General features: G+C 42.8%; 3 protein-coding genes across 3 annotated transcripts in view; all 3 read left to right on the top strand.

Annotated features, from left to right (window-relative positions):
- The window catches only part of syngap1b (synaptic Ras GTPase activating protein 1b), a gene marked incomplete at both ends in the record, with an annotated part of 516,339 nt that extends 513,962 nt beyond the window's left edge, over positions 1 to 2,377 (top strand). Inside the window, one exon of the mRNA XM_084336516.1 lies at positions 2,021 to 2,377. Coding sequence (XP_084192642.1) covers positions 2,021 to 2,377 — 357 coding nt within the window. The remainder of the gene's footprint in view (positions 1 to 2,020) is intronic.
- Positions 2,378 to 28,039: 25,662 nt separating this feature from the next.
- On the top strand, positions 28,040 to 122,725 carry smg5 (SMG5 nonsense mediated mRNA decay factor). The gene is made up of 22 exons (XM_084336248.1): positions 28,040 to 28,464; positions 28,871 to 28,969; positions 42,403 to 42,526; positions 75,657 to 75,813; positions 76,327 to 76,416; positions 77,595 to 77,684; positions 78,327 to 78,405; positions 78,497 to 78,622; positions 83,222 to 83,290; positions 87,666 to 87,895; positions 89,940 to 90,146; positions 94,017 to 94,955; positions 96,361 to 96,530; positions 96,645 to 96,720; positions 100,581 to 100,756; positions 114,386 to 114,544; positions 115,023 to 115,082; positions 116,212 to 116,371; positions 118,145 to 118,235; positions 118,467 to 118,541; positions 121,615 to 121,753; positions 122,320 to 122,725. The coding sequence occupies exons 1-22, from the start codon at positions 28,400 to 28,402 to the stop codon at positions 122,401 to 122,403; spliced, it is 3,465 nt and encodes a 1,154-aa protein (XP_084192374.1). The 5' UTR covers positions 28,040 to 28,399; the 3' UTR covers positions 122,404 to 122,725.
- Positions 122,726 to 125,442: 2,717 nt separating this feature from the next.
- Positions 125,443 to 144,179, top strand: part of paqr6 (progestin and adipoQ receptor family member VI) — an 86,829-nt gene continuing 68,092 nt past the window's right edge. The window contains exon 1 of the mRNA XM_084337009.1: positions 125,443 to 125,533. Within this exon, the coding sequence (XP_084193135.1) occupies positions 125,518 to 125,533 (16 nt within the window). The 5' untranslated portion in view covers positions 125,443 to 125,517. The remainder of the gene's footprint in view (positions 125,534 to 144,179) is intronic.

The following is a 144,179-nucleotide window of genomic DNA, read 5'->3' as shown; positions in this document are numbered from 1 at the left end:
TGTCTAATAGTTTGTTTATTTGTGGACTTTTAGGAATACACACGAAGCAATTACCAGACTTGTCTTTTCATGTTTAACAAATGATTTGTTAAGACATTCATAAAACATCTATAAATCATTTGCAGATGCTATTGTGTGCCTATTGATCATTCATCATTAACAAATGTCTAATACAGTTAATTATTTGTTTACTTTTTCATCACCTGTTACAAATGTTGTAGACAGCTTTCGGATACACCCTTCTTTGTGACATCAAACAGTGACACAATTAGGACTATAGATAAATGCAATTTTATTAACATATAAAATACATGTGCATAACATATATTCGTGATGCCCCGATATGTGATGATGACACAAGGGTAATAATTATTTGTATTTTCAGGCTGTATCGGCGCCTATACAGCCTGAAAATACAAATAATTATTACCCTTGTGTCATCATCACATACCGCAATATACTGAGCACACATTAGGAACAAACACATAATTCAAATGTAAGCGCCCACCACATCAAGTACGTCTACACAACATAAGAGTTGTAGTTCGGAAATGATGGAATAGATTTACCAACAAAAAAGGTGTTTAGCTCATACCTTAAAAGCGTGGGGCAGCACGAATAACTTGGCTCTGCTAATGTATCGTGCTACCATTCAACAGACGGCAACACACATGAAGTCAAGTCTCACTCGCGTGATACTTCCTCTACATGCTCTTTCAATACCTGGCCAGGGTACTCCTGGGTCCTAGTGCCCCCGAGGTTACACTATATGTTATGCACATGTATTTTATGTTAATAAAATTGCATTTATCTATAGTCCTAATTCTGTCACTGTTTGATGTCACAAAGAAGGGTGTATCCGAAAGCTGTCTACAACATTTGTAACGGTGATGAAAAAGTAAACAAATAATTAACTGTATTAGACATTTGTTAATGATGAATAGGCTTCACTTCAGATTAGGGCACACAATAGCATCTGCAAATGATTTATAGATGTTTTATGAATGTCTTAACAAATAATTTGTTGAACATGAACAAATAAATGGAGGTACAGTATAATCGTTTTTTCATATCCATTTTTCAAAGCATCTACAAATGTGTTACTACACATTAAACAACATTATTTAATGATGAACAAATCAAGTACAAACAATGTTGATAATGAGTTATAAATAATGTAGAACTAATTTGTAAATGTTATACAAATATAGTTATAAATGATTTAATAATAATTACGAATGTATATAAATGATTTGTTTCATGATTAGTTCATTATCTACAAATACCTTATAAAGGTCTAAAAACTGAGTGTTATTATAAAGTGTTACCCTCATTGGCGAAGAATGACAGAAATTTTGACTTTAACACATGTTTTTCCACACCCGTCACCGACAAACACTTCCTTTGCCACTCACCACAAGAAGATCAGGACCCTATGACCTTATGACCTCAAGAGTTTTAATTCCTTCCATCCCTTCTTTCTCTGTGCCCCCTTTCCTGTGCTGCCATTTCTATTGGTGTACGTCATACATCTACCCTGTGACTCATTTTCTTCTCTCTCTCTCTTTTTCTCCGTCTGTCTGTCTCTCTTTCTCTGTTATTCACTCTATCCCTTGTCACTTTATGTTGTTAATTTTATCTTCCCGCCTTACTCTGACACACTGCCATGGGGTTCACATGCACTCATGTACCTAAATACCATATCTATCTACTTCATGTGATGATGTCATAAACCCCGCCCATGTAATATTCCCTTATCTCCTGGTGCCTTCTCTTCATTTGGCATCTCTTTGCTTTGCCCGGTTTGTCCTCTTCTTGTCTTTATTTCCCCTCGTAAATATCCTCCACCACACTTTCTTTACTATCACTCTGCTCCCATGTCACATGTTCCTTTTCACCCTGTTGATTGGTCATCTCCCGGTATGTCCCTTGTCATCCCTCACCTCCACCTCCGACTGCCATCTCTCCCTCCTCCCACTCCTCCTCTTCCTTCCCCCTCCTTCTCTCTCTATCTCGCTAGGAGGTGCAGCTTTCCTCCCTGGATTCTGCAGACCCCGGTGTGAACACTGAAGGTGGAGGGGGAGGTGGAGGTGGAGGAGGAGTAACCAACGCCCCAGGCCCCAGAATCTCTTCCTCCGGTGTCTCCTCTGACAGCTCACCCCGCAATGGAGCCCTCCCCCAAACCGTAGACCACCTCTCTCTGTCCACTCTACATCATCCTCAACAACAACAACAACTACCACCACCTAGTCAGAATGGAGAGCTCCGTGGCAACCAAACATCCTCCCCCATGACAACCTCACAGGCTGCTGGGACCACGGCAACAGCGCTAACAGTCATAGCAGAAGAAGGGGGAGTAGGTCAAACACAACACTGAGCCAAATCAGAGAGAGAGATGACTCAATTAAAAGGAGAAATCTAAAAAAATTTAACGAAAACAAAAAAGAAACGCTAGCCCCACCCTCCTCGATTTGTGGAGAACAAACGAATATTTTGCCAAATCTTCCCAGTTGATAAACCGAGCAAGAGAGAGAAGAAACATGCGTGGGAGAGGAATAGTTATTGTACAGCTCCTTGTGCATTATGCATTAACACAACGACAAAGGGCTTTTCAACTGACACTCGTTTTCTTGAGCTGCTCAGACTGAGATTTAGTGAGTATCACTCTTGCAGGACAAGATAATGATACCCCTCACATACTATACTGTACAACGTTTGAGTCAATCAAACTAAAAGCATTTGACATACTGTACAGGTATATAATCGCTACACCAAGCCAACATCTGAACATTTGCTTTGTGTGCTCATCGCCTGTCTGTGGTTTCATGAAAACAAAACAAAAAGACAATAAAAAGGAACAAGCATTATAGAATGTCTCACACCCCAAAGACTTCTCAGTAGCCATTAGCATAGAGCTGCTTTAAGCCCGTTTGAATCCCATGGTTTGAATCCCATGGATACAGGTATGCTCCTTATTCCTGTCCTGAATACGCTATCTTGCAATTTCCGTAGGTAGAGGTGTGACGATGTAGTCTGGCTTCCTTAGTGCCTTTGAATGTCTTGCAACAGGGTTTTCAAGTAACCGACAGAGGTGACGGAGGTAGATCCAAATTAGCTTTGCTTGAATAAGGAAACGGACTGATGGTGGTGAAAAAGGAGAGCTTCAAAGTCCAGAGATCAAACAAGATAGGAGTTTTGAGAGACAAAAATCTATGGAAGTTGCGCATAGACTTTTTTCTTTTTAAATCTAAGGGACTTCTTGTTGTTTGGACTGAGCTCGTGCAATTTTTCTCTTCTCAATCTCAGAACTGATGTGTGAAAAACTGGTGCTAAACAGAAACAAATGGTGCCATTTCCAAGTCAAATGTCTGTGTCTGCCATAGCACTGCCTCTCCTCTCATCTCTCCACTCACTGTCTCTCTCTCTCTCTCTCTCTCTCTCTCTCTCTCTCCAGCTGTTTTTGCAGAGGCATTCTTTTCTTTCAATATGGTTGTATGTGTCTATGTGTCTGTTCTGTGTGTCCCTCTGTGTTCTTATGTCTAACGGGTAACGGGGTCTCCATGTCAAGGTTCAGTCAAAACGCCTCCTCCAATCTCTTAACTTCATATGATTTTAAGCAGACAGTGTGGTCTCAAAGGGGATAGATCATTCCAAGAATAACCGTCACAGAGTTATTTCAAATTTGGGGGTAACTGCTCCCCCGAAATGCTGTTTTTGTCAGTGTCATCACTCAAGTGTCGGTTTCTCTTGTTATGACACGCCCCTCGGTTTACAAACGTGTCACTCACGATTCACTGAAGCTGCTTTGAAAAAAACTTTGGTGTCCGTTGTGTTTAGGGTACAGAACGCTCACATGATTAGCCTCTTTTTTAATTCTATTTAAGCAGTTCAGCAGCTAGTTCACTACCTAGTTTATTTTATTTTTTTATTGAATTGACTTTGTTATAAAATGCATGTTTAATTCTAGGGTAAATTAAAATGCGGCTGAGTTACACAATCATTTAAAAAAAAATATATATATATATATATGTGTTATGTGACACCTTTTTCCCATCCATTCCAGAGCAGTTAACTACATTTTGAAGAAAGACCACTTTTTGTTGCAGGGAATGTTGTCCATACATACAACATGTTCACTTGAAACGTTCACTCTGAAATTTGTCACGCCATCTTTTCGGGAGAGTAGCTACCATTCCAACCATTAACCTTGCTGTAGCCAGTTAATTCTAGCCATCAAGTGCCTGGGATTCAGAGTATCAACATCCTTTGGCCAGTAGACTAGTCAGTCATCAACCAAATCTCAGAGACAAAAAACGAAAGCAGAGAATAATTTAATGTCCCTGTCGAGGAAGAACTCTAAATATCCAATGATGAACACGCTTATTTTTTTGCACTTAACAAAATTACCTGTGTCAACTGCTGAAACATCAGTCTTTGAAAATGTTTGTAATGTGTTTGTCATATCCCTTCATTCTGTGTATGAACTGTCAGTTTCGGATGTGAATCTGTGTTTTTTTGTCTTTTGTAGCCTCACGGCTGGTGGTGCTCGACGACACCTCAACTTGGTAGCTTAGAACCATGAGTGGAACCGAGATACATTGGAAGAGCTTCAGCCTAGCATTGTAGTGTCAGACATTTTAAGTTTGAAGAGAACAAATGACTCGCTCTCGAGGGGAGAAATAGCTAAAGATATAGAGCTTTGGGGGTCAGCTGTATCAGCCATAAAAAACTGAAAAGGTGAGATTCACAAGGAGTGAACCAGAAGAGTGACTAGTTGAATCACCAAATCTTAATAACGCTAGCAATTTTACACAGGGAACGTTTCTCCATCTTCTATTTTGTCAAGACAGCTACTTTTTACTGATGAAAAGAGTTGTATCAGTAATAAACATGGGATTTAAAGCAGCTAAGATTTAACATCAGTGTCTTTGTAGATATGTTAGATGACAGGGTCTGTGATTGAGAAATGAATATTGACATGAATATACCTGTATACCTCAGCGACATAAAATTGAGAGACTCAGGTAAACAAGCAATTGCCTCAGAGGTGAACACAAAAACTGACAAAAAAAAGAGATTAGTCCAGCTTTGGAATGATTGCCACCAGGGTGTAGTTGGTCCACCTAGAATGAAATCTCTTAGCTATGATTCAATAGCACCTGATCACACACCTCCCTCGTTCCTTCTCTCTCTATCTCTCTCTGTCTCCCTTCTCTCCCCCTAGCCACTCACGCAGCTTCGCGGAGGACAATCGGGAAGCTAAAAGGCTGATCCACCGCGGGCGCTCTGCGGGGTGGCACAGCCAAATGTCAAGAGCCCTCTCTCGTGACGCGATTGGCTGACAAAGGGAGAACGTGGGGCATTGGTCCCAGTCTCCTTGCTTAAAGGATGTCCCAGAGCCCCAGAGGACCATGTACGGACCTGCTGGGCTCTTCACCCTGCTTTACTTGGGCCCCTCTCTCTCTCTGACCGGATCACTGGATTTGCACGGGTCTGACGCTGTGCGATTGGATATAGGATTTTCTCTTTCAAGATATAGGCCCAACATGCAGCATAATGGTGTTTGTTGACTTGACAAGCATGTGAAGAACAGCTATGCAGACCGATCAATCAGTTAAAACAAAGGAAGGCAAAGGTAAAAGGAAGGAAGGCACATTGCTAAAAACAAGAGAGAGAGAGAGGGGGAGATGTATTGTACTGTTGGTAAGATGTATTTCCAAGGTGCTTGACTTATTTTTCTTTATTTTTCAATGAACTAACATTTAGCTTAATTTTAAAGCATTTATTTTGTTTCCTCTCCCTACTAGTCGTTTTATTAACATCACTATTTGATATTTCTTTGTTGTATCTGCTCTCTTTCTATAGGATTTCTCAAAGCATTGTTTGCAGCTCACCTCATTCTAGTCCACTTTTAGACCGTGTCTCCTCTACATATTTTTCCTTTGGGTGTGATTTCTCAGTTCATCGTTTTTTAGCTCCTCCGTTTGTGTCTATTTCAGACTTTGATTTTAAAAGTAAATATGCACAGTCTATACAAGTGAAACTGCTTCAGAAATCTTGCTTCAATGAAAACTTTTAAAAACTGGACAGTATGATATTATTTATATTTCTATGATAACTGCTTATTCTTACACATAGTAGGAGAGAAAGAAAAGAAACAAAAACTCATCAGAAATCTTCCAGAGCAGATATTTATTTCTTGATAAAGATAGATGCATCTATCTGATGGAAGTTCATAAATGGTCAATTTTATATATGAACCAAGTTTTCTTATTAAGACAATCTTAACAGAACTCTGAGGAGAATAGTTGCTCTTGGATTGTGATGAAAAAGGACAGACGTGTGTTTTACCTGCTCCCCTTAACAACAATCTGCACGCTGCTGTGACCTGTGTTCCTCGGCTTCCTGCTTATAATCCTTCTAACATTGAGAACAAAGCGGAGGGACGACTATATCGCCACAGAGCTCTCCGTCATGTGGACGATCTTAACGCCTCTCTTTGGACAAGGACATCATTGCCGTCTGTCAATTTTGTGTCTCAGTTCAACCCTCTCTGTCCGGAGCTTAATTGAGCAGAGGTGAATTGACGGATTCTCGGTTTCAGGGTCTGTTTGACAGAATACCAGAGCCGAGTTGCTGTAAAACTCCCCTTTTATTTATTTCAACGGACTCCACTGACTCCATGCCATTTTGCATCCCTAACCACAGACTATTGTCAGAGAGAGATATATTAGAGGTTCTGCTGAAATGAGTGAACGTTTGTGTGTATATAAGTGTGTGTGTGTGTATACTGGATACAATTTTTGTGTATATATTGGATAAATGTGTATATATGGTATGTCTATGTGTATATACAGTTTGTTTATGCAGAGTGTATATTTATTTGATCCTCTAATGTCTCTCTCTACAGACATGTCTTCTCAAGTTAACATGGAAAGGATGCTTACTTTAGTGTATGGAAAGCTATAAGACACACTTTCTGCATATGGCTGAATATCAGCAATATATCAGCTTATCTGTATTCTTGAAGCTCTCATACATACAGTAACTCATAATCTTTGGCTTGCACTCATTTTGCTGACCAACTGAAAGCTTTTTTTTTGTTTCGTTTTTTTTAAGTAGATTTGGGTGACCAAGCAATGTTTGTACATAATATAGAATAAGACAATATTTCCAGAGACCTCCATCTACATTTCTTTGAGTTTTTGCGTATCTGATTTTTACAGTTTAGGTTCCTACAGTATATGTTTGCAATGGTTGTCATTCAGAGTTATATATTTAATCTGACAACCCTTATATATTCCTTAACATTTTGTTCCCCAAATCCTGCCTATCATGGAGCAGTCTAACCTTTTGTCCGCTGGAGATTTGGTTAGGATGGCAGCACTTCCATGAAAGTGACGCCATCGCAATTAACCTATCTCAAACCCTGCCCTCCTTTCTTGATCATCCAATTGCAACTGTCGCTTTGTCCGAAGGGAGACAACAGTTGCAACCGGAAAATAAGGAAAAGAGGGCGGGTTTGAGATAGGTTAATTGCTTGTTTTTGTATAGGTCCTTTACAAAGTCATTGTGCCCCCCCCCCCTATACCCCTCCCCTACCTGAGACCTGTCAGCCCTGCTGGTCGCTCATCTTCATATCCCTTGACAAGCCATAGCTCCTCACCCAAAATTCCTGTATTGTTGTTTTAAAAAAGGACAGACATTTGGGGATTTTGTGTATATTAATGGAAGAGTGGTGTTGAAGAGTGTATTGCAGTTGTATATGGATTTATTATGAATGTGGATATTCTGATCATTGAATTATTATTGGAATAATGATAATGATTATTTCCACTTTGATTTTGTTGATGAATTCCTTTGATGCAAATTCCATAATTTTTTTCTTTTTGAATAAACCGGAATTTATATTTTTCGGGTGGGTGAATCTTGGAGATAGAAATACGTAAATAAATTAATAAATAAACAAATAATTAAATTCTTAACTTGGTGTAGTCTTTGGTTATTTGGTGATTTTTCCAGCATGATATATCTGTAGTCAAGCAAGGTCACCTTCTTTGTCTGAGGACAGAGTTTCCTCGCCTTCCACTTATTACCATTGACTTATGGGAGGTAAGTTCATGCCCCAAGGTTCCTTTTGGGAAGGAAAACCGATCCTCTGAAAAGTCCAAAAATACCACAACATACTTTTAGAACTAAATAAACAAAGACAATTTTGATAACTGGGACACTGCTTGAAGTTAGAGTTATTGTTTTGCTATGTTGGTGCCACTTTGTTTACAGAGAGAGAGTGAGAGCTCTCACTGTGACACAAGCTGTTACCAAACAGTTGTGACTTTATCTCCATGGGTGTGACAAAAGAATCATGACGTTTTTCAAAAACGGATATACAGTATAACACAGGTTTTTATTAGTTTTACATTGAATCTTATTTGACCTTTTTATTCTTCTCCTCCAACCATTGCCATTACTGCTGTTGACAAAAAGGCAACTGCTTGATTAGATTAATTATATTTACATTTTATGCAATGGTGCTGGTAACGAGTGGCCAAACACACATGCACAAGAAGGTACACATGGAGGCATTATATGAGAGGAACAGGAGTATGAGGAGGGTAGGGGGCTTTCTCACTAACCATGGACCGCTGAAATAGGTGGTTCCGGGTGCGCGCCAGTGGGAGCGGGGGGCGTGGTGTACAATAGCCTAGTGACAATGCCCCCAAAATGTTGAGATACCCCTACCGGAGGTAGAACAAAACACAACAATGTTTTTCCTCATCTCTAAGGTCTCCCATATGTGAAATGGATTCTTGTATACAAATATTTTACTGCAAAAATGGTTAAATTGATAGATATTGTTATACACCCCCAAAGGAAAAAACAACCAAAATATAGCCTGGCCGTATGGGAGTTGAGACATATAAACTCATGTAGATTAATAATACAAGCTCCAAGAGCTTTCAAACTTGACATGCTAAGAGTCAGACAGTTGCTTAACCAAATAGAAAAACCTGGATGTGAATATCTGTATGCATGTAGGAAATATATACCTATGTACACATACTTAAAATAAGCGGAAATGTAAAAAATGAATATCTATGCAGAATGTTCTCATTTACTTTGTAGTAGCTCTGCCATGGATTGTCATAGAAACACAGACGAGGGCTTTTTCGGAAAGGTGTGGTTGTGCTGAATCCAGCAATACCACATGTGTAAATATAGCATGCATGGTCCGGGAGTTACATCAGTAAATGTATGAGGTGTCCTAAATGAAAGAAAATGAAACATTGACATAATTAAGTCTTCAGTCCAAAGCCCATTATCAGTGGTGAGAAGCATGTTGACAAATTCAATGTTACTGCAAAGTAAAGTCACTTGAGGTAATGTTCTGGTCTATATTGTTAATATATTTATGATACATTTAATAATTTATATATTTCATATGATACATTTTATGATACTTCATATGGAAACAAAGATCCAATTGAATCAGGTTGAAATTGAAATAGAACACCTTTATTTCAATCTACTGCGTTCTGAGCCCCCTGCTGTATTCACTGTACACACATGATTGTGTGGCCAGGTTCAGCTCCAACTCCATAGTGAAGTTTGCGGACGACACATGGTGGTGGGGCTGATCTCTAACAATGACAAGAAGGCCTATCGGGAGGAGGTTGATGAACTGGCACCGGCTGGTGCCGGGATAACAGCCTACTCCTGAACATTGGTAAAACCAAAGAGCTGATCGTGGATTTTAGGAGTATACAGCAGGTGACACACACGCCACTGCAGATAAATACTGCAGATAAATGGGACAGGGTGAGCAGTTTCAAGTACCTGGGAGTCCACATCACAGAGGACCTGACATGGTCAACACATAGATTCTGTGCTGAAAAAGGCAAAACAGCGCCTCTATCACCTGAGACAGTTAAGGAAGTTCAGAGTATCGGGGAAGATACTCCACTCCTTCTATTCCGGGGCTGTAGAGAGCATTCTGACTGGAAACATCACTGCCTGGTTTGGAAACAGCACGGCACAGGACAGGAAGGCCCTCCAGAGAGTGGTGCGCTCAGCAGAGCGGACTACGGGTATTGCACTACCACCCCTGCAGGACTTATATAACAGGAGGTGCAAATCCAGAGCCTGCAGAATAATGAAAGACCCCCATCACCCCAACAACAGCCTGTTCAAGCTGCTGCGGTCAGGCAAGCGCCTACGTACACTACACACGCTACGAGCACAGAGAGACTCCGGCTCAGCTTCTTCCCCCAGGCCATCAGAACACTGAACTCTCCACTCACAAGTACACATGAGCACACACACACAACACACATGCTGGACGTCCTTGCACCAACCTGGATGAGCTGAGGTACACACTAGCATCTACCACAGATTCATCAGCTGCAAATCTACCCCCAACAGAAGATGCCTTCCAGCAACATGTGTTGAGAGCCTTGTACCAAACAGCAGTGTGGCGTCACAACCATCTGGCCAAGCCTCTTCTCTGGAACCCAGTTGGTAGAGGGTGGAGGCTCAGAGAAGATGGATCCATTGAACCTGTTATGTTCCAGAAAGCACTGGCACCTATACAAGCTTGTACCAAAACACGGAAGAGGCTTCTGTATCAACTTGCTGACACACACAACGTCGTTACTGTAATGCTTTCATGCTTGCTTGAATTTTGGGCAGATAAAAACATACAGCAACAACTGGACAATACCCACAAAACGATATGTATGGGCAATTTGGCGAGTTCAGACATCAACCAAACAAGCATGTTGAGCATCACGGCTCAGTGGATGAAAACATGAAGCCACGTTACAAGCACAAGACTTCCCTGGCTCGCATTAGGCCTGGCAATTTTTTTTGCCATTGCCATGTCTATACATTGGTTTCTTGTTCGAATGCATTTATTTTCTATAGACCAGTGGTGCCCAACCAGTCGGCCGTGATCGACCGGTAGATCAATGACATGCAATATAATTGACGCGAGCAATGTTAGCTGCTAACTAGTAATAAATAGGCTAAGCTAACTAGCGTTAGCTAACTAGCGTTAGCCGCTAACCCTGGAAAACGCTCAAAGCGGACTCCACGACACCAGTTCCATTCGTGAGAAAAGGGGGTGGGTTATATTGACAAGGCTTGACAACAGAGGTTCAAATATAACTTCATATTTATTGGTTATTCGTTTCTTTATATCAGCATCCAGTTTCCACCACCGTGTGTTAAACTCTTCCTGTGTTGACGTTCGAGCGTGACATCATCGCCTACGGCAAGCTTACACGCTCAAAACGCAAACCGTAAACAAAACCCGGAGCGCACCAAGATTGCAGTGTACGCAAACTAGAGGGGGGAGAGGGAGGGGGAAGTTCGCACCCAAGGACGGAGCGAGGACGGAGCGGAGCTGATTCGACCCCGAATGGCAGTGAGAAAGACTGTATGGGCTTCGTGTGTACCTTAGCTGTGTGACTTTTGGTGACATGTGACAAGGCCTTCCACTGCTGAGACAAGGATGTCTCGCACAGCCCCTACACCAGGGCCGCCTGGGAGAAATGCGAGGCCCTGTGCGAGATTGAAACGCGAGGCCCCCCCCCCCCCTAAAGGTAAAAAGAAAAAAAAGTATTATTATTATTATAATTTTTTATTTTTTTTCATACAGCCAACATATTCTTAAATAATAGCGCTGCGCTGCAAGAGAGAGAGAGAGCGAGAGAGAGCTCCCGTTCTACAGTCAATATACAGTGTTATCGCTTTGTAACACTACAAATTTCTCCACAACACACATGTACAAGTGGCAGTAATGCAGAAAATCCAGCAAGGGAAGAAGCAGTGTAGAAAACAGGTGGAGTTTTTGCCTAGCAATGGGAATGCTTTCGCTGTACTGTGTAGATAGAAGTACACACTCTAGTGTTGATGTCTTTGTTTACAAGGCTTCAGGTATGGTTGCTCTGCTACAAACACAGTAGAGCAGCTGTGTGCACATCCAACCTGTTTTAGGCCAGGTGCAGGATAAAACTAAATGTGACTGAAGGAAAAATTGCAATGAACTGACCGACACAATTGACAACTATAAGCAATGCAATGCTCAGAGAGAGAGAGAGAGAGAGAGTCTGTGATGATCCAGACAGAGAGAGTCTGTGGTCCAGAGAGAGAGATGAGTCTGTGGTCCAGACAGAGAGAGAGAGAGAGAGAGAGAGAGAGAGATGGGTCTGTGGTCCAGACAGAGAGAGAGAGAGAGAGAGAGAGAGAGAGATGGGTCTGTGGTCCAGACAGAGAGAGAGAGAGAGAGATAAGCAAGACAGCTAAGATGAGCCCCTAAAGGATATTCAACTTTTAATGGAAGAACAAAACAGAAGGAAAAGATAACTTCAAAGGCAACATGAATATACATAGATCCAAAAGGACAAAGATCAACACTTAAATCCAAAGAGAAGAGGATCTATACCAGAGAAAACAAAGTAGCAAGGAGCCAACGGCCGACATCAGCTAAGGAGGCTAACTGCAAATAGAGTAGCCAGGTACTGACACCAGGTACACACCGTTAGCTACGACAGCTAGCCGGCCCGTTTGGCTCAATATAACGTTAGCTACGTTAGCTAGCCGGCCCGCTTTGGCTCAATATAACGTTAGCTACGTTAGCTAGCCGGCCCGCTTTGGCTCAATATAACGTTAGCTACGTTAGCTAGCCGGCCCGCTTTGGCTCAATATAACATTAGCTACGACAGCTAGCCGGCCCGCTTGGCTCAATATAACGTTAGCTACGTTAGCTAGCCGGCCCGCTTGGCTCATTATAACGTTAGCTACGTTAGCTAGCCGGCCCGCTTGGCTCAACATAACGTCTACGACAGCTAGCCGGCCCGCTAGCTCAACATAACATTGGCTACGATAGTTAGCCGGCCCGCTAGCTCAACATAACATTAGCTACGATAGCTAGCCGGCCCGCTAGCTCAACATAAGGTTAGCTACATTAGCTAGCCGGCCCGCTGGTCCAACAGAACGTCAGCTACGATAGCTAGCCGGCCCGCTGGCTCCACATAACGTTAGCCAACATAACGTAGCCACGATAGCTAGCCGGCCCGAGAGAGAGAGAGAGATATCTCCACGGCGGGAATAGAATAGATTCATTAAAAACTCACCAAACGTCCAAGAGGATGGAGACAACCGCGTGGAGTTGACGAAGTTCATCTGCCGAACGACCGTCCTCTTCATCTTGGCATAACAATGCTGCACGCGCTCTCTCTAGGTTAGCTAACGCTAGTTAGCCTTTAGCTAAGCTACTAGCCGACATGGCTATCCCGACTGAACCACACGTTAGCACTCGATATTATAACGTAGCTAAAGCTAACTAGCTGTCCCTGCCTTTAGCTAAGCCGACATGGCTAGCTTGACTGAACTTTCTAACATGCAACAACTTTCATCTTCAGTCCATCTGCCGAACGACCATCCTCTTCGTCTTGGCTGGCATAACCTCCAATGCTGCACGCGCAAAATAGTCAGACGCAGCTGACGCACGCCGGCCGACTGTACACATGTAACCCCTCCCTTCGTTGAAACCAATAGTATGTCTGCTGCAGAGCCCCAGAGCTCCAATAGTGTATCTGCAGTCTGCAGAGCCGCAGAGCCAGGAACAAGTCAGACACATTCTACAAACGTGTCTAATGTGAAATATATAAGCATATAAGCAAAACTAGATTTTAGGTCTGTGATGAAAAAGGGCCTCGCGGGAAGGGGGGCCTCGCAAAAAATAAATTTAAAATTTAAAAAAATAAAAAATATTTATTTTTAATTTTTTTTAATTTTATTTGTGCAAGGCCCCCCTTCCTGCGAGGCCCTGTGCGACTGCACTGCTCGCACACCCCCTGAGGCGGCCCTGCCCTACACCACCAGCGAGGGGAGAGTACATCATCGAGAGGTACGGGGGCGACATAGTGATGTACAACGTGGAATATTAAGCCTAATTAAGTAAAAGTACTTTGTTACTTGCCACCCCTGCCAGGTAGAGTATTGGGTTATTCTTTCAAACCACTGCATATTATCACTACTGTACATGAACACAGTGGGTCATTAACACTACTGTACATGAACACAGTGGGTCATTAACACTACTGTACATGAACACAGTGGGTCATTAACACTACTGTACATGAACACAGTGTGTCATTATCACTATACATGAACACAGTGGGTCATTAACACTACTGTACATGAACACAGTGGGTCATTATCACTACTGTACATGAACACAGTGGGTCATTAACACCCGGTCTGACGCCCATGATGGTCAATCTAGTGGGCCGCGACCAGGACCTGGTGATCCCAGGATTCTCGAGCGGATGCTTCTCTGTCCCGTGCAGGCCCCATCTTTCATATAAAAATGAAAGTACACCCTAAACGAGGAAATGTGGGCATAGGATCTTCTTTATCCGGAGTTCCATGCTCAAAGTCGGCTGCAGCCCGAAATGGGAACTGTGCTGGCCCCGCTGTATGTCTGGATCACCGTTGTAAACTGTGTTTTGACATTCTTTTTCTTTTCCCTCTTAGGGGAGGGACTTGGACAGCGGCCTGTCTGAAGTGTGGCTTGTTATGTCGTTGTGTACAGTTCAGGTGATAGCTGCTTAGCTGGCGTGCTAGTTGTGGCCTACTGTGTTAGCCAGTCAGCTGTTAGCTGCGGCGCTAGCCCGCTGTGTTACCAGGCTAGTAAACATTAGCTTGTTGCTATCAGTCGGATAGCTGCTTAGCTGGCGTGCTAGTTGTGGCCTACTCTGTTAGCCAGTCAGCTGTTAGCTGCGGCGTTAGCTCGCTGTGTTTACCAGGCTAGTAAACGTTAGCTTGTTGCTATCAGTCGGACGGCTGTTAGCTTAATGCTACACTGTTGAACGTTTTCTATGACTATAACATGCCTTAAACACTCTGACTACGACGTCATCTTTGACAGAGGATGTTAGTCGAACCTACACCGGGAGCCCTGCCAGCGAGGACTGCGTCAACATGGAGAAACGTAGCGGCTGGGTGGCGCAGCAACGCTACCCTCGTCGCCGACACAGGGATGCTGTGTTCAACTTCGGTGTCCCGTTAGCCAGATTGCAGTTCTCTTGGCCTGCGCTCAGGGTAGGAAGGTCCCGACTGGACTTTAAACACTTCTTCTTTCCTTCCCTTCTAAATGTTTTGTAATAACGATGTTTTCCAAAACGTGTGTTGCTGCAATACATTGAGGATACGACGCGTGTTGTGTGTGAAGTGTCTTGTCACTGGTATAGCTTCTCTCTCCATGGAAATCGGGTTGTTGTTTACATGTGTAAAAATGATCTGGTTAGTTGTGATGAGAACATGTGTGTTCATGTAACGTGAACTCACAACTAAGGGGGTTAATTAACCTATAAAGCTATGCTTAGTGACATGTGATTGAGGAATGAATTCTTTTCTCAGCCTGTAATGACAATGAACAGTGTGTTCACATATTAACAGGGTTACCTGTTCAACTTGGTCGTATCAAGGGTAAGGAAGGAGGGGTGATCCCCCCGGTTTCCCTGGGGCTTCCCCACCATCCTCTCAGACATGTTGTTTACAATATATTGTGTCACTGTGTTTGTGGGGATACGATGTAACCCTCAGCTTAATTGCTGGGGTTGTGCTTTCCGCTTGAGAAACTATATTTTCCTAAAGAAAAGATAGTTTGGTCACTTATCATGTGTGCTTAGCAAGGCCTGTGGCCAATACATAATCGAGGATTCTGTATTCTCTCGTTATGAAAAACGGCGTTCCTCTGTAGCAAGAGTGTACTTTTGCCATTTTTTGTTGTGATGAAGGGTTGTGTGTGTCTTGTGATCTACAACTGGGTTAGGTTTGGCCACAGAAGCACATGTGTAAGTCTGGTACCGGGGCTCTTCTCTATTCTGTGTTTTTTCCTTAGTAAAAATCAGATAGCAGGTTAGCACATGAGCTGTGTGAAGCTGTTAGATACTTCATGTAGCAGACTATGACTGTGTCATGCTCTATTTGTCATTACATCGTATCATGGGTGTGGGGTCGTAAAGGGATGAACTGGTAATCCTTTCCTCCCCTTTTCTGATTGGTCAGGGGTTAAAACCTCCTGTCTTTCAAGGTTCCTGTCACGTTGCTGTTCGGCACGTTACAGGGTAAGAGGGGGGGGGGGGGAGTTTCCTGGTCCCATGCCCTGGAAGATTGGGCGTGTGCACCGCAGAAATCCCCCCGCCATAGAGTACGTCACTGAGCGCGTCTCTGTTGGTAAGACTTCCGTGAGTTGTTCAGGTCCATGTTATGGTTCTGTTTCAGGGAGTTGTCAGAGCTCCTCCTCACGAAGCTCCTCCTCTGGCCTTCTGTGAGTTCGGACTCTCCTTCCCTGTGAGGGAGCCTCCTCAGAGTTCAGAGCCTCCTCCTCAGATTGTCAAGGTGAGTAGAACTTCAAAAAGGAGTTCTGCTCTATTGTGTGTGTATTTGATTCAAATTCGATTATTGAGTGTGTATTGGTTCAGTGCCTCCTCCTTGGAGAGCCCTAACCCAAGTATTACATAGCTCAATGTTGCAATATATTCTTTTCAATCTATACAGCTCGCGTGGGAAGTCTCTCTGGGGATTTCCGTCTCCTCCCTATGGCGAGGGTGGTGGGATGTAAAAATGTAAACAATTTTTACACTCAGCTGCGTCACGTGCAGGGAGCGAAATTAACTTTTTGACTCACCGGCCAGTGGCGGGTAGATGGGAAGAATCTACCCGCCAAGCATATTTCTTACCTGCCAACCTTTTTTTGATAAACATTTTTTTTAATAAAATATATATATTATATAATCATACTTGTGATTGTGTTATCTGCGAGACATCGCCACCTCGCTGTCTGCAAACAGCTCCACTGTCTGTGTGTATACTCGAGTGGCCTCCAGCTCCAGCAAGGATTCTCCGGGGGTGCAGCTGGACCCTAAACGCTACATTCAGCATGCAAAAGAATTCTCCGGCGCTGCACCTGGACCCTAGTCAGCAGCCCTCACTCATGCGATGTAAACCAGGGACTCGAATACGCATGTTGTTGTTGTAGGACATTGATGCCAGGAGCTATCTGTAGCTACTGCTGGATGGCGTTGGGACAACGCCTCAGTGAACTATTTCGTTTACTGCGACATTTCGTAGTGACTAGTTACCTAGCCAACGGAGGTATTATGCACTGGACTATTGCTGGAGGATTTGTTGATGTCGGGAGCTATCCGTAGCTAGCCGGCTGGATAACGTTACACAATGCCTCATGTATTAAACTAAGTGAATAGTTGACTGAATCATTTTGTAACGGTAGCTAAGATTTAAGATTTGTTTATTAAGGACAATGCAAATTAATGAACATCATTTACATGTGTATGCATAACATCACAGCATGATAAGGACGTAAATATGCCGGGAATAGCACAGGGCTAATTTCCACCCGTAGTCCTAACATAAAACAAACACAAAACGGACCATACAACGGTCATTCATAAAAACTGACATCACTGACATGACCACACTAACATGACATTCAGTCAGTACAACATCACTAACATCCCTAATGAGTGCATATTTGGCTGTCTAACAGCCATTTCCTGAGTTGGCCCTTAAAGGTGGACAGGGTGGGACATTCCCTTAAGGGGACCGGAAGGCTGTTCCATGTTCCACTTCCCTTTATCGATAGACAATTTTTGCTGAAGGCGGTCTTTCTAAAATGGACCTCACAATCCCCTCTGGTGTTTGATCTAGTGGCTAATCCAGTGTTCCTTTTCTCGTGGATAAACTCCTTGAGAGGGGGAGGGGCTAATCTGTGCAGGCATTTATATACAAAGCAGGAACTTTTATAACGTCTGAGGTTTTCAAAATTTAAAATTTGATGCTTATCCAGGATTTTACAGTGGTGGTATGAGTACTGTTTCCTGTCATATACCTTCAATGCTCTGTTGTAGAGTTGTTCTATGGGTTTCATGGCTGTGGCCCCAGTAAATGACCAGTTTAGAAGGCAATATTCAATGTGAGAGAAGACCATACAGTGTAGGTATGTCTTTGCGGCTTCAAGTGTTAGGGAGGGCCGTATTTGTTTGAAGTTGGAAATGTTGAAGTTGATGGTGTTCCTCACTTTCTTTATGTGTTTCTTAAAGGTCAGGTTTGAGTCCAAGATGACCCCAAGGAATTTGAAGTGTACTAGCTAACGTTATCTCACGAAGGTCCCACACTGACTAGACTAACGTCACGGTGAGGCAATAGCCTCTGTTTACATGCAGGCATACAGGGGTAGGAGCAGCAGCAGCAGTGCTAACTAACGTCACGGTGACTCGGAGGCAATAGCCTCTGTTTACATGCAGGCATACAGAAACAGGTGGGGAGGGGGTAGCAGCAGCAGTGCGCGGTGCGCGCTTCATGTCTGTGCTGAGACAGCGAGTGAGAACTGCGCTAAAGAATTGGATCATGATTTTCGGTTTTTACATGACTATTTGATTGCCCGTCACACGGCGCTCAGACGTCTCAGTGGGAGGCGCCAAAAGTAAAAACTGAGCGCAAATGGCGGGTGGCGCTCTCTAGTTTCGGTCCCTGGTCACGTGGGATTCATGTCAGTCTGTGTTTCTTTCTCTTTTTTAAATAAAAAGAGGAAGGAACATGAAGCACGACGGCTCCGTGTCGTTCTCCCAGGCGACTTGGAGGAACAATGTTTGGTGTCTTGCTAGACTATCCATTGATGTGTTTGGGTCTCGACGCATACATAGTGCTGGCTCGGTGTGTTTCTGTTAGGAATCACGCAGGGGCTAAGTGCGCCTTGGTTGCTTGTTATTAAAACAGCGTTTTTATAGGGCAACTGGGATGGAGTTTTGTCTCTTCCGAGCGCCTGTTTACTAGGTTGTCTCGATGAATTCTCATTCATATCTGGGGGATGTTAACGGAATAGATCTGAACATAGGTAGAGGGGTCTCACGCCCTTGGGGTGGGCCACCGAGCACGGTTCACACCGGCCCGTCTGGGTGGCGCCCTCTTTTCATGTTTTAGATCAACACGCATATCTGCCCCTTCTCCTGGAGTAGGCATGTCGGCGTGGTTAGGGCACGGGACTGGTTCTGGTCACGCTGGTCCAGGTCAGTTAACCCGTTTGTCCGCCGGGGATGCAGATCTGCTGTTCTGGTACCCTGAGGGACTTGGGCTTTTTTCAGGGGGAAAAATGCCGGGTCGGCCCGGGTGTCACAAGGTTAGGCGTTGTGGAGACCCTTGTTGGGTAAATGTGGTACTCTGCACTATCATAAGGGGCTGGTTCTCTTTTCTTCGCTCCTCTCTCACGCATGGCGAAGAGGAGGCTGTTGGGGTGGTCTTTTGGACCTCCTCTGGTAACCCTGTGCTTCCCGAGCCGCCGGGTCCGGTCCGAAGTAAAGTTTTGTTGATACCGTAGGCCTGGGATAACCCTTTTTTGAAAACTGAAACACTTGTACTGCGGTATAGCCAGTGTATACCCGCAGGTGTGTTTTGGAGTTTTTCTTGAGGGGTTATAGGAACAACCACCGTCTGTACCAAGAGGGTGGTTGATTCCCTGGTATGTTGGGGCAGTGTCAACTCCCGGGTTGCCCGGTTGAGTGTGCCCCTGCACGTTCATGACGTCTGCCAATCATGTCAGCCTTCTCTGCCTCTACCCCTCTGGGTGGGTTTTTTTTAATGGAGGCTTTGTCATGGTGACCAACAACGCCAGCATGCGCCCCTTCCGCCGGGGGGGGCTGTTTCAGCTGACTCCTTTGGCGCCTGTCTCGTCCGCAGTACTCCAGGCTCAGGTTACAGCCTGCTGCCTGGTTTCCCCGGTGCGCTGCCTGCTTCCGTTGGTTAACCTTTTTGAGTGCTTACGGCCATGCTGACTGCCTGTGTTTCAGAGTCAGTGTGCCAGGCGGTGTGCTATTGGGGGGAAAGGGCCCGCTCTTGGAGGGGCCTTATCCGAATACGCTGGCGATTCTAAGTGACCGCCTGGTGGGGTCTTGATGCCTGGCGTCATTGACCTCTCCGGGCCCCCTTTTTCCAGGGGATCCAGTCCCTTCGGTGGGTCTGGGTCTTCCTTCGCGCTCCGCTGCTACAGCCTTGCCACGGGGTTGGGTTGCTCTTGACCCCGTGATTTTGGGGGCAGTAACAAGGTTTGTTCCTTCCGTTCGTTCCCGGGTGGCATGCGGGTTGTGCGTGTGTGTAGTCGTGGGGTCAAGCCACGGTCTGCTCACCCTGTGCGTTGGGTTGCTTGAGTTCCTCTTCGCACGGTCGGATCCGTCTCCCTCCCGTAAGCTTCCAATAGGGGGGGTATCCTCCATTAGGGAGGGTCGGGGGGCTCGGTCCTCCCCGGTCTGATGGTTGTGGGGGGCCTCAGCGGGGTACATTTGTCGAGCTATGGCTCCCGCTCAGCTCCTGTTATGCAACTGGTGCTGAGCGAAAGCCATAACGAAATAGAACGTAAGGTTATGTATATAACCAAGTTCTATGAGTCCGGCCCTTGATCATTCATTGTGGTGAAATTTGTTGGGAAGGAGATGAGTGTGTGGCCCCACCCCTGCTTATGTAGGCAGCAGATGGGGATGTGGTCAGACGGATGTTGGTATGTAAAGGTACATTTTGAAATGTATTCAGTGCATATCCACTGAAGCGAGATATTATGCAACTGGTGCTGAGCGTCACCATAACTCATAGAACTTTATATACATAACCTTACGTTAACCGTCTAGTGTGGTAGTGAAAGGTTAACCTTCTTTAGTGTGGTAGTGAAGGGTTAAGCCACAAGCGGCAGTGGGACAATCACCAGGCTGCTGCGGAGGCTGGGCGCGTCTATATTAAAGGCAGCCCAAGAGTGCTTCCGCGTTTCTCTGATTGGCCACGACGCCCATGTGACCGTGGCAGAGCGGCAGAGCGGAAATAGGCTGCTGCTCCGGCGAAAGAAAGACAGGCATTCTATTGCCATGCTCTGCGATAAACTCTAACCTTAACCAACTCCGAAAGAATGCCTAAACTTAACCCTAACCTCAACCAACTCCGAAAGAATGCCTAAACTTAACCCTAACCTTAACCAACTCCGAAAGAATGCCTAAACTTAACCGGCTTCTATATACTTCTAACCAGACTTTCTAGATTGGAAAAAAGGTTAAAAAAATTATAGGCTATGTTAACAAGTTGTCAGAGTGTCCCATGTATCATTTTAATTTTTTTTTATTATTATTATTTTTTTATTATCTTTTTCCCCCTTCTTTTTCCATTTTTCTCCCATCCCAATGTTAGTCGTTATGCCAATTCCCAATCCCCTTCCTGGTCGTTGCGCCCTCTACCCCCTACTGTCGGTCTGGGAGGTCGGAGACTATCACATGCTTCCTCCAACACATGTGTAGCCAGCCCACCGCTTCTTTTCACCTGGCAGCGCGGACTCTCACTGCGAAAGTGTAACGTGTGGAAGGTCACACTACCTCTCCTAGATCCTTCCCTTGCTGTGCAGGCGCCCCGACCAAACTGTAGGAGTCGCTGTTTACAACTACCAGGATGCGTGAATACTTTCGACAACAAAAGTTTGTTTTCCGCGTGCGAGTTTTGCGCTCTGATTGGCCACTGACCCCACGTGACCCTACGCTATTACGCCCCCCCCTTATCGCCGCCAGTTATCTGACACTCTACAGCTTCCGTGACTTCCTCGCAGAACAGCTGTTTCCGTATTTATAATATTGGAAACGCCGCGCTGTGAAGCACCTCTGTATTAAATGCCGACTCATCAATCAATCAATAACAACATTAACGAGACTCTCGTTGTGTCTATTCTGCTAACGCTAACGTTACCTCTCATTGTGTCTATTCTACAAGCTTTAACGTTACCTAGGCTCTCGTGTCTATCTGCTAATGTTAACGTTAGCATTAGCATTAGGCTAACGCCAAGCTGTAACGTTACCAGTCTCGCGTCTATCTGCTAACGTTAGCATTAGGTAATAACTAGGGATGTCCCGATCCGATCACGTGATCGGGATCGGCGTCGATCACGTGCTTTTCAGAGGATCGGGGATCGGGAAAAAATTATAATAAAAATCGGCAGTCAAAAAAAAAATTTATTCAACAAACATGACCATGTCCACGTCTTAAACTCATACGGAGGCCTTAGTTTTGGTTTTAAATTACATATAATATATCATCATTAATGTATTTATTGTCACACAGAGCAGAATAATTGTCCACAACAAACACTTTCCCTTTAATTTACACCATTGCAACAAACACATTCCCTTTAATTTAGACCGGTGTTCTGCCACAACGCACGTCGCTCCCGAAACACGGTTAATATCCACTGACTTGAGCAGCTAGACTTAATGTCAGAGGTTTGGAACTAAGCATTTTAAAATAGAAAGTCAAGCCAGTTGCAATGTTTGCAAGGAGGACAGGCTGGAGGCGAAGTTTTCAGACTAACTTTTCACCTGGAGGATAACGTCAATTATTTGCCGTGACTGAGGATTATCGTCGGCGTTTCAGACCAGAATGGACCATTACGTAAGTCGAACACTGAATGTATACTAATGTGCAAACATATATTGAAACTTTTAATATTTCTCATAATGAAGCAGAAGCACATTTCTCAGGCTGAATGTAATAACAAAAGCCTCCGCGCTGGCGCGCTCGCGCCCCGGACTATAGGCAACAGAGGGGCGCGCGCGGAGGCTTTTGTTATTACATTCAGCTTGACAAAAATGCGTCAAAATTGATTACTAATGTGAAAGATCGGATCGGAAACGATCGGATCGATAGATATTTAAAATCACATGATCGGGATCGGATCGGCAGCAAAAAAAGGCGATCGGGACATCCCTAGTAATAACCGGTTTAAAATGGATGGTGATTACCTCACGTTGTGTCTATTCTACTAGCATTAACGTTACTAGTACAAACAATCAAACCAAAACATTGACATCTAACTTATCTTTAGATATTTACTCAACCTTCAATTATATGACGTGTCCCTTTGTTGCCTTCATTTTTTTAAGTAAACACTAGTCACATTATTTACAGTGTACAGTCTATGTGATGTGGGTATGATGGTAATTAAGGAATGGTGAATATTATGTTTAATGTAAATATGTGTATACTGGATATGAACAGCAGTATTATAGGCCTACAGCAGTATTGTACAGCAGTATTGTACAGCAGTATTGCCAGCAATATTATCCATTATTATACATGACTATTCTATGCAAGTAGGCTAAGCTATTTTACAATATTATACATGAACTACGTGCAATTATGCATAAGACTACATAAGACACTATGGGTATGTCAGGTGGTCTTGTGGTCAAAGTTATGTCTGTGGAATCATATATTTATTTTAAAATGTTTGGACTTTATGGTGTTCTTGTTTTGTTCTTGACTTATTTACTTGTCATAATAGAACATTCTAGAACATTTGTGTGATGTCACAGTATGATGTCATAATAGAACATTCTAGAACATTTGTGATGTCACAGTATGATGTCATAATCAAACAGTACTGAACAGATAGACTAAACAACATAGATTGAAGCCTGCATTTCGCAACCAAGGTGCCTTCCCTACCGTTTTGCTGTGGAAAGAGACAATACAATCAGTTTTCAATCAATCAATCAATCAATCAATCAATCAATCAATAGAGAGGGGGGTTACAATTTAGAGGAGAGTCTAACTTCAAGAAACGGGCTGTTCATTCAACAATGTATGTATATTTCAGTTTGTGGAGTGAATATGAGTTGCATAAGATAATAGAGTGTGAAGGGGTAGGAATATATACATTTACACTTCATCCTACTCCTGCTTGTTTGTTTTTTTAATCTGTTTATTACTTGTTTTTTATTATTATTTATTTTCAATTTATGTTCGAAATAAATAAACTCATTCATTCAAGATATTGTGTGAGCAAAAGTATAGTTAATTTACTCATACAGCTCACAGCGCGGCCCGCCCGCACAGTGCAATACTCCAATTCAGCCATTGGGTGGGTGGTGCTGCTGAGCGGTCCTCAGAGCGCCGGTCCGCGTCTATGCTTTAAGCAAGTGGCTTGTCCTTCCGCGTTGCTCTGATTGGCCACTGATCTACGCTAGTTTCGCCCCCACTCTAGTTATGCCCCCACGCCGGTATGAGCGCGATAATAATAATAATGCGAGAGCCCTCGCACACACGCAGGTTTTTCCCCCACGCTGGTAGATAATAATAATAATGCGAGAGCCCTCGCACACACGCACGCCCACACTAGTTCTGTTATGTGGTTAGGGTATGCAGGGGTGTAGCTCCAGATTCTGGGCCCCATGAAAGAATGTATTTGTAGGCCCCCAGTGAATTTTTTTTGGCGCATAATATCAGCAGTTCAGCACCTGCACTGTTGGTGGGTGAGCCTAGTAAAGGATGTCGCATTGCGTTCATCTTCAATGAATGGACCAATGCAATAGTCTACCAAAGCCCCCCCTCTCTATATATATCTCACACACACACACACACACACACACACACACACACACACACACACACACACACACACACACACACACACACACACACACACACACACACACACACACTTCAGAAACAAACATAGTATCAATGAGAGCATCAATAATACACCTGAGTGATGTCTAGTAAATTTTTTTTTTTTTTTTTTTGTGGGCCCCCCCCCCCCCCAGTGCTGGGCCCTTGGAATCATCCTAAGCTACCCCCCCCCAGCTACGCCCCTGAGGGTATGTATGTTTTTTAAATAAATGCCCAGTCTTGTGCTTTGTCACCACCTGTCAATCTGTTCTGTTATTGGTCCATGATGGCAATAAGTTGATATAGACTTTATTCTGTCAACCTTGACAATGTATGGTTAATGCTATTGATGTAGACTCATCAACGTATTTTTAAATGCTTTGTCTAATAAACTAGACTAAATATAGCCTATAGAACAGATTTTTACAGCCTAATCTAAAACAGATTTTTTACACATTGGTTCAAACATGATCACGGAAGGTGACAACCCTAACATGTCATGTTGTGTCACAACAGAATGAGTAGGTGAGTGTTAGGCCTACAGAAAGTGTAATCTATTGATTGACTTGCGCGACCTAGTCAATTCGGTAGAAGAGTCTGGTGGGCGAGATTATGCCAGCCTGATCTAAAAACTCCTGCCTGTGGCTGAATAATGAAGCCCAAAGTCGCGTCACGCGCAAGAGCATATTACCTACTTATGCCGTGCTCAATATTAAAACTCACTGCTCGTCCACCCATAACCCAGAGATAAGCAATAATGTGCAGAGATAAGCAATAATGAAGTCGTGTTTTGAACATTTATGTTGTGTTGATGGAATCATGTTAATATAGAGAGATGAAAACAATACAATACGTTATTTCAATTGATATGAATAGCTAGTTACGTTAATATAGAGAGATGAACATTATTTCGATTGATATGAATAGCTAGTTACGTTAATATAGAGAGATGAACGTTATTTCGATTGATATGAATAGCTAGTTACGTTAATATAGAGAGATGATAAATTAATTAAACGGAAAAAAATTATAAAAAATTTAACTAAGAGTGATTTAAACTTGTGACCATAGGCTCCACAGCCAGCTGACGAACGAGTTGAGCTAAGTGCGTCGATGTTAAAACTGAGTGACTAATGCATAATTTACACTTGTGCCAATTGCGTGCGTTTGTCTAATATGTCATGTTCTACGATACCCATTTCAGCATGCGTGTGTGCAAGGGCTCTCGCATTATTATTATTATCTACGCTGCGTGTGTGCGAGGGCTCTCGCATTATTATTATTATTATCTATGCTGCGTGTGTGCGAGGGCTCGCATTATTATTATTATTATCTCTACGCTCATGCGCTCGCTCATACCGCCGTGGGGGCAAAACTAGCCGGGGGGGGGGGGGGGGGGGGGGGGCGAAACTAGCGTAGATCAGTGGCCAATCAGAGCAACGCGGAAGGACAAGCCACTTGCTTAAAGCATAGACGCCGCCGGTCCTGAGGACCTGAGAGTGCCGCTCTGCAGAGCCGCACAGAGCCGCACAGAGCAATACTCCAATTCAGCCATTGGGTGGGTGGCGCTGCTGAGCGGTCCTCAGAGTGCCGGTCCGCGTCTATTCTTATCCTAACGGATTTATGCTTCTGCGTTCGCATTTTGCGAATCTGATTGGCCACTGCCGTTTCTGGTGCGATCTGATTGGCCACTGATGTTTCTGGTCATGTGACATGTGCGCCCAATCGCGTGACGCGCCCATTGCCGCCTCGAACAGCAGCAAACGACCTAACGCCTAGTTTATCACTGGTTAAGCTTAGGCGACTCTTTCGAAGTTGGTTAAGGTTAGAGTTTGGAATCAGGGCTGGCGTTCTATCGCCCTGCTCTAAGACAAACTCTAACCTTAACCAACTTCGAAAGAGTGCCTAAGCTTAACCGGCGAAAGAACTTGCCGTCACATGATTGGCGCGACCAGAAACGTCAGTGGCCAATCAGAGCGCAAAACGCGAACGCGGAAGCATAAATCCGTTAGGATAAGAAGCGTAATTTGTTTCCGTAGCCGCATTTTGCGGAGACGCTCTCTGATTGGCCACTTCATGTGACATGTGCGCCCAATCGTGTGACGCCTGTTTCTACACCACTAAGCCACTAAGCCCATGTGACCCTACGCTAGCACGCCCCCCTTATCGCCGCCAGTTATCGCTTACGCCTGCGCATGTGCATGAGCCGCGACAAGCGCCTTCAATGACAGCTCTCATTTGCGAATGCATAAACTATATCTTAAATTATGGCTATGTGTCTAATATGGCCATCGCTTATCAATGACTTGTTTTGTTTACATCAGGGTGGACGCTGTTGCATTCGCAAATATGAGAGCTCTGTCAATTGATAAGCGACGGCCATATTAGACACATAGCCATAATTTAAGATATAGTTTATGCATTCGCAAATATGAGAGCTCTGTCATTGAAGTGGGTGGTGGCAGCGTAACAGCGTTCACCCTGATGTAAAGTAGCGATTTTTTATTGGTTTGTCATGACAAACCAATTACATAATCCAACATATGTGTAAAGAAACAACATATTCCAGTTAACGGTATATTTTTTTAATGATTCATTAAGGTATAAATTAGGTTAACTGGAGCTGCGTATTGCTGGCTCTCATATTTGCGAATACAACAGCGTTCACCCTGATGTAAACAAAACAAGTCATTGATAAGCGACGGCCATATTAGACACATAGCCATAATTTAAGATATAGTTTATGCATTCGCAAATGAGAGCTCTGTCATTGAAGGCGCTTGTCGCGGCTCATGCACATGCGCGGGCGTAAGCGATAACTGGCGGCGATAAGGGGGGCGTGCTAGCGTAGGGCCACGTGGGCTTAGTGGCCAATCAGAGGAACCCGTAAACCGAATAGCGTTGTAGAAGGCATAGACGTCGCCGGTTCTGAGGACCTGAGAGCGCCGCTCTGCAGAGCTGCACAGTGCAATACTCCAATTCAGCCATTGGGTGGGTGGCGCTGCTGAGCGGTCCTCAGAGCGCTGGTCCTGAGGACCTGAGAGCGCCGCTCTGCGGCTCTGCAGCTGCATGCTTCTCAGACTGGGGCAGAAACAACAAACCACTAGATGGAGCAACAGCCTATTTATAATATGCAAAAATACCAAATAATTAATATGCACAATAATCTATGTATATCTCTATAGGATAATATGCAGCTATAAAGTACAGTTTCAGTGTAGGCTAGTTATTTTGTGTGGAGGGTCATTATTCTAAAAAGTCGCAGAGATGTATGTGGTTGTGCAGCCCTTCATCTCAAGGCCACTGCCTAAATGCAATTATTAATCCTAGCAGGTTTAATTTTAAATGTCTATACATTGAATGACTAAATGGTAGACCCTACAAATATGATTACCAACCCAGAATACATGATTTCCCCTCTCAATAAAATACAATGTTGGGTTTAGAATAAAGGGGGGGGGGGGAGAGAACATGGCAACCCAGATGTAATCTCGTTTACACTGTAACCTCGCGGTATTCAGACAGTCATTGCCTTAAAGGAATAATGGCCGTCTTCGTAGCGATGGCTGAAACGGGGAACAACACAATAAACATATCAGGGCGTTTTAGCTGACGGGAATAGTGTGGAAATCAGGCACCCCCTCCTACCCGGTTTTCAGAACGCTTGGGTAGAGGGGGTCTTGCCAAAGGTTACAAGAAACGAACGAGACTTGGGTTAGGTGGACAGAGGGGGAAGGCTAACATTAGCTAGATAGCTAGTTAACGCTAGCTGGACTATCAACACGGTGGTCACTACCGGGGAGGCGAAGCCCGAGCAGCCGTGACAACTGGGGGTTCGGGAGGGTCTGAGGGGACGCTGACTACACGCTGGAGCGTGTGGTTAAACTGCTGGCTAGTTGCTAATATGAGTGAAACCGGGCAAGATAGCGAACCAGAGGCGAAAGTCCTTCTCATCAAGCGACTTTACAGGTGAGTTATCCGGGCCGTTTCATAGCTTAACGTGAGCTTTATGTTGGCTAACGATAGCTAGCTGGTCGTTTCTTGCTTTCGATCACCAATCTCTTCTTGCGACCCACCTGTCTAGTTAGCGGATTAGTTAACGACAGTGACCGACGTCTATTAAGTTTAACAACAACACAACAGACTTACCTCCTCACTTAACACACCTAGTGTGTTTTAGCCACTGTTTGAGTGGTGGCTGCCTAACGTTAGGGGGTACATGAGGTAAGATGATGTACTAAAGTATTTTAACTGGTGGAAATTCGACGGGAAGAATCCTAACGCTACTCAAACAACGTTGGCGATGTCTACTAGCTAATGGTGTCAACCTCTCAGTTCCGCCCGTCAATACCTGACTCTCCTTATCATTCATCAGGGCTGTGGTGGAGTCTGTGCACAAGCTGGATGTGATCATCGGGAGTAAAGCATCCTACAGGGAGGTCTTCAAGCCAGAGAACATCAGCCTTCGCAACAAGTAAGCTCAGCTATTTCTGTTTATGGAAAGAGATGTTGCTGACAATATGTGTAGTAAGTAAACAAATAACTAAATTACACAAGAAGTATACTTTTGGTCTGGACACTTGACTACTAAATGAAGAGAAGGTAAATGGTGCATTGTTCCTCACATTCACCCATTCACTCATACACCGATGGTGGAGGCAACCATGCAAGGTTGTCTTTCAATCAACAAGTTCTAGTTGCAAGTTTAAGACCGTGTGTGGGATCGTCTGACAGTGTTCACTTTAGAAATTCACCACAAAAGCTCAAGCTATGTTGTTAGTTAGTTGCATACTACCTTATCAAGACCTGTGAAGGTCTGTATAAAGGCTCCATACAGCTGTTAGTGACTCATCATTCTACTGTCAGGCAAATAACTTGGTACATTTATGTATCACACTGGAGATTTCCCTTAAAAAGCCACTAAATCAGCTACTATATTCAAATAAAATGTGATACAGGAACAGTGTATTGCACTACCAAAGCTAACTAGCATGTCCCATATGCTCTGTAAATAACTATGTACAGATACCGAGATGTCACTCCATGTTACCTGTTACTGCACAATGTTGTTTTTTCATTTTTGATTCTATTATATGTTGTACCACTGTATTGCACATCGTTGCGGGCAAGACCACCCGCATTTCATTGTATACCTGTATGCCGTGACAATTAAAACTCTTGACTTGACTTGATACTGAACTGGCAAAAGCAATTTATTGCCAACTGAAATGTAAGGCGAAAGGGTCTAATGTTTCAACTAGCAACTCTCACACATCTGTTGAACCAACCTACATAACAACCCTCCTCTCTGGTCCAGGCTAAATGGGGAAGCATCAGTAATACAATAGTAGAATCATAATCATGGATTTAAGAAATTACGGCGAACTGTCGGGTTATAAGATAAATGAGACTAAATCAGAAGCCATGATGATAGTGGGAACATGGCCAACACATCTGAATAGTATAGCACCCTTCCACTGGGCTAGAGACGGATTCAGGTATTTAGGAATTATTCTGACCAGCATCAGTTATATCAAGCAAACTACGAAAAGTTGATTGTACAAATCAAATCAGACATGGCCAGATGGGACATTTTACCTCTCTCCCTAGTGGGAAGAATAGAATCAATTCGAATGAATGTGTTACCTAGATTTATTTTCCTCTTCCAATCTCTACCTATACCAATACCTGCCACTACCTTCAAGAGGTTGGATAAACTCCTATCCAAATTTATCTGGCAGAGGAAAATACCTAGAGTAAGGCTCAAAACACTGTTTGCCAAAGAACACGGGTGGTCTTGGTCTGCCAAATCTAAAAAACTACTACTAGGCAGCTCAATTACGCATACTTGTGCATTGGATACAAAAGGACCTAGATTCCGTATGGGTACAGATTGAGCAAAACTCAATTCCAGAGACTCCTCTCAGATCCATAATATTCCTGGGGAAAGCATACTGGAAAAAAATTAAGATTGGTAACAAATGGATTACAAATACATTAAAGGTGTGGGAAAGTGTAAGGAAAAAGGGGGGAGGTCTACGCTCAAGATCTAGGGCCATGCCAATAGCAGACAATACAGAGTTCCGTCCAGCTATGGAGGATGGGGGTTTTAAAAAGTGGGCGGACTTGGGCCTGGTTACTATCAATCAATTAATGGAAGGAGACTGTTTGAAATCGTTTGCACAGCTACAGCAATGTTTTGATCTGCCTTCGAAAGACATGTTTAGATACTTTCAAATAAGACACTGTAATGACTCAGTGAGTGGGAAGCAATTAAGAGACGCCAACAAACGTGGAGCGGTACTTTATTAACACTGTGGGATATTTGTGGATATCCTGAAGAAGAATGTTCTCAGTCAACCGAGGTTTGGATAATAACAAAGGTTTATTAACCAAACCGATAGAAATATACATAGTACATAGAGAGAATGGCTGAGGGGCTCTCCCCAGGTGATCAGCTGAAATGACCCAGGTAAAGCGACCTGGATTGTTCTCGGGAGGAGCCCTATATAGTTAAAAGGGGGGGAGGTGGTCCCATTTGATGGGTCAAATCGGGGGGGACACACACAGGATTGGGGAGAAAGGGGAGGGGAATGTCTTTACATGAGGGCATTATATTATTCCACAACACAATAGAAAAAAACTTGATGGAAAGAAAGCAGATATCCAATATTTATAACATGTTACAACTAGATGATCCAGGAGATACCGCCCATATTAAAGAAAAATGGGAGTTGGAGCTAATGTGATCATAGAAAATGAAGAATGGGAGGACCGCCATTCAAGCAATCATAAAATCACAAATAGCTCTATGTGGAAGGAGTTTGACTGGAAAGTGGAAAGTCAAGGGCCCTCATTTATCAATGGTGCGTACGCACAGATATGTGCGTAACCCGTGCGTACGATCATTTCTAAGCAAAGTGTGTGACTTATCAATTTGAACGTGTGCTTGACTTTGTGCATATATTTACGCACAGCTCAGAGCATGCGTACCTGGCACTCAGCGGTAGAATATGAATATTGCAACGCGGAAATAAGCGTCCGTGCATTAGTTTCAACACTGGCGTGTTCTGTATGACCCGTAATTCATTATAGTTAATTGTAAAATAGCGACAGTAGTGTAATTATAACGGGCTCACGTGTGAACAAGAGGTTGGCCTGCTTGTTTGGCACGGGGGGGGGGGGGGGCAGACGCAGAACACCCACCTCCAAACGCGATTAAATATTGTTTAAAATAAAAAGCGAAATAGTATTATTTTGTGTCATGTTTCCAAATAAGATTGGTCACAACGAAATGCTTTCTACTTCAATTTGTTGGTTAGAATAGATGACCTCCGTTGAAACTTCAGAGACTAACAGTCTATTTGTGAGCTCCCGCACAGACGTGATAATAATAATAATAGCTTCATTTTATATAGCGCCTTTCAAGAGACCCAAGGTCGCTTTACATAGGGGGGGGAAATAACAAAGTAACAAACATAGTGGACAGACACAACATATAAATATGATGATGGAATTTTCAAGTTCGCGTTTTTATTGATCACATAGGCAGGCTATACATGGCATAGGCTACATGGCAGTGAGATTCATTGTTCTTGTACTCTCCAGTATATGCTATTGTCAAGAAGGAAGTACATTCTTTTCAATCGTGCTTTAATTCGTATAGCCGAGAAGCAGTCTCCTATCAGCTTCATTAATCCCGACCCATCTCAGCGACAGCCACAGCATAACTGAGACCGGCTATGGAAACTGTTGACAATAATGAGTGTGCTCTCCCGTCATCCATTCAGAGTGATTGACACCAGCTGAGTGATTGACTCATTACGACCAGCTGAGTGTGTGTATATAAGAGCGACCTTCACAAATAAAAATGTTGCTTCCTTGATACACGAATCCTGTCTCACAGCGTTTTATTCCTTCTCTCTATATACTGTATAGTCCAGGTTATGATGTCTAGCCAATACGCAATATCCGACATTCAACAGGTTATGGGCCCAGAGCGCTAGAATCATGACGACCAGACAATCGGAAGGGAATTCGCGTTGGTCTCGTCTAGCGTTTGACGGAGATGAACAAAAGTATGAACTGTGGGAGACTTAAGTTCATGGGCCATCTCCGGCTACAGAGACTAAAGGACACTCTCGAAACGGATCTCCCTGACGAGGCGCCTGCTGTCGAGTTGAGAGAAGATGGTGAGAAAAACGCATTGATATACGCAGAGCTCATCCAGTTTCTGGACGATAAGAGTTTATCACTGGTAATGCGAAAAGCGTCTGATGATGGACGGAAAGCCATCGGAATATTGCGCAATTATTATTCGGGTTCAGGGAAGCCAAGGATTATCAGTCTCTATATAGAACTGACTACACTGCACAAGTCTAGCAGTGAAACGGTGACTGACTATGTAATTCGGGCAGAAAGGGCAATAACTGCACTGAGAAACGCAAATGAGACTTTGAGTGATAGTCTACTCGTGGCTATGGTATTAAAAGGACTGCCCGAGGCATTTAAACCCTTTGCGATACATGTCACACAGAGTGATGAGACTATAGTGTTTTCTGAGTTTAAAACTAAGCTCAGGAGTTTTGAGGACACTGAGAAAATGCGCGTTACCACATCGGATGACAATGTTATGCGAGCCCAAGCCCTGTCTGACCGGGGTGCACAGAATGCCCAGAGCGCCTGCATTCAGAGCGCACAGCGTACAGACATTATATGGCCAAAGTGGGCATATGAGAAGGACCTGTCGACGCAAGCTGTGGTGTCACCACTGTAAAAGCTCCACACATCAAGGGGCGACCTGCAGACGGAGACCGGAGCAGAACGATGCGCGAGGCGTGTCTGTGCAAGTGAGTTGTCATGACAACAACACATATGCGTTTCTGACGAGGGAAGGCGATCCAGGACGCGGTGTTAAGAAGAAGGGCCTGATGGTGGACACCGGTGCGACTGTGCATATAATCACCGACCTGGCCAAGTTCAAGGTGTTCGATGACGGATTCCAGGCCGAGTCTCACTGCGTGGAGTTGGCTGACGGCACGAGGAGCAACGGGGTCGCAGAGGGGACGCGGAGGTGTGCTTGATTGACAGCAGAGGCAGGCGACTGACTACAACACTGAGAGGGGCGCTGTACATCCCCTCATTCCCGCAGGACATCTTCTCTGTGAGAGCAGCCACCACTGGTACTGGAGCCACTGTGATCTTCAGACAAGGAGAAGACGTCCTACAGCACAGAGACGGTACTGAATTTCACATCCATGAGCATAATAGGCTGTATTATTTGCCCATGGTGGATGACCAATGTGATCAGAGCAAGGGCTGTTTTGATATACAGACATGGCATGAAATTCTAGGACACGCTGATGTTGAGAAACTCCAGCCTATTGTTGATGGTATGACTATTAAAGGGAAAATAGACAAGTCTAAACTGAACTGTGAAGTGTGCACTCAGGGAAAGTTTGTACAAAGCTTCAACAGGAAGCCTGATGTGAGAGCCAAAAAGGTTCTAGAGTTGGTGCACACAGACCTAGCAGGTCCTATTGACCCAGTGTCCATAGATGGGCATAGATTTACACTTTCGTTTACTGACGACTACTCAAGTACTGTGTTTATCTATCATCTGAAGCATAAGAGTGATACTGTGCAAGCAACAGAGCAGTTCATAGCTGACACCGCCTCATATGGGAGGATCAGACGCATCCGGTCTGATAATGGTACAGAATACACTGGTAAAGAGTACCAAGGGCTACTGAGGAAAAATGGTATAAAGCATGAGACGTCATCACCATATTCGCCACATCAGAATGGTACTGCAGAACGCCAGTTTAGGACTCTTTTCGACATGGCTAGATGCATGCTATTAGAGAGCAAGCTCCCAAAAGCATTATGGCCTTATGCAGTACAGACTGCAGCTCAAGTAAGGAATAGATGTTTTAACAATCGCACTAAACAGACACCTCACATGCTGCTGACAGGGAAACGTCCTAATATGTCTAGGATGCAGAAGTTTGGAACTCTGTGTTATGCCTACAGACAGCACAAGAAAAAGTTAGACCCTAGGAGTGAGAAGGGCTTCTTTGTCGGGCATGACAAGAAGAGCCCAGCTTACCTGTTTTTCTACCCCGACAGTGGAAAGGTGAGGAAGCACAGGCTGGTCAAATTTATGCCAAAAACAGTAGGTGAGCAGCAGACACAGACTGAGATATCCATAGATGATGAGGATTTTGGTGGGCCACTTAGGGCTAGCACAAGCAAACAAATGGATGCTAGTCCAGAGACTGCTAAACAGCAGATTCCTGTGACCAGGCCAGAGAACAGCCAGGATCAGGCTAGAGAGGAACAGGAGGTCAAACAGGAGTCTCCACGCTATCCTTCTAGGGACCGGAAGAAGCCAGATTATTTTGGTGATAGTGTATATGAAGTAAGTCAAGCCCAGACACAGGTTAATGTTGATTATTGTTACAAAATGTTGTGTAACATACCTTTAACTTACAGTGATGCAGTGAAGTCACCCGAATCAAAGGAATGGGTCAGTGCCATGGAGGATGAAATGCAATCACTGAGAGAGAACGGTACATTTACTTTGACCAACTTGCCACAGGGCAAAGTTGCAGTGGGGGGGTCGATGGGTGTATGCTATCAAGAAAAATGCAGATGGTACAGATAAATACAAGGCACGATATGTTGCTAAAGGCTACAGTCAGAAAAGGGGTGTTGACTATGGAGAGACTTTTTCTCCCACAGCTGACCTGACAAGTGTCAGAGTATTGATGCAGAAAGCTGCACAAGAAAATTTGATTTTAAATCAGATGGACGTTAAAACTGCCTACCTACATGCACCGATAGATTATGAGATATACATGGAACAGCCAGAGGGTTATGCACAGACATCTGGCACAGAGACATTGGTGTGTAAACTAGAGAAGTCACTGTATGGTCTAAAACAGTCTGGCCGGAATTGGAACAACATGTTACATGACTATCTAATTGTGAATGAATTTGTGCAAAACCCTGCTGATCACTGTGTATATACAAGAGAAACTGAGCATGAGAAGGTAATCATGATTATATGGGTTGATGATTTGGTTCTTGCAGCCAGTAATAAGAATGCAATGAAGGCTGTAAAAGAGATGCTCACAAAGAAATTTCAGATGAAGGATATGGGCAGATTGACACACTTCCTAGGAATCGACTTTGAACAGTGCGATGGATGTGTGACAATGTCACAGAAGCAATGTGTAAAGAACATGCTAGAGAGGTTTGACATGCAGGACTGTAAACCCAGATCAACACCATGTGAGCGGGCACTCGATTACACTGAAGGGGCAGGAATAATGAACAATGTCACCCGGTACAGAGAGGTGGTCGGTAGCCTAATCTATCTTACTATGTGTACTAGGCCAGATCTGTGTTTCATAGTGAGTAAACTGTCTCAGTATTTTAACAAACCAACTGAGGAACATTGGGCTACTGTCAAACATGTATTGAGGTTCTTAAAGGGCACCAGTGATAAAATGTTGTGTTACAAGAAGTGTAATTCTGATTTGAGGTTACAGGCTTACAGTGATGCGGACTGGGCAGCAGATGTCACAGACCGACGCAGCACAACAGGGTACTGTGTTAGTCTACATGAGACTGGTCCATTGGTCTCATGGAAGACCAAAAAGCAACAGACGGTGGCATTGTCCACATGTGAAGCAGAGTACATGGCACTAGCTGCAACCACCCAAGAGTGTTTACACCTGGTACAACTGCTGACACATATGGATGCATGTAAGTATGCACCACCCATTGTCCATGAGGACAATCAGGGAACCATAGCATTAGCTAAGAACCCAGTCCGCAGACAAAGATGCAAACACATAGACATAAAGTACCATTTTATCAGATCTACAGCACTAAATGGACAGATCTGTTTGCGATACTGTCCCACAGATCAAATGGTGGCTGATGTATTTACCAAACCAGCAACTAAGGACAAACTAAATAGGTTCTCAAAGGTTATGTTTGGGAGAGAAACCACATCAGTGTGAGTAGTGACCAAGTGGTCACATTTTTTGTTTTTCTTGTTTATTTCAAAATGTTATAAAAGAGTGCCAGTGAAAAAAACGGACTGTGTAAATAATGAAATCTAATGATTTATGTTCTTGTTTCACTCAGGAGAGGAACCATATCAATGACGGCCTTCGTTTGTTTAATGGAATGTAAAAGTGTTACAATAACTGATTGTTATTAAATTGTTTTTGTTATTATTTTTCCTTCTCCAGTTTAGATAGGTCAGTAGGATAGCAAGTGGGGGTGTTGACAATAATGAGTGTGCTCTCCCGTCATCCATTCAGAGTGATTGACTGATTGACACCAGCTGAGTGATTGACTCATTACGACCAGCTGAGTGTGTGTATATAAGAGCGACCTTCACAAATAAAAATGTTGCTTCCTTGATACACGAATCCTGTCTCACAGCGTTTTATTCCTTCTCTCTATATACTGTATAGTCCAGGTTATGATGTCTAGCCAATACGCAATATCCGACATTCAACAGAAACAAATCATAAATACTGTAAATAAAATAGCCTATAACATTATAAAAGATATAGGCTATACATGGGTCAGTCAGCGGAGATTTAGCCATTTGATAATAGGCTATGGCCAAACGAGGGCCTGTAGCCTATAAATATTATTAAATGTTTTCATAAGCGTAAAGATACAAGGACAACAGTTATATTAGCGATCAAGTTAGTTTATTGTATGCAGGCTTCGCGGGGCTCAGTGTGACATGTCTGTGCCATGCTGCGTTATGCACAAATTACTGTTGCATGCATAATGTAGGCTATGCATATATAATCTATATAGGCTATACCTGATACCGACATCAAAATAGATTGTATGTCTACAAATCATATTAAACCATGCAGGTAGAAAATTGTCGGGAAATACGTAGCGATTTGGAATCAAATTGACGGAGAACTTTAATCCCTGGGTATTAATCGAACTAAACGAAGAAAGGCAGTCATATTCCAGCATGGTTATTAATGACACCAACGCCAAACAGTGGTTAACGGTCTTTATTAGTGTTTGCGCTGCCCAGGCAGCAATGCCAATGGTATTTAGGAAGTTAATAGATATCATATCCGACATCACGTCTGTCAGCCTGTCGCGTATTTCTCCCATAACACGCGTTCGCTCGGCTTAGTCCACTTTTCCACATTTCATGGGGGTGTTTCATTACCGTATATGGTTAATTACGGGCAGTACTATATGCAAATACTTAAAATCGTGCACGAGCGCGGAGCGTAGAACAAATGGCATTTATCAACACGGAGTGTGCGTAGAACCTGTGTATGCACGTTTGATAGATCCCGATTTTTCTGTGCGTAGAGACATTCTAAATTCTGTGCTTAACACTTTCAGTGCCGGCCGTGTTTTCCTTTTTACCCCCTTGAATGCCGCCACCCACTTCAATGTTAGCGTTAAAAACGCATAATCTATGTTTTAAATTATGGCTATGTGTCTAATCTGCCCGTCGCTTATCAATGACTTGTTTGCAGTCAACATTGTCGAAACGGATTGTTTTTTAATCGGTTCATATCCTTTTTATAGCATTTTTCGAAAAGCTATCGTTTTCAAAAAAAAATCCGGAAAATAGAAAGATTCCCTCATAAACGGCATTTATTGGAATATTCTCGAATACACTAGACACGTTGTCATTTGTCGGCCTATTTATGAATCGTTTTCAAATAAACGCTAGATTATCGATAGTATATGTGTACTTATTAGGGATGCACCGAATGGGAAATTCTTGGCCGAAACCGATACCGAAAATAGGAAACAGTTGGCCGAAAACCGAATGCCGAAAGGCCGAAAATGATTAATATAAATATATATATAATGTTTATTTTTTTTTTTTTTTTAGCTACCTGATTATGGCTAAACTTAACTTAAATAATATTAATAATCACTATTATGGGCCCATAAAACATTTATTCAGCACTTTTGAATGCATACATTAATTCCAGACTGTTAAGACTAAAAGACTACAACGATTGATGACGACTTCCTGTCCTCGCATTTCCATTTCCGGTTTAACGATACATTTTCAACAACAGATTGCTGCTAATTAAACACTTCATTTAAACGGAGTAACGTTAACGTTATGTCGAGTTCATACGTGTAGTGTAGTATGAACTCGTCATAACGTTAACATTACTCTGTGTCATGGGCGGCTACGTGGCGTAGTGGGCAAGGCGCTCGCCACGAATGCGGAGACGCTGGGCTCGCCTGTTCGAGCCCAGTGCTCCACATTGCTTTCAGTTTAGCTGGTCGTTCATACTAATACACATTGGCCGTATTAGGGGGTGGGAAACTGATGGGTGGGGATCGGGCGTTGTGGACAGCGACTCCTACAGGTCGGTTTGTGCGCCTGCGCAGTAGAATCAGGAAGTGAGCCTCCCACGCGTTACTCCTCGCCACTGAGAGGTCGAGCTGCGCAGGTGAAAAGATGCGACTGCTGTTACCTCAAGTACCGGAGGGGACTTGTGCTATGTATGACTTAGTCCACATTGCAGCCGGCTTGTGGGAGGCAAGAAACAGCGTTCGTGACAGGGGAGGGTTGAATTGGATGATACGAAATTGGGATGGGAGAAAATATAGAAAAATGGGAGAAAAAGTGGATAAAAAAAAAAAAACATTACTCGGTGTCCACTGTTGCTGCCACCGTTGCGTCGCAGATGGATGGTACACTGTTAGCTCCGTAGCTAATCCGCTCCTAGACTACTGATAGCAGTACCGTTAACGTCGGAGCTGATCAATACTCAGTTTTTTTTAATTTAGTTTAGAACCGGGTTTCGGGGGGCATCCCTACTCCCAAGAGGAGTTGGTTATCACAGGCTGTCGAATGCAGGAAGAGCTGCCAAGCTGCTCACGTTACATGTTGCGCATGCTACCGGTATGTCTGTAGTCGCGTTTTGATGACGTCATCACAACAACACGTTATTTGACTTTCGGTCATATATTTTCGGTGCTAAAACCCTTTCGGCCAAAAGCCGAAAGAGCCTTTTTAACCATTTTCGGCCGATAATTTTCGGTAGCCGAATTTTCTGTGCATCCCTAGTACTTATGCACGCTATAGAAGCGAGCTGAGAAATCGATTACCTCATTTCCTCAACATCACACACACACACACACACACACACACACACACACATACGGGACACGCTGTTATCTCAGTGAATACAGCTCTGATTATCCTAAAACTGGTAACATAGACTCCTTACCTTAGATCAGATGTTCTCCAAAAAGATTATTCCAATTCCTGATCGCCATTCCAAATATCGATCGCGTTTATTGATTGATTATTGGCTGCTTTAAATATATATTCCAGGCTGCTTTCCAACTCGCGATCACTTCCATGTTCATCAGATCCCTCGCCAGCATAATGGAGCCAGTTGGCTCCCCCCACACAGATCCACCAGTATAATCGAATGGCCTGCAGTTACACAGGGATAGACGATAGGGGGCGGTATTTTCCCATCTGAGCTCCTAGAGGGGCTGCTGTACCAACGGGAGACTCGAGTCGGTTGATGAAATATGAATTCAGATCACTAATAAAAAAATCAAACGACAATACGCGTCGTCGGCACTCAACGGGGGGCATGAAAAGATGACATAACACGTCGCTGGCACTCAAAAGTGTTAAGAACGAAAATAGAACACTTTCTAAGCATTGTTGATAAATGAGGGCCAAGGTCAGGTACTTTAGGACTCCTCAAGTTCTCCGGATTTGCTGGTGGGTCCTCACCACTATGTTGGAGAGGATGTGGAATGATCGGAGATCGTACACATATTTTCTGGGATTGTCAAAGTGCAGACATTTTGGGTGAATATAAAAAGTGAGATTAAAACCATTCTAGATCTTGACTTGCCTCTGAATTCATCTTACTATATCTTGGGATGTATACCGAAAGGCACATACTATGGGGATACGTTGTACATCTGAAGAGTGATACTGTTAATAGCAAGGCAAATGATAACTATGGCATGGTTACAAAATCAACCACGACAGTCAAACAATGGACCAAGAGATTGAGACAGATGTATACAATGGAAGAAATGACTGCACAATTGCAACTGAAAAAAGATATATTTATGCAGAGATGGTTGCATGTAACTTTGTACCTGGATACACACTAACATGAGTCTGACCTACCTCCCTCTCTTTTATTTTTTTTTATTTTTTCGTTTCTTTTCCTATGTCCTTAAAAAATGTACGGTAATCATTTTTCCTCCCCTGGGTTGTTTACGAGGCGTACTCGGTTTATACTGCTTATTTTGTTTATGCTGAATACTTTGAAAACAAATTGAATAAGATGGAAGAGCTTGAGTGGCAAAAGTCATTGAATATGTGAATCAAGTATATACTGTATGATCAATGCAATGTGATGTTCACTATGACACAAAATAAAATAAAGTTCAAAAAAACAAAACAATAGTAGAATCACTGAAACAGAGTAATTTCAACAGACTCAGTGTAAAGATGGTTTCCTTCGGTATCATCATTATAATCGTTTTCCAATCCGCACGTGGCTCTTCAGCTGCACATTATCCCAACTTGTTAAACTTTAACATTACAACTGGGCTGTACTATAGGTAACACTAGTTTGAACCAGGGCTTCTGTTATCCGGTAATTACTGTGTTTTTTACCAGGAAAATCTGTTGATGTCCAACATTTTAAAATCTTTCCAGTCATAATGTCCCTGTGAAAAGAGTTCCCAAGTGGGCCAAAGTACTCTGCTTGATCCCCGTCTCCAGTGTGCCGTCTCCTCTGTAGTGTGTTTGTGTGTGTCTGTGTGTGGGCGCTGTCCGTGGTGCTGAACTGGACAGCGGAGCTTGGAGGCTACTTTAATTCTCTCATTTATTTAACCCCACTCCCTGTGCATAACTCGCCCCGAAGTCCGAGTGTCAGACTAGCTCAGCCATAAGGTTGTTGATGGAAGAATCGGACAGCTGTCTGTGTTTTTGTGTCAAGTTAAATAAATGGAGAGACCCTATGAGGCCTGCAAACCATTGCCTGTGTTAATAATTAGTAACGTATGGAGCTGATGTGTTGTGTTGTTTTTACCACTAGGCCATCAGGCTTCTAAACTCATAAACCTTAATATTCCATGTTTCATGCTTACATAACTGTTTACATAAAACACAACTATGACTGCTGCTATTGAGCCATGACTGCTACATACCCAATGTGCAATACTGTTGTATACACTTGAGGGAGCTGTGTGTGAAGCTGATGTGTTGTATTGTGTTCAGGTTGAGGGAGCTGTGTGTGAAGCTGATGTGTTGTATTGTGTTTAGGTTGAGGGAGCTGTGTGTGAAGCTGATGTGTTGTCTTGTGTTCAGGTTGAGGGAGTTGTGTGTGAACTGAAGCTGATGTGTTGTCTTGTGTTCAGGTTGAGGGAGCTGTGTGTGTGAAGCTGATGTGTTGTATTCAGGTTGAGGGAGCTGTGTGTGAACTGAAGCTGATGTGTTCAGGTTGAGGGAGCTGTGTGTGAACTGAAGCTGATGTGTTCAGGTTGAGGGAGCTGTGTGTGAACTGAAGCTGATGTGTTCAGGTTGAGGGAGTTGTGTGTGTGAAGCTGATGTGTTGTATTGTGTTCAGGTTGAGGGAGTTGTGTGTGTGAAGCTGATGTGTTGTATTCAGGTTGAGGGAGCTGTGTGTGTGAAGCTGATGTGTTGTATTCAGGTTGAGGGAGCTGTGTGTGAACTGAAGCTGATGTGTTCAGGTTGAGGGAGTTGTGTGTGTGAAGCTGATGTGTTGTATTCAGGTTGAGGGAGCTGTGTGTGAACTGAAGCTGATGTGTTCAGGTTGAGGGAGTTGTGTGTGTGAAGCTGATGTGTTGTATTGTGTTCAGGTTGAGGGAGCTGTGTGTGAAGCTGATGTTCCTGCACCCGGTGGACTACGGCCGCAAGGCTGAGGAGCTGCTGTGGAGGAAGGTCTACTATGAGGTCATCCAGGTCATCAAGACCAACAAGAAGGTAAGGCCATATTGATATCTCCTCCTCCATTAACCATTCAATTGCACAGGACTAGTATTAGTCTGTGGTCTTAGAATCTGCCATGTCCGTAATTTTTTAAGTAGAAATTCCAGGGCAAATTATCTACCATAATTCGGCAAACACAGAGGTCATCTGATAATATTAGTCCACTCCCATGTGAATCGGCATCTCGGTGATTAGGAGTCGTATTTAATTTGTTTTCGCTGTGCCTCTTTCCCAGTTTAGAATTATGGAGGCCTTGTTAGAAATTATAAATGAAAGGGTTTTACAACATTTTGAGTGCTGTCCCAGCAGCATATCAGGTGCACTAGTATAATCACCCACCCAACTAGCTTCTTTTATTTGTGCCTCACCACTTATTGTTACAACACATCAGCTTCACACACAGCCTGAACACAATACAACACATCAGCTTCACACACAGCCTGAACACAATACAACACATCAGCTTCACACACAGCTCCCTCAACCTGAACACAATACAACACATCAGCTTCACACACAGCTCCCTCAACCTGAACACAATACAACACATCAGCTTCACACACATCTCCCTCAAGTGTATACAACAGTATTGCACATTGGGTATTTATGTAGCAGTCCTGGCTCAATAGCAGCAGTCATAGTTGCATTTTTATGTAAACAGTGCAAGTAAGCATGAAACATAAGGTTTATGAGTTTAGAAGCCTGATGGCCTAGTGGTAAAAACAACACAACGCTGTCAAGTCACTCTAATAACGCTGTCAAGTCACTCTAATAACGCTGTCAGGTCACTCTAATAACGCTGTCAGGTCACTCTAATAACGCTGTCAAGTCACTCTAATAACGCTGTCAAGTCACTCTAATAACGCTGTCAAGTCACTAATAATGATGTCAAGTCTCTAATAACTAGGGATGCCCCGATCGATCGGCCAGCGATCGGTATCGGCCGATATTCAGTATAAATATGAGATCGGTGATCGGTGATAATGCTTTATTTTCGCCGATCGTCAAAACTGATCGAAAAACATGATTCAATTCTTGCGGAGATCTCACTGCTGACTTCTCTCTCAGACACACAGCTGCCTGCAGCGTACGGCCCCTCCTCATCCCCAGCCCCTCCCGCACTCGTGTAAACAAGAGGCTCCTATGCCTCGCAGTCTGCTATAGTCTGGTGCATGCGACGTGAGCTAAAATGGCCAAAAATGCCCTTTCGGCTTTCGGCCGAAAGAGTTTTTTCACCGAAAATATATCACAGAAACAGAAACAACCTGTAACCTAACGCGTGTTGTTGTGATGATGTCATCAAAACGCGGCTTCAGTCATTACATGCTTAACGTGAGCTTTTCAGTCCTGCGTTCTGCAGCCTGTGAAAATTCCTCTTGGGACTCGGGGGAGTCGCGCTGTTTCTATGTAAACTCCGCGCGCAATGCTTTATATCCTTATTTACTATATGCCCGTCGCTGTTAATCACTGAGTGATAGTGATCTAATATGCATATTCTTCAGAGCGAGAGGGGGGGGGGGGGTTGTGTTTCTCACATTGACGCTGTCTGTCGTTGATAATATAATCTGAAGAGCATTATTATTATTACTGTGCCAAAGTCAAGAGAGCACATTCATCTGGGGACTAGAAAGGTGCGCTCAGTAGAGCACAGATGTCCACATGTCTTCTCTCTCTCTATCTATCTATTTCTCTATCTCTCTATCTCTCTCTCTCTGATTGATTGATTGAAAACTTTATTAACAGATTGCAGAATGGGTCCAATACAGTACAGCTCAATACACACAATTGTTAAGGGGATGCAGACCAGAGAAATACTTTTGTCTTGTTTACATCAGGGTCCCCCATTTTCAATTCATCAGGACATATATGACATACATGACATACAGATAGACAGTACTGCTACATCTATACATTTATGACATACCAGATTTGCAAATACAGTACTGTTTGTGATACAAAAAGACTCATAATAGTGATTATTTATTATTTAAGTTAAGTTTTGCCATAATCATATATTTTTCCATAATCAGGTAGCTGAACAACATTGGTAAAAAAAAATTCTATTCTATGAATAATTTTCGGCCTTTCGGCATTTGGTTTTCGGCCAACTGTTTTCTATTTTCGGTATCGGTTTCGGCCAAGAATTTCCCATTCAGTGCATCCCTACTAATAACGCTGTCAAGTCACTCTAATAACGCTGTCAAGTCACTAATAATGATGTCAAGTCACTAATAACGCTGTCAAGTCACTCTAATAACGCTGTCAAGTCACTAATAATGATGTCAAGTCACTAATAACGCTGTCAAGTCACTAATGATGTCAACTCACTCTAATAACGCTGTCAAGTCACTAATGATGTCAACTCACTCTAATAACGCTGTCAAGTCACTAATAATGATGTCAAGTCACTAATAACGCTGTCAAGTCACTAATGATGTCAACTCACTCTAATAACGCTGTCAAGTCACTAATAATGATGTCAAGTCACTAATAACGCTGTGTCACTAATACGTCTTCTGTCTTTGACAAATTGGAGCGTGGAACAAAATGCACAAATTCCATCCCGTGCACATCCAAGTCCTCTCCACCCTCAGGTGTTTGGTAGGTGTGGACGGTATGGTCTAAAATTTATATCACGGTATAATTTGAAGCATAGACGGTAACGGTATATATCACGGTATCAGTGTTTCCGTTAGAATACTTTTTTTTGCCTGATAGGCAGGCTATATAAATAATGACATCCTCAAGGCATGTAGTTATAATATTTTAACTTAAAACTATGCTACTTTTGCGTATACAGTCATTATATTCGAAATAAAATAAGTCCAGAGTCGAGACTCTGTGCTGCTCCCAACGAATCCCAATAGTATGCAACTGCAGAGCCGCATAGTAGGGGCACTTTCAGGTCCGGTCACAGGCCCGGCTCAACAGCGCCCCCCACCCAACGGCTGAATTGCCAATGGCTGAATTGGAGTACTGCACTGTGCCGGTACAGATGGGTGGGTTATGGTGGATTCTGCGGCTCTGCAGCTGCATATGCTTCTCGCAAAATCCAGCATCCAGCCCCGCTGCCCAGCCGTCGTTATCAGAACACTACACACATATCATAATGTTCACAGCAAACTGTAGTTGATCACCAGGTATGTTTTATTAACGTAGAATAAAAAAAACGATAGGGAAATCTCTTACCTTTCTCCACTGGTTAAAAATGCCAGGAACTGAAATTGAAACTTGCTGTGCGCCGCGGTGATATGTGTTTATTATGAAATGACAATTGCGTGTTGACACGCCCACTGTGCGAAGCCTCCTAAATAACTTTTTCCAGTTTGCACATATCTATTATCTATGACTAATTCTATCTATTTTTAGGGGCAAATGCGAGTGAAATAGTCGCGCTGTGGTTACATGACGTCATTGCTATTTTAGAACTGCTCTACCGGTTACAAGGTATAGTCAAAATCCATACCGTAGAGCAAATTCATACCGTATACCGTTTATACCGTCCACCCCTAGTGTTTGGCCACCGGCACGGTCCATCGTGATATTGGAGATGGATCGAGCAATAGACTGTACCACCCATGTAAACATTAAATAATGTTTAAAATAAAAAGCTAAATACTATTATTTTGTTTGTCATGTTTCCAAATAAGGTTGTTCACAACGAAATGCTTTCTAACTTCAATTTGTTAGTTAGACGTCTCGGTGCAGTTTCTCATAGTTCGCTTAGTCCATTATTCCACATTCCATGGGGGTGTATCATTACCATATATATGGTTAATTATGGGTGGTTCTGTATGCAAATACTTAGAATCGCGCACGAGCATAGATGTTAACGGTCCCCTATCTTATAAATGGCCTTTTCCAGTGGTTTGCATTGTTTTCTAGCAATGTGGGGTTGTACCAACACTGACTAGATGTGAAATCTCTAGTCAGTCCCATTTCTTCAGTTCAGCTCAGACAAGAACCTTCCCCACTGAACCAAGCCATTCTGAATTGACTCGCTCACTGACTGTAAGTAGGCGCTGATCTGCCACCGCCCGCCCACAATCAACTGTGATACGTTTTTATGAAATTATGATCAAAACGGAGCGAGTGGAAATAATGGAGAAGCAGTTTCCCTGTCAGTCAGCACTTCCTCAAAAGAGGGAGAGAGATGCTCATACGGTGCGAGTCTCGGGGGGCACTGCATTGAGAGAGAGGGGGCTTATGTCTCTCTCTCTGTCAAGAGAACACTCGCTGTATCACTGTCAACCTGTTGCAAAATATCATAGGGCGCGCCCGTATTGCGATCCGTGCAATAATATTCACAGAGCTATATCTTGTCATGCTAAACAAGTTACCAATGCATTGTCCCGTGGGATTATGCCCCCCCCCCCCCCCCGTGGCGAAATTAATGAGTCCCACAGAACCATGCGTCAGCACACACACACAGACACAGGAAAACACACAGAGACACGCACACACAAATTGGCCAGGCTGCTGACGCCTCATGTGTGAGAGCCTCTTCTCTCTCCCTCTCTCTATCTGTCTGTCCCTCTGTCTCCCTCTCTCTCTCTCTCTCACTCTCTATCTCTCTCGGCGGGGGGGGGGGGCACTCTCATTGACGGAACACAGCGTGCGATTAGCGTTTATGGGAGTAAATACTTGGAAAGCTGCAGGCCCAGACGGGATAACAGGACGAATACTAAAGTCCTGTGCAAATCAGCTGGCCCCAGTATTTACAACCATATTCAATCTATCCCTTGCTGAGTCCGTGGTCCCTGCCTGCTTCATGTCCACTATAATCCTTGTACCAAAAAACTCCTCTCCAGCAGGCCTAAATGACTACAGACAGGTGGCAATCACCTCTGTGGTCATGAAATGCTTTGAGAGGCTGGTCAAGGACCACATCTGTGCCTCTCCCTAGTAACATGGACCCACTGCAGTTCGCATATAGGACAAACGGGTCCACTGACGATGCGGTCTCCCAAGTACTACACAACACACTATCTCACCTTGACAGTCAGAAGGGGGGCTATGTGAGATTGCTGTTCATTGACTATAGTTCAGCTTTCAACACCATAGTCCCCACCAGACTGGTTGACAAGCTGATAGATCTGGGTCTGAGCTCCGCCATGAGCACCTGGATCCTGGACTTTCTAAGTGACAGGCCCCAGGCAGTCAGGGTGGGGGGGTCATACCTCCAGCAACATCACACTGAGTATCGGGTCCCCCCAGGGCTGCGTTCTGAGCCCCCTGCTGTATTCACTGTACACACATGACTGTGTGGCCAGGTTCAGCTCCAACTCCATAGTGAAGTTTGCGGACGACACGGTGGTGGTGGGGCTGATCTTTAACAATGACGAGAAGGCCTATTGGGAGGAGGTTGATGAACTGGCACGCTGGTGCCGGGATAACAGCCTACTCCTGAACATTGGTAAAACCAAAGAGCTGATCGTGGATTTTAGGAGAATACAGCAGGGGACACACACGGTGCAAATCCAGAGCCTGCAGAATAATGAAAGACCCCCACCACCCCAACAACAGCCTGTTCAAGCTGCTGCGGTCAGGCAAGCGCCTACATACGCTGCGAGAACAGAGAGACTCCTAGAGGGGAGGCCGAGTCAGTCTAAAGTGAACTTGATTGATCCATGTTGGCAGACTACACAATTCTTTGTGTGTAATATCTAGTTATTATGTTGAGTCAAAATACGTTTGTTGGCCAGCCGTCTGTTGGTCATCGGTGTTCGTAATCTTACATTTAGATTCAATGTTTGCTCATGCATATCTTGGGACACCTCTAGCTGATAAACCAATCAGGATACAGAAACGGGAAGTACGGACCCCAAAATTGTCAACAAGAACAACCGAGAATCTGACTGGAACGCTAGCTGTATTATACATCGCAACATGAGACAGTAAATACTATTGTAATAAAACGTTCAAAACTATGTTCAATTTGTGTATTGTTTTGTTACTATATAAGATTGTATTTCGCACTGTATTAACCATAACGACGTCACAGATGAGCTTTAGATGGTTAACGTGATATTAACGTTAGATCCGACGGTCCGACCTAAATACTATTGTAATAAAACGTTCAAAACTATGTTCAACTTGTGTTTTGTTTCTTACTATAAGATTGTATTTCGCACTGTATTAAGCCATATCGACGTCAGGTGAGCTTTCTAGCCATTAGATTGTTAACGTGATATTAACGTTAGATCTACGACCACAATTTGATTCCAAGTTTTTACATACCTCACTTTGTTGGTCTCTCACGAGTCTTTCTCTGGACTGCAAATATACTGTCTCATAAATATACTCTTCCAATATATAAATATACATATAAATATATTGTTTTAGATGCTGTTGTCACTATGAATTACAAATGGGGGACCCTGATGTAAACAAGACAAACGTCTTTCTCTGGTCTGCATCCCATCTGCAATTGTTTGATACTTTTCTGGACTCTTTGTATCATAAACAGTACTGTATTTGCAAATCTGGTATGTCATAATTAAATGTATAGATGTAGCAGTAGGCCTACTGTATCTGTATGTCATGTATGTCATATATGTTATGATGAATTGAAAATGGGGGACCCTGATGTAAACAAGATGAAAGTCTTTCTCTGGTCTGCATCCCCTTAACAATTGTGTATTGAGCTGTACTGTATTGTACCCATTCTGCAATCTGTTAATACAGTTTTCAATTAATGTCAGACGTCCTCTCCATAAAAAAAACGATTGAATTGCTCAGAATTTTAAATTATGTCCCCAATAGGACATAATAATATTAATATTATTCCCCAGTATGACACAATAAACACAGAATGAATGCTACCAAAGAGAATGCTATATGCAATTTGTGTATAAAGTGTGTATTAATCCTGTAACATGAGTCAAGGTCAGATCTAGCCTGGCATAGAGAACAGAATGTTGATTTTTTGATGTCCAAGTTTCTTTATTAGTTGTCATACAGAAGTACAGAATACTTTTATATAAAATGCTTCTTTTTGTTTTGCTCCAGAGATTGTGCTAGATAAAAATAGATAAGTATAAAATAGAAGTCAAGTACGTAGACAAGTGTTCAATATATACATACAATGTACAATGCAGAGTAGAAAAGTAACTGAGTTACAATACAATATACTATACAGTACAATGCAGAAATGGGATGAGGTACAATTTACAGTAAGGTGTAATGAGGTATGGGTTATAGTGCAAATTCTTTGCCAATAAATATAAAGTGTGTTTAGGTGTTCTAAAGTGGGTGCTGCAGTCAGTTGTTTGTTTAATAGTGAGTGTGTGCGTGTGGATGTGTGTGCTGTGAGTGCATTTGATGGTTGTTACATAGTGTTATTGTCATTTGTATGTGTGTAATGTGTAACTAGTACAGTGGAGGGGTGTCCAGTCCAGGGCCCAGAGAGTAGAGAGCTGTGTGAGTCGTCCCCGGACAGCTTATGTGAGACCATCCTTGTTCAAAAGTTGAGCTCTTGCAGATTAGCCTGGCCCCACTTCTATCCAGAACAATATATAAGGGGACTGCACATTGTTTATTCACTGTGCTGTTTACCATGGCCTCTCATTCAATCATGATATTCATTGTTTTGGGAAATACAGGTCCTGCAGTTGCCACTCTGATAATGGTTCTTGATATAGAGCAGTCACCTCAAGAGCTCAATCTTTGAGCTTGCATGATTGATTACTATAGAACCCTCAGGCTAGGGTTAATTAGGCCTAGAATATATCTGTCGTGTGGTCCAGGGTTGAGCATCTGGGGAAACAGAAAAACAATCAATACATTTTGGAACATTGTTACTACAATAGATAACGTTATTCATCATATTAACAGATTGCAGAATGGGTACAGTACAGTACAGCTCAATACACACAATTGTTAAGGGGATGCAGACCAGAGAAAGACGTTTGTCTTGTTTACATCAGGGCCCCCCATTTGTAATTCATAGTGACAACAGCATCTAAAACTATATTTATATGTATATTTATATATTGGAAGAGTATATTTATGAGACAGTATATTTTGTACATATGTAACTGTTGTGACAACGTCTTGTGACAAACAGTACTGTATTTACAAATCTGGTATGTCATAAATAGATGTAGCAGTACAACGTCACAGGCAACAACACATACCGCTATACCATAGTGTAACACACAGCAAGAATGTGAAACAAGTTCTGTTCCGTTAGTGGCTCTGCTTGGCATCACACTGCACTATCTCGCGTACGTGCACGCGCACTGAATAAACCACAAATGTACCTTTAATACCAGTATTAGTCTGACCACACCCCTCATCAGCTTACCCTCATAAGCAGGTGTGTGGTCACCTGCTCTCTTCCTTCTCGCTTTCACCACAAGGAAGTGCCTCGGTAGTACCCCACTTGACGTGTTGTTGTTAGGGGAAAGGTAGTTAGTTTACAAGGAGTGATACGTTGACATCATATCTTTATTTTCTCTCTCACTATTTTTCGAGAAAATACGGCGATATTGTCTTCGTACTGGAGTGTCTAGAAGATGATGATCATTCTAAAAACCCTCCACCGGTTTTCGTATTGGGAGCACGCCGCTGCATGCTTCTCAACTGCAGTTCCTTGCTGTGTTTGTTGGGGTGAAACCTGTCAGGCCACAGCTGAACTGTCGGACATGCCGCTGTTGTGAGAAGCGGTGCGTTCCAGGTTGGGTGAGTAGTGTTTGCTGGCGGGCTCCACTTGTCTGTTAGTGCTATGGGGGCTACTTGACAAAGTTTATGGAAACCGGCCCCAGGCTAGGGTCCTTTGTTCAGCCACCTAGGCGACAGAAGGCCTTGGTCTGAAGACCATTATAGTTTTAACTAGTGGGCCGCGACCATTGACACTGGTGATCCCTGTGTGTTCTGGACGAGTGGATTCTCTCTGTCACCGTGTTAAGGCCCCATCTTTCATATCCAAATGAGAGTATTCCTTCACGAGGGGATATGTGCATGTAATGTGCGATAGCGGCAGATTCATGTTCAAAGTCAGCTACACAGGCCAGTTGGTACTGTGCTGATTCCGTCGGGTGTGGTAAAGTCACCGTTGTGAAGCGGTGTTGACATCTTGTTTTCTCTCTTCTCTTAAAAAGTGAGGAGAGGTTCAGAACGGCGGCCTGTCTGGGTGAGTGTTATGTCATTGTTTACATGTTCATAGCTCAGGGCTGTACGCTAAGCTTTTTCACTAGGGGCACACTTGCCCCTAAATGAGAAATTTAGGGGCAAAAAATATTTTTTAGGGGCAAATTTTTAAATAACAATTTTACCATTATTTATATCGATTGTTTTTATATAATTTTTTTTAATAAAATATATATATTATATAATCATACTTGTAGTTGTATTATCTGCGAGACATCGCCACCACGCAACAAGTCTAAATGCTCGCTATATGCAACCAGCTCCACTGTCTGTGTGTACTGAGTAGCCTCCAGCTACGGCCAGGATTCTCCGGAGCTGCAGCTGGGCCCTATACTGTAGCCTCCAGCTACGGCCAGGATTCTCCGGCGCTGCAGCTGCTCCCTATTGACTATATTCAGCGTGCCCTCAGCTCGAATACGCATCGACTCAGTGTTATAAGACATTGATATCAGGACGGAGCTATCTGAACTATTTAGTTTAAAACCTGTTCCACCCCAGGTGAAATCTGCATAAAATGTATACCTATGGTAAATGGAATATTGCTCCACTTCTACAAGGGCTATTTGCATATTCTTGGTATCTAGGAACATCTATGGACCTCAATGAATGTATTCTCAGTGTCAGAAATATTGTGTCTATTACTAGGCTTGCTTAAATTCTGATGAAACAAAGGAAAATATGAATTATGATTTTTCTTTTCATCTTTGACAGTGAATAAAACCATGATAATAGTGACCAAACTTAAAAAACTGCCACTGAGCTAATTCAGTACCCTCTTGAGATCATGTGTACAAAAGATCTAAGGAAATTAATAAAGGGAAGATGATAAAATTGAAGGTTTTGTATATACAGTACTGAATTCTCCCATCCGGACCAATGCAATTTGAAATATTATTATAGAATATAGAATATATGCTTATACATTACCTTATTATAGCCAATTCGCACATTTATATATATATACATATAGTATCTTTCAAATGGCCGAGTTCAATTTGGATATAGTATCACCAGGCATGTATAATAACATATTACAGATATTTAATGTAATCGACTGTACTTTTTTATTTCTCCCACAGTGTAATCATTTTGTAACTAATTTCAGATCTAATTATTCCTACATGATTACAATAGTGTGGAGAAACTGACTGCGTTTCAATATTTGTCAAAAACGTTACCTTTTGTAGCTTATTATCGCGAATCATAACAATTATTGATATGATTCATTCAGAATGCCTAACTTTGAACGACCATAGCGGACCATGGGAAGTGTAGTTTTGAGAAATTCCGACGCTGGCAGATAGCTGGCGATGCGCTCTTCAAAATGGCCGCAAAAAAACTACAATTCCCATGGTTCAACATTTCCATTTACGCTTCAGCGTCAAAAACGCGAGTGAAAAATAAAAACTTAAAATGATATAAACTCACTTTTAACCTATTGCTAAACTATTGCCAACCTAACGTTTTACATTCTACATGTATTTGTGACATAGTAGTGATAATAATACTTGAAAACGTTTGATTTTAAAAACGTTAAATTATTGCAGCACTCATAAAAATACTAATATATGATAATAATGTCAAAAAGGGGTCGGTACCGTGGCCGTGGGGTGGAACAGGTTAATGGGACGTTTCGTTTTGAACAGTAAGCTAACGCAAGCTATCATGCACTACTAGACTTACTGGAGCATTTGTTGATAGCTATCAGTAGCTAGCCGGCTGGCAGGCTCACCGAGGTCCCAGTGTTTACAACAGCCACGGGTGCGAGAGGGCTGGAGGAGAAGCAGATGCCACATCTCTCTCCGTGTGTCTGAGTTCAGTTCAGTTCGGCTCACTATAGGAGGTCGAACAACGCGTCGAAAATATGAAGCAATACTAACTTTACTTTTCTTCATAGCTAAATCAGACAGTCAGCCAGTCTATCAGAGTGAGTGCTCAGTCGATTGTTCCCGCTGATCATACCTGCTGAGTGCTCACTGCTCAGCTCGCGTGAGTGACGTCATCGCGTCATCACACGCCTTGGATAATTTAGGAGTGAAATGCGAATCCAAGGCTTGAAAGCACTACTCGCAAGCCCGCCCCCAGATAATATTTACCAATCGCAACGGCCAATTAAAGGGGCAATTCGCGACGATATCATCGCAGCGTACAGCCCTGTAGCTTACGGTTAGCCAGTCAGCTGTTAACTGCTGCGTTAGCCTGCTGGATCGCTGCATGGCCTGCTTAGGGCCTACTATTAGCCAGTCAGCTGTTAGCTGCGGGGCTAGCATGTCGTGGTCGCTAGGTAACGTTAGCTTGCTGCTAGGCCATGGCTGGCGCGGGGTAGCTTAGCTTCTCGCGCGCCGCCGTGAGCTCGCTTCTGATCGCGTGCGTCGTTAGCTCGGCGTCTCGCAAGCAGAAGCAGTAGCACCCGAACGGTTGGAGCGGCCGTTAGCTTGATGCTATTCTGTTGAACGTGCTTTGATTTTAACATGTTTTACACTCTTGACCGCGACGTCATCCTTGACAGGGGATGTTTCGTCGACCCTGCCCTGAGCCTGGACGGCAAGGTTGCATCAACGGGGGACTGTAGTACGGGTTGGGGCGGTGACGCTACCCAGTTCGGACAACACAGGAGCGGCTGTGTTCCTACGGTGTCTGTGACTGCACTTCGCTGATCTGCGTTCCGGGTAGGAACGGGGTTGACCAGACCTCATAACACGTCTTCTGGTTTTACTTTGCTAAATGTATTGTGAATAACGGTGTTTTTTCCCAAAGCGTGTGTTGTTGCAATGCATTTAGGATACGTTGCGGGTTATGTGTGAGCTGTTTTTTGTCACTGGCAGTTAGCTTCTCCGTGCAAATCGGGATGTAATGATCTGGTTGTTGTGTGAGAAACATCATGGTGTTTATATGTACCGTGTACTCACAACTAAGGTAACTAACCTATGAAGCTATGCTTGGTGACAAGTGAGTAAAAGAATGTTCTTTCTCAGACTGTAATGACAATGAACAGTGTGTTCACACATTAACAGGTTTTCCTGTTTTAACTGGCCGTATTGAGGGTAAAATAGGAGGATTGTGTTTCCCCCCCGGTTCCCTGGGGACTTTTTCATCCTCCTATCAGACATGTTGTGCATTAATTGTGTCTTTTGTGTGGTAGGGATACGATGTAACTCTTAGCTTGATTGCTGAGGTTGTGCTAAATCTGCTGGAGAAACTTATTTCCTAAAGGGAAATTGGTTTGGTTGCTGTCATGTGTGCTTAGCAAGGCCTGTGGTCGATACTAATCAAGAATGATGTATTCTCTCATTGTGGAAAAAAAAACGGCGTTCCTCTGTTGAGTGTTTTTGCCATTTTTTGTAGGTGATGATGGGTTGTGTGTGTCATGTGACCTACAACTGGGTTGTACTGGCCACAGAAGCACATGTGTATGTTGGACCGGGGTTCTTAGAGCCCTCTCTATTCTGTGTTTTTCCTTAGTAAAAATCAGATAGCAGGTTAGCTCATGCGCTGTGTGGAGCTGTGAAACGCTTCATAGAGCTGACTATGACTGTGTCATATTCTCTTTTTGTCGTTACATCGTATCATGGGTGTGGGGTCGTAAAGGGGTGAACTGGTAACCTTTCCTCTCCCCATTGTTCTGTCGGTCAGGGGTACACCCCCTGTCCTTCAAGGTTCCCGTCACGTGGCGGTTCGGCACGTTACGGGGGGGGGGGGGGGGGGGGGGGGGGGGAGGGAGTTCCTGGTCCCTGGTCCCACGGCCTGGTATATTGGGCGTGTGCACCGCAGGAATTCCCCCGCCATAGAGTACGTCACCGTGCGCGTCTCTGTTGGTAGGACTTCCGTGTGCTGTTCAGGTCCATGTGATGGATCTGTTTTCAGGGGGGGTGGTCAGGGCTCCTCCTCACCAAGCGCCTGTTCAGGCCTTCTGTGAGTTCGGACTCCTTCTTCCATGTGAGGAAGCCTCCATCAGAGTACAGAGCCTTCCTCCTCAGATTGTCAAAGTGAGTGGACCCTCTAGAAGGGTCCTTTTCTATTGTATGTATATTCGATTCAATTCGTTTATTGAGTGTGTATGGGTTCAGTGCCTCTTCCCTGGAGGCCCTAAAACCAGTTTTTTACATGGCTCAAGGTGCAATATATTCTTTTCAATCTGTACAGCTCGCGTGGGAAGTCTCTCTGGGGATCCCCGTCTCTTTCCTATGGGAGGGTGGTGGGATGTAAAAATGTGAACATTTTTTACCCCGGCTGTGTAGACTGGGATACATACTGTTGATGCTTCCTTCTTTCTATTCCAGAAGTGTTGGAGTTAGGGAGTGTCACACCCCTCTTGTCGTTCCCCTGGGCGCCTTGGGGATTCAATGACAGGTCTAAATAGCCTGTTCATTGATGGGGGTGTGTCCCGACGCACGTATAGTGCTAGCTCGCTGTAAACAGGCGATTGACTGGCACGCCTTGGTTGCTTGTGGTTGAAACAGCGTTTTTATAAAGCAACTGAGATGGGGGTTTTTCCTCTTCCGACGACCACATCCCATGACCTGGGTGGGTTGTCGACGGATTCTCGTTCATGTCTGGGGGATGATGACGGGATGGATCTGAACATATGTGGTGGGGTCTCACGCCCTTGGGGTGGGCCACCAGGCGCGGTTCGTCCGAACGTCTGGGTGGCGCCTTCTTTTCATGTTAAGATCAACACGCATATCTGCCCTTCTCCTGGAGTAGGCATGTCGGCGTGGTTAGGGCACGGGACTGGTTCTGGTCACGCTGGTCCAGATCAGTTGAACCCGTTGTCCGCCGGGGATGCAGATCTGCTGTTCTGGTACCCTGAGGGACTTGGGCTTTTTTCAGGGGGAAAAATGCCAGGTCGGTCTGGGTGTCACAGGGTTAAGCGCTATGGAGACCCTGGTTGGGTATGTTTTTACTCAGCACTGTCGTCATGGCTTACAGCCATGCCATTCTGTACGCGCTCGATCTCGTCGGATCTCGGCCGCTACACAGGTTGGTCCTGGTTAGTACTTGGTTGGGAGACCGCCTGGGAATACCAAGTACGGTGTGCTTAGGGGCTGGTTCTCCATTATTTTTCGCTCCTCTCTCACGCATGGCGAAGAGGGGCCTGTGGGGGTGGTTTTTTGACCTCCTCTGGTGACCCTGTGCTTCCCGTACCGCCAGGCCCGGTCCGAAGTGATGTTTGCGACCCGTAGGCCTGGGTTAACCCTTTTTGGAAACTGAAACACTTGTACTGCGGTATAGCCGGTGTATACCCGCGGGTGTGTTTTGGAGTTTTTTCTTGAGGGGTTATAGGAACAACCACCGCATTGGGTAACACCGAGGTGGTTGATTCCCTGGTGTGTTGGTGCAGTGTCAACTCCCGGGTTCACCGTTTGAGGGTGCCCCTGCACGTTCATGACGTCTGCCAATCGTGTCAGCCTTCTCTGCCTCGACCCCTCTGGGTGGGGGTTTTTAAATGGAGGCTTGGTCATGCAACAACGCCAGCATACGCCCCTTCCGCCGGGGCAGCTGTGTTCAGCTGTCCCCTCTGGCGCCTGTCTCGTCCGCAGTCTCCAGGCTAGGGTTAACAGCCTGTTGCCTGGTTTTTCCCCGGTGCGCTGCCTGCTTCCGTTGGTTAACCTTTTTTGTGTGCTTACGGCCATGCTGACTGTCTGTTCTGCAGGGTCAGTGTGCCAGGCGGTGTACTGTTGGGGGGACGGGGCCCGCTCGGCTTACGGCCATACCGACCTGAACACGCCCGATCTCGTCCGATCTCGGAAGCTAAGCAGGTTCTGGCCTGGTTAGTACTTGGTTGGGATACCGCCTGGGATTACCAGGTGCAGTAACTGGGGGGCCTTTGTCCGAATACGCTGGCGATGTGGGGGGCGGGGCACTACGTGCCCACCTGGTGGGGTCTTGATGCTGGCATCATGGACTTCTCCGGGCCCCCATTCCAGGGAGTCCAGTCCTTTTGGTGGGTCTGGGTCTTCCTTCGCGCTCCGCTGCTACGGCCTTGCCACGGGGTTGGGTTTGCCCTTGACCCCGTGATTCTGGGGGCAGTAACGAGGTTGTTCCTCCGTTCGTTCCCGGGTGGCATGCGGGTTGTGCGTGTGTGTAGTCGTGGGGTCAAGCCACGGTCTGCTCACCCTGTGCGTTAAGTTGCTTGAGTGCCTCTTCGCACGGTCGGGTCCGTCGCCTTCCCGTGAAGCCCCTAATAGGGGGGATGCCCTCCATTAGGGGGGGTCGGGGGGGCTCGGCCCTCCCTGTTCTGATGGTTTTGGGGGGCTGTCAGCGGGGTGTATTTGTCAGCCAGCGGCTCCGCTTGGCCTCCCATTGTGCAGTGTGATGCCAAGCAGAGCCACTAACGGAACAGAACGATAGGTTATGACTATAACCAAGTTCTGTCAGTTAGTGGTGACGCTTGGCATCAGACGGCCGCTGCAGCCCTTGACCTCACCTTGTGGTGAAAGCTTGGGAAGGAGGAGAGCAGGTGACCACACACCTGCTTATGAGGGTAAGCTGATGAGGGGTGTGGTCAGACTAATACTGGTATTAAAGGTACATTTGTGGTTTATTCAGTGCGCGTGCACGTACGCGAGATAGTGCAGTGTGATGCCAAGCGTCACCACTAACTGACAGAACTTGGTTATAGTCATAACCTATCGTTACTATTATTAGTATTGGGTTAGAGTTGTTTGATTTACACTAACGTAATGTTAGATTGCTATCTGAGAAAGTTAAAATGCTAACGTAACGTTAGTCTGTGAGCTGGCTACAATATTTTCCAATGTGTAATCGGAAGTCAAAACGGATGCATATAAACAGCTGATGACTCATAACTTCCTATCACGTTTGAATAATGCTGTAGAGTTAAGTAAAAATGCATTTCAATAGTAATGTATATGAGTATTGAGAGCTTACCGATGCAGAGCTAAATCCAGTGTTGTCAACAGACGAGTCGCAAATTTACTTCCTAGTTTCCGGAGCTTGAGGAATGTCATTGGGAGAAATCAAGTCACCTGACGTTGTAACGCGTTTTGATTGGTTCCGCAGCAACGCCCCTTTTCACAAACGTAGGTAGTTTTTATCTTATCAACACATTAATTTCATAAAGATATGACCCAACAACCGTTGCCAACAAACGGAAATGTGTTATTATAGTATATTATGTAGTTCATATTACAATAACATATAGTCTGTTTAACCAGATCAATCATTTCATTAACGGAAGCCTCTAGAGACCTTCGGCCCACCGTCTATCCGGCTCAGCTTCTTCCCCCAGGCCATCAGAACACTGAACACTGAACTCTCCACTCAGAAGTACACATGAGCAGGCGGTCGGATGGCGTAGCGGAGATTGCGCTCGTCGCCAATACAAGAGTCTGCGGTCTCGACTCCCGGAGTCAGCATTGCCCTGCGACTTGGGCAGATCGTCATACTAACTCGTTTGGCTGAGTTAGCGCGAGGGAAGTTGAGGGTGGTAATCTGGCGTTGTGGACAGGTCAGGTCTGGGCCCCTGTTCAGCGAAAGGCAGGAAATGGTGAAGGCAGCGTGACCTCCCACGTGTTACGCTTCACCAATGAGAGTCCTCGCTGCCAGGTGAGAAGAGAGCCACTGGCTGTCTCCACATGTGTCGGAGGAAGCATGTGGTGGACTTCAGGGTTCCCTTGTACCGACCAGTAGGAGGAACATGCGCACAACAACCAGGTAGGGTAGGGGGGAATTGGCATAACGACTAAATTGGGATGGGGAGAAATATAGAAAAATCAGGCGGAGAAAAAGAGGATACAAAAATAAAAGAAGTACACATGAGCATACACACACACATAATACCTATCATATGTAGGGTTGGGCACCGAGAACCGGTTCTAATAGGAACTGGAACCGGAAGTAACATATTTGCACTTCGATTCTTAATTTCGATTTAAAAAAAAATGTAAAAAAAAAATGTAATTTATTTTTTTACTTTGTTAATTAATACCCTAGTTACAGTACAGCAACCAAATTAAACTATCAAGTCAACTGACAATGTGAATAGTATGAAGAAAAGTAAAGATTTTTCAAAAAAAATTAAATTCTCCTGCGAAATAAGCTGTGACCTGTTTTGACCTGCACCTCAAAGATTCAGAATCGAGAATCGTTTAGAACAAGAATCGAAATGGAGAATCGGAACCGGAACCGGAATCGTTCAAATCCAAACGATGCCCAACCCTAATCATATGCAGTTGATTTAAAAAAAATTAGCGTGTGTAGCGACGAAACGCCAATGCATTTAGTATAATACACGTTGCGGGCTATTACCAGCCTCCCAGGAATTACCCTAGACCGCTCTAAAACCATACTTATATTCACCACGGTATAAAACGGGAATGTATGGATGAAAAAACGATTTCTTTTTCACATTGAACAATAGATACTCGATGTCAAATGGGCCATAGTATTGTATCCATAGCTATAATATAGAATATAGTTATAGCCCTGCAAACACCGCCACGTATTCCTATACTTCAGAGAGCCGGCCTTTTAACCACACATCACGAATATCGCTCCGGCGCTGATTGAGTTAAGAACAATTGGTATTTATCAACACCCACGGTTGATAAATCCCGATTTGTCTGTGCATAGAGACATTCTAAATTCCGCACGTAGGAACAAAAATAGAACACTTTCTACGCATTATTGTTAAATGAGGACCCTGGCCTATAGCTATAAAAATTGTATTGTACTATATTCTATTGTGCTATATTTAATTTACTTTATATCCCATTTCATATTATTCAACCTCTTTATTTACAGTTGTACAGCCCTGTCCTATATTTTATTTTATTCCATAATTCTATTCTATTCTATTGTGCTTATTGATCTTACTCCACATCTTTATTGTATTATCTGTCTGTTAATGTCTGTCTGCCAATGTCGCACCGAAAACGACCAAAGCAAATTCCTTGTATGTGAAAACTACTTGGCAATAAAGACCATTCTGATTATGTTACTCGAGTAGGGACTTTTGATCCCTGACTGACGACTAGAGGGCAGCTTCCACTGTTAGCATGCTGGCGCTAGCAAATAGTTATTGTTGCCGTGTATCCACTGTGCTGAACTCTGACCCTTCAACTGGCAGGGTCACAGTCATTTAGGGACATCTTGTGGCAACAGATGTCTGATGCACTTAGAAAGCATCTATACTTGGTCATTAAGCAAGAACAGGGTAAAAATGTCCCTACATTAAATCTGAATTCCCAAACAATTTGATGGAAAAAACTGAATTTGGGAAAGAATAAAACTGATTTCATAAGGGCCTTTAGAAATGGGAGTGCAGTGCAAACCCAGCTCCCTGTGTCATTTAAGTAACCTTTCTGAACATACAAACCATGACTTCAAAACCGAGGTACACACCGAACCGTGACTTTTGTGTAAATGGTAAATGGCTGCATTTATATAGCGCTTTTATCCAAAGCGCTTTACAATTTGTTCCTCACATTTGACCCAGTCACTCACACTTTCACACACCGATGGCAGAGGTACATGCAAGATGCCAACCTGCTCACCTGGAGCAAGTTACGTGTCTTGCTCAAGGACACTTCGACAAGCTGCCTGGGAGGAGAGGGAATCGAACCGGGAACCTCTGGATTACCAGACGACTGCTCTACCTCCTCAGCCACTGTCGCCCCCATGTACCATTACACCCATAGTGTCTGGCCTAGCTTACCAGACTTACCAGCCCGCCCAGTGGGCGTTACCTAATGGTGACCTATTTGGTTTAAGTTACCTATCCGCTTGGTCCCTTCATTTCACTTAGCTCTATATTTGTATCTTGATTTGGGCTCACAGTCACACTCAGATTACTCAGATTGTTATAACATAATTATCGATTTTAAACTTCTTAACAATTTTGCATCAGCTGACTCCCCGCATTTAACTATAGTTACAGGCAGGCTTTGAGTTTCATGTTGGGATGGATTAGTGTTTTGAAAATCTGGGAAAAGTTTTTATAAACTCTCTGACCCTGTTTTATGAGAGTTGTCTATCAGGGGTTCTCAACCTTTCTGCTGCCAAGGCACCCCTGTGTTCAATAAAATATTCCAGGGCACCCCTACATACGATAAAGACTTTTCCGGTCCTGTCTTTTTTGCTACAATGATGACAAAAGTGCTTGCTTTCAAAATAATGTTTATTTAAGAAACCGGGAAACACATTTGTGTGTATATGCAGGCTATATAATGCATTATTAACAGGTGTTTCAGGTCTAAATAGCTTAGTACTGTTGACATTACACTACTTGTAGTAGTAAATAAAATGGCATATTTCTTTAAATAAAATTACAGAAAATTATCACTAAAGTGCTATCTGTTGCAGCTGCACACTTTTCCATAAAAATTGCATATTTGGATAAGTGTGACCATTTCTCAAACTGAAAATCATGTATTTTTTTTAAATACAGAAAAGGATCACTAAAGTGCTATCTGCTGCAGCTGCAATGTTCTCCATAAAAATAGCATATTTGGATAAGTTTGACCATTTCTCAAAAACAGAAAATCATGTATTTTTTTTAAATACATAAAAGGATCACCAAGTTACCATTTCTCAAAAAATATAAATAAATACAGAAAATAAGCACTCATTCACTCAGTGGACATTTCTAGCTCAATGCGAGGTCTGCTGCTGCTGGCTAATAATACGGTCAATACGTGGGGAGATCTTTGACAAGGCAACACGCATGTCATCCTCAAGGCTCAACTTGGCCCTATATTTTGTTTGCAGAGCTGTCATAGATGAAAAGCCAGCTTCACACAGATATGTGGTGCTGAATGGTATCAACACCTTAACTGCTGCATCATGAGATACTTGGTACTCAGCACCACACTCTGAAACTAGCTCTCCAGGTGGTATCAGATGAGATTTCAATGAGTTCTTCCAAGAGTTTGGATGGAGATGTGTCAGGAAGCTTTGTCTCAATGTTGTCTGTAAAGTTTTTTTTATCCAGAGTAACTTGGTGATCCTTTTCTGTGTTTTATTAAATAATGATTTTCAGATTTTGAGAAATGGCCAAACGTATCCAAATATGGTATTTTCATGGAAAACAGTGCAGCTGCAACAGATAGCACTTTAGTGATAATTTTCTATAATAAAAAGAAAAAAGAAATTATCTCAAAGCACCCCTGGCAGCTCTCTGCGGCACCCTAGCCGCGGCATCCCTGTTGAGAACCGCTGGTCTAGATGCACAAAGTACACAGTACACAGTCACACATTTGTCCAGTCTCTTAACACATTGCCTGCCTAGCATTGTACCCATCTAATGCCCCTCTCTGCCAGCGCTATAAGTCTATGGAGTGGCTCACCTTCTTTGCAGGGCTATAACTTTTAAAATTGTATTGGTATATTGACATTACTATGGCCCATTCAACATCAATTATCTATCGTTCAGGATGTAGGAACGTTATACTTTTTCATTCATACATTCATACAAAAATACCTTCTAGAATATAAGTATGTTTTTATCGTTTTCTGCAGTAATTCCTAGAACGTGAGTCTAAAACGCATATATAGATTATCAATTGCCGTTTATTCCCTATACACGCTATATTAAAAAATGCAACTGTATATGATCGTATACGTTATGCTTCATCATGCGTGCAGGAAAGGGGGGGGGGGGTCGTTTATAATTCCCCGATCATCAGTAACGGCTTTATGTAGTATGGGTGATATATTGATCAGATGGTTTGCAGTGAAATGAATAAACAATTGGGCTGAAAATAACATTAGTGTCCTCTTACCATGCGTTAAAGAGACTGGCGGTGAAATATCCCAAGTATAGGATGTCGATTGCCTAGGTCCATTTCCGGTTTGTATGTCGCAATAAACGCCGAAATCATATCGATTATTAAGTTTATAAAGCGATCCATTATGTACATTGTGTCTGTCGGGAGCCTTGCAACAATGTCTGACGGCCGGATGAATTTAATCGACACACATCGGCCACTTCCTGTTGTTCCGAGTGTAACTCGCCCGACCATCCACCAGGCGGCGGTATTGAGCCGTCGTTGCCGTCACCTATAGGGTCCAGCGTCGGAGGTGTATATATGAATTATGAATGCCATGGCGAAAAAATTTAATATTGATCGCAATAATGCTGTACAGCGAAATCTGGCGGTCAAAGCATGGCGGGCAATAACGCTTTAAAGCGTTTCCGTCGGTGGATGTGTTAAAAATTAACGTTGTTCATGACTGGAATGACACTTCCTCCACACAGCTGTGAAAGGTAGCTGTGAAGTGGCTAATCGCTGAAAACAATGGGTGTAGTGTGTGTATGCTGAGCGGAAGCGAACACGTTGCAAAAAATGAGGGCTTGCCACCTGCTGAGTATCCAGTGACCTAGATGTTTTCTGCGGTAGCGTGGTCAAATAACTCAATGGATCACATTTCCAGTAGAGGGACCTTTTTACACAAAGTCAATTCTATTTAAATTTGAATGTGATGGATGCTGTTGTGATTCTTCTTTATCACCATGGCACCTATAAGCTTGTCTGGGAAAACATAGGATAATGAATAGTCTCTTATGTAGGGAGCACCGAAATTTCGGCGAAAATGGCAAAAAAATGGCCTTTTCGGCTTTCGGCCGAAAAGAGTTTTTTCACCGAAAATATATCACCAAAACAGAAACAACCTAACAACCTCACGTGTTGTTGTGATGTTGCGCTGTCGGGAGTCGCGCTGTTTCTATGTAAACTGCGCGCAACGCGTCCAATAAATGCGTCTTTAACATGCTTTATATCCTTATTTACTATATTATTTACTTTGCCCGTCGCGGTTAATCACTGAGTGATCTAATATGCATATTATTCAGAGCGAGAGGGGGGGGGGGATTGTGTTTCTCACATTGACGCTGTCGGTCTGTCGCGCGTCTACTGTATCGAGTCAAGCGAGCACATTCAGCTGGGGACTAGAAAGGTGCGCTCAGTAGAGCACAGATGTCCGCTGCGCAGCCAGAGAAAAGATGGAATTAATGTGCTGAATAAATGTTTTATGGACCCATAATAGTGATTATTTATTATTTAAGTTAAGTTTTGCCATAATCATGTATTTTTCCATAATCATAATGTTCCACAACATTGGTATAAAAAAATTCTATTCTATGAATCATTTTCGGCCTTTCGGTTTTCGGCCAACTGTTTTCTATTTTCGGTATCTGTTTCGGCCAAGAATTTCCCATTCGGTGCATCCCTACTCTTATGTAGAAAGCTTGTAGCCGGATAGCTTTCTCCTGAAAAGGTGAAAGCTACTCTGTGCTGCTACTCTGCTGCACAGACTTAGAAATAGCTCTGCTGTCTGCACAGAATGTTGCAGATGCTTTCAGTTTATAATGTTGTCTTAAGTATTGATGATACGCTCAGTATTTTACAAATTAGTTTTTTTGTATGAATGTGGGCACTGATAGAAAATTAACTAATGGGTTTTATTTCTATAAAGGAAAAAGAAAACTGCATACACCAGTGAGGGCGGTGGACAAGTAATGTACTCATTGTATGCCTGAACACAGAGTAACACAAGTACCACCTGCAAGCCTAGTCTCTGTCCTTGGTGCTGAAACTTGGGGGGAAATACAATGCAGCTTTTTCTCCTTTTTTATTTTTATTTTCTTGAAAAAAACAGTTGGGGGGGGGGGGGGGAATCTGGGTCGTGCACTGAGCGATTTTGAGAGGAGAGAAAGAACAGACCATGCTCTGATTAATATACACAATAATCCTGGGGTTCTTTGGGCCTTTGGTGCTCTGTCCTGGGGCCCCTGTTGCCTGGTCTCTCTGGTTGGTAATCCATATAACACTACACCAGTAGGGCGGGCCATACTTTTGGGCAAATTGAATTTTAAAGAAATCTTAACATGAGGGGTGTCTAAAATATGTGTTTTCTTCGTGGCGAATTCAAATATGGGATTATTTTTCAGATCGGATAACTCTAATCTACATCATTTTGGATTAAAAAAAAAAGTATGGCCCACCCTACTACACCAGTCTCCTCTTTGCCTGGTCTCTCTGGTTGGTAATCCATATAACACTAAACCAGAACCAGTCTCCTCTTTGCCTGGTCTCTCTGGGTGGTAATCCATATAACACTAAACCAGAACCAGTCTCCTCTTTGCCTGGTCTCTCTGGTTGGTAATCCATATAACACTAAGCCAGTCTCCTCTAGGGATGGGTACCGAATTCGGTTCTTTTGAGGTACCGAACCGAAACACGTCGGTACTACCGAGTATCGATTCAAGTGAAATACAGTTTTTTTTTACATTTTTTTTCTTTTTTTTTTAACTTTTTTCTTTTCATGTCAACGTTCACATGCACAATATATGCTTACCTACGGTCGAAATTGTAGTTATTTGAAGTTTGGATTTTTTTTTCACGACTGAGGTAGGTAAATAAAAAGAAATTAGACTAAAGTACCGAAAAAAGGTACCGTTGGGTACCGGTATCGATTCACAGGTACCGGTACCGTATCGGTTCAAATGTGAAAGGTACCCATCCCTAGTCTCCTATTTGGTCTAGTATTTCTGGGCTGTGCCAGATGCAGTCTCACTTATTCTGTAGTTATCAGTGGCCATATTGCAACCTTGTGATGTAGACCAGTGGTTCTCAACCTGTGGATCAGGGCTTGGCTATCCCTACAGCCAAGGAATAAGTTGCCTCTTGAGTGACTGATGGAAAAAGATGTTGAGCCAATATTATTGGACATTTCCAGGTAGAGACAATTTGTTATTTAGTTAAAATTCACAACTGTTCATCTTGGTCATGTTTGGATAACAGCAGCAAACACGGTACCAAAACCCCAACAGGAAGTCAACTGTAGTCATAACTGTTTCCTAGCAAGTAGCAACACCGTGAAGACGATCTGTTGCTAAACCTCGCAGTGAGCGGAGATTCCCAGTTACAACTGGGCATGCTTCAACCACAGTCCTGTCACAGCTGTCAATTTTGGTTAGGTTAGGTCTAGCTGCTCAATCTCAGAAAACGCTGGACTTTGGATAAACGGACCACATAATGGGAATCTAAATGGTTACTTTCTCACCTGGAAAAAACATTACAACTTAATAAAGTGAAGTGACATAATAATGGACGGTTCTACATCATACACTACAGTGATTCCCGCTGCATGTTAATACTTTGGGGGGTCCCCAAAGTATAATGGATCCCCCCAAAGTATAATTTGTGTTTTTTTTCCCCCTTTGAACTCAGTGAGCACTCATTTGCATTTGCATTGGTGGCAATGAGTGCTCAGTGAGTAAAAAAAACTTAAAAAACCATAATTTATACTTTGGGGGAGCCACCCATAAGTGTGTATGAAAGAAGACTACAAAAAACAGCAGTGACTGCTCTCAGCTGTTTAACACTTAAAGACCTAGACACCATCACCAGTTATAGGTTGACTGAAGTGCAGTGTTACTATGAAAATATTCACTAGAATGCAGGATTTAAATATATATATATCTCGCACGCCCCCCCCCGTCCATTTTTTTCTGATAATAAATGATAAATGAAAATACAATAAACAAACAGCCCTCCCAGTAACCCACCCCCCTAAGCCCCCCCCCCTATACATGCATGCACACACATTCACACACACAAGCTTCATCTAAGTCCTTAACTACTAGGAGTGGCTGGGGTGGGATCTAGCATCTAATGTGTCCGCTCGACAGGTACAGGAGAGCTCCGGTAGATCCAGCAGGTCAATTCACACAGGAAGGAGAGACCCCTTGGACACCAGGTCAGCTCACCCAAGAAGGAGAGGCCTGACAGACATAGCAGTGCAGTTCACATGGGAAGGAGAAACCCAGCAAACAAGACTATATTTGAGAGAGCAGGTGAACATCAGGATCAACCGGGAGGCAGATGCTGTAGTTCATTAACATGGCTTAAAAAGGGCTGCCATATGTTGTAAAATGTTGTACTTGAACCCCTGTGTATTTTATTTTCTCAAGTTTGAGAAAGAACATGACACTGTTGAGCCATTGTGCTATGGAAGGACTGTTGGTGGATTTCCAGTCTAACAATATAACACGTCTCGCTAAGAGAGATGTAAATGCGATAATTGTTTTTTGTTTAGAGTTAAGAGCTAGTGTCTCAATAGGGGTTCCAAAGATTGCTATCAGTGGACATGGCAACATATCTAAATTGAGTACTATGGACAAAGTGTCGAAAATACCACTCCAGTAGGTGTGGAGTTCTGGACACGTAAAGAACATGTGACTAAGATCGCAGGGTGTATTATAGGGCTGTCTTAAATACTTCGAAGCTTCGTTCGATGGGCATGGGATTCGAATATGAAAATAAAATTTGTTTATAAAAAAAGAAAAAAAATTGATTTTTGGGGAAAATTATACTTTTATTTTTTTATTTTTTAAAGCTTCGAATTAAAATCGAATCTCGGCCCCGAAGCTTCAAATTCCAAAAAAAAGAAATCGAAGGTCAGCCCTAGTGTATTATGACACCTGCTGCATTTATCCTCCACCTCTGGGTATATCTCGGAAAGCCTGGATTTGGAGAAATGAACTCTATGCAGTACTTTGAGTTGTATGGGGCTGAGACGAGCACAGGACGTAGTGGTGTGTATTCTCTCTATGGCCTCATCCCACCAGTCATTATTAAACTCCATCCCCAGCTCCTGTTCCCATTTGGTTTTAGCTTTGGTTGAACCACTGTCGTTGAATGACATAAGGGTGTCATAGATCCTTGAGATAGATGCTCTTTGGTGTGTATTTAAAGTGAGTAGGTCAGTCCATGGCTGTTTGGGGGGGAAGGAGGGGAAAATGGTAGCTGTACAGTGTCTCAGCTGAACATATCTAAAAAGATGGGATGGGGGAGTCCAAAGGAGGATGACAAGTGAGAAAAGCTGCAAAACACCCCATCCACATATAGGTCATTAAATGTCTTAATACCTTTATTGTGCCACTGAGAAAAAGTTGAGTCTGTAGAATGGGGGGGGGGGGGGGGGGGGGGGCAGATGGTTTAACTTTTTACATATTGGGGCCATGGTAGATGCAGAACAGAACTTGAAATGGCATCTAAATTGCTGCCAGATCCTTAAAGTGTTAAGAACCACTGGGCTATCTGTAAACTGGCTAGGTTTAAAAGGCAGAGAGGAATAGATAAGGGCAGGCAGGGAAGATGAAGAGCAGTAGCGAGACTAACCTACACCAGGGAGTATTAGGAGACTCAAGCCAGTAGTTGACCTTGTGAATGTGTGCAGACCAGTAAAGGTGGAAAATGGGCAGTGCTACTTAGCTTGCATCTCTGAAGGAGAGCATTGGAGATTCTGGGTGTTTTTTTGCCCCATAAAAAAAGAGCTTATCATTTGGTCAAGTGTCTTAAAGAGGTTTTGGGACAGGAATAGAGGGATATTTTTAAACCAATAGAGACATTTCGGTAGAATGTTCATTTTTATGCTGTTCACTCTGCCAATCAACAAGAGTGGGAGACTACTCCATCTCTGGAGGTCAGACTTGGTCTTAGAGACTAGGGCGGCAAAGTTAGCAGAGAACAAGCCAGATAATGAACGGGTGACGTTGATGCCAAGGTATTTAAAGGGCAGGTCCGAGTGTTGCAAATTCAGGGCAGAGTTATTAATGGGGTAACATTCACTCTTTTGAAGATTTTATTTGTACCCCGAGAATGAGCTAAAATTGTCCAGGATAGATAGAATGGCTGGGATACCAGAAGAAGGATTAGTTATGAACAATAGAAGATCATCCGCATATAGAAGAAGTTTGTGCTCGATTTCCCCACGTACAACACCCTCAAACAAAGAAGAGGACCTCAGTGTGATAGAGAGCAGTTTGATTGCCAGGGCAAACAGCAGGGGGGAAAGAGGGCAACCCTGACGTGTCCCACGTGTGAGAGTGAAGTAGTCGGATCGGTTGTCGTTAGTATGTACTAGGCATGTCCCGATCACGTTTTTTTGCTCCCGATCCGATCCCGATCATGTGATTTTGAGTATCTACCGATACCGATATTTCCCTATCTAATCGAAATATTTTTTTTCTTTTTTTTTACTTTTTCTTTTATTCAACAAACATGACCATGTTCACGTCTTAAACTCATACTGAGGCCTTAGTTTTGGTTTTAAATTGCATATCATCATTCATTTATTTATTGTCACACAGAGCAGAAGAATTTTGCCAAAACAAACCAATAGTATCCAGCTGCAGAACGGCAGACCAGCTACACTCTCAGACCCAAACGCATTTCCTTTGATTTAATTATACATCAAATGATTTATGAAGTTAACTTTTCACCTGGATAACGTCAACATTCAGGGTGAATGTAATGTGAGAAATTGGGATATATATATATAAAAAAATATATATTTGGGTCTGAGAGTGTGGCTGGTCTGCCGTTCTGCAGCTGGATACTATTGGTTTGTTTTGGCAAAAGTTTGTATCTTGAGTAGTGGCCATATTCCCTCAGTAGATCCATCAGTGCCGGGAAGCTCTTGTCTGGCTGCCTCATGTATACTATCACGTCGTCCGCAAATAGGCCTAGTTTATATCCTTACTCCTTTGATGTCCTCGGTCTGTCTGATCAGTTGTGCCAGTGGTTCTATGAAAACGGCGAAGAGCGTTGGTGAGAGACAACATCCCTGTCTGGTAGCCCTCTCTAATCTGATTCTATCCGTCAGGCTGCCATTCACCTTAACTCTCGCTGTCGGTTCTTGATATAGTGCCTTGATCATCTTCATTGCCCTCCCGTTTAGTCCGAACCTCATCAATGCTTTATATAAAAATGTCCAACTCACACTGTCTAATGCCTTTTCTGCATCTAGGCTAATCAGTACCGCACTACCACCTTGTTTTTGTATCTCCTCCACTATGTGTAATGTCTTTCTCACGTTGTCCTGTGTCTGTCTCCCTTTAATGAATCCAGTTTGATCTTCATCTATAATGTCCGGCATAAACGTCTCGAATCTCTTTGATATTATTGATGTATACATCTTGTAATCCACGTTGAGTATGGACACAGGTCTGAAACTACTACATAATTCTCTATCCTTCCCTTCCTTTGGTATCGTGGTGATTACGGCTTCATTCCACGAGGGGGGCATTTTGCCCTCTTCCATCGTGTGTCTGAATGCCGCACCTAACATGGGTGCTAATTCTGTTCTAAATGTCTTGTAGAATTCCGATGGCAATCCGTCGCTCCCCGGAGATTTGTTGTTTTTAGCTCTACTAATTGCCTCTTCCAGTTCCCGTTCCATAATTATTTTATTTAATTCTTCATTCTGTTCTTTCCCTATCGATGGTAACTCTAGCTTCTCCAGATAAGCTTCTATTTCCTCTTCTCCCGCTGCCTTTGGCTGTGTGTATAGTTTCTCATAGTATTCTCTAAATGGCCTCTCTATTTCGAGGCCAGTAGTTTTGCCAGCACCTTTACATCGACGTCGAGGAGAGACAGGGGTCTAAATGAACCACAGGAGGATGGATCCTTGTCCTTTTTCAGAAGCAGAATTATAGATGCTTGGGTTAAAGTGGGAGGTAAATAACCACCCTTAACACTTTGAATGCCCAACCCGAGATAATTCGGGTTTACCCCCCGCAGGTTTTTAATTTTTAATTTTTATTAGCGATCTGAATTCATATTTCATCAACCGAGTCTACCGTTGGTAAATCAGCCACCCCAGGCGCTCGGATGTGAAAAAAGCGCCCGCTATCGTCTCCCAGATTGTAATTCACCCTTTTGGATTGGACTCAATGAAAATGCATGGGGGAAAAAAACCCGGACTCCACATTTTACTTCTCATGTAACCGGGGCCGATCAGCTTCATGCTGGACCCTCAGCACAGCGTGTATACGCTGTTTCACAGTATACGCGTGGGATCAATAAAAGGATTGATTTTTGGAATGGTCAATCAGGAATTGGAATAATCCATTTGGATACCATCTGATCTCAGGTAAGGAATCTATTTTACCAGTCTTAGGATAATCAGACCTTTTTTCACGGAGATATAAGCTTTCCCCCTATATGTGATATGGCTGTTTTGACTGTGCGAGTGATCAGGAAATAAGATAATCGATTTACACCTTGCGGCACCAGCTTGCATACTTACACATATACTATCGATAATCTAGCGTTTATTTGAAAACGAGGGCTTTTCAAAATGCTATAAAACGGAAATTAACCGATAAAAAAACAATCCGCTTCGACAATGTTGACTGGAAATGGGTCATTGATAATGCGACAGGCTGATTAGACACATAGCCATAATTTAAAACAGATTAGGCGATATTAACGTTAACATTGAAGTGGTTGCTGGGCATTCAAGGGGGTAAAAAGGAAAACACGGCCGGCTCTGAAAGTGTTAAGTGATTCCTCGACGTCCTCGTACATGGGCAATAGAAGTGGGGACAGTTTGTTGTGGAATTTCCTATCGAATTCAACCAAACCCATCGGACCTGGAGCTTTGTTGGTCTGCATTGTCAAAATTGAACGTACTATCTCCTCAGAGAGAGGTGCATCCAGGTCCAATTTGGGCCTTCAAGCCCATCCATGAAAGCAGCCATTGTAGAGGTATCTGAAGGAAATTCTGATTTATAAAGGGAGGAGTAGTATGATTTGAACATTTTATTAATGTCTTTAATTTGAGGGATTGAGCGGGAAGCTGCATTCCTTTTGAGTTGATGGGCGGGTAAACGTCCTGATTTGTCTCCATGTTCATAGTATGTGCTACGTCAGGGGTCAGCAACCTTTTTGACATGAAGTGCCAGTTTGAAATATAGTTGTAACTAGTGTGCCATATCAACAATATTCCATGCATCGTAATTTTTTCCCCTCATAATCAGGTATTTTTAATGATAATTTTTACATTATTACATCATTATTGTTATTGTTATTATTAACAATATTATTATTATGGTTGTATCAACCCTAAACCTGAGTTGGGGGGGGGGGGGGGGGGGGGGGGGGGGGAATGCAATGCAGACAAACAGTTTTGCTTTACTGAGCGCCGTTATCTGGGGGCTGTAGTTGGTCACTTTAAGCTGCACACCGGAGCATCTTTTAATCCAGCTGTTTGCGGTTCTCTGATATTTTCTGACTTTCCGTTGATCTGTCGCTCGACACTTCGAGCTGACATGGGGATATCTTTTATCCTTGATTTGATTGTCTCTTTGTTTGGCAAGCCTTCAAACAAAACATCTGAGCTACAGAGAAAAGCCTCCTTGATATACTCGCCATCAGTGAATGGCTTTCCACATTTCGCAATGCAATGAGCAATGCGATAGCTTGCTTCAGTTGCGTGGTTTTTAGCAGTCGTGAACACTTTGAGGGTGCTGGCTTGCTTTCCATACCTGGCCACGGCACGTTTAATCGATTCTGCCTTATCCGCCTGATCTTTGAAACTTTTTTGATGCTTCGTCTCAAAATGGCGTTTCACACCTGACGTTCTGCAAACTACATTTTCTAAACATAAAGTACACACAGCACGGTCCTTCTGACACACAAACCCGTAGTCTGTCCACGAGGGCTGGAATGCCCGAATTTCCTTTGCTTTAACTTTCTTAGCGGGGGTTGCCATCATGAAAGACGGCACATACAGAATGCAACCGCGGCAGCACTGTGTGATTACCTGGGAACTGCTCGCGGGCCGCGGGAGGCCAGCTGAGCACCATGGGAACAGCTGTATAGCTGTCATAGGGGTGTGCAAAACAGCCGACTTACAAAAAAGAACCTGTGGGAGGATTTCAACAAGATAAATGCGACAACAGTGCAACATTTTTCACTAATATTTCAAAGCAAAGTAAAAAAAATTATAAAAATAAGAATTATAATTTTTTTTCTTTTTTATGCTGCCCCCTGTGCCAATGAAAATGCTCCCGCAGGCCAATGCTGGCACGCGTGCCTAGGGTTGCCGACCCCTGTGCTACGTGATTTCATTAAGAGCTGCTCCGAATCACAAGTTGAAATAAGGTCAAATTCCGCCGTGTAAATCCAGTCACTGTTTAAAAAGTTCGGTGGAAGGGTTTGAAGAATAATTATGGTCTATTTGAAGTATCTTAGATGTGAGCTCTTGGATCTTAGCTTTGTGTACTTTGTTCGAGTGTGCCGAGTAAGATATGATTTGCCCTCTGAGAAACGCCTTCAATGTTTCCCATAGTAAGGAAAAGGAGGTGGAATCATTCTGGTTTATAACAAGAAAATCATCAATAGATTTTGAAATAAATTCACAGAACTTTTTATCAGATAGGAGGGGATTCAATCTCCAGAGCCCGAGGGGGTCTGTCTTGAGAGGATAATCTAATATCTAGGGTCAAAGGGGCGTGGTCTGAGATAACGATACTTAAATAGTCAGACGAGCTGACGCAAGGAAGCAGTGAACTATCTATAAAAAAATATTTCATTTCTGCGGGAATCACTGCACTACAACAGCTGTCAACCTTCCGCCATTGCCGCCAGTTGGTGTGAAATGCATTCTGGCATACTCGGCTGTCCCAAAGTCGACTGCATTTCTCTGCCACAGAAGGAGCCTTTGAAACGACAGCCTCCTGTTGTGCCACTGTGTGCCATTCTTCAAACCAGGGTTCATAGGTCCTGGACGTGCTTAAAGTGCTTGATTTTTTTTACAAAAAAATGTCAAGGCCTGGAATTCCTTGAAAACAGAAAAAAAAATTACGAGGTGCTTAACACATTGGTTGCCGTTCACATAGATTTACGTTTCTGTGGCCCAGCGGTTGAGTGCCGGAAACGTAGATCTACGTTTTTGTCTCTGTTTTCCTTTTATTAGCTATTGCCATTCATAATCCATCGAGGCACCTTGTGCATGCTGTACTGAATGTGTCTGAGATAGCAGACGTTCAATACCGCCGCCTAACGCCTTACACTCCATTTGAAACTATGTAGTTTATTTTCTCTACCAAGTTGCGGCGTGGGGGCGGGTTCTAAACACTCCGGCAAAACAAGCGCTTATAGGCATGGCTTGGACAACTGACCCTGCCCGCCCGTTCATGTGCAATGCTGGATAATGTCGGAGACAGGATCGCTGTGGATATCTGGAATGGCGATCAGATAATTGGATTATTCTTTTTGCAGTACACCAGAGACCAGGTAAGGACTCTATATTACCAATATTGCATTGATCCGATATTTTTTACCCCGCGATCGCTCTGTGTATGTGTGTGTGCTGTGTCCCGTTGGCAGTGATCACAGCACAGAGGTGGCGCCCCGCTCCAACCCACCTTTCATGCCTGCACGAGGAAACATAATACCAATAATTTCAGGATTCGATAATCGGGCGAAATTTTTTTTGTGTGGATTTGACTAAAGGGCTGTTTTGACGGAGTTCCCTGGAATTACACAGGATCACTCTACCACTATACTCATATTCACCACGGTATAAAACAGAAATGTATAGATGAAAAAATAATCAGTTTTTTGCACGTTGACCGGAAGAAACCCACTGACAATCTACGGCGTTATTAGATCCATAGCTATATAAAATATAGGTTTAGCTCTACAAACAAGGTGAGCGCTTACATGGGGTTAATGAGGGCAAGGCCTATGCACTTCCCGGAAGGGGGCGTGGCACCCAATGTGTTAAAAGGTCCTTGAAATTGAAATCAACCATTCGCATTGAATGTTTTGTTCATCCATGATCAAATTGTTCTGAATCAATAAATCGGTTTTTTTCTCTCTTCTGTTTTAATCAAATCTGACGAGTCGCTGTCTTGCGTGCTCCAACTGCTTTTCCTCATTTCTTCAAGCAGGCCAAGAAGATGCTTAAAAAAACAGCATTTAAAATTGAATTGTATCCTTCGAGTGAAAATAGTGCTTGGAAAAGTACTTAAAATGTCTGTGGTACATTTAACTTTTTGCAATGTCTGTGGGAACCCTGTTAGAAGGAGCCTTTGAAACGACATCCTGTTGCGCCACGGTGACTCATTCAGTCTTCAGATGCAGCCATTGAAGGATACAGCCCCTGAATTGAGACACAACTACTAACTCATCTTTGTTTACCCCAACCATAGCACATCCACAGTCGCAGTGCCCTGGAGTGTGCCTACAGGACCCACCTGATCGCCGGCGTGGGCTTCTACCAGCATCTCCTGCTCTACATCCAGTCCCACTACCAGCTGGAGCTGCAGGACTGCATCGACTGGACCCACGTCACCGACCCGCTCATCGGTCAGACTCTTTGATCGCACTCAAAACACACGTACAGTACCTACACACAGCCAGACAGACTCAGATTATAGGATTACAGTTTTGCACACACCATACAGACTGGGATATTTCTCGCACGCAGGCTCAGACACACACACACACACACACACGGGTACAGATACATTCTCGGATCACACGCACCCAGACACCGAACACACACTCGCACACACATGCACAGATACAAACTCGGAACACACATACACACACGCAGAAGAAATCTTACCGACTCGGATCACACCACACTCACATCGCACATAGTAAATAGCATACCCCCTCGCGCACACACCAAAGAACCAGCAGAAACTCTCCACTCAATCCACCACCACAGTTAATTTGGCTGGATACATTATCCAGGCTAAAATGAACCAGCCCACACTCCCATCCGTCTTCTTTGGCTGCTAGATGAGAACGATGATTCACATCATTCTCTGCAATCAAAAGAACCCTTAGTGATCTGTTTGTTTTTCCTGGCAGGCCGGAAGAAACCAGTGTCGGCCACCCCCAAGGAGATGGAGTGGGCACAGATGGCCTGTCATCGCTGTCTGGTCTACCTGGGAGATTTGGGTAAAGTTTATGGTGTTTTCCATTTGTCTCACGGACAGGCCACCTGCCGTATTGCAAGGTGTAGTGGATATATTACATGGACCTGTATTGGGGCCGGGTGATATAGGGGAAAAAAAAATCGATAATCTAAAAGAATACATATTTTATATTTTTTGTATTACTGTAAAGATGATATAAAAATGTATATATATATAATCAGTAGGGTTCGTACGGGTGCTGGAAATCCTTGAAAATGCTTGTATTTCAATGTGCTGTTTTCAAGGGTTTAAATGTGCTTGAATTGTGTATAAAGTGCTGGAAAGTTATTGAAATTGTAATTGCACTTTATACTTTAATAATAAATCGCTATCTGACTGAATAGTTTGGTTTTTAGACAAAGAAATAAAATAAGTCGGAGCGACTCAGAAGAGGACCTGCACATTTTACTCGTTCCCGAAACTCCTCTACATGCCCCGATTTAAAATGGTTCACGACAGTAGACATAGTGCTAACGTCTAGTACGTTTAGCGGGGTAACGTTAACGTTAGCTAGCTAGCTATGTATCAGCTTGCCGTGACGTGAGGTAGGCGACAGCTGCCTACTTAACAACAGGCTGCCTACTGGTAAATGTAGTTCTTTTTTTACAACAAATTAAAAACCTTATAACTACCTTTATTTCAACCAAAAATGCTTAAACAATAATGTTAGTGGTAGAAGGGAACTCATTTTGTGCAAAAATGGAAAGCTTGGCAATGTTCATGCGGCAGAATTGTTACAATAGCCGATAATCCATTTTCCCAATGACAAATCCCTATACGGGTGGAACAACCAGTGACGTCAGACTACACCTCCCATATAGCGCTTTTATCCAAAGCGCTTTAAAATTTGTTCCTCACATTTTACCCCTTCACTCATTCACACACCGATGCCGGAGGCAACCACGCAAGGTGTCAACCTGCTCATCGGGAGCAGTTGGGGGTTAAGTGAATTGCTCAAGGACACTTCGACACTGCCCGGGAGGAGCAGGAATCAATCCGGGAACCTCCGCATTACCAGACGACTGCTCAACCTCCCGAGCCACTGTCGTACAACAGCTGTCATTCCAAATCTTGGGGGACTCAGGTTTTCTTACCATGTCTATTACTTGCTTTTCTCGTTTCGGCCCAATCACATCCCTGCGTTTTTGAATGTCACTGCAGCACGTTATCAGAATGAGCTGGCCGGGGTGGATGCTGAGCAGCTGGCGGAGCGGTTCTACCACCAAGCCCTGTCCGTCACACCACACGTGGGTGAGTGACCATAGTGTGTTCTCGTCAGTCACACCGAGCCCTTACTGCTGCAGGCCTAACGGTGCTCTGTGGCTCCTCCTACACAATAGACATGTAGGCCCGGTACACCAGGGTTGACATATGTAGGCCTGGTACACCAGGGTTGACATGTAGGCCCGGTACACCAGGGTTGACATGTAGGCCCGGTACACCAGGGTTGACATGTAGGCCCGGTACACTAGGGTTGACATGTAGGCCCGGTACACCAGGGTTGACATGTAGGCCCGGTACACCAGGGTTGGTGGATTTTCTTTCAAATTCAAATATTGCAAACATGTTGGTATGAAAAGGTGTTATTGTCTTAAGTAAAAGGGAATAGATGTTCTATCATCAGCAAGTAAGCTAAATGTTTAATTGATTGAGTTGAAAGTGAATTGATCCAAACCCTGTGGTACAGATCATGTTCCCTTATTCTTTACCAGTAGAGGGCAGTGTTTGCCTTGATATGATTCTCAAGAAATCACTGGCCAATTTCTTTTGAAATATTCTATCTGAAGAAAGTTATTTCACATTGCCTACCAGTAGCTGGAAAAAGCTAAAAACAAAACAATAAGTATATCAAAATGAACTAATTGATATTTCTTTGTGATGGACTCTGTGCAGGAATGCCTTTTAACCAGCTGGGCACGTTGGCAGGGAGTAAGTTCTACAACGTTGAAGCTACATACTACTACCTGCGCTGGTGAGACCTCCATACCCATGGGATATGAATTTAACCACACGCCTGTATTGACCAATCTAATGCTCTCTCTACCTCTCTCTCTCTGTGTCAGTATCCAATCAGAAACCCCGTTCGAGGGTGCCTACGGCAACCTGAAGCGTCTGTTTGACAAAGCTGCCAAGATGTACCAGCAGGTGAAAAAACAGGAGATGAAGAAGCTGTCTCCCTCCAGACAGAGGTAAGGATACTGTAATATAGCAACACACAGAGGTGAGGAGAATATACACACTGTAATATAGCAACACAGAGGTGAGGAGAATATAACACTGTAATATAGCAACACACAGAATATACACTGTAATATAGCAACACAGAGGTGAGGAGAATATAACACTGTAATATAGCAACACACAGAATATACACTGTAATATAGCAACACAGAGGTGAGGAGAATATAACACTGTATTATAGCAACACACAGAGGTGAGGAGAATATAACACTGTATTATAGCAACACAGAGGTGAGGACAATATAACACTGTAATATAGCAACACAGAGGTGAGGAGAATATACACACTGTAATATAGCAACACACAGAATACACACACTGTAATATAGCAACACACAGGTGAGGAGAATTATAACACTGTAATATAGCAACACAGAGGTGAGGAGAATATAACACTGTAATATAGCAACACAGAGGTGAGGAGAATATAACACTGTAATATAGCAACACACAGAATATACACACTGTAATATAGCAACACACAGAATATACACTGTAATATAGCAACACACAGAATATACACACTGTAATATAGCAACACAGAGGTGAGGAGAATATAACACTGTAATATAGCAACACACAGAATATACACACTGTAATATAGCAACACACAGAATATACACTGTAATATAGCAACACACAGAATACACACACTGTAATATAGCAACACACAGGTGAGGAGAATTATAACACTGTAATATAGCAACACAGAGGTGAGGAGAATATAACACTAATATAGCAACACAGAGGTGAGGAGAATATAACACTAATATAGCAACACACAGAATATACACACTGTAATATAGCAACACACAGCATATACACACTGTAATATAGCAACACAGAGGTGAGGAGAATATAACACTGTAATATAGCAACACAGAGGTGAGGAGAATATAACACTGTAATATAGCAACACAGAGGTGAGGAGAATATAACACTAATATAGCAACACAGAGGTGAGGAGAATATAACACTAATATAGCAACACACAGAATATACACTGTAATATAGCAACACAGAGGTGAGGAGAATATAACACTGTAATATAGCAACACAGAGGTGAGGAGAATATAACACTGTAATATAGCAACACACAGAATACACACAATGTAATATAGCAACACACAGGTGAGGAGAATATAACACTGTAATATAGCAACACACAGAATACACACAATGTAATATAGCAACACACAGGTGAGGAGAATATAACACTGTAATATAGCAACACACAGGTGAGGAGAATATAACACTAATATAGCAACACAGAGGTGAGGAGAATAATACACAATGTAATATAGCAACACACAGAGGTGAGGAGAATATACACTGTAATATAGCAACACACAGAATATACACACTGTAATATAGCAACACACAGCATATACACACTGTAATATAGCAACACACAGTGTTCATGGTTTATCTGCATTTTATTGATCCAGAGACATTTCGAAAGGAGACTAACCAGGTCCTTCTCACTTCCTGTAATTTGTCATGTGAGCTACTGCCCTTCCCCTTCCCCCCTCAGGAGACTAGAGCAGCACAGGCCTCACTCACCCCAGTGAGAGATGTAGAGGTTTTGGTTGTATGTTATTTTCTTTACTATTGAAAAAGAGGTAAATATCGGACCTTCTCTTACAAGTTGAAGGTGTTCTGAAAACTGAACACTTTGACACTAAAGCCAAGAGTAAAGACCCTAACCCTATCAAAACAGCAGTCAAAGTGTGTGTTTTCACATTTCAGCACTACGTTTGTTTACCAATGACTTTAAGTGTTATTAGCAAAATATGAGCTTATAAAAATCTCTGCGCATTGCATTGGAAACCGGATGATTTTGATCCAAGGAAATTACGCCATCATGAAATCGTTGTGGTCCTAAGAAAGAGGAGACCCAGGGCTTTCGATGGATGTCGGAATTTCATAAAACTACACTACCCAGCTCACACCAGCCACTGTCAAAGCTGCAGCCAGCTGACGTGAAAGAAAATATTGGCGTTTCGTTATTTAGATTTTCGTAATTATATCTCACGGGTTGAACAAACCTGAACGTTATTGCCATAAAATACAACGTATAATTGTTTCTTTACCTTTCTGTGAACGTCTACAAAGAAACTGCATCGCAATCTAGTTAAAAATGGCGGAGCTATGGACATTATACAAAAGTAACTGTACTTACAGTAGATTTCATTCACAGTCTTTGCTGCCCTGTAACGGGTGCCTGGTGATACTAAATCCAGATGTATCCAGAAAGAAGAGATTTGGCCTAATCCATAGATATATGACTTGGCCATAATAAGGTCATTTATAGGCCTGATATTCTATATTCATATTTCAAATTGCATGTGTCCGGATGGCAATATCCATTACTGTATCTACAAGACCCCCTTGTAAATCATCTGCCCTTTATTAATTTGCTTAGATTTTTAGTACACTTGATCTCAAGAAGGTGCTGAATGAGCTCAGTGGCAATTTTTCACGTCTGGTCAATGTTAGCATGGTGTTATTCACCGTCAAAGATGGAAAAATAAATAAATAATTATATTCTCCTTTGGTTCATTACAATTTAGTCAAGCATAGTAACAGACACAATAGACACTGGGAATACATTCCCTGAGGTCCATAGTTGTCCCTAGGTACCAAGAACATACAAATGGACGTTGTAGAAGTGAAGCAATCTTGCATTTACTTGGGTATGTACTTTTAGGCGAATTTTCTGAAAATATGGCTAGGGCTTAAGAGGTTAACTCATTCAGCACCGGGGATTAGTCTGGGCCCTGTGGTCGCATTGCCACATGTTAAAATATAGGACTGAGTCACCTTGTTTGTAGAGCTATAACTATATTCTATATTATAGCTATGGATACAATACTATGGCCCATTTGACATCACCTATCTAACGTTCAAAATGTGAGAAATAATAAATGTTTCCATCCATACGTTCCCGTGTTATACCGTGGTGAATATAAGTATGGTTTTAGAGCGGTCTAGGGTAATTCATGAAATCCTGAGTTAAAGCCCTATACTTCGATTCCACTATAGATGTTGCCATGTCTTGCCTGTATATGCTATTATCCCGAAATCAAATCTACATCATAGCTATTATGTTCCATCATGAATGCATGAAAGGGGGGGGGGGGGGGGGTCGTTTCTCATTATTTGAATTTTAGTAACGGTATTCGCATTGAACACTAAAAACGCTTGTCAGCCTGATCGGTATAAAAGCATTGCAGGATCAAGCAAAAATTTACTTCAGATAGTCCTTACCTGTGATCGGGAGTATTCCAAAAATAATATTCCAATGGACCTATCTCAAACCCTGCCCTCTTTTCTTGATCCTCCAATCACAACTGTCGCTTACCTCGGACAAACAAAAGGGTAAGCGACAGTTGTGATTGGAGGATCAAGAAAAGAGGGCAGGGTTTGAGATAGGTCTATTGTTTGATCGCCATCTGGTAAATCCAATGTCTATTTGGTCCACGGCATAACTCACCACAACATATGGATTGGGGATATTTGACGCGTTATTTCTTTTATTCAATACGAATCCCGTTACTGACAATCAAATAATCAGAAACGACCCCCCCCCCCTTTCATGCATTCATGATGAAACATAATACCTATGATATAGATTTGATTTGAGAATAATAGCGTGTACAGGGAAGAAACGGCAACGTCTATAGTAGAATTGACGTATAAGGCTATAGCTCAGCATTTCGGGAATTACCCCAGACCGCTCTAAAACCATACTTATATTCACCACGGTATAACACGGGAACATGGAAAAATGGATTCGTTTTCACATATTTAACGATAGATAGGTGATGTCAAATAGGCCATAGTATTGTATCCATAGCTATAATATAGAATATTTATAGCTCTACAAACAAGGTGACGCACTCCTATCTTTTAAAGCGTGGCCTTGCTATGACGGGCTCCGTCTAATAGCTGGCGCCGAAAGTCGTTATTGGGTGCCGACGGTTGAGTGCCAAAAACGTAAAAAGTAGTAGATCTTTTTACTTTGATCCACACTCTACAGACTTGCCCAGAGCGATCTGCATAATTTTCGACCATCCCCACACATTAGAACTGCAATGCCGATCGACTATCGCCAGGTGGCAGTATCGTCCGTGTCTGAACTGCAATGGCTTGGGTTGAATCACACTAACTTTCATTTCTGCTTGGCCAGTGGCCACTCCTCCTGCAGGGACATAGATTCACATTGATCGCCTAGAAATTCCGTCGCCTAAGCGTATTTGACCATCGAAACGTGTATAGATATTAGGGCTGCACGATTTTGGGAAATAATCTAATTGTGATTTTTCTGACAGATATTGCGATTGCGATTAAATTTAAAAGTACCAAACTGGAAAGGTGTTTCTGGTGGACATTCCCAGAATCAATGCCAGTTATCTTTTTCTTATCTACTATCTTTGATTGAACCCATGCATTCTTAAATTTTTTCTACCATAGTGTAGATGGATGGTTGACTAACTAACTACTATAATAATATCGTCCTAACATTTCTACCCTGTTCTCTTCAGATCTAAAGACATCAAGCGCCTCCTGGTCAGCTTTATGTACCTCCAGAGTCTACTGCAGCCCAAGAACAGGTGAGGAAGCTTCTACAATGCCTCAAAACATTGCCTACCTGTCATGGCCTTGGGAAACCGTGGGTTAACACTAGGAAAGTATATATCCACATAACACAACAACGTAACAGCATTAGGGAAGTATATGTCCATATAACACAACAGCATTAAGTATATGTAGGGCTGGGCGATATGGCCAAAAATGATATCACGATAACGATATGATAATGTTATCATATCACTCTACATCGATAATTATCCATATTGTTATAAGTATTAAAAGAAATATAGCAGAATTTGCAGCAATTCTTTGTCGTTGCTGCCATCTTTAGTGTTACAGCCCCTCACACTCCAGTTCTCAGGCTGCAGCTGGTTTGAAAGCGAAAATAAACGGGCTTCTCTGCTGGCTGTGGCTCCAGGGGAGTTGAATAGTTCTGGCTCTGCTAGTTTCTTTTCTATCTTTTGGCGCTTTTTTGGTGGACAAACCGCCGCACATGTGCACCGTGACTCGTGACTGGAGACCAGCTCTGCTAGCACACATAGCCTACTGTGTACAGACGGTTTCAAACTGTATTTTAAATTAGAAAGCAAACAAAATAAATGGACAAGAGAAATAAATCTCAATTTGGTCAGTATTGTCATTTGGACAAGCAAAGCCAAAGACAAGTCTGTCCACTGTCTCTGGTTTTAAAACTGCCCTGTTGCGGGGCGGCTGGGTGGCGCAGCGGTCTAAGCGCTCGTCACCAACGCGTGAGACACCGGAATCGAATCCGGCTGTCAGTGTTTCCTCCGGCTCCGGCTTGGGCCGGCCGTCATACTGACTCAATTGGCAGAGTCAACGGGAGGGGAGTCGATGGGTGGTAATCTGGTCGTTGTAAACAGCCCTGACCGACTACAGGTCGATCAGGGCGCCTGCACAGCAAGGACAGGAGATGTCGAGGGTAGTGTGAGCCTCCCACACGTTGTACCTCGCCAATGAGAGTCCGCGCTGGCAGGTGAAAAGAAGTGGCTGGCTGACTCCGCATGTATCGGAGGGGACATGCGATAGATTCTTCAACCCTCCCTACGACCGACCAGTGGGGGGCACATGCGAGCAACGATCAAGACAGGGGAGGGGGGAATTGGCACGACTAAATTGGGATGGGAGAAAAACAGAAAAGTGGATAAAAAAACTGCCCTGTTGCACGTCACAAAAAATATATATAATAATACTTTTTTTGTATTGATATATTTTTTATTATCAATCGATATCGATTATTAAAATATATTGCAATAATTATCGTTTTATCGCCCAGCCCTAAGTATATGTCCACAACAACGTAGCGGTGTTAGGAAAGTATATGTCCACATAACGCAACAACGTAACAGCATTAGGAAAGTATATGTCCACATAACGCAACAATGTACAGCATTAGAGAAGTATATATCCACATAATGCAACAATGTAACATCATTAGGAAAGTATATGTCCACATACCACAACAACGTATGTTTATGTTTGTGTTTGTTTAAAAAAAAAAATATATATATATATATAAAAAAAAAAAACGTAACGGCATTAGAGAAGTATATGTCCACATAATGCAACAATGTAACAGCATTAGGAAAGTATATGTCCACAAGATTCCACATATACTGTCTTAAACATCTCTAAGACGAATGAATTTATTGGAATATTCTCGAATACACTAGACACGTTGTCATTTGTCGGCCTATTTATGAATCGTTTTAAAATAAACGCTAGATTATCGATAGTATATGTGTACTTGTGCACGCTATAGAGGCGGGCTGAAAAAAATCTATTCTCATTTCCTCAACATCACACACACACACACACACACACACACACACACACACACATACACACACGGCACATGCTGAGATATAGGTCAAAACAGCTCCGATTACCCCAAGACTGGTAACATAGACTCCTTACCTTAGATCAGATGTTCTCCAAAAAGATTATTCCAATTCCTGATCGCCATTCCAAATATCGATCGCGTTTATTGATTGATTATTGGCTGCTGTAAATATATATTCCACGCTGCATTCCAACTCGCGATCACTTCCATGTTCATCAGACGGCTCGCCAGCATAGTGGAGCCAGTAGGCTCCCCCCCCACACATCCACCAGTCTAATCGAATGGCCTGCAGTTACACAGGGATAGACGATAGGGGGCGGTATTTTCCCATCTGAGCTCCTAGAGGGTCTGCTGTACCAACGGGAGACGTGGTTGATGAAATATGAATTCAGATTGCTAATAAAAAAATCAAAAGACAATGCACGTCGTCGGCACTCAACGGGGGGTCTGATAAGACGACAATACACGTCGTTGGCATTCAAAGTGTTAAAGGTCTCGTGTTATGCTATTCCTTTCACTATTTGGGCTATTTTACACAATTCCTGTGAGTCTGTAACATCTGTAAGGTTTAAAAAAAAAAATGCATTGTTTTGTATTTCTAATCAAGTACTCTAAAGCAGCATTTTTCCACTTCAAGATTTCAAGCTGTTTTGGGCTGGGCTCTGCCCATAAGCGCTTTGAGTGACAGTCACCCACACAGCGTGATACATACGAGAGAGAGAGAGAGAGAGCGAATAGATCACTCCGTGCACGCGTGTGCGCTGTGAGCGGCTCGAGCGATTGTGTGTAAAATGCAGGTGGAGAGAGAGGGAGAGAGAGAGGATAGATCACTCCGTGCGCGTGTGTGCGCTGTATGAGCGGCTCGATCGATTGTGTGTAAAATGCAGGTGGAGAGAGACAGGGACAGGGAGACCGCTTCCGCATTATTCCCTCTGCTCTGTTGTTGAGCGAATTGTTGATTCTCTCTGTTGGCACCCGCGCACGTCAACCCGTTTGAGGAAGTGTCAGTATTTCCACTCGCTCTGTTGTTGAGCGAATGGTTGAGTGTGCGCTACAACTAGGGCTGTCGCGATAACCGCATCACCGCAATCCCGTTGGGGAACAGACAACCGCGAGATCCGCGGTAAAATAAAAGGGGCGTCATCATTTTTAACTTCATTTAATGACGAGGCGTCCGTTTTCCAGTAGCATGAGCTAACTTCACGTTTCCATACAGTTTACAACTCACAGATGAAATCAGGATTTATTTTCATATCCTGGACTCGAGACTGTATTAATCTGAACCACAGTAGAGTACAGGGGAGCGTTCTCCCAACACTCCCGGGCCGAAGTGCTGGTCATGTAGCTTGCTCAATGTTATGCTAACGTTATACGCAAATCAAGTGCTGCCTCTGAAAAAGTATTCCAGGCGATCTGGTGAAGCCATAGCTTTAGGCTAACAGAAAAGCTAACCCAGAGCGAAAAAAAAGTTACACCCGGTCTGCAACAGGGGGAACTGCATTCTCGAGACGGCGGCAATACCAGGATTTGGCCGGTACTGCACTTTCGGAGTCCCAATATGCCATTTCCAGCCAAAATACAGCTCTGACAACATCCGGGATATTAAAATGGAATAAAAGCAAAAAAGAGTTTACCACGTATATACGTGGTTGGCCTTTAACGGTCGGCTCCCAAACACGTATATATATGTGGTTGGCCAGGAATGTGTTAACACTATGCCGTCCTTCCACGAGTATATACGTGTTTCATCCATAGATGCTCTGTAATAGTCCGGATGCTACGCAGTTTGTTTTATTTCATTCGTATATATACAGCAGAAATGGCGTTCGATATAACGGCGCCAACGTTTAGCCTATTATCTAGCTTCCTGGAAAAAAGACTAGACGAAAAGCGCGATAAACCTTATATTCACGACGCTATAAAATGACAACCAACCGATGGATTTTTATTTTCTTTAAGCCATTATGAAGGCACGGTTTATGCACTCAAGTGACAATGAGAATGGACAGATGGCAATACTATAAATGATATATATATCTCTTAGAAAGTACATAGGTTTGTAAACAAACCGCTGTCCTCTGAGGCATAAATCGCTGCAAGTGTTAAGGCAATATGCACTTTAAATGGAGCACTGAGCTCTTTTATGCAGGTTTTTTTTTCTATGTTTGTGAAATATTTCTACTTCAGGGATTGCATTGTATGTATTCTTGTATGTTTTTATATTGTATGTTTTTATACTGTATGTTTTTTCCACTGTTTTATGATGTAATGAGCATTGCACCGATACAAATCCCAATCAACCATGTGTTGAAATGGCAATAAAGTATCTATCTATCTATCTATCTATCTATCTATCTATCTATCTATCTATCTATCTATCTATCTATCTATCTATCTATCTATCTATCTATCTATCTATCTATCTATCTATCTATCTATCTATCTATCTATCTATCTATTAATCAATCATAACACAGCAACGTAACAGCATTAGGAAAGTATATGTCCACATAACACCCGTGTGTTTCCTGCAGCCTGATGGAGACAGAGCTGACGGCACTGTGTCAGTCGGTGCTGGAGGACTTCAACCTGGTGCTGTTCTACCTTCCCCCACCGGCCCACGGCACCGCTCACCACCCACCCAGCGAGGAGGAGGAGGAGCCGCAGCAGCACAGCGACAGCACCTGCCCCGTGCTGCCTGACGCCCTGGTCTTCAAGATGGTGGTCACCTGCCTCATGGTGGTGCACAGCCTCAAGAGGGGAGGTCAGTGGAGTGGGTGGGAGGGGGTTGGATAATGCGGCACTGCGCTGTGTTCAGGCCACGCCTCTTTTTGTAGAGACTAAACACTGGGTAGGCGGCATTTGTTCACAATCTACAACTTTAGAATAAAATAAACAGAAGTAAATCATGCTGAAGACTATCAAGTCCCAGAAATAGTCATTACCTGTTAGTGTTGGGTCACCCAGAGATAAATAAGCGTAATATTAAATGTCCATGAATGGGGGAAAATTGAAGGGGCATGCTTGAAGACGGGTCAAACATCACTTTTCAGAATGGCACCAAGGCTTAACACATTGGGCGCCATGGGTTATATCTAGGGATGCTCGATATTGGCTTTTTTACCGATACCGATATTCCGATATTGTCCAACTCTTAATTTCCGATACCGATATCAACCGATACCGATATATGCAGGGTTTTCCCCCCCAAAAAAACGGAATAATTTCAGGTAACTAATAATTTCACTGGATGCAATATTGTTATTGTTTTCTTTTAAATTTGTACCGATACCGATATTTTCCGATATCACATTTTACTGCCGATATCGGCCGATAATATCGGTCGGCCGATAATATCGGCCATCCCTAGTTATATCCATCAATATACCCAGTCTGCCACCGTTGAAAGCCTATGGAGATGTTTACCTTCTTTGCAGGGCTATAACTTTTTAAATTGTATTGCTATATTGACATTACTATGGCCCATTCAACATCGATTATCTATCGTTCAGGATGTGGGAACGTTATATTTTTTCATTCATACATTGTTGTGTTAATACCGTCTAGAATATAAGTATGTTTTTAATCTTTTCTGCTGTAATTCCAAAAACGAGAGTTATAGGCCCTGACGCATATGATAGATTATCGATTGGCGTTTCTTTCCTATACACGCTATATTAAAAAATTCAAATGTATATGATCGGTATACATTATGCTTCATCATGCGTGAAGGAAAGGGGGGGGGGGGGGTCGTTTATAATTCCTTGATCGTCAGTAACGGCTTTATTTAGTATGGGTTGATATATTGATCAGATGGTTTGCAGTGAAATGAATAAACAATCGGGCTGAAAATAACGTTACTGTCCTCTTACCGTTCGCCGATGAGACTGGAGGAAAAGGATCCCAATTATTTGACGCAGATCTCCTACATCCATTTCCGGTTTGTATGGCGCAATAAACGCAGAAATCATATTGATTAAGTTTAGAAAGCGATCCAAATGCACTATAGTGTTTGTCTGGAGCCACGTAACAAGATATCACTGCCGGAGGGATTTCCTTGACGCACCGATCGGCACTTCCGGTTTTGGCGAGAGTGTAACTCGCCCGGCCATCCACCAGGCGGTGGTATTGAGGCGTTGCAATCTCATACAGGGTCCCGCTGGAGTCCGGAGGTTGGCTGGATGAATTATGAATGCCATGGCGAAAAAATGAAATATTGATCCCAAAAATGGCGTAAGTCGTTCTTGGCGTTCAACGCATGGCGGGCAAAAACGGCGTAACTCGTTCTTGGCGTCCAAAGTGTTAATGGTGGCTACTAGTGTTGGAAAGTAATTGCGTGACAACTTTAAGCAAATAACATAACAAAGCCAACATTTTAACAAATGCATGTGTCTTGCCAAGAAGGGCCAGTAGCGATCTACATGAATGGTGTTTGGGTTCCCCCCCGCAAAAGTAGGCATGCTCGCGAGTAGACGTTTGTGATAGATTCTACGCACATCCCCCTTTCATTGGCACTGAGCCAAACTGTGAAAAACCATGAAGGAGTGTTAAGCTCTTGCTCAAAGAGTTTTTTTTAATACACAACATTTCAATCCAAGTCGGATCTTCTTCAAATTAACACGTGGAGATGCTGTCAAAATACCACACTTACTGTCGTGTCGAGTATCGTGCAATCAGTTATTTGTCATTGTTTTCTTAAATCTCTATTTGGGAAAACATTCATATTGGAGTTTATTAGATGGATGTGTGAGGAAAAAGAAAAAAAGATACCTCTGTCAAATCTGTGTACTTCTGTTGTTTTCTGGTAGGATCCAAACAGTACAGCGCATCCATAGCCTTCACACTGGCCCTGTTCTCCCACCTCGTCAACCACGTCAACATACGCCTGCAGGCTGAGCTGGAGGAAGGGGAGAGCCAGGTGCCACCACTGCGCACCGAAAACGTAGGTGAGGAAGAGGAGGAGGGAGATCTTCATCCTTCACCTGCAGTCTTCACTCAGATCACTCAACTATCAGGTAGAGTTTTAATTCACATGCAATTAGTGCTTAATTACTACTTGTGTTCTTTTACACAGCCTAGTGGGGGAGGTTTGGTGTTTCCGCAGCGTGCAAAACACAATCTTTTTACTTGAGAATGTGGGAATATTTTATTGATGTGCCTTTCGGTTCCTATGGCCCCAATCAAGTTGATCGTATGACAGATGTTTTGCCGAAATGTAAATAAAACGATTAAATAAAAAGTTTTGGTTGCAAGACTACCTAATGCACCTGTTACTAACAGCACTCGGACTACCTAATGCACCTGTTACTAACAGCACTCAGACTACCTAATGCACCTGTTACTAACAGCACTCAGACTATCTAATGCACCTGTTACTAACAGCACTCAGACTACCTAATGCACCTGTTACTAACAGCACTCAGACTACCTAATGCACCTGTTACTAACAGCACTCAGACTATCTAATGCACCTGTTACTAACAGCACTCAGACTATCTAATGCACCTGTTACTAACAGCACTCAGGCGTAGTCTATCTAATGCACCTGGCTGTTACCAACAGCACTCAGGCGTAGTCTATCTAATGCACCTGTTACCAACAGCACTCAGGTGTAGGCCAGCTAATATAAATGTTTACTAATGGCACTCAGGCTACCCAATTCACCTGTTACTAACAGCACTCGGGATACCCAATTCACCTGTTACTAACAGCACTCAGGCTACCTAATTCACCTGTTACTACGGTCGCTTTCACACAGGAGCTGTTTGGTCCGGACTATCGGACCAGAATTCGATAGTCCGCTTTTTTGGGTTTGTGTGAATGCGCAGTCGAACTCTAGTGCGGACCAAACACGCCAACTCTCGTCCGCCAAAAAACATAGGTCTCGGTTTGCTTCATCGGACCAAACGCGTACCAAATATAGGAAGTCACCTGATAAACTGTGCATCTTGGGTAGAAGGAAGAAAAAAACACAGCGGCTTATTATTATTATTACCTCGGCGCGCGGCATTCACTGTAAAACAAGCACACTGTAGCCTAAACATGTCTCCTGATAAACTGTGCATCTTGGGTAGAAGGAAGAAAAAAACACAGCGGCTTATTATTATTATTACCGCGGTGCGCGGCATTCACGGCAAAACAAGCACACTGTAGCCTAAACATGTCTCCTGATAAACTGTGCATCTTGGGTAGAAGGAAGAAAAAACACTGCGGCTTATTATTATTATTACCACGGCGTGCGGCATTCACTGCAAAACAAGCACACTGTACACATATGGGCAGAAGACCAAATAAAACAGCTACTTGTGGGCACTCATAAAAACAACACGGTGTACAAGTTGTTTAGCGAGAGGATGGTGGTAATGAGCTTCAATAGAACAATGGATCAATGCCATGTCAAAATAAAAAACTCTGCCTCCGCTGATCTGGAGTCAGACAGGGCTCGCAGTCCACACACACAGACATACACACACACATGCGCGCGCACACACGAGCTCGCAGCCACACACACACATTTCCACTCTCTATTGTCCAATAGACGAGCGCCCTTTTCGACCGCGTGACATTGTTCAGAAAGTTTTGGTGCGCTTGACAAATTGCTGTGTGAATGCAGACGAACCAAATGAAGAATGCAACAATGTTGCAACTTCACCACCAGAACCGCACCGAGTCCACAAACTATATGTGAAAGCACCCTAACAGCACTCAGGATACCCAATTCACCTGTTACTAACAGCACTCAGGCTACCTAATTCACCTGTTACTAACAGCACTCAGGCTACCTAAAGCATGGCATATCAATGACAACAAAAACATGGCATTAAACTCATTGCTTAAAATTTGTAAAATAAATGTATTTGTTTGTAAAATGTATCTAATGTGACATAATCATGGAGTGGCTTTGACTGCAGAGTAATGGGGCCTAGAAGGGGAACATATGGCCTCAATCTGCTCAACATGGCCTCATTCAAGTTAAGGTGCTGCATTGCCTGCATTCCTCAATTGTCAAACTCTCTGAAATCAAAATGTTCCCAAACGTAGATCCCCACTGTGACATAATTGAGTTCAATTTCAATGAGTTCAATAACACAAAATGGTAATTCAACCAGATCCTATGATAGTTATTTTTGGTATAGTAGGAGAAGACAATGAAAATCTCTCTGGAACTAAACTCCAGATAACAAAATGTGTCTCGTTGCTACAGTAGGAGACTGATCCTTCTTCACTGGAAGTCTCCTCGACCACCGAGCTGGACTCAGTGGCTGAGAGAAGTGATGCAGCATCTCAAACTGAGAAACTCAGACTCACAATATAAGGCTCCTCAGATATATATGGAGCCATATTGTAGAAATATTAAAGCCAAACTTTGCGGCCCCCTTTGTATAGGGAGGTGTAGTCTGACTCTGACGTCACTTTAGTTTCCCGCGCGGTCCACCCATATAGGGATTTATCATTGGAAAAATGTATTATCGGCTATTGTAATAATTCTGCCTCATGAACATTGGCAAGCTTTCCATTTTTGCACAAAATGAGTTCCCTTCTATCACTAACATTATTGTTTAAGCATTTTATTCGTTTTAAACGAGACAATTTAGATTTGACCGGAAACAACAATGACGTAACCACTACACCTCCCTATAGAGAATGTAGCTGCCGATTTATGTTGTTTTAATTATAATTTTAATAATTTTTCATTTCGCTCTTTTATTTTTTTATTTTCTTTCCTTATTTAAAGAAATATTCGAATTTTTGGATGTATGTTTTTAACACATTGGACGCCAAAAACGAGTATACTCGTTATTGCCCGCCATGCGTTGTGCGCCAGAAACGAGTTAACTCGTTTTTGGGATAAATATTTAATTTTTTCGCCATGGCATTCATAATTCATCCAGCCTCCCTCCGGGACTGCAGCTGGACCCTGTCTGATATTGCAACGCCTCAATACCGCCGCCTGGTCGATGTCGGGCGAGTTACACTCCAAGCCAAACCGGAAGTGGCGCTCGGTGCATCGAGGAAATTCCTCCGGCAGTAATATCTTGTAACGCGGGTCTAGATACACACTCGAGTGCATGGGATCGCTTTCGAAACGCAATAATCAATATGATTTCGGCGTTTATTGCGTCATACAAACGGGAAATGGATCTAGCAGATCGACGTCAAATAATTGGAATATCTTTCCTCCAGTCTCATCGGCGAACGGTAAGAGGAATATAACGTTATTTTCAGCCCGATTGTTTATTCATTTCACGGCAATCCATCTGATCAACATATCAACCCATACTAAATAAAGCCGTTACTGACGATCAAGGAATTATAAACGACCCCCCCCCCCTTTCCTTCATGCATGATGAAGCATAATGTATACCGATCATATACATTTGAATTTTTTAATATAGCGTGTATAGGAAAGAAACGCCAATCGATAATCTATCCTATGCGTCAGGGCCTATAACTCGTGTTTTAGGAATTACTGCAGAAAACCTTAAAAACATACTTATATTCTCGACGGTACTAACACAACAATGTATGAATGAAAAAATATAACGTTCCCACATCCGGAACGATAGATACCCGATGTTGAATGGGCCATAGTAATGTCGATATAGCTATAATATTAAAAAAGTTATAGCCCTGCAAAGAAGGTAAACATCTCCATAGGGTTACAGCACTGGCAGACTGGGCATAAGGATGGGCATACTGCGTGGCAGACAATGTGTTAAGGTTGTTAAAAGAAAATAAAGCAAATATAAACATGAGAAAGTAAGAGAAAAAGTACGGTAACTATTTATTATCTGACGTCATTTTTGACTATCCCATTAACTTCTAGTGTTTCCCTTCGCCCCTTGAGAGTAGGTTAAAATAACGACGTCATATTTTTCTCCAAGATGACCCCGAGATGAGAGATCTGTCCGGCCCGCTGACGGACCGCTCTGACGAGAGGCCCCTGCAGAACGGCTCCCTGGAGCCGGAGGACGAGGACGGTGAGGAGGAGAAGGAGGGCGGCGGCGCCAAGAAGAGCGGCATGTCGGCCGAGCAGCGCAAGCTGGAGGAGGACAAGCAGAGGCAGAAGAAGAAGTACACCCGCCTCTCCCGACTCCGCCGCCGCCGCGGCGCCCGGAAGGACGGCCGCCACGAGGACGAGAGCGACCTGAGCGAGGGCTTCGAGAGCGATGAAGAGGAGGAGGAGGAGGATGAAAGGAGGGAGCGTGCTGACTCCACGGGCGGTGCCACCTTGTCCGGGCCCCCACTCGACTCCTCCGCCTCCTCCCTGGCAAAGGAGAACAAGAGGGACCCGCTGGGGGAGGAGGGGGTTTGGGCTAGCGGCTCAGAGGAAGAGGAGGAGGAGGGCGGCACGGCCTTCGACGTGGAGACTGACTCGGACATGAACAGCCAGGAGTCCCGCTCCGACCTGGAAGACATAGAGGACGCGGAAAATCCAGAGAACTCGGACAGCCTGGAGAGCCGTGCTCGGGAGCACCAGGAGGGGGAGGAGGAAGACGAAGAGCAGACCAAGGAGGAGGGTGGGGACGGAGACGGCAACACCCCTCCCACCACCAACGGGCCCCTGCTGCCCTGCAGCGACCCCAGCATCAGCAGCAACCTCCAGGCCATGTCCTCGCAGCTCTTTCAGGCCAAGCGCTGCTTCCGCCTGGCGCCCACCTTTAGCAACGTGCTGCTGAGGCCCCCTGCCTCCACCTCATCCAGTATCCCCACCCCCACCCCCACAGAGGCCTCCGCCACCCCGTCCCAGGAGATGCCCCCTCCGCCTGGGGACCTGCCCTGCGACATGAGCCCTGGTACTGCCAACGGAATGAAAGAAAACGGTAATCTACAGTTTCCACACCACTTTTCTTAGCTCTAATCTGCTATAAACTATAATCTGGAATCTATTTGAACATATATAACATATTTTAGGGATGCACGATATCAGCAACCATATCAGTATCGGCTGTTATTCCATTTTTAAGATTGTTATCATCATTGGCCCGATGAGCAAGCCTGGGAAGATGTGGACGACCAATGATTATTATCTAGCAGGCTTTTCTGTTGATTCTTTTTGCCATGCAGTTTTTGTTTGTGTACTTGCACGTGCAAAACAGCATTGAAATAGACTACAGAAACGGATGTAAAGGGATTATTTTCCATTCTACCGTTTTTACTACTTTCACGCTAATCAAAAAGCTTTAATTGACCCGTATGAGGCTCTTACGGTGGGACTTTGATTGTTTATAGAAGAGGAATGTAATACTATGCAGAACGAGAAATAAAAAGTGATTTGACCAGCAGTAAGTTGCAAGCCACTTTCATACGGGGAACCGTGACAATTATTAGTATTATCTTATTTGCATATTGTCTCATTATTAGATAGATAGGTTGATACTTTATTTAAATTTAAGTAGACAGTATTTAAGTATTGAAAAACGTCCTGTGGGCGACTCACCTAATACATGGCTGAACGTTAGAAGTGTCCGTGTCCCCGTCGTTGTAATCATCACTGCCAGATCAGACTTAATTTAATCGGCTATGGTCTCTTATCATCTCTCCACATCGGACGTGGTTGTCATAAGATGGACTGATATCCGCTCCGTTGTTCTTGCAGAGCAAAATTAGCGGCTTAAACTTATTGAAAGGAAGTTCTTCTTTGGCGCACGATAGACTACAATTACCAAGTATATAGCGTGGCCCAGATTCACTCCACACGCAAATCTTTTTTTCCACACAGGTTATCGTAGTAAGTTCATTCATCGCCGACCGATTTTTTCATAGCACCGGCGTGACATTATGTCCCACTGTACAGCCCTGGTTGTAGGCTAATGTTTTACTATTTTTTTTGTCTAATTTGTATGGATTAATTTAGGAGTGAAATGCGAATGAAGGGTTGAAATCACTACTCGCAAGGTTGCCCCCAAATATTATTTTCCACTCGCACGGGCCAAGTTAAGGGGCAATTTGCGATAATCTCGTCGCAGTGTACAGCCCTGCTGTAGGAACCTTTTAAAATGCAGACCACATATTGAAATGGGAAAATATTATCGATCATGACAAACAGTCATTGGTTATCGGTATCAGACTAAATATATTCTGGAATCCTATCATAACAGAAACTCCTCTATGACAGAACATTCTATAATCCAAGATTGTGTCTTTGATCTGACTGTCCATTATGCTCATTTAGCAAATTCTCTATTGACCTCCATCTGTTCCTCCTTTGTCTCCTAACCCCCATAGACCTAGACTCTGATTCTGAAGGCAGCCAACACAGCAACCAGTCAGTACACAGCGAAAAGACCCTCTCCGAGAGACTGGAGATCCTGACCAATCAGGGGCTCATCCAGGTGGTGAAGGTCTTCGTCGATTGGCTAAGGACAAACACGGACATTATTCTAATGTGTGCACAGGTAAGAGGAAGGAATATCTTGTGTTGTCCTTGCAGTGATGAGGTATTAGAAGTAGGCATTTTAAAGGGACAGTCGTCAACGCCATTCATTCAATTCTCAATATGTTCTCTGCAGAGTTCTCAGAGTCTATGGAACAGACTGTCGGTACTACTCAACCTGTTACCAGATGGCAGAAAGATGCTAGAAGCAGGTGAGTGACTGAGAGACATGCTGTTCTCTTTTGAACCCTCTAAATGTCTGACTGAAAGACTGACTGCTCTCTGCTGCATCCTATAAATGTCTGAAATATACCATTATTTCCTCTTGGAAGAACTTGACATTTTGAATTTAGTTTTTGTTCAACAGACACCAAATCCATCTACATCCATCCCCCAGTTTTCCTAGTAAGGAGCAATTAATATCGTGGTTAACATTTCTCAATGAAACCAAAGGGGCACCTTTAACTGTAACCTAACTAGTTAGCTTGTGGCTTCAGTGCCTCTTGGTTTCAACTGTAATAACTAGTTAGCTTGTGGCTTCAGTGCCTCTTGGTTTCAACTGTTGGCTAACTAGTTAGCATGTGGCCAGTGCCTTTTGGTTTCAACTGTTAGCTAACTAGTTAGCATGTGGCTTCAGTGCCTCTTGGTTTCAACTGTTAGCTAACTAGTTAGCGTGTGGCTTCAGTGCCTCTTGGTTTCAACTGTTAGCTAACTAGTTAGCATGTGGCTTCAGTGCCTCTTGGTTTCAACTGTAAGCTAACTAGTTAGCATGTGGCTTCAGTGCCTCTTGGTTTCAACTGTTAGCTAACTAGTTAGCGTGTGGCTTCAGTGCCTCTTGGTTTCGGGAACATGTCTATGTTCCCCGTGTTCTATGTTCCCCGGGTTCTATTCCCCGCTTTAAAAAATAAATAAATTAAGGGTTCTATGTTCCCCCATCCGCAAAAGGGTTCCATGTTCCCCAGGTCCTATGTTCCCCCTATGTTTCCCATGTTCCAAAAGGGTTCTATGTTCCCCGGGTCCTATGTTTCCCCTATGTTTCCCCGGTAGCGATAAAGGCTCGCCCCAGGCTCGCCACAGCAGTGGATTTCAAAGATAGCCACTTTTATAGATAATTCATTTGTATCGCAACGGAGTCACGGATCTAGTCGGGCCACGTAGCATTATGTCGACAAAAATCAAATACAATAAACAAGTGTAAAATAAAGAATTTTAAACGAAGTTTAGCCTATTAAATCATTTTATAAGCGTTAGTTTATTTGCGGTCTGTGTGAGAAGCATCCATCTGCAGAACAACAGCCCAGCTCTCTCTGTCCCCACGCTGTCAGGCCGTCACAGGCCCACTCAGCAGCGCCACCCACCCAATGGCTGAATTGCCAATGGCTGAATTGGAGTATTGCACTGTGCGGGATTGATTGAAAACTTTATTAACAGATTGCAGAATGGGTACAGTACAGCACAGCTCAATACACACAATTGTTAAGAGATGCAGACCAGAGAAAGACTTCCGTCTTGTTTACATCAGGGTCCCCCATTTTCAATTCATCATAAATGTAGTTCCCTCCCCCTTGTATATATTTACTGTATGTCACAAATGTAACAGTACTGCATTGAGTATGTCATAAATGTCATTATGAATTGAAAATGGGGGACCCTGATGTAAACAAGACGAAACTGTACTGTACCCATTCTGCAATCTGTTAATAAAGTTTTCAATCAATCAATCAATCCCGCACAGTGCAATACTCCAATTCAGCCATTGGCAATTCAGCCATTGGGTGGGTGGCGCTGCTGAGCGGGCCTGTGACGGCCTGACAGCGTGGGGACAGAGAGAGCTGGGCTGTTGTTCTGCAGATGGATGCTTCTCACACAAACCGCAAATAAACTTAACGCTTATAAAATGATTTAATAGGCTAAACTTCGTTTAAAATTCTTTATTTTACACTTGTTTATTGTATTTGATTTTTGTCGACATAATGCTACGTGGCCCGACTAGATCTGTGACTCCATTGCGATACAAATGAATTATCTATAAAAGTGGCTATCTTTGAAATCCACTGCTGTGGCGAGCCTTTATCGCTACCGGGGAAACATAGGGGGAACATAGGACCCGGGGAACATAGAACCCTTTTGGAACATGGGAAACATAGGGGCAACATAGGACCCGGGGAACATAGAACCCTTTTGCGGATTGGGAAACATAGAACCCTTTAAAAAATTTAAATTAAAAAGCGGGGAACATAGAACCCGGGGAACATAGAACCCGGGGAACATAGGGATGACCCCTTGGTTTCAACTGTTAGCTAACTAGTTAGCATGTGGCTTCAGTGCCTCTTGGTTTCAACTGTAAGCTAACTAGTTAGCATGTGGCTTCAGTGCCTCTTGGTTTCAACTGTTAGCTAACTAGTTAGCATGTGGCTTCAGTGTCTCTTGGTTTCAACTGTTAGCTAACTAGTTAGCATGTGGCTTCAGTGCCTCTTGGTTTCAACTGTAAGCTAACTAGTTAGCATGTGGCTTCAGTGCCTCTTTCAACTAGCCACAACAGAATTCCAGCTCTCTGGCACATAATGTCTAACAATTTCACCATCTACCCACTGTGCTCAAACTCTCAACATGAAATCACACGCCAGGAACACCTTGTTTGCTGTAGTATTATCTAAAGTTTGGTAAGATCTGTAAATATATATATATATTAAGAAATCCACTTGCAACGGCCCACATGTGGGCCCTCTTGAGGACGATTTCCCACCGGCACTTTGGCGACTCTAGCGGCTCGGTTGTGCATATTTTTTTATACAATATATTAGGGATGCCCCGATCGATCGGCCACCGATCGTTATCGGCCGATAATTAGTATAAATATGCGATCGGGGAATTCCGATAATTAGTCATATTCGCAGATCGCGGAAACTGATCAAGTGGATATCTCACTCGCTTGTCTCAGACGCACAGGACCTGCAAACTGCTCCTCCTCCCTAGCCCCGCCCGTACCCGTGTAGAGTTTGTAAACACAGGAGGCGGACCTCCTCTGCTGAGTCTCTAGATAGTGCATTCGACCTGAGCTAACGTTAGCTACCTAGCTATCGTTACTGTTTAAACAAAATTACCCAGTCAACTATTCACTTTTAGTAGGCATTGTCTAACGGTATTTAGCCGGCTAGCTACCGATAGCTCCTGATATCAACAAATGCTCCAGCAAGTCTTGTAGTGCATGTTGATACCTCCGTTAGCTCGCGTTAGCTCGCGTTAGCTGACGTTAATTCACTGTTCAAAACGAAATGTCCGATTGAACTAAATAGTTGTCTTAACGTCATCTAGCCGGCTAGCAGTAGCTACAGATAGCTCCTGATATCAATGTCTTATAACATTGATTGAATGCGTATTCGAGCTGAGGGCTTGCTGAATGTTAAATGACCAAAGCATAACGTTACCAATAGGGTCCCGCTGCAGCGCCGGAGAATCCTTTTTGGTAGCTGGAGGCTACTAGAGTACACACAGACAGTGGAGCTGTTTGCAGATAGCGAGCATTTTGACTTGTTGCGTGGTGGCGATGTCTCGCAGATAATACAAGTACAAGTCTAATTATATAATATATATATTTTATAAAAAAAAAAAAAAAAATTATATAAAATAATTTTTAATTTCTTTTTAATCAAAAACGATCGGTATCGGCCGATATGGCTCACGACGATCGGTGATCGGTGATCGGTGGCAAAAAACGTGATCGGGGCATCCCTACAATATATATATCGAATTAAAGCCCTATTTGTTGCCCGTCGATAGCCAGGTGACAAAATCCGTTCAGCGGTTCTTGAGTTACATGCCGATATGTGAGGCGTGTGCCGAAGTACACGGTATTGTACAAATACCACTCCCGACTCGAGCATCTAACTCCGTCAATCATTTGGCAATCTCGATCTCTGACCGTGATTACTGCTAGATCGGGAAGATCAGGAAATTGTTAGACGTGTGTTTATGCAAGCTTCAACATGCATTTCAGGCCTTCTAGGGGTTTCATATTACAAGTAGCGGCATTGACAGATCATCTCTGCCTACACGTGTGTGTGTGTTGTAGAGCTGGGTCTGAGCGTGGAGGTGACGGAGCTGCTGAGTGAGTGTGAGCAGCCTGGTCTAGTCCAGAGTCTGCTGCTACCAGAGGACCTGGCCCTGCACCACCTACCTGCCCTCAACCTGGCCCACCGGCGCCTGGACTTCACGCGCCACAGGCCCTCCCTCAGCCCCTTACAGGAGGTAGTCACACACACACACACACGTTATAAACACAGCGAGGGACGTAAACCATGTAGTCAGTTATTCTTTCCATTCTAAATGTGCTCAATAAGGCTGTCCCCAAAGCCTGTTTTTGGGATTCGAACTTCGTCAGGTTTTTTTTATCCTCAAACTAAATCCTCAATTTGTATAAAGTGATTACCGGTAATCTGATTAAATATATTTTTTTTATTTTTTATTAAATCAACTTTCCAGCCCCAGCCCAGGGAGAAGCCCCAGCCCAACTAAATCAATTAAATCAACTTTCTTTAATGAATATAACTCATCAGTTTCTTTTAATACTATAATATTAGTGTAGCCTAATCTTTATCTGCAACTGTGAAGAAAACCCCCATTGGTTTAAACAGAATTAATAGAAGACATTTTTATAATTTTTTTATTATTAAATGTCTTTTTCCCGAATGTTGATTTACAATTCGAATGCCAACGTAATGAACAAATGTTCGAATGTTTGGGCTCAGCCCTAGTGCTCAATTGATTTATCATGTTAATACATACAGCACAATAACATACAGAGCACGCTTTGAGATCCTCAAAGCAACACGTGCACACATTTTGAATGTTTTATTTGAATATTCTTTTTAATTTTTTTCAATTTTTTTTTTTTTTTTATTTTAATTTTTGTTCACAACAAATCACAACATAATACAGTAACACAATAATACTCAAGACACCACAGGACAATACTTAAACAATATTAACGACAAGACAATCGGAAATAAAGAAATAAAATTTAAAGAAATACAGAATAAAAACAACACAAACACCACAAAATACATTAGACCCCCCCCCCCCCTGGACCGCCGGACCACCCAGGATCAACACCCCCACCGCCACTATGGTGGTCTTGACCTCCTCGCCCGCTGCGACCCACAGCTCAATGCTGGCCTGTCCCACTCCAATTATACGAGCAGTAGAGATTTACATATGAATAACATCCAGTAGGTTTTTTCCACCTCATGGCTATCAGCTTCTTGGCTGCAGTAACACCCGCCAGAATGATTATTTTCTGTTGTATGGATGCTGGTAGTAGTAATGATATATCGTTCAGAAGTAGTGTCGCTGCCATAAGTGGGATTGTTAGGTTTATGTTTGAAAGTTTAGTCGTTATGGATTTCCAAAAACTAGCTACTGGTGGGCAATCCCAAAACATGTGCATATAAGTGCCAGTGGCCCTCAGAGAGCACAAAGTGCACATAGTCGGTCACCAGTCCCATAGCAAACAGCTTCCTAGGTGTGAGATACGTCCTATGAATATAATACAAATGTATTTGCTGGAGATTAGGGTTGCGGGAGGCATGTAACATGTAACATCTATCAAATGAAAACCATTTGATAGATTACAACTTGGGCTTTTATTTGAACATCATTAATTTAATATAATGTGCATTGACATTTATAAAAAAAATCTATAAACAACAAATATAAAATACTAAATATAAGATACTGCCACCTAGCATGATTCGGCCGACATTGCAATCTTGATGTCTCAGAATGAGTCCCAATGATACACCGAGGTCTGTGAGACTGTATAGAATATTAAAATCGAATAAAAGAAATAATATTAAAAAAAAATAAACATTGACTGCTGGGAAACAAGATGGCTGCCTGAACTAAGAGCTCTACACTGTCTCAGTGATTCATTTTACAATTCTTACCTCCACTCAAGGACAATTTCAATAATTTTGTTTCGACTTAAACTAAGTAAAGGCTTTTGATAAAACGTGGTGATTTGCAAGATGGCAACAACAAGGAAAGGCCAGCGAAACAAACCAGGTGTCGACGACCAAACAATTGAAACAGACGACAACTACCCCACTCTGGTCGAAATTATGTCAGTTAAAATCTCAACGCATTGCGATACTGGGCCGATTAGACGGTATCGATACTCGTATATAAAAAGGTGACAAACCAAGTATCGGCGATTAAAGAAGGACTGACTAAAACAAACAAAGCAGTCGACAAACACAAGCAGCGCCTGGATGAAGCAGAAGAGAGGATTTCTACACTAGAAGACACCCTGCAAACAACCCAGCGAGAGTTACACCGAGCCGAAAAGATATTAAAAACAATGGAGATGAAAATGGATGAATTAGAAAACAGAGGGAGGAGGAAAAATCTGGTTTTGCTGGGGCTTCCAGAGAAATCGGAGGGTGACCAAACTCTACCTGAGTACATTCAGCACAAACTACCCAGCTGGCTCAAGCTTTCATTGGAAAAAACACTCGAACTGGAACAAGTGTTTCGCCCAGCGCGACCACAATCGCAACCACACGCTGGGAAATATCCCAGACCAGTCCTAATCCGCTTTTTACGAATCGGGGACAAAGAGCTGATCCTACAAGCAGCAAAGAAGTCTACAATCGCCAAGGGGGAAGCCAAACTCACCATTCGCCAGGACCTGCCCCCAGAGGTGCGTCGAAGACGCAGAGAATTTGACCGGATGACCAAGATATTCATAGAAAAGGGCATGTTTTGAGGATTTGCATACCCTCACCGGCTTCGAATCCTCCATAAAAGCAAAATTTTCCTGTTTGACGATTCAAAAGAGGCAGAATCATTCGCAGACGAGCTGGACTGAGTTTTGCCTTGTAAACCGTTACCCAGGGTGGAGGTAAGAAGATGACATTTACGTTTTTTTGTTTGTTTTTTGTTTGTTTGCACCCCCTCATTATGACTGTTATAATACGGACAAATCATTTGACTTTGAAACCCCAGAGGAAGGGGTATTGATTTGCCAATACAGTCGCGATCGGTTGTTTTCTTTATTTTCTTCTCAACGTGTATTTACTGGCAGCGGTACTTCCTGCAACAACGTGTGACGTCATACGGACGATACCATGACTAAAAGAAGGGAGGGAGGGGGGTTCAAGGAATGGCACGAATTTAATATGTATTTGTTTTGCACTGATATTTTTCTCTCAAACATTAGAAGGTTACAATGACTGAATGTTAAAAAGTATGTGGAGAGGAGAACTCTCAGCAGTATAATAAAAAATAAAAAAATAAGAAAAAAAGTCTGCCTAATAAGAAACACCCCTCCCCATTCAGTAATATCAGGTGACCAACTAATATTTAACAACATGGGGGGAAGTGAAGAGGGGAGGGGGTGTAAAAAGAAATAAAAAGGAAGTGATTACACTGAAGACGAGAACTCCAGGGGCCAATATAAGAAAGATTTAATTCTTTTTCAGTTATTTTGTTTTTCCCATTATTGTTTCTCTATGGCCTACTAGGAGTAAGGGGGTAAATGTCGTGGTTCAGAAAACCATGGCTGGGGTGGGTTGATGTATTTCATGTATGTTTTTTATTCTATGTATGTGTATTCTATGTATGTTTTGTATTCTATGTTTTAGTTTTTTGGTTATGTTTATTAATAAAAGCAACAGCAATATTTTTGAGGCAAATGTATACAGTCACAGATAATCCTCAAAGATTGCACCAACTACCATGTCGGATATAATAATAAATTCGTGGAACATTAAAGGCTTGGGAAATCCTATTAAAAGGAAAAAAAATGTATCCCTTCTTAAAAAAAAGTAGATGTGGCTTTTTTACAAGAAACATATTTGTCAGACACTGAACACGCAAAGTTAAAAAGAGAATGGGTAGGTCAGGTCTATTTCTCATATAAAAGTCATAGCAGAGGAACGGCTATTTTGATTAACAAAACAATACCATTTACAGTAGAAAAAACAATTACAGACCCAAACGGACGGTTTGTCTTGGTTTCAGGCTGCATTTGGGGAACATCCATTACTTTTTTGAATGTTTATGCCCCCAATGCAGACGAACTCACATTTATGTCTGACATGATGTTGCTGTTCAATGAAAACTGTAAATGTTTTGGAGTGATGGCGGGAGATTTTAACCTAACAATGACAGCATTGGATAAATCTAGTCAGACTAACCATGGCTCCAAATCCTCAAAACTTCTTCAAGGGTTATGTGCAGAAAGTGGCCTAATTGATGTCTGGCGTGAATTACATCAAGGCATTAAAGACTACAGCTTCTTCTCAAATGTACATAACTCGTATAGTAGAATAGACTATGCCTTTATTTACTCAAAATATATATACCGGTACATGATAAAGGATTGTGAAATTAGCCCAATCATTTTATCAGATCATGCCAGAATATGCCTGACTATTCAGTTTAATAGGAACAACTCGTTTACCAAACAATGGAAATTTGATAATTCATTACTCCAAGATGAAGAATTTTAATTAAAAACGCGAACATGGATTACAAACTACATAAAGGAAAATAATGACCCCCTCATTGACCCTAACATTATCTGGGAGGCTGCAAACGCCACTTTAAGAGGACTAATCATTTCATATGGTTCATTTAAGGCGAGACACTGCAGGTGAATAGTCAAATATACTTTTTTTGTTGATTTTGAGATTTTGTTATATTTAGCTTCCTAAACATGTCTTCTTTGAAACTAGTGACAATAAAACGTCAATAACACACATTTAGTTGTTTATTTTACATCATTTTGCCTTATTGCATCCATAAATGTGCACATATTTAATGGGGAAGTGCCTCATTTGCATATATAAACATAAATTTCAGAAAACTTGCAATATATTTTTTCTTAGTTTATATGTACATAACAAATTGGGAAAGTTTCATAGTGATATCTATTCAAATATTTTTTGCCTATTAGGGGGTACTACACTGTACTACACTGTTTGTAGCCTGTGTGTAGTTCTGTTCAGTTCAATAACATCATTATTATTATTCAGTTATCAGGCATGTGTTTAGGTTGTCTATTACTAATGGTTTGATTAGGTATTGTGTTTGTAAATATCTGTTTAAAAAAAAAAGTATGGCATTTTACAATACAGAACTTTGAAGGCGTTTTCCCAAAAATGAGTTTTAAGAGTTTTTCCTCATACTCTGAGCCAGAAATCTCCACTTCAGTAGCACTCACATACACCAAACCCTCCAGTTCTAGTCATATCTATGTTCTGAAGGTATTTACAGAAGGGTTTGTTGATATCGCATTCATACCCTGATTTATATCACATTTTATTCCTAAAAACATGGCGAAATATGGAATTTTACCATAAAAATTGACTGAATGGAGTATTTTCTGATTTATGGAGTGATAAAAAGAGATATCCAAAATCCCCTCTGTAATAACCTTTGGCTCTAATATGTCAACAAAATGAAACTATAATTTTGAAAATGGCTTTATCCAATGTTCAGATTTCTGTCCTGGAATTATATGCAAATTAGTGCATATTTAAGTAGATCATGCCTCATTTGCATATTTAAACATACAATTTCAGAAAACTTGTAATACAAAAAAGTCTTGTCTTAATATAAGTAATCAACTGGGGAAGTTTCATTGTGACCCCCTGCAATTTGCATACCGCCCCAACAGGTCCACGGAGGACGCCATAGCCCATGTGCTGCACACAGCAGCATCACACCTGGACAAGAGGCAGGGGAACTATGTGAGAATGCTATTCATCGACTACAGCTCGGCATTCAATACCATAGTCCCCTCCATACTCATAGCCAAGCTCAGGGACCTGGGCTTGAACTATGACCTCTGCCAGTGGGTCTTGGACTTCCTGACTGGCAGACCCCAGGTGGTGAGAGCAGGCAACTGCACCTCCTCATCCATCACCCTCAACATAGGGGCCCCCCAGGGCTGTGTTCTGAGTCCCCTCCTCTACTCCCTGTACACACACGACTGTGTGGCTCAGCGGAGTAGCAATACAATCATCAAATTTGCTGACGACACAGTGGTGGTGGGCCTGATCTCTGCCAACGACGAGAGGGCCTACCTGGAAGAGGTCAAGGTCCTGGCGGGATGGTGCCAGGAAAACAGCCTCTCCCTGAACGTCAGCAAAACAAAGGAGATGATTGTGGACTTCAGGAGGTCGGGGGTCAAGGACTACAGCCCCCTCAGCATCGACGGGGCACCGGTTGAGAGAGTCAACAGCTTTAAGTACCTCGGAGCCTACATATCCGAGGACTTGACATGGACCACACACATTGACAGTGTTGTGAAGAAGGCACGACAACGCCTCTACTTCCTCAGGCGCCTAAGGAAGTTCCAAGTCAGTCAGAAGATCCTTAAGAACTTCTACTCATGTACAATAGAGAGCATCTTGACCGGCAACATCACCTCCTGGTTTGGGAATAGTACTGCACAAGACCGAAGCAGACTACAAAGAGTGACACGTTCAGCCGAACGCACAATTGGAGGGGGGCTCCCCACCCTCCAGAACATTTACAACAAGCGTTGCAAGGGCAAGGCTAAGAGAATCATTAAAGACTCCAGTCACCCGAACAACTGCCTCTTTGAACTGCTGCGGTCAGGCAAGCGATACCGGAGTCTCAAGGCGAGCACAGAAAGACTCAGAAGCTTCTATCCCCAGGCCATCAGGCTGCTAAACGAACAATGAACACTACACAACAACAACCACCAAACGCACATAGCACACACATCCACACGCACACACTCACTTTAAACAAACACACTGTAGCACCCACTCCACACACTTTATAGCACACACCCACTTTAAACAAACACACTGTAGCACCCACTCCCCACACTTTATATTTATTGATGAAGGATTGCACTACAACTCGTACACCTTACTGTAAATTGTACCTAAATTGTACCTCATCCCATTTCTGCTTTGCATTATATAGTACTGTACATTAGTACACTGCATAGTATTGTATATTATATGGTAACTCAGAACATTGTACATATGTCTATACCGAACACTGTGACCTCATTTTCTTCTTCTAAATTACATGCTATACTATGTTATTTGATACTATCTTGTCTAGCACAGTCTCTGGAGCGTAACAGTAAGAAGCATTTTGTATGAAAGTATTCTGTACTTCTGTATGACAACTATTAAAGAAACTTGAACTTGATATCTATTAGTTAATTTTTTTACCCTATTCACCTGCAGTGTCTCCCCTTAAAAAGAGAGTAAAAAGAGCACAAGAACTTGAGAGAGAAGTAATAAGATGTGAAGCACTTTATAAGACAGCGTCTACAGAGGACAATTGGAGACAATTAATTGTGGCCAGGGCCAAATTAAAACTTAATATTTCAAATTAAATTACAACTAAAATGAATTACGTTACACAAAAGCATTACGAATTTGGCAATAAACCAAGTAAATTACTGGCCCATCAATTAAAGAAAGAACAAACTGAAAGAACTATTAAAGCAATTAATCTCAATGATAATATAACATATTATCAACCTAAAGAGATTAATCAAGCTTTCTTTGAATTCTACAATAAACTTTACAAATCTCAAAGTTCTCATTCACAAGAACAACTGGACCAGTACTTACAAAATAAGAAATTGTCAAAATTGTCTGAATTAGACCAGCAATACCTTAACTCATCATTTACAAAAGAAGAGGTTCTGGCCACAATTATGTTAATGCCCATAAATAAAAGCCCAGGACCAGATGGTTTTTCTGCTGAATTTTATAAAGAATTTTGGACTGAACTTCATCCCATCTCATAACAGAATACTCCCTCAATCAATGAACCTAGCACATATCACAGTATTGCACAAAAGTGGCAAAGATCCTTTAAATTGTTCATCATATAGACCTATTAGTCTTTTAGATCACGATTACAAGATTATAATCAAATTATTAGCAAAAAGACTAGAAGATATTTTGCCTAAATTGATTAATCCAGGCCAATCGGGTTTCATAAAAGGGAGATATTCTGCTGACCATATAAGGAGACTTTTGAATGTAATAAATCATTTGGACACCAGTCGGAGCCCTTCTCTGCTCCTATCGCTGGACGCAGAGAAGGCCTTCGATAGGGTTGAATCGAACTTTTTTTTTTTTTTTTATACTTGACAAGCTTAATATGGGACCGAACTTTATCGCTTGGATTAAAGCAATCTATAAAAATCCTAAAGCTGTCATTACCAATGGAGCTTCCTCTGATTTTTTTGCACTAACGAGAGGGACAAGGATGCCCACTGTCGAGTTCACTCTTCGCGATGGTGATTGAATTGTTGGCGTCATGTGTACGAGACAATATTAACATTAAAGGACTGAAAATGAATAATGAGGAACATAAAATATCCTTATAAGCAGACGACATTATTTTATACATAAAAGACCCAGAATAGTACTTATCACACTTATATAACGAAATAGAGCAATTTGGAAAATACTCTGGATATAAGTTAAACTTTAATAAATCAAATACTTGTCTCCTGCATATGACCCCAACAGAAACGATGTATAAAACATATCCTTTTAATTGGTCTCCAGAAGGGTTTAAATATTTGGGAATAAACATTACACTGCAACTAGAGAACTTGTACAGGGAAAACTATTGTCCTCTTATAGAAAAGATAAAAACTGATTTGTGTAAATGGTCCACACTCCCATTATCTCTGCTGGGAAGAATAAATGTAATAATAATGAACGTCCTTCCAAGACTAAATTTCCTTTTTCAAATTTCAAATTTCAAACCATGTTACTTATCTACAGAATTTTTCAAATCTATGAATAGACTCATCTCAAAATGTATTTGGTGCAACAAAATGCCAAGGATAAAGTTATTGACACTTATGAAGCCGGAATCCATGGGAGGTCTCGGTCTCCCCAATCTCAAACATAATTTTTGGTCAGCCCAATTAATAAATTTACTGTCATGGTCGTTGGGAAGACGGGACTCGCAGTGATTTCAGCTAGAAGCTAAATTTGTTGACCCGTTACCATTGGACTCTCTCATATTTATAAAACAATTTAAAAAGATAAGAAACTGTAATTGTTTCACTGTTTTTAACACACTATGTGCTTGGAAGGACTGCTAAAAAAAACTTGGTATCACCAATTGTACCTCCATATACTCTCCTATCTATCACAATCCTGATCTAGATAAACATCTAAGATCAATTAATATACTCAAATGGACTCAGTTGGGGATAAGTCAATTCAAAGACCTGTTTCACACAAATATGCAGTTAAAAACATTTATGGATTTAAGAACAGAATATGCCATCCCAAATACTGATTTCTTTAAATATTTTACAAATGCGAAACAATATACATATACTGAGAAGAGAAAATAAACTAAGACTAGAATTACATGAAATAGAAGAAATACTAATGTCATCGACCACAATTAAAGGTAAAATTAGTGAATTGTATGACATCTTCTCCAAAGAATGTCACTCATCTTTTTTGCCTTTGTTGAGGATCTGGGAGACAGACCTAACCATGAAATTTGAAGAAAATACATGGCTAAATATTTGTGATAGAATACACTTTCCATTTACAAGTAACAAAATCAAAGAAGCTAATTTTAAATGTATCCATAAATTGTATCTAACTCTAATAAAAATGCATAAAATGTCTAGAGAACTCATTAAACTGTCCTAGATGTAAAACTAACGAAGGAACATTTCTACATGATTTGGCACTGTGATAAACTAAAACGATTCTGGAATTGTATTCATTCATTTACAAAATCTGTATTGGAAACGGAATTTGACTTGTCTCCATGTGCCTACTTACTAAATGAATTACCAGAGATCCAGATGGATCCAAAAAATATATAGATTTCTGAGTGATTGTTATAACATAGCCGCGATAAAACGATAACAATAACTATCGCGATAAATTATTTCCTCGAAATAAACATGAAACGTGGTCGCAAAGTTTCGATATATTGATTTTCCAAGCTTGGCTCCGTTCAGCCTCGGCTCAGCACACTCACTAACAACAACCAACCTTACGTGATGACGTGCTACGCACAACAGCTAACAACCAATCAGTGAAGGAGATGGCCGAGATCGACGGAGACCCGGAAGGAGACCCAGAGCGGTAGGACTCACTCAACAACTAGGCTTGCTAGGCTAATTAGCTTGCACGGCGTTGTTTTATATATTTACGTGCCGAGTATGTGTGTGGTGAATTCTGAGGCCACGTTTATAGTAGTGGGGGTATACAGTGGTAGTCGTTTCAATATATTGTGGCGGAAGAGAGTATTTTAGTGTGATATTTAGCACATTGTCATGGAATACACCGCGTAGAAGCAACAGGCTGGCTAGGTTAACTAGCTTGCACGGCACTGTTTTATATATTTACGTGCCGAGTATGTGTGTGTTTTGAATTCTGAGGCCACGTTTATAATAGTGTGGGAGTGGACGTCGTTTCAATATATTGTGGCGGAAGAGAGTATTTTAGTGTCATATTTATTGTCATGAGATACTCCGCTTGTCGGCTAACTGCTAACGTGCGAGGACTGATGACGACATCAACTCGACTTGAGACATTCGCAGCAGCATATTAGAAGTTAATTAAACTTGACGGACATTATATCGACGATAATTATCGATATCGAATTATATGAAAATAATTTTATAATTTTATCGCGTTAACGTTTTTGGTCATATCGCCCAGCCCTATTATAACATACTTTGCCAAGAAATGTATTCTCCTGTTTTGGAAAAATGACTCTTCGCCCACTTTTGAGATGTTTCAAGATCAGATATCTCAGCTTCTTCCATTGGAGAGATTGACCTTGGAGGAACGTGGCCGGGGGCGGATGTTCCGGGACCTTTGGTCTCCGCTGTTTTCTCGATTGAGCAAGGGGGGCTGTTGATTGATACGGCTAGTGGCGGTATGTGAATATATCCGCATGCTGGCCGTGTCGATTGGTGGTTTTGCTGTTTGGTTGGGGGAGGGGTGGGGGCCGGGGGTCTTGGTGTGTGTCCCCGGTTGTGTGTTTTTTTGAGGTGGGTTTCCCTAGTGGAAGAAGTTGTACAACAGACACGTAAGAGGCCTGTCTGTTGTACAACAATGATGTTGTTGTTGTTATTATTTATTATTGTTTATTTGAATTTTATTATTGTCCTGTCTTTATTTAGTTTTGTTGGCCGCAGGTGGGGGAAGGGACCAGAGGGTGAGATAATTGCTGTGTGCTGTGGGACATGTATCTGCTGTACACCTGTTATTCAAATAAAAAGAAGTTGAAAAAAAAATTATAATAAAAGAAAGAAATTATGAAAACGATCGAAAACCCGAGATTTCTCGGGTTCTGGCGCTCAACCGCTGGCGAGATAACCCGAGAAATGTCGGGTCTGGCGCTGAAAGTGTTAATAAAAAAAAAAAAAAAAATCCCAAAGCATTCCCCCACATGTATTTCAGCGAATCACAGCGCTTTTCATTACTCGCATACCTTGAAAATGGCGACACTGTCTGAAATGACCTAAACGTTGCATCAGGTCTTAAAGCTAACTACACGCACATGTAGCATCCAGCCTTCAATGTATAAACACACACACGCAGCATCAGGTCTAAATGGGTTAATCCCAAACAGTATAGTCCAAAATATTGTAGTAAGACATTTGTATTAACAAACTAGAAATTAGTGATCAATATCCATTGTAGTAAGAATGTTGGGCTTCATCCTGGTGCAATACAGGGGTAGGGCCCGACAAGCCTAGTGCTTCTCCCTAGCCCTTTTCGGACAATTGGACAATGCTGCAATAGCAGCTGGTAAAACGTTGGTGATTTATGGAATGACCGTTGTTATGTGTCCAAAGCCCGAAATTTAAAATAACTGAACTGAACTGAATACAGATTGTCATTTCAAGCACATGTCTGTCCGGTTAGCTTAAAGCATGGGGTTGAGATTAGCTTGTGCAATGATCGGGGCTGGATAGCAGGGCTAGTTAGCCCAATGCTGTATATCTCCATAGTCTGCCGTACAGCTAGCCAGCTATTGTATCTGTTTCCTGGCTTATTAAAAAATATGTTGTTCCTGCCTTGCGGGCCAGTCCAGTATTACATCAATATCAAAATTGTCTTTATTTTATTACTAAGACTAGCTAGTTAGCATGACAAAAGTTCAAATCCTGCTAGCCAACCTAGCTCCGCTCCGTTCGGTCACATCACAGCTGGATCTATAGCACGCCGTTAGCACACATTCTGGGTCATCCTCTAGGTTCAAAAACTCTTCGGCCACGGCAAGCAACCAAAACCTCCTCCGATCCTGGTCCTCGGTCCCCACCGGGCCTCGCTAGGCTAGCCTGCACCCTGGTCAGATCCGTCTGCCTGTCGGACCGGTCCCTCTCTGAACGCTGTGGCCTGAGGCCTCTCCAGTGCGCAATGCAATTCCTCCAACGTTAGCCAAGGCTGTTGTGCGAATCAACCCCACCTCATCCACCACCGGATCAACAGCCGTTCTGATCTCCTCCGTCTCCGATTGACAACACGTCAAAGAACTTGGCGAACAGGCCTTCAAGCGATGCCGTTAGGATTTTGTCAATGGCCAACAAGCTAATTCCACTTAGCTCATTCCCCACCACGCCAGCTGCAGCCCATGAAGAGCTAGTCAGTGTGTTGTTGCTCGCCATATCCGCAAAAAAAAGGTTTATAAAGTAGTTGACCTGTCGATATTCTTAACCAAAAATAAAACAAAGATTGTAGGGGTAAAAAGGTATGTTTTACAAAGTTAGTGGAGAGCTGTTCTGAAACGCATCCTCACCCCATCACGCCTGGCTCCGCACCCGTTTTATTTGAATATTTATATATACATATACTGTGTAGAGAGGATACAAAAGCCTTGCTACCTATTGCAGCAGAAATTGGCCAGAATCTTGCTAGTTATTTAGTAATTTTTCTTTAATAGGCCTCAACTTAGTGCTACTAACCGCAAGTTTATGACTGTGACCTAGGCTGCCAAATATCATGCATCAGGTATCAAGACCATTAGCATACAACACACACACACGCATACACATACATACACACACACACACGCATACATACACACACACATACATACATACACACACATACATACACACTAATGTTGTCACGATACTGGAATTTCGAACTTCGATACGATACCTTGAAAAGTATCGATATTCGATACCATTTTCGATACCACGGGGGAAAAGGTTCAATCTTAAAATGTAAAAAAAAAGATAAATAAATATATATATTTTTTTAAATAAATGTTGCTTTTGTTGCTGGTTGATTCTCCTCAGCTTCTCTCTGGTACTTTAAGAGAAGATAAATATAACACTTTTAAAACCCTTTGTTTATCTTTAGATCACACATTTCAAAATAACTAAATGATATAATCTTAGAAATTAAGTAAACACTGTAATCTGTGTTGCATGTACCTGACAAACTGAACTGTTTGTATTACAGTCATATTCCAACTTAACTGAATGCACATGTGTGTGTGTGTGGACTACTGTATTATTACAGGTATTGAAATAAACAATACAACTTCCTTATACAAAAAGAAATATATATATTATTTTTTTTATTTTTATGAATAATTAAATATCGATATTGCGGGAAATGAGTATTGAAACCGTTTTAAATATTCAGAATCGATATGTATCGAAAAATCGATATTTTTGATAACACTAATACACACACAAACAAACACATCTGCTCTTTCCTTGACATCCTGCTAGAAACAGTATTCTCAGGTACTGCTGAAGTTTTGGGTAAAGTCATTATATACATTAAGCATTTCCACATCTGTCTTCTCTTTTATCTCTATCTTTTATTTATTTTGTATCCCCCCCCCCCCCAGTGTGTAGTGCGAGTGTGTTGCATCCGCAGTTTTGGCCACTTCCTCACCAATCTCCAGGGCAACGTTCTGCACTTCAACCCGGAGGCGGGCATTTTCACCAGCATCAGCCAATCGGAACAGGACAATCTGGTGCAGCAAGCCAAGGCCCAATTTCGCATGGTGAGTGACAGCCAAAACGAACCAGCCACCGGAGATCACAGCAAGTCACTCCTATTCGTTCATAATCAGTCTTTCTGTTCCACAGGAATATATTCAACTGATAATTCTATTAGCATTGATTTTTGCATCAAGCTTTTTAAACAAGGGGACCTTGGGGGACTACTGCTCTTGGTGCCAGTCAAGTAACTGGTGTTTAATATTGGCTCTAATTCACAGTTAGTTAGTGATCGTATAGGAACAGTTGTACTGTAATTGTCCTATATGCGTTTGTTGGAAGTGAAATAAGGCCAGGAGGTGGATCTTCCATCGTTCTTAAACATGTTTCTTGCTGTGCGGGCAGCGGTCCAGCAGCGAGGGTCACCCGCCACTGAATGAATGTAGGGGAGACGGCACTAATGACTGTAAACCCAGTGACTCCTCGTGAGCGTTGGGACTGTCCCTGTCTGCTATTGTAATGTTGACTGTCCCTCTCCGCCAGGCTGAGGAGGAGGCTCGCAGAAACCGCCTGATGAGGGACATGGCCCAGCTCCGTCTGCAGGTCAGGCCCTTTGATTTCCAGCTTCCCTGCACGGCACTGTGGAAGTGACCATGCATGCATTTTGCATGGTTGTGACTCAAGTCGATTGGTTTTACTGATCTATAATTATTTGTAATTATTAAGTGTTAAACATCAAAAGGCACCAAAAACAGACATGGGCTTAACTGACAACTCGTTTATTGTGGAAGACGTGCAACCCACTTTCTCACTAATTTAAATGCACACACACAACATAAATCAAATCAAATCAAATGTATTTGTATAGCCCGCAATCACAGTTAATGTCCCCATGGGCTGGTCTTCTTTACACAAGTCAAGAAGAAACATGATCACAATAAATCAAGAACAAAAAACCCACCATGAAATCCAAAATAAATGTAAAATAAATAAATGCAACACACCAGTGAAGGTAAGGAAAAACTCGAAATGAATATAAATCTAAATGAAAATGAACTATGAAGGTACCAAAGAACCCATGTCACTTTATTCTTTTATATATATATATATATATATATATATATTTTTTTTAGTTAATTAATTTTAGGTCAACTCTTCATTTGATTTTGATATTATTTTCTACTATCAACTATATCTTTTAGTTCTTATCTGTCGAATTGTATTGTACCGTCTCTTATCATTTTGACCGCCAATTGTAATGTTATACGTGGATGTTTTGTTTGTAAATCAAGAAACTGATAATACAAATTTTAAATAAAAAAATAAAAATAAGGTAAGGAAAAACTCACTAATAACCTAGCAATAGGAAAAAAGCACCACATAGTAGTGTTGCTATGGATGATCGATGGGTGGAGAATAAAACATACTTTTATACATACATACAACATACACAATAAAAAAAAAATTATTGTATTCATGAGCCATCAAAATGTAGCACTTTGTTCTGGCGTTCTTCAGTTCTGTATGGTTTAACAGACTGATTTATATTGTCTTCTAGTTCATCACCCAGTGAACCTTTTCAGGTGTACAATCTCACATTCTAATAATAGTGTTGAAGATAGAATTCTGAGAAACTACTTTTTTATATATATTTGTTCCTTCCTCTATACGGCCAAAACAGCCACATCTATATAATGTTTAATTATGGGATGTTCCGCTCTGCTCCCTGCAGTTGGAGGTGTCTCAGCTAGAGGGCAGCCTGCAGCAGCCCAAGGCCCAGTCGTCCATGTCCCCCTACCTGGTCCCGGACACGGCCGCCCTCTGCCAGCACCTCAATCTCCTCCGACAGCTGGCTGGCAGTGGTTGCTTCATCATCATCATCCCACGCACAGGTGAGGAAGGGTCAGCTAGTTAGCCACAAACGAATGCAAAGTCAATAGGTTCAAGCTCCTGTCTGTACACGGCTGAGGAAGCTGAGCATGTTCCTAAAGAAATACATTGATGTCAAGTCAAGTGGTCCTTGGGGAGCTTCAGCAGCATGGGGACGGAGCGGGAGGCACAAGCAGAAGAGGTCATAATGGCAATAATACATTTTATTTGGAGGTGCCTTTAAAAACACCCAAGGTCACCTTACAGGGCATAAAAACAGTGGTCTTGGCAAAAGTGTCAGTGAAGTTAAAAACAAAACAGGAAGTATAAAACAGTGACACACAGGGTACAGTTATAGTGAGTATGCCAGTTTGAACAGGTGGGTTTTGAGTTGGGATTTGAATGATCCATGTGGGTGCAGGGAGTTCCAGAGTCTGGGAGCCGAGCAGCTGAAAGCTTGAGCACCCATGGTGCTGAGGCGTGAGCTGGGGATGGTCAGAAGTCCAACAGGATGAGCGGAGGGTGCGGGAGGGGGTGTACTCCTGGAGGAGGTCAGTGATGTAGATGAGCTAGATTATGGATGGCTTTGAAGGTGAGTAGAAGGTTTTTGTAGTCGATCCGGTAGTGCACAGGAAGTGTAGTTGAATGAGAACGGAGGTTTCAAACCTTTATTTATTCTCGAAAAGGTCACCCTCATTTTCAATGTCATCAAGACTTACAGACATTTCAATGCATACTTTAAAAAAAAGAATAATAATAATAATAACTTTATATAGCACTTTTCACACATGGACCGCAGCCCAAAGTGCCCCACAGCAAATAGCATAAAATGAACATAGGCATACAATTTGTATACAGTTGACAGAATAAAAACAATGCATAAAGTGTAGACATAAGAATAGGTATACATGTAGTGCACTGTAGAACGTTCAGACATAAGAATAGGCATAAAATAAGTACAGTGAAACGTCTGTGATGTGGTCGGATGAATTGGTGCAGGTGATGAATAGTAATGAACATAGAACATAGTAATAATGTTCTGAATAATGATGCCTACTGGCACAAAGGCCTAGGTGCTGTGCTCCTCATCTTGGCTAGCTCCATCAGGAAATTGTCATTTCAGTTTTTATTCAGAACTTATTTGAACGAAGGGCGGCCGGGTAGCGCAGCGGACTAAGCGTCTGTCTACCACCGCAGAGACACTGGTATCGAATCCGGCTGTCAGCGGTACCTCCGGCTTGGTCGGTCGTCATACTGACACTATTGGCAGTGTCGGAGGGTGGGAAGCCGGTGGGTTGTATCCTGGTCGTTGTAAAACAGCGACTCCTACAGGTCGGTCAGGGCGCCTGCACAGTGAGGGAGGGAACTAGGGAAGGTAGTGTGACCTCCCACGCGTTACACTTCCCCAGTGAGTCCGCGCTGGCAGGTGAAAAGAGGCTGCTGGCTGTCTACTATGTATCGGAGATAGACTTCAGGGCTCCCTAGACTGACAAGTAGGGGGCAAATGCTCGCAACGACCGGGAAGGCGAGGGGGGAATTGGCATAACGACTAAATTGGGATGGGAGAAAAACACCGAAAAAAGGAGGAGAAAAAAAAAAAAATTACTTATTTGAGTAAATTGAGACCAGTGCTGGTATGTGCCGTATAGTACTACACACACTGGCATTGCCTGGAGGATCATACAATAATCAGCCTTTTTCAATTACTTTCATCCCTTGATGACGAGTAGCGTTAGTTAGTAGGGTTTATTTGTGTGAGCTCAAATGTTTACTTGGATTCCTTTTGTTTGTGCCAGTGATTGATGGACTTGACATGTTGAAGAAGGAGAATGCTGGCGCAAGGGATGGCATCCGCTTTCTGGAGTCTGAGTTTCGTAAAGGCAACAGGTGGGTGTTTAGTTGGTCTTACTACTGTGATGGATTAGCCCTAATGGAGGCTAATAGGTTGTACTTATTTTAATCAGTAGTACTTATTTTAGGGCTGCAGTGATGTGCTTCTTCCAGGATTTCAGGCTTTATGAAAGTACACGTCACTCATTTCTCATGGAGAGTACAGTTTTTAAATGTTTTCCTTCATATTTCCTGTTTTTATTTATAATATTCACATCCCTGGGGCAGGTACATCCGCTGCCAGAAGGAGTCAGGGCGAAGTTTTGAGAGAGATAAACTGAAACGGCAGGACATCGAAGCCTGGTAAGCCTCGAGACACATTCCTGTTGGTACTGAATCTCATACAGCAGCTCGGTTTAATACTACATTCTAATTGGCTATGAGGTTGGACATTTATGCTTTGAAACGTCTGGTCTTACAGTAACAGTAGTGCAAATAATTGACATTCCAAATTAATGTGCTAATCAATTCCTAGCACAGTTGGCATGGTCAGTGTAGCGTTCTATGTGGAATTGCTACAACTGAACAAATGTTTAAGTGCAGCACATTTATCTACATGGTTGCTTTACTAGCATTATGTGATTACTTTGCAATGTAAGCTGTCTGTGTCCAAGTTAATAGGCAGCAGGGAAAGAGCAGCATTTTGCCTCGTTGATACAGCATTAGGGCCCGCGTCCACCTGCCTCATATTTATGACCGCAAGCATCTTTTTTCAATGTATCCCAATGGGGAGGGAGCGTATGCGGCCGGAAATGCGCTGCAGTCGGCTTCTTTTTTCAGCGCCTTTCAGCTTTTTTGTGCGGCCGCTAGGGATGGGTACCTTTCACATTTGAACCGGTACCGGTACCTGTGAATCGATACCGGTACCCAACGGTACCTTTTTTCGGTACTTTAGTCTCAAGAAATTTTATTGACCTACCTCAGTCGTGAAAAAAAAATCCAAACTTCAAATAACTACAATTTCGACAGTTTTCGGCTTGCCATTGCTCCGACTGCTTTGTTGTTGAATCAAGTCAAATCCTAGGTAAGCATATATTGTGCGTGTGAACGTTGACATGAAAAGAAAAAAGTAAAAAACAAAAAAGATAAAAAAAACGGTATCTCACTTGATTCGATACTCGGTAGTACCGACGTGTTTCGGTTCGGTACCTCAAAAGTACCGAATTCGGTACCCATCCCTAGCGGCCGCACACAGCGTTTAAAGTTGAAACTTTCTGATTTTTTCAGAGCGATGCGCTGAGCGTCTTTTCAGACAACCAATCGCACCCTATCATATCTACCACTCTGTTTGTAACCTGACACCGGAGCTGCCTGCCTGTCTACCCACAAGAGACTGCACAAATAATAATAATAACTACACGAATACACTAATAAAAAGCTAATAAAAAGCAAAGGGCGAACTGTGGTTTCAGGTAATAACAATATATATATAATTAATATACAATAAAGTATATTAAAATATACCATATGTACAAAACCGCGGCGGTAAAATACGATAAAAGTTATTATTACAAGATGGCTGTCATGTAGGTGTCGCTAGAGTTCTCTCTCCTCATCTGGTAGGTTGGTGACTGACAGCTCGTTGTCATATCTACAAAAGGCTCGCGCTGCGTTTTTTTTTTCTCACCGCAAGCGCTCCACCCCAGTACTTCCAGCGCACTGCCAGCGTTTTTCAGCTGGAAATGTGAGATAGGTGGACGCATGCCCTTAGGCTGCTTTCTACATCACATGTGCAGTAGCACCCTCTTTCCATCACCCAGTGATACCACTTGTGATGGTTAGAGCTGTAGACTGAAGGCTTAGGGGCTAGAATAAACACACCTGGTTGCAAGGTTTTTGCTAAGGTTTTAGCGTATATTTGCTGGAATAGATGTGTATCATTTTGAATGCATATCAATCTAATGTTGGAGAGCAATTGTCTTCCAGGCATTAGTCAGACTCCCAGATGTTACGAGGTGAAATTCAGATATTGACCATGTTTTAATTTTGCAAAGGGAACAAGGCCAAATTATGCAGGATTTTGTTGATGGAGGGTAAGCTGTTGTGAAAGTGGGGATATGAACTCTGGTCTGGGCGTCACGCAGTTCAATATTTGCTCTTCTCTGAGGGAATCTACAGCCTCGGTGTCGAGCATTAAACTGTCGTTCCTGTTCCCTCACTTAACCCTTTAATCGCCAAGGACGACTTTAGACGTCATTCCTCGCCATGCGTAATCTGCCAATGCCGTCGTACAGCGTCTTTGAGATCAATATTTCAAAAATCTGTCATCTGTATATCTCCTGTATATCTCCTCTCAACTCCAACGGTTCAAGACCGCCATCTGGTGGCCGATCGGCGAATCGCCAAAACCGGAAGTGAGTGGCCGGAAGTGGTGCTCACCCATATTTAGTCCGGCCACTCGCTTTCGCTCCCGGGACTCCATCTTGATACACTGGATATCGATCCGTTGCCAATAACTCGATAAACAACATGATTTGGACGTATATAGTATTATACAACCTGGAACTGGACCAACTAGATCGACATCCCATAATAGCGAACTTTCTGCTCCACGCTGATCGCCCAACGCTACGAGGAAGCTGCGCTGAGTTTCAGCGTGTTTGATTATTATTATACATATAAACTGCTCTGATCAACATATCACCCATACTACATAAATTATTTAACGTCGGCCACGGACTTATAAACCCCCCCCCCTCCGGTCACCAGCAGATGATGAGGCATGACGTTTAAGACCTTGTACAATTTAAATGTTTAATCTGACGTCAATCGGTATCAAACTACATTTGATGATCTAATATATGTATTTATGGCTATAACTCACGTTCTATGGAATGCTGCAGAAAATGATAAAAACATATTTATACTTTAGACCATATTTTAGTATGAATGTGTGAATGAAAAAGTAGAACGTTGCTACATCCTAAACCTAAACGATATATACTTGATGTTGAATGGGCCATAGTAATGTCAATTTAGCAATACAATTTAAAAAGTTATAGCCCTGCAAAGAAGGGGAACATCTCCATAGACTTATTTCAAGAAAGTTTGTTTCAAGGACGCATTTGCTTAAAACAAGTTTTTATTTCTTATTTTTGTTGGACAATTTTTGCAGTGTGGAGTTCTCTCTCCTGATTGGAGGAAGTGGGAACGGGATACCAGAAAATGAATTTTCTGTTTACTGCAGAGCGGAGGGACTGAGAGACCCATGTTACTGATCAGACAATCCATATCAGTGATGGCTGTCTGAGTGTAGAGCTATTATTTTAACATGGTGACCGCTTATTTTAACAAACAAAAAGTACCACTTACAGCACTTTAACTCCACGCGTCCATGAAGCGTTGAACCTGTGCACTTCTTGCCCTCCGTTCCCAGGCATCTCTATAAGATGGTGGACAGCTGTCGTCAGCTGACTGTCTCCCAGAGCAACGGAGATGAAGACACAGCCGGCATGGTGACCATCCTCACCGGCCACCTGGTGGAAGAGCTGTGTACTCGGTCCGCGCCCATGAAGGTCAGTTGGTGATGATAATGGCATTGCATAGGCTAACATACCATACATTCCCACCGCTGGTTCCCAGATGTACTGTACGCTACACTTTGCTCGCTTAATATCACAGAACCATTTTATATTACCTAAACATTAAATCCGGGCCACTTGTTTTGTCAGTTGTTGAAATGGTCAAACTTCTCAAAAATGTATTTACTGGAACGTAACGTTTGTTTTATCCAAGTCGCATTGGATTTATCATGGCAGCGGCCAGTAAACACAATCCCGGATGTGATATGAAGCAAGCATCGCGTAGAGTACAGCCGGGAACCAGCCAAGCTTCCCCATGACCTGTCTGTATGAGTCACTACTTTATTTGGACTGATGGTGGCACTAGAGGGGAGATCATGGCTCACCGCAATGAATAGGTTTCTTTCTCTTGGGGTCATGCATATGCATAGCCATTTTCATGGCAATACTTTTTGAAATGGCTTATTCTTATGGGGACCAATTTAATACAAGTCTCAAGTCGTTCTCAAAAGAGAGAGCCACTTTAACCGTACATTCACGCTGTTCATTCCTCTTGTCAGGCGGCCATCCAGGCGGTGGGCGCGGCAGGCATGGAGCTGAAGAACATGGTGGAGTTCTACCGGCAGTGGAAGGAGATCGGCTGAGAGACGCGAGAGGGCATGGTCGGCACAGGCGGACAGCTGATCACACATTCGCTTCCTCTCTCTCTCTCTCCCACACTCTTATTGCTCTGTCTGTATCTGCGTCTCCCAAGGAAAATCAACTCAAAGGAAGGAAAGATGTGAGGAAGGAATAGAGTTAAAAGCTTTTTTTTTTTTTTAAAGCTTAGATGGGCGGAAAAGTTGAAAAACAGTGGAGGAGGTCAAAGGAAACCTGGCGAGGAGACATGTGGGTGAAAACGAGGGGGGCTATCAGACCAGCGGATCTCCCACCTCACCTCCCCCCCACCCCCTCCCCGAAACCCCAGACATAAAGGGTGACCCCTAGAGGTCGGGAGGGGGGATGAGAAAAGCGGTGGGTTACGCCGTGCAACCTAAAAAAAAGTAACCCCTGGTTCACACCCGTCAACCAGGGAACATACTGTATATGATAGCAAAACGAGTACATACGTGTCAAGAGAGAAAACGCACGCACACACATAACACGTTCACGCTCAGAGAAAAACCCATATAGATCTGTAGAGCAGTGGTTTTGAATTTTTGGTTCCCCTTCTTCCTTTATCCCCCCCCTGTCTGTGTTGTGAGAGCAGGGCACAAGGTGAACGGCCCTGGCAGGGGTGGGTTTTGGCAAAGGGCAAAGGTCAAAGGGGCTGTACGAGGGGAGGAGCTGGGCGAGTACGTGTTTACTCTTTGACATCGTTGGCTCGCCCGTGGCTCCAGCCTTACGACACACAACAGGATCTCGTAGCGCGTAGGGTTCTAGGAGGGGCCGGGGCTCAGGATGACGATGGATGTGATACTTCTCCGGGATTGGTTTCTTTTTTGTACTTTTTTGTGACCAGTGACTAATGTATTGTGTTATCTGTGTATACGGAGAAGGTGCTATTGGGGGGGGGGGGGGGGCAAAGAAAAAGAAAAAATTATGACGGGTTGTGCCCTGTTTATGGTTTTAATTTGGATTTTATTTTTGTACCCAAATGTACCTTTATTTTCCTTTTTTGTAAGCTGTGCTGAATGAAATACACAGGAATGTTTAAGGGGAAGGGAGAGGATTGTTGTCTTGTATTGTTCCACTAAACCGGTCCTTCTGTTATCAGTAAGAAAAAAAGATTGTCCTGACTTTATTTGTCATGGTGTCATTTTAGGGAGAAAAAAAGGTGACTAGCATTAGCTTCATGCCATTGCATGTCACTAAGGAGAGAGGGGCCAGCAAACATCCCCAGAATGGCAGCACTGAGAGGGTGAGGTGTGTTGTGCTTGGACCCCTGTGAACTCAAAATATATCCCATCTACCATCCATCTCTTACTTCCATAGTAACTGTCCCATCATGCACAGTGCAAAGGAAACCCAACATGTGTGTGTGTGACCACGCATTGAACAATAAAAAGAAACTCATTTAAATGGTCTCCTCTACTTATTTTGTTCCAGTTTACATTTAACAGTGTTTTGTGTAGTAGGTTATATAGCAGTGTATCCCAGAGCCTTTTCAAGTAACTTTTTTATGGTGAACTTTTTTTGACCTGAATTATGTATAAATGCTAAACCTAACCTTCTCAACTCCTGGTGTGAAATATTTTCAGCTGAGTCTGGCTCGTTTCTAACTAGGTCTCCTGTTCATCTCTCTCTAACCCCGGCCCCGAGCCCACCGCTGACTGAGCATAGCATGATTGGCACATAATGAGCAATACCCCGGCAGCAGAGTGCGCGTCACCCCAATAGAAGATTGCTGGCCCACTTTTTCGGGGGTTCTTCAGGGCATTGGTCCTCTTTCTTTGCCCTCACGAACTTGTTGGGGGGGGGGGGTGCTGGCTGCAGGGACGGTTCGGAATGCCGAGGGAGGGTGAAAAGTCCAGCAGAGCAGAAAATGATATCTAGTAATTGTAAGTTTTGTTCGGCTTTGTTGAAGATGCCTCTTCGAGAGCAGGATCAGTTGAAAAATGAAGTAGGCTACCCTGCCTGCTTTCACTAAATTAGTAAGTAACTTGTGTCTTTTTGACCGTTATATCCCTATCCACGAGTCCAAATTACCATCCATGACCGGTAGCTATTCATACTCTAATCTATAAATGGCCAACAATTAGGCTACTTAATGTTACGCATTTGAGTCTGAATAAATGTCATGAAGTAGATTATTGTGTGTTACAGTACGTTCGTTCGTATGTTAATGATGCGAGCCGAGGACTCGTGCGTCTCCTGATTCTGAAAACAACGTTTCTTTATCACCATCGTCCAATAGAAAATGTCTGAGGGTGGGATTTGGACATCGGGGGGTTCCTCTGTGTTCATCAGCACAGTGGAGGAATGTAGAGAGAAAACTGCCTGGCAGAATAATGGCCTAAACGGGGATTGATGGGAGTATTCGTTTTTATTGCTGGTCGGCTAAATCAGGTTTCGACTCTGCCTTCATGATTGATGAGTTTTAGTTTATATCTTGTTCCCCTTTTTCGTTTAGTTTCCAGGAATGTAGCCTCCTGATGATGTCTTTCTCTTTCCAAGAATTGGCTCCTGGTTCGTCATCACTCTTGGGAATCCTTGTTTTAGTGTTTTTTTTGCTTTCGGTCACACCCATGCAGGCTATCTGAACATTATTGACATTGTTTCATTATTTTACATTAAACCCACTTCGTCGTGCGCGAGTGATCGACGGTATATAGCACCACGTGACAATCGTATTGTATGCATCCATTGAGTTATGTAATTGTGAGATAACATAAAACATTGATTAAAAGCGCATATCCACATGTGAAGTGGGCGATCCCCTCACTGGCTATATTCACGCATAGTTAAGGGTCATATTCTACCAATCCATTGTGAGAGTTACTTTTATGCAGGTAAATATCTGTACATTCTGGCCCGCCGGCCGCCACCGCCACACACACACACATGGCTCTTGTTATTGTTGCAACACGCCACGTGAGCGCGGGGGAGCGCCTCCTACTGGTTCCTTCCTGCAGTGGTCTTCAGTGGCAGCAGCCCGACGGCTGGAGGAGTAGACTTGAGACAGAGAGTGTTTTCAACCCGACACAACAAAAGCTGCGATTCCCCAAGATTTCCAATTGAGTTTTCCGCGGGGGGCATATATCCTACCTTCCCTCCGCATGCCCGACACCAACGGTAAGTTGACGAGGTGGAGCAGAAACGACCCGAACTGTAAAAGACTGTCTCCTGCTGCATCTCTGCTTGTCAGTGTTGTATTGTTGTGTTCTGCTTTTCGAGCGATGCCCCATTTGTCTCCGTCTTGTTGTTGCTCATACTGTAGTCGATGGTGAAAGTGAACTCCTCTATGTAGTGTTCTGTGTATCGTATTAGATATTCTTAGAAAGCCATGCGATTAAAAAGAAAATCATATTCGCAAGAACAACTTTACATTATGGCCAGTTGTGTTTTGTTTGGGTGCTCTGGTGACTTTTCCAAACTCTGTCCATTTATTTGTTCTTGTTGATCTTAGTGATGTTTTTTTCCACACTGTAGTGCAGACGAGGAAGCAATGGACATGCCTTTACACGGTTCCGACTTTAATTTTAGAATGAAAATAATGTGTTGTTTTGTAATTTGACGGGTTTTCATTTCCATCTTCATTTTAAGTGACACTTTACAAGAGCAACTTTCACCAAGTGCAGTGTAGAATAAGTGAACATGTTTTCACCCTTGTTTCAAGTAGCCTAAATAATACATAAATAACTAACAAGATAAAGGAGTTATTTGTTTTTGTAATATTTGTAAAACCAGGTACAGGAAGTGGCTGAGTCATTCCCTGATACCTGATACAGAGAGATAGACATGTGAACGCACTGACGAACAAATGATGTGCTGTTGATCAAGTCGATGAGGTGAAACTGGTTTTGATTTTAACAGAATGTTTCCTAATTTAATCACAGGTTGCCAAAAAAAGAAAATCACACACACACAGGCAGAATAAAACATCTCTGACTCTCCTCCCAAAGAAAACAGTTCAGACAGTACCTCCTTGCTAGAGCAGTTCAACCGTTTTTATCTTCAATAGGGAAGTGAGGCAGGACCACAGTCACATTACTACTTCAGCCAGTGTGTGCTTTCCAAAAAAAAACACACACACACACACACAAACTGTAATGCATGTCTCATGGAAGGGTTTAACTTGTCAAAAAGAAAAACGTGTCATGTTCTGTCGTGTGCAGCAGGCTTTCCTTCCTGAAGGTGTGGCAGTGCTGGGTCACTTGCTGGTTCCCTGTTACTTTGTGTTGTATACAGGTTATTGTTATATAAGGGAGAAAAAACAACCAGCAAATCCTGTTTTCCAGGTGACTCACTGGTCAATTATCTGTATTTGTGTGCGTGTGTGTGTGTGCTTTCGAGGATGGTGTCTTCCATGAAGTCTTTCTGGAATGTACTGTACAGAGATGCATGTTGCAACACAATAATGGAATGTTCTGTGCACTTCTGCACGCATGTGCCTGGGCTTTTTAGCATAAAGGGGATCGTGTGCCCAATGTGTCCGTGGACAACATGCTTCCCTGCATAGGCTTCTTATTGTCTGCCACCTCTGTGATAAAGACGCCCATTGAGGAAGGTCATGTGAAGGAATCACGAGCGAGGGCAAAGAATTTCAGAATTCAGGAGTGGGATGAGTGCGAAAGAGTGGGTAGAGGGTATAGTTTGGGACCGACGGACAAGTTCAGCAGTGTGTAGGTGGGCTGGCTGTGGTGGGCCTATAGCTGGTTAGGGAGGTGAGGAGGAGGAAAAGGACGTTTTCAGTCTTCTTTTTTTTTCCTTTTCAAATGACTGGTCCAAGGATGACCTTGATACCTTGATGCACATTCGTCCCTAATATAGTCTGATCTTATCGTTTTTTTTATTTATTTATCCATTATTTAGCCTGGAAGGTCCCATTGAGATACAAGATATATTTTTCCAGGGAGTCCTGGAAGAAGAGATAAGAGTCGACGCCCCTCTTGGACGGACAAACTCCACAGTATGTATAGTCATTGTTCCAAAGAGATCACTCAAAACAGACAAGGTATCAAGACAAGTGGTCCAGGTTGTTGTGCAATAAGATGGCGGTCTCATCGTGGTGAAAGTAGTAATATTCATGCCTTGAATATGTCATTTTATGACAGGTGTGCTAGGCGCACCTTTCTGTTTGGTTACCCACACATAGGGTCCTGATGGTCAGTACGCATACGCTAGAGCCACACTCGTTATGCCGACACTGCAATAAAGATGTCAACATACACTCCTGTCCTGAATGATTATTTATCTTAAGCATAAATACGACTTGGTGTCAGATGTGGGATTGACGTGACGTGTGTAAACTCCCATGACTTGGCAAATGCCTCGAACTCCTTAGACTTGTATTGTGGTCCGTTGTCTGAGACAATGGTCTCCGGGATACCATGGCTGGCACAGGCTGCCTTTAGCTTGTGGACTACAGCTGCTGATGTGGTGCTGTGGAGTCTGTCTAGTTCAAAGAACCTGCTGTAGTAGTCGACTGTCACGATGTAGTCCTGGTTGTTCCAGTTGAAGAGGTCTGTCTCCACAACCTGCCAGGGACGGTCTGGGATGCGATGAGGCATCATGGCCTCTTTGGTGTTTGATGGGCGGCGCTCCTGACATATTGAGCACTTTTCCACAGTTTGCTCTATGTGCTTACCCATTCCAGGCCAGAACATGATGTCTTGTGCTCTGTTTGCATTTTTCCATGCCCATGTGGCCTGCATGGATCTTGATCAGCATCTCTCCTCTGAGGATGGTAGGGATGACTATTTTCTCCCATTTGAAGATGATTCCATTCGTTTTGGATAGTTCATCTCGGTGGTTCCAGTATTCAATGATGTTTTGGGGGCATTGTTTCCTTTCCTCAGGCCATCCCTACATGATAGCCTGGCTAAGCAGCTTGAGTTGTGTGTCATTGTCTGTTGGTTCTCTGATCTCCTGTAGTCTGGCGTCATTTACAGGTACAGTAAGCTGACAGGGCTGTCTTAAATACTTCGAAGCTTCGAAGTTTCGTTCGATGGGCATGGGATTCGAATATGAAAATAAAATCATATATATATTTCTTTTTTGCAAAAACAACTCTGCCTCTCTTTGTTAACACTTTGCCGCCCAACCACGAGTTAACTCGGGTTTCGGTGCCATGCGTTGAGGACCAGAGCCACGAGTTAACTCGTGGCAAGTTGTTATTGTTTTATTCCATATTAATCACCGTATCAACATCCCCCATCGACTCTGCATATCTACCAGCATCTGTGATTTCGGCAACATGCAATACCGGCCAGATCCTCTTAGGGGCACCATCGCTCCACTGCACTATCATTGAGGGCGAATGGGAAAAACATTTCTTTTACTGTCTATGGGCGTTTCATATGAGCCTGATCCCAAACGAAGGGCCCGCACCGTTGTTCACGTTTCGATTAGCAGATTTCAGCCTGGAATAATGGGATTTATGATCGGCAAATGGACATCGATCGATAAGGGCGAAATGCTGCCGGCTATCACATGGGCTGACGGTAAGACATTATTAACCTAAATTATAGCCGGATTGGAGCTGGTTGTAAAACGCAAGAAATAGATCAGTGAATGTGGCTACTTGCACGGACACTCTATTGCTAATCAATACTAATCGGCGTCCCCCGCCGCCCCCATTTCATCCATAGATGCTCTGGAATAGTCCGGATGATAAGCATTTTGTTTTATTTCATTTGAATATATACAACAGAAATGCCGTTCGATATAACGTTAGTAGCCTTTAGCCTCATATCTAGCTTCCCAGAAAATATATGAGACGAAAAGTGCGATAAACCTTATATTCACGACGCTATAAAATGACAACCAACCGATGGTTATTTTTTTTCTTTAAGCCATTATGAAGGCACGGTTTATGCACTCAAGTGACAATGAGAATGGACAGATAGCAATACTATAAAGTATAGATATAGCTGTACAAAGTCACATCGGTTTGTTTACAAAGCTTTGTCCTCCAGCCACATATTCAGGGCTGTACGCTAAGCTTTTTCACTAGGGGCACACTTGCCCCTAAATGAGAAATTTAGGGGCAAAGAATATTTTTTAGGGGCACATTTTTAAATAACTATTTTACCATTATAGTAGGGCTGGGCGATATGGCCTCTAAATGATATTGCGATATTTTTTGGCCATATCACGATACACAATATATATCGCAATATTTTGACATTTCCTAAAGCACTTAAAAATGCTTGATTTAACCCTTTGATGCATACAGTCACGCCAATATGATGATTATAATAAGTCCCTGCAACATATGTTTGCATTATTAAACCATGAAGATGCTTTAAAAAATTATTTAATGAAAATGTACTAAGAGTAGTCTACTGACACACTAATAAAAAAAATTATTTACATCTAAGACTATTTATATAAAAACTCTTGGGTGCCCTTTTTTTGCACAGTACTGTGTTTTCTATCCACTTTAGCCAAACACACACACACACATATATATATATATATATATATATATATATATATACTACTGTGAGAAAATAATAATTACACACAAAGGGATAATGGCTTATAGCAGACTTAATGATTTTAGAATATTTCAGATAATGAAATTAAATGTTTATCATCAACTATCCAGTTAGTATTTATACTGTCTGTAACGTTTGGCTACTTTAAATCATTGAATGTAGAGAGAGAGCGAGAGAGAGAGAGGGGGCGAGAACGCACAAGAGAGCCAGCCCCCCCCCCCCCCCCCCCGGGTTTTGTTCTAGGTTCGCGTTTTGATCGTCTAAGCTGCCGTAGGTGATGACGTCACACTCGAATGTAAACAGGAAGAGTCTAACACGGAGATGGAAAGTCACAGTGGATGATATACAGAAACGAATAACTAATAAATATGAAGTTATGTTTAAACTTCTGTTGTCAAGCGTTGTCACTTGTCAATATAACCCACCCCCTTACCTCACTTTTCCACCGTCCCTGCTTCACTCGGGACCACCAGCTAACGTTAGCCTATAGCTCCGCCGTCCCTGCTTCACTCGGGACCACCAGCTAACGTTAGCCCATTGCTCGTGTCAATTAAATTGCATGTTATTAAATGTCCGCGCTGGTCTGTCTAATGAAATTACAACCGCAACATTATGTCGCCTGTACAGCCCTGGTTGTAGGCTAATGTTAGTGTAGTGAAATGCGAATGAAGGGGTGAAATCACTATTCGCAAGCTTGCAAGTAGATATAATTTTTCATTCGCACCGGCCAAATTAGGGGGCAATTTGCGACGATCTCGTCGCAGCGTACAGGCCTGATATTAGACGGTGCCGGCCGGTCCTCAATGTGTTAACTACAACAAGCAATGCTGTTTGTTATTTAAGATGAGGTCGGACTCGGCACTGACAGCTTTGTGTTCATTGTGCTGCTTTTATAAAGCCTCAAATGATGGCTTACAATATTTCATGAAAGCAAAGTGTTTAGTTTGTCTAAGATTTAAAAAGGTTTAAACTTTACAGCACTGACAAAGTTGAACAAAGTGCTGTACAAGTCCCACAACATAAAAAAAATATATATATTTATACTTTTATTTTATTACATTTCTTTATCTCAAAGCTTCCAATTAAAATCGAATCTCTGCCCCGAAGCTTCGAATTCCAAAAAAAATTAGAAGGTCAGCCCTAGTGGTTTGGTTCTGAAAGAACATGCGAAGAGATGCAAAGATTGTTCAGTGGATATTGAAACAAGGAGCAAAAACCACCCAGAGGGCCCCTGCCCTCTTTGCTCCCGCAAACAAGCTATTGTCACAAGATGCAATCATGTTCACAAGCACAGCGTTTCCAAAACATCTCGTGTTTGGGGCTTCACCTCGGCCAACCTTCTCAGAAGCACTGGACATGGGGTCAGTATACTTCTGTTTGGTGCTTCACCTCTCAAAAGACATTCTCAGAAACACTGAACAAGAGGCCAGGGCTTTTGTGCAGTAATCCAATCCAATCCAACTTTATTTATAAAGCGCTTTAACAGCCACAGGGGCACAAAGTGCTGTACAGAGGGAGCATATTAAAAACTATAAGCAGCACTAAAAATAGATAAAAACAATAAAAAAAAACAAGAGTACCAAAAAGAGAAGAAAAAAAAACTCTTGGAAACTGCATATCATGCAGGGTTATCTTTGAGGGACGACACACTGGGAGATTTCTTTGCTGAATGAACGTTGCTGTTCCAACCGGATTTCTCTCATCCAGAAGTTACAGATAAGCCTCTTTTAAAATGGGTGTGTGTTCGTCTGGGGGGTGTAATTGGGCCTAAATTGGATTAAAATTTTGCAGTTATGTGTCCAGTCTAACTTCCACTTACTCCTAATACATTGATTGCGTTTTGTTTTGTGGAGTGCAGTGGGAGTTCAAGTCAGCCAATGTGGATGTTTACAGTTGATCACCGGGGAGGTTTCTGGAGAGGAGAGGAGGGAGGGTGCTGAAGGGAAGTGCATTAATTCCCTGGAAGTTGACTCATAAGACAGAGCGGGAAGGAAAGAGGAGTGTGTTTTTGTCCCACTGTACTCACACATTAATCTTGACATGTGAGGTCATGTCTTTCTTGAATGGCATCAAGGCTTATTATCAGAAACCGATTCTCACACGGCAGAGGTTTTATGTTTGTTTTTAAATTCCACCCAAACCTAAAATATTATTCACACACATGGATGGCTGCTGGTGGAGTCAAACCAAGTATCTCCTAAAAGGTATCTCTTCATGAATTAAAGCTGCAGTAGGCAACATTTCAGAAATCTTGCACAGACAGAAACATATTTCCCGCCTCTGATCAGCAGGTGGTTTTGCACAATGTGTACCTTTTGATGAGGAACATGGTGGTGGTCTTAGTTTCCCAATGCGACCCCAGGAAGGAACACCTCTTGGCAGGCCAAAAACATCAGCTCCCGGCATCAATAACCAATATCCAATGTGTTCCCACCCAGGTCGCATCGCACCTAGGGATGGGTACCGAATTCGGTACTTTTAAAGGTACCTACCGAAACACGTCGGTACTACCGTGTATCGATTCACGTGAGATCCAATGGTGCCAATTATCGGTAATGCAAAAAAGAAAAGAAAAAAGTCCGATGACGTCACGGTCACGTTTTGTTTACCGCAAAACGAAACCGTACGTTAACACTTTGGCTGCCAGGAAACGCTTAAACACGTCATTCCCGGCCATGCTCAAGTTGCCGAAGACGCTTTACAGCGTCTTTAATATCAATATTTCAAAAATCTGGGATCGGATTCATATGTCCCCTCCGCTGGCCTGAGATCCACCAGGAGGACCCACTGAGCTCTCTGGCGGTTCAGGAGCGCTATCTGGTGGCCGATCGGCGCAATCGCTTAACAGGAAGTGGCATAGAGGTTGTGCTGGACGGCCGTATTACTTCCGGGCACTCGCTATAGGTCCCGGCATTCTAGCGCGTCACAATACACAGCGATCGATTGCCAATAACTCGATAAACAACATGATTTGGACGTATATTCCATTATACAAGCTGGAGATGGACCGGGTAAATCTACATCCCATAATGATAAAATTTCTACTCTACGATGATCGCCCAACGGCGCGCGGAGACTGGGGTGAGTTTTAGCGTGTAACGTTACCGTCTTCGATACTAACTGCTATTATCAACATTTGACCCACATTAGATGATTGGTATAACGCTGCCCACGTAATTATAAACGCCCCCTAGCCCATCCGGTCAACATCAGATGACGTGTAGTAACTTCTAGAAGTACGTCTAGTTGGAATTTATTATATCGCGCTGATTGCCATAAAACTGTATTGCATCATCAATATAATGTATTTGGGGCTATAGATCACGTTCTGGAGAAAGCTGCAGAAAGAGATGAAAACATACTTATACATTAGACCATACTTTACTATGAATATGTGAATGAAAAAGTTTAACGTTGCTACACAATGAACAATACATATAGGACTTTGAATGGGCCCTAATAATGGCAATGTAGCAATAGAATTTAAAAAGTTATAGCCCTGCAAAGAAGGGGACTTTCTCTATAGACAAATAGAGCCGGCAACCTACGGTTGATAATGAATTTAACCCATGGCAGCCAAAGTGTTAATATGTTATTATAATATGCTATCAGTTTGGGAAATGTATTTGTGGTGGCCTGGCTTGATATTGTGGTGGGCTGCCACAAATAAATCTATGTATGGGAAACACTGAATGTAGTCTAAACTGTCAAGTGAGCACCTTTTAGAAAGTGTCTCCTGATGACATTGTATACTTCAAATATTGATTTAATATCTCGATCACTTGAATGACCTACTTGAGATATAGGCTACTGTTGCGTTTCATCAGTTTTCTTCCACCCTAATATCTTCTTTCACTCATGGTGGAAGTTGTATATAAACTGGCTTAGTGGTCTTCACTTCTACGGTATCCAATTGCACCATTGTTCATCCACTACATTTCTCATTACTAAGAATTTCTGCATTTTGCAGATGTAATAAAAAATCGGCAGCATGACTCGCAAAGACCACAGAGACATACATAGTTCACTTATTATTAGAGTCTCATAGTTATTATTCAAATTGCTGGCTCCTCGTGATGCTAATGATTTGAATTCATGCATGGATTTCACACTGTTCACAGCTGTGTGTGTGTGTGTGTGTGTGTGTGTGTGTGTGTGTGTGTGTGTGTGTGTGTGTGTGTGTGTGTGTGTGTGTGTGTGTGTGTGTGTGTGTGTGTGTGTGTGTGTGTGTGTGTGTGTGTGTGTGTGTGTGTGTGTGTGTGTGTGTGTGTGTGTGTGTGTGTGTGTGTGTGTGTGTGTGTGTGTGTGTGTGTGTGTGTGTGTGTGTGTGTGTGTGTGTGTGTGTGTCCTGTTCTACTATTGTGAGGACTAGTAGTCTGAGCTATTGGGGAAGTGAGGACATTTTAGCATTGGAGTTAGAATTAGAAGTACTAGAGGGAAGCCTCATGGGGGTAAGTGTAGGCATGTATTGGTGAGGGTTAAAGGGACACATATTTAGTTTGACAGTAAATGAGTAAATATTTAATGGATAAATAACTATGGCCACCAGTGATGTCATCGGGGACATTGAATCCTTGTGTTGTGTTAATTGCAGCACAATGAAATGATGAATACCAATACTTTGTCTTATAGGGGCTTCTACCTTATAATTTCATTCAGCTGGAATTAATACAACACAAGGATTCAATGTCCACAATGAGATCACTGGTGGCCTTATTCAAACTCATTTACTTTTAATGGATCAATTTGTGCAAAAACTGTTTAGCGTTTTTGGATGTATGTGAGATTATAATTATACAAAAGAAATCAGCGTTGTTTTTTGGTGAAGTGCCTCTTTTAATAAGGTAAGGGCTAAGAGCTTAGGAAATTAATGGAATCGATGGCAGGTCCTAACAAGTATAGTGTGTGTGTGTGTGTTATATATTCATCAAGTGCAAATGAATGCACGAGTCGTGCCAGTGTGTTGGCATGTGAAACACATCTGTGTGGCTTTTCGCGTGTACACATATAGCCTTTACTGTTGTGTCTGACCGATTTCCAAGGCAGGCCATCTCCAGTGCATGTGTGAGTGTGTACGTGTAGTACGTACGTGCACATTTGCGTGCATGTGTGGGGCGCCTCATTTTCATCCCGTTCAGTGTGTAACAGTCGTCCCTTGGCCCTGTTCTCTCCAGGCCTGGCCTCCACAAAGCCTACTTTGTGGCAGAGAACAGGGCAATGCCTGCAGCTGCTATGAGGGACTCACTCGTCCCCTCTCCCTGTCCCTAGGGCTGGGCGATATGACGATATTATATAAATATCGGGTACAGTTCATTAACGATACACTTTTTCAACGTATCGTGGATATCGTGATGTTTTGCCCAAGAGGATTGTGTCGCGTCAATCTGTCCACACGTTACTCGTTCATATCTCAGCCTGTGCTGAGATATGCCCATTCCGCGGTCTGTTAATAAAGTTTTCAATCAGACAGATGTATGGAAAGGCTTTTATTATAACATTCGTTGTAGTAAAATCATTATGCCTCATTTAGCATCCTGTGAAGCACTGGTCTCCTACTCGACGGCCGCGGGGAGCTAACGTTAGTAGCTTTGTTGATGTTCAGTGTTCACTTCAGCACACGGGACATTCAGGAAGTCATAACGCTTGCCGATTGGTGCTAAGAACAGCAGGGCGGGTGCAAGCGGTGTGACGTCATTGGCAGACTCGACTGTCAATCAAAATGATTATGTTTCCGTCAGAATGAATGAATGAAAACTGTATTAAAAGGTTGCAGAATGGGTACAATACAGTACAGGAGGATGAAGACCAGAAAAAGACTTTCGGCTTTTTTACATAAGGGTCCTCTATTTTCAATTCATCAAAACATTTAGAGACATACATATATACAGTAGTTTCATAAAAATGCTAAAATGCTATTTATTGATTGATTGATTTAAAACTTTAACATATTGCAGAATGGGTACAGTACAGCTCAATACATACAATTGTTAAGGGGATGCAGACCAGAGAAAGACTTTAGTCTTGTTTACATCAGGGTCCCCCATTTTCAATTCATCATATTTCATATCTAAATCATATAATATCTCATATGCAATATATAATCTAATAATCTAAATCTAATATAAAAATGCTAAATGCATGGGTATTTTATTTTGTCTTTAATGTTAGCTTGCAAACTCAAATACTGTCTTGGTAAGCCTCATAATGAATTGTTTGGGGTAAAAAAGAAAAACATCGTGATGTGTATCGTGTATCGCCGAAAGGTCAGAAAATATCGTGATATCATATTTAGGCCATATCGCCCAGCCCTACCTGTCCCCACTCTGTTTATCACAAGCTCCTCTTGGTAGGTATGTACTGTAATGACAGGGGAAGCACCAGATTGTTTTGCACCAAATCGGCACAGAGAAATGCCCTGCAGGAGTTGAGGAGGAGCAGTTTCTTCTTCCCCGAAAGCTGAGAGGACAATACATTTATACCATAAATGGAACCGAGTTCAGCCTGTTTAAATTGCATATAAACAAAACATAATTTCCTGTGAGTTCTGTGTTGAAGTCGGTTTTGTTTTAATGGTGTGTAGAGTTTTAATGGCATGTAGGCAGGGCATGTAGGCAGGTCAGATACAGATTTTTAATGGCATGTAGGCAGGTCAGATAGTTTTAATGGCATGTAGGCAGGTCAGATAGTTTTAATGGCATGTAGGCAGGTCAGATACAGAGTTTTAATGGCATGTAGGCAGGTCAGTTAGAGTTTGAATGGCATGTTGACAGGTCAGATACAGTGTTTTAATGGCATGTTGACAGGTCAGATACAGAGTTTTAATGGCATGTAGGCAGGTCAGCTAGTTTTAATGGCATGTAGGCAGGTCAGATAGTTTTAATGGCATGTAGGCAGGTCAGATACAGAGTTTTAATGGCATGTAGGCAGGTCAGTTAGAGTTTTAATGGCATGTTGACAGGTCAGATACAGTGTTTTAATGGCATGTTGACAGGTCAGATACAGAGTTTTAATGGCATGTTGACAGGTCAGATACAAAGCGTTGCACCAAAGACCACATCCTCTTTTCTCCTGTTTTGCTTCAGCTCATACATACTGTACATGTGCGTGTTCCAGCATGTTGTCCTAAAAGATCATCTCGTGGTTACGTCTCACAACAGCTTTTTTTCCCATTCGAGATAACAATGTCAGAACTGAGCACTAAATACTGATCATTGAACATCATGGAGGTCTAGAATTCCACAATAGAATTCTAATAGTGTTTTAATACAGTAGCATGTAGGCAGGTCAGATACAGAGTTTTAATGGCATGTAGGCAGGTCAGATACAGTGTTTTAATGGCATGTTGACAGGTCAGATAGTGTTTTAATGGCATGTTGACAGGTCAGATACAGAGTTTTAATGGCAGGTCAGACAGAGTTTTAATGGCATGTAGGCAGGTCAGATACAGAGTTTTAATGGCATGTTGACAGGTCAGATACAGTGTTTTAACACTTTCAGTGCCCAGCAGGGGGCGCACTTTTAGTGCTTGAATGCCCACCATCCACTGCAATGTTAGCATTAATATCGCCTAATCTATGTTTTAAATTATGGCTATGTGTCTAATCTGGCTGTCGCATTATCAATGACCCATTTCCAGTCAACATTGTCAAAGCGGATTGGTTTTTTATCGGTTCATTTCCGTTTTATAGCATTTTGAAAAGCCCTAGTTTTCACAGAAAAAATAAGAGATTCCATTATAATCGCCCTGTACTGTAATATTCTAGAACGTTGTCATTTTTCGGCCTATTTATGAATCGTTTTCAAATAAACGCTAGATTATCGATAGTATATGTGTACACGATGGTGCCGCGCGCTGAAAATCGATTCTCTCAGTTCCTGATCTGTCTTACAGTCAAACAGCCATATCACATTATGATATGAGGTCTGATTATCCTAAGACTGGTAAAATAGATTCCTTACCTGAGATCAGATGGTATCCAAATGGATTATTCCAATTCCTGATCGCCATTCCGAAAATCGATCCTTTTATTGATCCAATGCTACGTACTGTAAAACACAGTAACCACGCTGTCCTGAGGGTCCAGCATGAAGCTGATCGGCTCCGGTTAAGTAAAATGTGGAGTCCGGGTTTTTTTTTCTCGTGCATTTTCATTGAGTCCAATCCAAAAGGGTGAATTACCATCTGGGAGACGATAGGGGGCGCTTTTTCACATCCGAGCGCCTGGGGTGGCTGATTTACCAACGGTAGACTCGGTTGATGAAATATGAATTCATATCGCTAATAAATAAAAAATACGAGAAAAAACGAATATTCTCGTTATGGGCATTCAACCCGAATGTAAACCCGAGAAATCTCGGTTTGGGCATTCAAAGTGTTAATGGCATGTTGACAGGTCAGATACAGTGTTTTAATGGCATGTTGACAGGTCAGATTAGGGCTGGGCGATATGGCCAAAAACTTTATTGCGATAAAATTATAAAATTATTTTCATATAACTCGATATCGATAATTATCGTCGATATAATGTCTGTCAAGTTTAATTAACTTCTTATGCCCGGCGCCGATGGACGGGCTATTAATAGACTTGTTTTGCTGCTGCGAATGTCTCGAGTTGATGTCGTCATCAGTCCGCGCACGTTAGCAGTTAGCTAGAGCAAGCGGTGTATACCATGACAATGTACTAAATATGACCCTAAAATACTCTGTTCCGCCCAATACATTGCAACGACGTCCACCGCATACCCCACACTACTCTAACCGTTACCCTCAGAATTCACGCCACACACCCACTCCACTCGGCACGTAAACTATAAAATAGCGCCGTGCAAGCTAATTATCCTAGCCAGCCTTGTTTCCAAGCGGTGTATCCCATGACAATGTACTAAATATGACCCTAAAATACTCTGTTCCGCCCCAATACATTGCAACAACGTCCACCGTATACCCCACACTACTATAACCGTGGCCTCAGAATTCACGCCACACACCCACTCGGCACGTAAACTATAAAATAGCGTTGTGCAAGCTAATTATCCTAGCCAGCCTGGTTTCCAAGCGGTGTATCCCATGACAATGTACTAAATATGACTCTAAAATACTCTGTTCCGCCCCAATACATTGCAACGACGTCCACCGTATACCCCACACTACTATAACCGTGGCCTCAGAATTCACGCCACACACCCACTCGGCACGTAAACTATAAAATAGCCGTGCAAGCTAATTATCCTAGCCAGCCTTGTTTACTACTTGAGTCCTACGTCTCCTTCCGCTGTCGGCCATCTCCTTCACTGATTGGTTGTTAGTGCGTGTGCTCATATCCAAGCTTGGAAAATCGATATATCAAAACTTTGCGACCACGTTTCATGTTTATTTCGAGGAAATAATTTATTGCGATAGTTATCGTTATCGTTTTATCGCCCAGCCCTAGGTCAGATACAGTGTTTTAATAGCATGTTGACATGTCAGATAGAGTTTTGATGGCACGTAGGTAGTGCTGACCTTCGGGGCGGCTACGTGGCGTAGTGGGCAAGGCGCTCGCCACGAAATCTGGAGACGCTGGGCTTGCCTGTTCGAGCCCAGCGATCCACATTTGCTTTCAGTTTAGCTGGTCGTCCGTACTAATACACATTGGCCGTATTAGGGGGTGGGAAACTGATGGGTGGGGATCGGGCGTTGTGGACAGCGACTCCTACAGGTCGGTTGGTGCGCCTGTGCAGTAGAATCAGGAAGTGTCGGGGCAGGGTGAGCCTCCCACGCGTTACTCCTCGCCACTGAGAGATCGAGCTGCGCAGGTGAAAAGATGCGACTGCTGTTACCTCAAGTACCGGAGGGGACTTGTGCTATGTATGACTTAGTCCACATTGCAGCCGGCTTGTGGGAGGCAAGAAACAGCGTTCGTGACAGGGGAGGGTTGAATTGGATGATACGAAATTGGGATGGGAGAAAATATAGAAAATGGGAGAAAAAGTGGATAAAAAAAAAGGTAGTGCTGACCTTCGAGATTAAATTTTAATTCAAAGCTTCGAGATAATATATATATATATATAAATAAATGTTTTTTCTTTATTTTTGACTTTTTTTTTATGTTGTGGGACTTGTACAGCACTTTGTTCAACTTTGTCAGTGCTGTACATTTTAAACCTTTTTAAATCTTAGACAAACGAAACACTTTGCTTTCATGAAATATTGTAAGCCGTCATTGCCGAGTCCAACCTCATCTTAAATAACAAATGGCATTGCTTGTTGTAATTAACAAAGAGAGGCAGAGTTGATTTAGCTTTTTTCTTTTTTTTTTTTTTTTTATTCAAATTTTATTTTTCTTATTCGAATCCCATGCCCATCTAACGAAGCTTCGAAGTATTTAAGACAGCCCTACAAGTAGGCAGGTCAGATAGTGTTTTAATGGCATGTAGGCACGTCAGATAGTGTTTTAATGGCATGTAGGCAGGTCAGATACAGTGTTTTAATGGCATGTAGGCAGGTCAGATACAGAGTTTTAATGGCATGTTGACGGGTCAGATACAGTGTTTTGATGGCATGTAGGCAGGTCAGATAGTGTTTTAACTCAATCCCTGCCAACAACGTTTATACGTATTTGGCCGACAACCGTTGCACGCCAACCACGTATATATACGTTATTTGATCGTTTTTCCTTTTTTAAAATATTTGTATTCATTATTCATCTGGGGAGCCCGGTGTTACCATAGGGAATGAGTGTGAGATCGCCAAAGTGCAATACCGGCCGCACCCAGCTAGACGGCGGTATCGAACACCCTTTGAAACCTTGTATCTTGGCCTGTGCAACGGTCAAATGTCACCGGGCTCACTTTTCTTTGTCAGGCAAATGGAGCGGTTCTCCCGGTTCCATTGAAGTGCATCAAATATCCCAGATCTATATGTTGTGGTGGGTTATGCCGTGGACCAAATGGACATCGGATGTACCAGATGGCGATCAAACAATTGGAATATTATTTTTGGAATACTCCCGATCACAGGTAAGGACTATCTGACATCAATTTTTGCTTGATCGTGCAATGCTTTTATTATACCGATCGGGCTGATGAGCGTTTTTAGTTATTATTATCAGAAACGACCCACGACCCCCCCCCCCCCCCCCCCCCCTTTCATGCATTCATGATGGAACATAATACCTATGATATATAGATTTGATTTGGGAATAATAGCATGTACAGGCAAGAAACGGCAACGTTTATAGTAGAATTGACGTATAAGCCTATTACTCAGCCTTTCGGGAATTACCCCAGACCATGCTATAACGATACTTATATTCACCACGGTATAACACAGGAACGTATGGATGGAAACATTTATTATTATTTTTTTATATATATCTTTTTACTTAACTTTTCCCTAGGGATGCCCCGGTCACGTTTTTTGCCACCGATACCGATCACCGATCGTCTTGAGCCATATCGGCCGATACCGATCCGATACCGATAGTTTTTGATACATTTTTTTTTTTTTATATTATTATTATTATTTTTTTTTATAAAATATATATATTATATAATTAGACTTGTACTTGTAGTTGTATTATCTGCGAGACATCGCCACCACGCAACAAGTCAAAATGCTCGCTATCTGCAAACAGCTCCACTGTCTGTGTGTACTCGAGTAGCCTCCAGCTACGGCCAGGATTCTCCGGCGCTGCAGCTGGACCCTATTGGTATAAATAACATTCAGCATGCCCTCAGCTCGAATACGCATCGAATCAATGTTATAAGACATTGATATCAGGAGCTATCTGTAGCTACTGCTAGCCGGCTAGATAACGTTAAAGGGGAACTATCTTATAAATGGCCTTTTTCAGTGTTTAGCATTGTTTCCTAGCTATGTGGACTTATATTAATATGATCTATGTCTCTAATTCTCATATTGGCGCATTCTTCCAATTCTCCTCTCACAATATTCACCCTCACTGAACTGAGTCATCTGAAAATGTGATGATTTGTGATGTCAGAAAGACACCGCTGCATGATAATCATCATGTCCCGCAGCGGTTTACCATTGTGGTTGGAGCCCAGGCTCAAAACGGCTTAAGATCTTGAGGTAGAAAAATGCTGTTTTTGAAGACTTGATTAGAAATATAAAACGATGAATTAAAAAAATATATAATTACAGAGGTGTTCCATAAACTCACAGGAATTGTGTAAAAGTGCCCAAATAGTGAAAGAAATAGTAAAATAGTTCCCCTTTAAGACAACGTCTCAGTGAACTATTTAGTTTAGAGCTAACGTGAGCTAACGTGAGCTACCGAGTAACTTATCATGCACTCGACTATTGCTGGAGCATTTGTTGATATCAGCAGCTATCAGTAGCTAGCCAGCTATATAACGTTAGACAATGCCTCATGTAGTCACTGGGTCATTTAGTTTAAACAGTAACGTTAGCTCGGTAGGTAGCCAACATTAGCTCATGTCGCATGCACCAGACTATAGCAGACTGCGAGGCATAGGAGCCTCTTGTTTACACGAGTGCGGGAGGGGCTGGGGAGGAGGACACATGTGTAGCCAACCCCCACTTCTTTTCACCTGGCAGCGCGGACTCTCACTGGGGGAGTGTAACGTGTGGAGGACACTACCTCCCCCAGGATCCGACCTCGCTGTGCAGGCGCCCCGACCGATCTGTAGGAGTCGCTGTTTTACAACGACCAGGACCCACCCTCGCCGGGTTTTCCCACCCTCTAACACTGCCAATTGTGTTGGTATGGACGGTCGGCCAACCCGGAAGCACCACAGCTGGATTCGATCCCACTGTCTCTGTGGTGGTGGGCAGACGCTTAGACCGCTGCGCCACCCGGCCGCCCCCCTCTTTTTCACATATTGAACGATAGATAGGTGATGTCAAATGGGCCATAGTATTGTATCCATAGCTATAATATAGAATATAGTTATAGCTCTACAAACAAGGTGACGCACTCCTATCTTTTAAAGTGTGGCAGTGCTAGAACGGGGCCCCGTCTAATGCCCGGCGGTCAATGAGTTAATGGCATGTTGACAGGTCAGATACAGAGTTTTAATGGCATGTAGGCAGGTCAGATACAGTGTTTTAATGGCATGTAGGCAGGTCAGATACAGTGTTTTAATGGCTTGTTGACAGGTCAGATACAGTGTTTTTTAATGCCATGTTGACAGGTCAGATAGGCTACAAAGCGTTGCACCAAAGACCACATCCTCTTTTCTCCTGTTTTGCTTCAGCTCATACATATGCCCTGTGCGTGTTCCAGCATGTTGTCCTAAAAGATGTCCCACAAAGTTTTTTTTCACAGTCACTGAGCACTAAATACTGATCATTGAACATCATGGAATTTCCCAATAGAATTCTGAGAAAACATTCCAAAATTGTACACCTGAAAGAGACATCCATTTTGCAGGCTGAAATGGTATGCTACCAACACTTTTAATAACCAACGACAGACAGACTCATGTTTTGAAACCACTAGCTGAGCTGGTGTGCCAGCCAAAGAATGTCAAAGTGAAGCATGCCTGGAATATTGAAGACAAGACGTAGGCTCACAGACAAAGGCATCTTATTGACAAGCTTCCCATCGACAGAGAAGGAATGCTCTGTGTAATATTGGCTGCCGGGGGGGGACCATGTTGTTATTGTCATGCTAGCTTTGTTAGCAGCCCACTACAATGTGACAATGACAGTCATTCTCCCAGTCCACGTCTGGGTACGTCTCGAGAGGTCCCCACAATGGAGGCTTGTTCTGAATGTCGGGTGCAGTCGACAAAGACATTACACACACCCCAGAACTCTGTGATATAACCTTGAACGACGATAAACCTTTGACCTGTGATACCCCCCCCCCCCCCAAGACTGAAGTGGAATGTGAAATGAATGTGTAATCTATTCTGTTGCACTAACTTCTTTGGGTTGTGGAATTAAATTTGAATCCGAGAATCAAAGAAATGATAGAATTGTGATAGAAAGTGCAATAGAAAAAAAGAGAATCGCCATACCCCTACTGTAGAGCCATATGAAATCTGTTTTATTATTTTCAAAATTCCATTTAATTTTTTCCCAAATTTTTTCCGTTTTAATATTTCAGAATTCTGTATTTAGCTTTTTATGCTAATTCTACCATCAGAAATAGTGTCTAATTCTCCACTTGCACAACCTGAAAGTAGGCACTTCCGGCTGACTTCCGGTTGCCAATGGTATTTCCTGTCCCATCCAAATACATTGGTTTTAGCTACTTTTCTCCCCTTATTTAAACAACTTTGTTGTCACAGAGAGGCAATGAAAC

The sequence above is a fragment of the Notolepis coatsorum genome, assembly GCF_963971535.1.
Source record: "Notolepis coatsorum genome assembly, chromosome: 19".
NCBI lineage: Eukaryota > Metazoa > Chordata > Actinopteri > Aulopiformes > Paralepididae > Notolepis > Notolepis coatsorum.
This window is presented reverse-complemented; position numbering and strand designations above follow the sequence as displayed.

Excerpts from the sequence above, each read along its gene's own strand:
- smg5 (XM_084336248.1), top strand. The coding sequence starts at position 28,400 with ATGAGTGAAACCGGGCAAGATAGCGAACCAGAGGCGAAAGTCCTTCTC. Across the intron at positions 75,814-76,326 it reads CGTCACCGACCCGCTCATCG|GCCGGAAGAAACCAGTGTCG; the intron begins GTCAGACTCTTT and ends TTTTCCTGGCAG. Across the intron at positions 118,542-121,614 it reads CGGCAGGACATCGAAGCCTG|GCATCTCTATAAGATGGTGG; the intron begins GTAAGCCTCGAG and ends CTCCGTTCCCAG.